The sequence below is a fragment of the Conger conger genome, chromosome 10 (genome assembly GCF_963514075.1).
Source record: "Conger conger chromosome 10, fConCon1.1, whole genome shotgun sequence".
NCBI classification, from domain to species: Eukaryota; Metazoa; Chordata; class Actinopteri; order Anguilliformes; family Congridae; genus Conger; species Conger conger.
In genome coordinates this window covers 22595005-22739183 of record NC_083769.1, presented here as the reverse complement: position 1 = coordinate 22739183, position 144179 = coordinate 22595005, and the positions used below count along the sequence as shown (strand labels likewise).

The window sequence follows — 144179 nt, the reverse complement described above, 5'->3', positions numbered from 1 at the left end:
ACATTTGCAAATGATTAATCTATTAGGCTACATGTGCAAGCCTTATGCTTTTTATGCAAAAGAAATCACCTTCATAATTATGATCATAACACATCACATGCACACACATAAACATACAGTGTGTCAGTGTGTGTGTGTGTGTAGATGCTGTGTGTATGCATGTGTGTGTGCGTGTGTGTGCAGATGCTGTGTGTATGCATGTGTGTTTGCGTGTGTGTGCAGATGCTGTGTGTATGCGTGTGTGTGTGTGTGTGTGTGTGTGTGTAGATGCTAATCCTCCTCCACGTGCCCCCTCTGGCTGCTATAACACCCCACTGAGCATGTGCAGGAGGCAGGGTGGTGGGATTAGCCTGGTGGGAGAAGCCCACCAGGTGGTGGGGGGGGGGTCTGCACAAAGGGGTGATAAGGAACAAAAATGTTCTATAAAGGGCGTAGCTGGGCACAGCTACAGCCTACGGAAAAATAACGGTCTAAGATCAGCCTACACAGAAGTAGGCTACTGAGAGAGAGTGAGAGAGAGAGATGGCAATTGCTTGTGAAAAGAAAGATTGTGTGAATGTCTGAGGGAGAGACAGATTCACACTGAACCCAATAATGAGTACTTTTACACTAATCATTTTATGTAAACTAGATTCAAGGTGCAAAGATTTCCCCTTAAGCAAATGTCCATTCGGAAACCAATTTCTGCAAGTGTGCAACATTTTTTTCCACACTGCACTGGAGACAGGGCTTTAAATAAACGCGCGATACGAACATGTGACACCCAGATGTACCACGGCAAAGAAAACATTTCACAGGCCGCTTGGCACAGCCTATCACAAGACTCTGAGGATTACTGGCCACAAACTCAGCCCTGTACATGCCAGGGACAACTGGTGTGCACAATGGGCTCCTGCTATCACCAGCAAACAGATGCAGAAACCAGTGACAGCCCATGAATCATGCCATCATTAAGCCAATACACCTCACTGTCCATTCCACCGGTCACCTTTCCTGCTATAGGTGAAAAACAGAAGCATTTCAAACAAAAATATATTCTATTTTATCCACAGTAAAATCTAATATTTATATTAGGCAACATGTGTAGCTGGTTATATCATGTTTATATATTAATTTCTTCCTAAGGTACTATGGCTGCAAGCAGTTGATTCCAGAAATAAATGTGAAGCAGAAATATTTATACCAGACAAATGACATGCACCATCTCATCAGACAGTTAGATATTAAAGACTGTGACATCACTGGAAAAGAATAGTATGAAATATCCTCTGTGGGTACAAAAGACAATAGAGACGATATACTTTTTAGTAAACATCATTCCATAACTGTGAATTGACACAATCACTTTTACTGTCTGTTAACACGTGTGTTAGGATAGAGAGGGAAAGAAAGAGATGTTCTTTCCACAATTTAATAAATCATTGAATTGAAAGGGATGCCAGATTTGGGTCTTTGGGCTGCCAATATCTCTGGCAGTTTCCAAAACCTACACGTTTGTTACTTTTGTCCCATCCTAATTCTGGAGGCTGTAATCCCCGATTACAGTCCCGGCCAAAAGTTTTGTCGCATGAGTGGACAAAAGTGACAATTGCTAATTACCCAACTCTTAATTAGCTAATACAGTTAGGAAACAACACAAATTAATCATAAGTGCCTAAAGTTTATTTAGATACTAGCCAAACAAAAATCCTCTCCACCTGCCGTTTAGACACATTGAAGATGTCTGCAACTTCAGCAGGAGACTTGGACTTGAGATTCTTGATGATCAGCACTTTGGTTTCTGGTTTGATCTTGGGCATGTTGACAGAAGCGATGTTGAGCATGAACTTGATGGCTTAAAGTGTCAAATTTCTGCTTTTATAGCTCAAAGTTACCTACAGCTGACTAATCAAGCCCCTTGTTTGTTTCTTCCTTATTCACTGTGGCCTAGAAATTGGAGTTGGCCATTGCAACGACTTTTGTCCGGCCAAAACTGGCCTGTTGATCATTATCAAGCTGTAACATTTAGTAACAATTTTGAAATGTCATTTTGCTAGCTTCTAATAAACTTTAGACACTTATGATTAATTTGTGTTGTTTCCTAACTTTATAAGCTAATTAAGAGTTGGGGAATTAGCAATTGTCACTTCTGTCGACTCATGCGACAAAACTTTTGGCCGGGACTGTAGACACAACTACTTGGACAGAAGAATCTCTTTTCGAGAGAATCTGTACCTGGTCTCTACCAATCAGATGTGCCTGGAATCTTGCGAGCACCATATCATCCATTGAGAATCAACGTCATGTCATCCAGTGAGCACCACAGTCATGTCATCCAGTGAGCACCACAGTCATGTCATCCAGTGAGCACCACAGTCATGTCATCCACTGAGCACCACAGTCATGTCATCCAGTGAGCACCACAGTCATGTCATCCAGTGAGAACCACAGTCATGTCATCCACTGAGCACCACAGTCATGTCATCCAGTGAGAACCACAGTCATGTCATCCACTGAGCACCACAGTCATGTCAACATCCTAGCAGGCACCACAGTGAATGGCAATGTGGCATGGAGACAAAGGAACTGGGAATGAGAGAAAAATACAAGTTCAAACTAAGGTTGGGGTGCCATGATATCACAAGAGGTTCGAACTAAGGTCGGGGCGCCGCAATATCTCATGTGATACCCAACCAAGCACTTCTCGGAGTGTAGCCCCTGCGTGAGCGAGCAGCATGAACACCCACACCCTGCCAGCAGCGTCAGGCTCTCACGGGCCTTTACAGACACCGTGCTGCTCATCATCTCCACTCCCGGTGCGAGAAGGGTGCAGCGCTCTGCAGAACTCCAAAAAACAAGAGACGTGCACAGACACTGGGAACTTCAGCGGAGGAAATGACATCACCCCGCCCCAGGCTTATTTTTAGCGTTTGCAAGCAGTTTGTTCCACTGCGGAAGAGAAAGTGTGGAGAGTCCATTCACAGGATACCATCTACCCAGAGAATACAGGACCTCCCCCATGCAGCAGAGGACTAGAGCTGCGGTCCCATCTCCCTTATTAAAAAAACATGCCCACTAGATCCAATCTCCTGGATCTCTCTGCTTGGATCATTAAGCAAATGGCTGATTGATTACGTTTCAAAACAAATGTGGAACAGCCTAATCAAAATGTCTATCACATCAATATTCATAAAGGACAGCCAAAGAGCATTTATCAAAAAATTATAGATAATTACCGGCATTACTTTTCATGCCTGAAAGTGGATGTATGAAGTTTCAAAACAGTACTGGGGGGATATTTCGGGTGGGGTTGGCTTTTGTATTATTTGATCGTGGGAGCCAGGGAATCAAAATTCACTTCCTTATAAAGTACAACTACTTTTTCATGGAAGCAATTTAATATATTGTCTGTAGCATGCCTGCGGGAGTGTGTGTGTGTGTGTAGTAGGGGATCAGTGGCTGACAAAACTCACGGTTCAGTTTGCAGTTTGGGTGTCATGGTGTTGCTTTGGTTCAGTGTGTATGTGGTAAAGTTGGGAAAAAGTGCCATTGCCAATGGCAATCTAATTTCCATTTATTTGACAAAAAATATTGCTAAACTGGTTCTCCAAACGTATTTGATTTTAGGTTTTCTTTTAAGAAAAAGTGCCACTTTGTTATTTTCAAAAAGAAAGTAATACCCCACACCATATAACAGGCTAAGGCCATCACCATACCATGTTTCAGTGTATCTTCATGGAAAGGGAGTTTAAATGTTGCTCCCAAATCAATAAATCAATAATGCTCCCAAACAGCAGGCTTAAATGTCAGAGGATGCTTTGTGAAAGACAGAATGGTGAGCAGTGAGAGTGTATGGACGGGAATGTAAAGTTGGTGAGCGGTGAGTGTATGGATGGGAATGTAATGTAGCTCCAATATTAAACACCCCCCCCCCCTTCTGTGAGGGGGAATCATATCCCAGGTGGTCTCTTCCGGAACATGCTCAGACCCTCAGGGCCTGGGGGAACGGCTCCTCTTCACTACAGACAACCAGCTCATTAAACCTCTCAGTTACAACAATAAAAAGCTCAATTCCACATCAGGAATCCACCAACTACAACCTGTTAAATGGGCAAAATCAACCCTTTAATCCAAACAATCTAACAATTTACTCAACATGCACAACAAATACACACTCTTCTCTAAATATGCAAGACATCACAAAGCACCCACCCCCCCTACCCATTTCAAGCCCTCAGGAAACCAGGGGATCAAAGCAGACCCCCTGCTTCCCACTGGTGCTGGAGTAAACTACCCCCCCAAGCAAACAGTCTCAAAAGCCACTCTGGAGCACAGAACATTTCCACAAATCCAGTGGCTTCTCTCGTTCACACAACCAAGGAGGATCCATTATCTTCCCGTGTAGACAGCATTCACACACAATGGTGGCAGTAAGTGCTGCCAGAGCAAGCACCCATCAAATACTATGGAACTAGACATCAGTGTAACGTACCCATCTCGACGAGTTATGATTTCGTTCGATTTGACTTCTTAGCTAAAGAAGCCACCTAACATTTGGGAAGAAGTTTACGAATTAAGAAAAGGTGAATCATAAAGAAAGGAGACTGCGTTGCTCTCCATTAGACTGAGCGGCTCAAGCCAACACACTATTTCATGAGCAGCAGGATGACATATTTCCAGCCACACAAGATGAATGTGTGCATGATAGAATGGATGACGCCCCCGCTCCCCCAGCTCCTACAGGGAGACAGGCTGCTCCGGCTGTGGGAGAGGCCATGTTGGCCATGTTTGGCCGCTATTTAAAGCAGTGCTGGAGGGGGCATGGGCGCGGGTGGGGCGGGGCGGGGGGGGGGGGAGAGCCATGCCCGCCCGTTGGCACATAACCTCCATACCTGCCTAACAGGGCCCGACCGCAACAACAGCCGTATTTTAACGCTGAGTCCAGACGAGGAAAAGTCTTAATGTTTTAAGTCTTAATGTTTTAAGTCTTAAAGTTTTTGTCTCGTAATGGGACTTACAATCTGGTCATTTTCTCTCAAGTAGAACATGAGCTTGTTTTAAGTTAATTTTGGATTGACAAGAGAACTTATCTTACCCCACTGGCAAATCCTGAAATTGGTAAAATGGCCCCACCTCATTATAAATGTTTTTGTCTTATTTATAAAAAAAAGTAATAACAATATAAATACTATCTTAAGTTTAAATCTGAGACTAAAACACTTCTTAATATTGACTTATTTTGGTATTTGCAGTGCATTTTGGGTGGTGTGGGATGGAGGGCCCAGGCTCTGATGGATGCTAAGCTGGGAATTCTCCTGGCAGAACATTGGCCTGGGGACTGCAATGCTGAGCACGGCCCTGTCTGTAATTAGCCTATGCGCAACAAATTATTTATTTACTTGGTCATTTACTCTCTGCCTTGCTTATCTATTTCTCCCGATTGTCTTCCACGATCTGGAAACCATAAATAGCGGCTCAAGTCACCGTCACATCCCCCGCAGAGGGGCCCGGCCGCTGACAGGCGCACACTCCTCCCTGACGCAGAGAAGGGCCCGGCGACGGGAGATGAGGGCACTGATGCCAAGAAAACCTCCAAACCAAATGTTTCCAGAGATTTCCTAAGCAATACAAAGATTCTCTATGGAACTGAAAGATTTTACCCACAGTAAGTTTTTGCTACCTGGGCCTTCACTCTTATTGTACTGCAAATGCAAAGGTATATGTGTATATATACAGTCACTGAGCATTTTATTAAAAACACTATACTAATACTGAGTAGGGCTTCCCTTTGCTCTCAAAAAAGCCTTTATGGCTTTTTTTCTTTGTGGCATGGATTCCAACACCACATCCCAAAGGTGTTCTATTGGATTCAGATCCGATGACGGGGAAAGCCACTGAAGAACACTGAACACATTGCCATATTGATGAAACCAATTTGAGATTACTTTTGCTTTGTGACATGGTGCATTATCATGCTGGAAGTAGCCATTATAAGATGGGTACATTGTGGTCATGAAGGGATGCACATGGTCAGCAATAGTACTCAAATAGGCCGTGGCAGTCAAGCGATGATTGACTGGTATTAACGGGGCCAAAGTGTTCCAAGAAAACATTCCCCACACCATTACACCACCGCCACCAGCCTGGACTGTTGATACAAGACAGATTGGGTCCATGGATTCATGCTGTTGGCGCCAAATTCCGACCCTACCATCTGTATGCCTCAGCAGAAATCGAGCTTCATCAGACCAGGCTACGTTTTCCCAGTCTTCAACTCTCCAGTTTTGGTGAGCCTGTGCCCACTGCAGTCTCAGCTTTCTGTTCTTGGCTGACAGAAGTGGAACCCGGAATGGTCTTCTGCTGTTGTAGCCCATCCGCCTCAAGGTTCAACATGTTGTGCATTCAGAGATGCTTTTCTGCTCACCGCAATTGCACAGAGTTATCTGAGTTACTGAAGCCTTTCTGTCAGCTAGTCTGGCTGTTCTTCGTTGACCTCTCTCATCAACAAGGCGGTTTAGTCCACAGAACTGCCGCTTTTTGGTTTTTCCACCATTCTGAGTAAACTCTAGAGACTGTTGTGCATGACAATCCCAGGAGATCAGCAGTTACAGAAATAGTCAAACCAGCCCATCTCGCACCAACAATCATGCCATGGTCAAAATCACTGAGGGCTCTTGACCTTAACCCCAGATTCCTCCAGGGTGGATTGTCCCTTCTTAATCTAATCTGTAATTTCCTTTGTATAAAGGTGTCTACTAAATAATAATGTAAAGTAAGAAAATGTTCATTTTCAGCCCACAACTGTAGCTGCCATGCTCAGATATTTGGTTTTGTGCTGTGTAAATTGTGGAAGGAGGGCTGAAATCAAACATTTCGATTCTGGGTGAAGTTTGAAACCCTGCATGGGTGTTTTAAAGACAAGTCCCGGTTTACTGGGAGTTCCCACACATATCTGGGGACACTAAAGGGAAGTGCCACTCAGATAAGGATTATGGGAATTCTCTCCCTGTTCTGGAGCACAGTACACTCACCCATCATGAGTCACACCCTACAGGAGCGTGCATGTATATCTGTCTGTCAACACAGCACTGACGAACGGAACACTTTTCATTACTGTACACTTTCAGCAATGCGGGTCCTCTTGTGTAACACTGCTGCAAAGAAAAACTGGAACGATAAGCAAGCACATACTCTTCACATTCACTCAGGACTGGGTGTGTGCATGCCAATGTGTGTGTACGAGCAACAGAACCTACAAACGCGGTACACAATTCCTACCACACACAAACATACACGGCAGCATGACAGAGTGCCAAAATGCCACTTTATAATATTTTGTCCACACAACGCATCAAAAAACGTTGCTCGGGTCCACGCCCAGTTGTCACTGGGATCTGGAGGCATTTCAGGTTGCTAGAAGACCTGGGTTGTTATATGCCAAGTCAACAAGGACCATTGCGCAACCCTCTCAGATTTTGCTGGGAAAATTCACCTGGAGGGACGGGTAAGCCACGTGGAGTTAAAACAATGCTGCTCATTATTTATTCTAAGGCATACTATGCAGGGTTTTATCTTGAAAAACGGATAAAATAACCGTGCTAAGGCACATTTATAACGCACATGCAATCTCTGTTTTTGGACACTTTCGCTATATTCGTGCTCCTTTACCTGTATTTGTTATTCGGAAATGTGTTTGAGACGTTTCGGGGCGTGGCACAATTTTCAGTGTGGGGAGGGGTGTGTGTGGCTGTAGAGCCTGTGTTTGGGATCAGACTACAGCAGAGTGTTTGTTGCTCACTAGCTGCCAGAATGACGGAAGCGAAGAAGCCCAGAGAAGTGAAAAGACTACAGGGTTCAGTAGAGTTAACCTTGGAAATGCTCTTTCCCAGTGGTGACAGCTGAAGTTCACCAAGGGGATGAGTGGTGTTGGTGCATTGGTGTGTTTTCTGTTGGGAGTGTTTTCTGTTGGACTTGTAAGTAACGTTACTTCAAACAACCCAACTAGCTACATCACCCAAACTTCAGTACCAAATTCTGCTCTCCCATCAACATGTGTCCCCCATGTGGGTACTACTCTTACAGTAACTCACCTGAATATCCTCATCACAAAAAGAAATGACACTCATTTTTAAATGTGATCTAGGAGAGGGAAATGTGTGGTGGACTGCAAGGACAATGATACTTCAAAAGTGAAAGCAAAAACATAAAGAGAAATGCACTCCAACTCAAGAAAAATTGCCAAATATATGTAATGACAGAAACATACTACAAGAGAAGAAACACACTGAATAATGCCAAAGCAAACACAAAAAGGAAGTTCAGAGTGCAGGCAATATTTAAAAACACAAAAACAAAAACCAGCAGAGGAGAAATGCTGCAAAACCCGTTTATATAACGGAAGTGCTCCACTACAGATGTACTAGAGCCAAAATGCGACACTGTCCAAATACTTTTGTATTAAACTGTATATTGTTTGGAATTGAGATAATTATATTGAGTATTTCTGCATTTTATTTCTTTATTGCTTTAAAATCCCTTGGTATATTTGACCCAGGCTGACAGTTTCACATGAGCTATATTATGTAAGCGGAACACAATGGTTAAATATCCCTTCTGTAGCACCTCATTTGACACACACCAGCAAAAACTACCAGAATTCTTGTTGAAATATCTGAGGGGTCAGGCAACCAAATCTCCTATTCATTTCCTGTTGAGCTGGCATAGCACAGCCCACCTGTTTGTGCAGCAGTGACTGTCTGTTGGTCAGAGCCGTCCCCCGCCTGCGGGGTTTGGACTCGGGCACGAACAGCTGAGAGATGGGCCCACAGTCCCCCCTTCTGTCCCGATGACTCCACAGCCAGTCACGGCAGCCCGAGCCAGAGAGTTCAGCATGCCGTGTTTAAAACAGCGGCGGTCAAAGCTTACCTTCAAGCTGCTAACAGTCCTGAAAAGGGTTGCGACAAGCACACAGATTTCGCTGAGGGGTACCTACCTGCAGCGGACTCTCTGCTAGAGTGTCATGCCTGACGCAGCCATGCGGAGAAGAGGTCCTGACTGAGGCGACAAGCCACCCTTATATACGTTCTTCTGCGATTCTCTGAATGTTTTCTCGAAACGGGTGGAAATGCCAACCTCAACAAGCTGTCGACGTCATGATAACAGTTTGCCATTCGGCTGCTTCCTGTAGTCTCTGTGCTACAAAAACCGCAAGCTGACGCACTAGGCTAGGTTAGCCACTGTAAGAGCAGGCCGGGGGTTTGGTGAGAGATGAGTATCACAGACTGTGTGGAGCAGAGACTCTGTGGACTCCCGGAATCCACTTGCTTTTCTAACAGTGACTAAAACAGGTTCCAACAGACATGTTTAATTCCTTCAAGTTCAGGCATTTGGACAGCCAAATGTGGGATGCAGAAAACCAACACAAAATCCTCTGGAGGAGCAAATGACTTGGCCAGATCAAATACTTGGCCAGGAGAATACTTTCATTCATAAAAAGGTCACTAACATCACAGATTAAGATGGCTTTTATACATAATATTGTGACAAACGAAATTGATGCTCATTGACTAATAAGGCATAACTAATCCACAGCAGTAATGTACTGCTAATCTGAAATGCCTTTTAGAAAACAAATCTTTTATCTCCTGAATCATTGTGAACTTCCATAATGCTGTGATGACAAGCATGAACAATTTCATGTCTCAGTGATAATACAGCATTTTTTTAAAGGGACAAAAGATAAATCCTGAGTCTTGTATAGTGCAACAGCAGAAGTGGGGATATGCTCCATCTTAAGACCATATAGTTGCTTTCTGCGAACCACAGGATAAACGTTGTTTATACGCTGATGGAAAACGTCACCGCAGAGCACCCTGGGCCAGCTGGGGGGTGACAGATGTACAGGCAGAATGAGGGCAATGACTCAATGGCCTCCTGATAAAGCAGGATCACAGTTTACGTATTTTACAGAGAACGTGACATACATCTGGCGGCTTACAGCAGTGTTTCTGAACTCCGGTCCTCGGGACCCACTTGCCAGAAGGTTTTTGTTGTAACCAGGAACTCACACACCTGATTTCATGACTGAACCAATCACAAACCATCTACAATGCCACTGAATAGTTAAATCAGGTGTGAGCTCCTGGTTGCAACATAAACCTCCTGGCAAGGTTGAGAAACACTGGCTTACAGCAACAAAGGAAACCTGAAAGATTGTGGGGGGAGAAGAGACTTGTCCGCCATCGGTCCCGTCCACATAGTCACTGCTCTGGGACTAAACGAGTCCGACCACTAAAGCCCAACACTAATCTCCCAAAGCCAAGAAGATTCCAGTGTTTCTCTCATCAAGGAATGGGAATCCCTTCTTATTGAGAGCGACACAAACATGGCCATCCCATTCCACCCAAAAGTCCATTCCCCTACCCCTGCTCGTCCGTTTCATCCTCGCTGTTCTCCATGCTCGGATCTGATTACCTCGGCGACAGCCAAACGCGCAAGACAGGCCCAACTGTTCTGCTGGTACCAGCCCCACTGAAATCCAGTCACTTCCCAGCCATCTGCGTGCATGACTCAAAAGCCCACATGTTTAATTAAGAATGCAAAGCTGGTAGCCATCCACAGGAAATAAGCGCGCTGGTAGCCGATGGCTTTCCCGATGTAGGTTATATCATCCCACTGCTGCCACCAATTAGGGTAGAAAAAACCTCTGGATGGTAATGAAACGGGAAAAAGTGAACAGGCTGGCGAGTAGTCTTTCAGCTTAGTTCCCCACCATGTCCGCATATGGACACCGGCAGCCAAGCTCTCCTTCCCCATTAAGAGCACCATCAGGCGAGGGAATTAACAGTCACGCCATGAATCGTGTTTTCACACACACACAGATGTGTTCTGGTGCAGGGGTGACAGATCACGAGAAGCCTCCGCTTTATTTACGGCTAAGAGAGTTTAGCTTTATCTGCTAACTAAACAACAAGGAGTCAAATAAGAGCAAAATAGAATTGTCTTTTTCCTGAGCGTATTTTCAGCGTAACTGCTTTAAACAGGAAGTTTGGGTTTCAGGGTAACTGCTTTAAACAGGAGGTCAGTTTTTCAGGGTAACTGCTTTAAACAGGAAGTTTGGGTTTCAGGGTAACTGCTTTAAACAGGAAGTCAGTTTTTCAGGGTAACTGCTTTAAACAGGAAGTTTGGGTTTCAGGGTAACTGCTTTAAACAGGAGGTTAGGCTTTCAGGGTAGGTTAGGAGTTGAATGTTGTTATTTTACACCACACCCAGAAACTCTGGCTTTCTCTCATTCCCTCTCCCTCTGTCTCGAGGGGGTTCTATCAAGAGCTCACAAACGGAGCAGTTTCCTGTGTGAATCTCCAGCTCCTGTGCGCTCTCTCTCTCTTTCTCTCTCTCTCTCACACTTTCTCATACACACCCTACTCTAAATGATGTATTTAAACAATGTTAAATGTCTAAAACATCATTATTCATCATGCTTGTGCATATCTACCAGATACCTGCACAGTGATATAGTGCAACAACAACATTATAGTTTAAAGTCTAAGTTCACAGCAGGAAAGCCCTGAATGGGGTGTTCTGGGAGAGATTGTTGTGAGGGGGCTGTTCCGTATCTTTTTTTTTTTTCTCCATACAAAATTGGGCTACATACCAAGCACACAAAAGGCCTCTTCTAGCCCCAGCCCCACCCCCTCTCAGTGCTTTAAAATTAGAAAGTGACCGAGAGAGAAGGGGAAAAAGCAGAGCCCCGTCCACACCCTGTCCCAACAATTAGCTCTGCAGCTATGGAGCACAACGGCAGTCTACAAGACACAAAACAGCCAAAGACAGAGGGAGAAAACCAGAGAGAGAAAGAAAGAAGAGGAACAAGAATGAAAGAAAAAAAGAGCGAGAGAAAGTGTTTATCATGTCATTATGTATAATGTCATTTTCATTTAGCTGTTCAGTTATTTTATTGCCAAGCTCTGATGTCGTCACATCAGCTGGCCACACGATCTCTAGGCGATTCTTCTGCAGAAAATCAGTCAGGTAGCAGCTGCAGAAAAAATTCTGTGCCAATAATGAGACCAAAACCACAAGCAAGTTGCATCTTGCACTTTTTGCTTTTTACTTTTACTGTTCAGGTGTTCCAGCACCTTCCAAACACACCAGACAGTATCAGCGGAACCACTATTTTTAGACACGGCTACCTTAACCAAACCTCCCTGTGCAGGACAGCAGAAATCACACCACAGGTTTGACTCTGGGATGGGGGTGGGCGAGAATTTCATCAGCAAATGAGTCCAGGCCATGTAACTGGGCAAAGCATAAGAATGGGTAATAATGTAAACCACACAAGTCTCACCTGAGGAAAAGCAAGCATTTCTGAAAGAACAGACAAAGCATAACACCACAACAGATTTATTGGGACGGCAGCAAAATCGAGCACAATAATAGCCCTTCGCCTGCGCTCTTATAGGCCACAGAGCACAGATAGGACAGTTCCCCAAAAACCAACAGGTTCCTATTTCACTAGGAACAGGAAAAAAAGAAAAAAGAAACTGACTAGGCCAAAACAAAGGGCTCCGTTGAAGGATTATTTAAAGTCGGATAAGACACTCTCAAAATGTCTGACTCAGGATTTCCTCTGAGCCAGTAGCACAAAGCGAGCCTTAACCAAGTCATTAAACGCTTCACTCACATTTACAGCTTTTAGGGCAAATGCAGTTAGGCTAATCGCTTCGGTCACATACACACACACACACACACACACACACACACACACACACACACACACACACACACACTCACACATTAACCCACTCCTTACACACTACTCACACACTCACACACAACTCACAAACACACACACACTGTTAACACTGGGGACTGACCCATCACACTCAGTAATATAGCACATTCACACCAGCTCCTGAACAGGGTCTGGGGACACAGCGATTGTGGGATATTACGGTTTTATTACGGTTCACAGGCTCGCCTGTGAAAAGCTGTATCTGACCGCCATTTAAAAACCAGTGTGACCAAAGCCTGAGAATGAATGACCCCCCTTTCTCTGCAGCGTCACAGTGGACATAAATCCTCACAAACCTGACCTCAAACACCCTGAGCCCACAGAAAAGCCCATCTGTCCCTACTGAAGGCCCGGCTCCTCAGGACACAGAGCAGGTGGAGCCACCTTGGGCTTCGAAGTGCTTGCCCAAATGAACCATTAAAAAAACAAATCGTTCTTCACAGACTGAGCAAAATGTGGGCAAATAACTTGAAGTTTCTCCACTCATTCCTGAATATGTGAAACTTCATCCTCACAGATATCCGCAGAGATCACACTGCCAGGTGACTTCCCTGATAAAGTTGGCTCTACTGACGGTTTCGTTAGGGTTTTTTCCGAACACCTAATTACGCAACGCGACAGCAGAGCTGTAATTAGTCGCCGCCGGCAGACACCCAGGTGCGGAGCCAGCGGCCTCCAGGAACCGGGTCGTCCGCTCCCGCTCCTGGCGGGAGAATCCTGGGGACGCACCAATAAGAGCGCGCCGCTCCCAGGGCCACGGAGCTCCGGGACGCGGTTCTCACAGGCGGGGAAAAGAGCAGCGGGGAGGGGCGTGACTGGAGGCAGCGGGAGAAGGGCGCGCGAGCGCACCTCGGGGCCGTACGGCGTAGCGCGGCGCCGCTGCAGCTCAGACGCCCTCCTGCACCAGCGGGCCGCAGCCCTTCTGCTGTGATTCAGGAGCGGCCGCATCACACAGCCCGCAGCGGCGGCTATTTATAAACACGCCCTCTGCGTCTTTTCATAGCGTCGCCTCGGTTACCAGGAGCAGAGACGCTTCCCTCTGTAAAATGAAGAAAATAACTGCCCGGCCACAGCCAATCAGATTAAAGAGAAACTCACAGCTGACTGAAGCCGCTACTGTGCAGACAGGAATGTGAAACGGTTTTACTTCAGTCTTGCCAGGTCCTATGGGACGAGAAGCTGGCAGGAGTGGGTTTACACCTCTGGCTGGTCTGGTAATGCTAGCGCAGTGAAAAGAAATTGGATCCGAGGAAAAACAGCAGCGGAGTGGCAACCTCTTCTACGTATGTAAACAAGTCTTCCCAGTTTTCAGAGCTGTTTGGCGGTATGAATCGGGCGCATTGTTTCAGAGCTGCACGTCGACGTCACCCACTGACAGACGCTAGACACAACGGCAGGTACCCTGAGAAAGGTGCCCGTCAGGCTGATCGTCAACATATCAATTTCCGAGAGATTCACCATTTCTCACAATTTTTCCATTGAGGAGGCCATCACTGAATAGACCTCACCCGCTGAGGTGGGATATCAGGACAGGGCTCAAACCAGGAAATCTGCGGCACAGAACAGGGGAACCAGCAGTGTGCTGCGGAAGACACCATCTATACATAGAAATGAAAGTACACCTTATTTTATCCCATTGCTGTTTGAGGCACATTAAGGCAGAACTAACGTGGGAGGCGATGGTTATTCACAGGGAATCGGTTTTCAGAGCAGGCTCTACATGCATCCACCGATTTCTATGTTATCTGGACTGAAGGTAGCCTAATTCTTAAAATTCTGCTTCCATACAGGGCTGCCAATATGGCGTCAGTACAGTGCTTACACCAGCCTCCACATTAACGGGATTGGGTGCAAGGCTCCAAAGAATAAACAAATACATACATATAATTATGTAATGCTCACTAAATATTCAGGACAAGGAACCACAGTGTGTTCTGTGTGTGACACAACATGGAGAACGTCCCGGAACAACTGAAAACTGGGGCAGGAGAGTGCAGTTGGGCTAGGAAAGCCCACTTTGTTAATCTGCTATGTATGATGAAGAAAGAGCACGGTGGCACTAATACCGGTGTAATTAGACCGGTCATAGCTGCAGCTGCGGTCGCCTCCGGGGGATGAGGTGCGATTACCGCTGCCGGTGTAATCCCGCCATAAACCCGCCGTTACGCAAGCGGAACGCAAGGCCCGCTTCAGGGCCACACACCAATGCACTGCACGCGCCCGCAAATCCGCAACTGCCTGTACGGTATTCAGAGCTAAGCGCTCGTGAGATTTGCCCAAAACTAATCGGGGTCATAAATATGCGGTTCAGATGACACAATCAAATAGTAGCCCTTACCACGTTAGCATTTCTACGGAACGGCTCCTATTCGTGGAGCCCGGTGGATGCGCTCCTCATAAGAAATTGGTTTTAATTATATCAAACATTTTAATGCCTAATTTATGTCATTAATCATGGTAAAGAAACACATGCCGCTAAATTCAATTCCAATTCACATTTTATAGGAATTCACAAAATTGTGAATTGACCCCAACCCTGGACTTCAGTCTGTGCTCAAGAGGAGTCATAGAGAAAGTTAATTCACCTGTAAACCCTGTAAATGTCCCTGAGCAAGACACCTAACCCCCGAGTGCTCCTGACGAGCATGGCAGCCAATCGCCGTCGGTGTATGAGTGTGTGTATGAATGGGTGAATGAGAAGCATCAATTGTACAGCGCTTTGGATAAAGGCGCTATATAAATGCCAACCATTTACCATTACCATTTAAACCCACATAAATGAAAAATACTTTTCCAGGGAGAAAAAAACACTTCCATTGCACAGCAGTTTGAGCCAATCCAGATTGTCCTTGAAGCAAGCGATTGGAGCTGAGGGGAGACTGCTGGTTGGCAATGCATAACCAAGCTATGGTGGGACCTGACCTGGCTCTACACACAGTGGGTTTGGAGTGCTGCGTCTACCTCTCAACTCCACAATATTCAGGCAGCGGCATCAACAAGAAACCTCACAACCACAATTATACATAAGCACTCTTCTGCTCGACATACAGGCTCCACTGTAAAAGCTTGTGTCTGCCATCCGTCGACGTTCTGACAGTCCAAACCCCGAGTGTATTTGCTGGTAATGTTGTTAATGTTCATTTTTTCCCCCCATCGTCGCTAGTTTGTTTTCACACAAGATATGAATTCTCCCAAACCGGGCTGCAGTTGCGCAATGCTCTGACGTCATCAGCACCGTGCGTCTGTGAACACATCCGGACAGCGTGTCACTAACGGCCGTCATCACCTCGTGCTTCTGCTTTCACGTGTGTGCCTGCGCTCTTTCCTGCTGGAAATGAAGGCAGAAAGCAGAGCAGGGGCCACCTCAAACAAACCTGCACCATTTTCTGGTTTTTCAGGTTCCACAAAAGCTTTCAAATCCATCAGAGGAGCCCAATTTGCAGGGGAAATGTACTCCGCTTCTGGGAAGTCCGTCAATTGTGAAAATGACAGAAAAGTGCCCTGCAACTATGTCACCATAAAATGACTCTAGGAATAATTCAGTTCTATTAAACACTGTTTTGTAAAAATTTATTTAGGAGAAGGCCACACTGTAATGTCGTGTTTGTAAAATGCACGATTGTAAAATGCACAGCGCGATTGGGGCACTTTATAAAGATTTGGGAACCCCTGGTCAAAAAGCCTTTTACAATTAATATCTAAGTGAAGAGAAGTGAACCTGACCTCTAAATGGTATAATTTTAAACATAACACATTTCTTCCAATTTTTATTAAAAACTTTTTACAGTTCCAAAATAAGAAAGGAAAAGAGCCCTGTGCAAAAGTTTGGGAGCCCTGTCAGTTAGTACTCCTCCTCAGGCAACTAGGACAACTTGTAAAAGCTTCCTGTAGCCAGCTAAGAGTCTTTCAATTCTCGCTTTTGAAATTTTTCCCCATTCTTCCTGGCAGAACACCTCTAGCTCAGAAATATTCTTCGGCCTACTTGCGGAATGCTTCAGATCTCTCCACAGATTTTCAGTAATATTCAAGTCAGGGAACTGTCATGGCCACTCTTTCTGTTCTTCCAGACCTTGCCTTGACTTCAATTGTTCCATTCATCTTCCATTTTCTAATAATGTTTCTGACAGTGGAAATAGGTAGTTTGAAACATTTAGTTTTTGTAGCCTTCTCCAAATTGGTGGAAATGAACCTTCGTTCTGAAAACCTTGGACAACCATGGGTTCCTCTAAACAGAACAGCCAACGCAGTTGGATACTTTAGAAGTCATGGAGTTACTTCAGAATAAAAAGTTGAGCCCTGGAATTATATTCACCTTAGTAATCATCTTTTTGATTACTAAGCTTTATTCATAAGCAAAAATTTTGCACAGGGTCCTTTTCCTATTTTTATCATTTTTAAACAGTAAAAAATGAAAATAAAAGCAGCTTTGCTTTAAAATTTGCAGAAAGGTCTCATGTTTAGCATTTAGAGTTCAGGTTTGCTTTCAATTACATACAGATTCATTGTAACAGATATTTAAACCAGGTGTGGCCAATTTTTGCACCCCACTGTATGTGATGGGCAATTTCAGTTATGACATGGGTCAAGGGTCATCACTTCAGACTGACACAGGGGGGGGACAGGGTCCCTGAACAGAGAGTGAGTTCACAACATCCTCCCTTAAGGGGCTAGTGCAGGAAGGCCACGCCACAGAGCCACTTCCCATTGCTGTCAGGGCCTGAAAGATGGCTTCCCGCCACCCCCCTGGGGGGGTGCCCCTGTTCTCTCTCTCCCCTCCGACCGCAGGGCAGGATCACACCTCATCACCGCTCACACTGGCGATGCCATGGACTCCTAACGAGAGCCCGTTAATAATTCAGGTTCGTCCTCTCATTCTCCCGGCAACAGACCGCCGCTCCCAACCAGGAAGCCAACGATGAGAGCCAATATTAACTATTCATAACCAGGAGACCGCCCAGAACAGCGTGTTATGTAACAGGGAGAGAACGATAGAGAAAGTGTCACAGAGAAACCAACCGCTTTGCTCTTTGTTCAAAGGAAAGAGAATCTGCGTGTCGGGTGCAGTGCATCCTGGGTAGCGCCTCATTTCCCATCTGCTGGAAGGCCCCCACAGTAAGGCTATTCCTTCATCTTCTCTCTCTTGGTTGCCACCTGCACAACTCCCACATATTCCTCCAGAAAGACGCACCATTTGGGGAGGGGCAGACTGAAACACTCTTCTTCCACTGCCCATTCAAATTAATTCATCAGTTTTTGTGAAGAATTCTACCATGCGCAACATACACTGGGAAGTGTAGTTTACGAGCACATTCCTTCTCAAAATCCTTGCAAATACTGAGATTCCACAGAGGGGAAAATCTGGTTATGAAGACAGGATCACTGCAATGCAACAGCAATGCACTAAAGTATTATTCATTCACAATCCATAATTTTACCAAGTACGGTAGAACACTATCAGCTGGTTGGAACATAGCATTTACCATATACTATATAGCTGAAAACAAAACTACAGCAGGAAAGAGATATAATGTACTAGCCTGCTTCCTGTTCCACAGCGTGAAAGATCTATGATGAGCCAGCCTGGTTCCAGCACTACAGTGGGAAAGGTAGTTTTTCAGTTCAGTGCTCTAAACGGCAGAAGCTCATAGTCTCCATTGACTTCATGATCTCAAAGGCCTCCGTTGTGTCCATTTTGTCAATAGGGATTAGCTGGCCACACACGCACACACACGCATACACACACACATACATACACACACGTACACACAGACACACACACACACACACACACACACACACACACGTACACGTACACACACAGAGACACACACACACACACACACACACACACACACAGCCCCTGCAGTCCCACATGAACCCCACCACTGGCACACAGCGACTCTCAGCGCCGTGAGTGTTCGGCCCCACACAGGTAGACAGACCCTGCAGCCTCACAATTACACCCGACACACAAAAACATGTCACCTATACTTAACTAAAGCCTGCCAACCACAACAAATAACGGACCCTACAGACAGCCCTGCCATGGAAAAGGTGGTGGTGCTTTCACGCCAGTGGAGGACTCATCGACAGCAGTACGGTCGCTGCCCACACCTGAGTGCTGAGTCACGGGTCCTCACGAGCGCTGCTAATGTGTTTACCCAGGTAACAGGAGCTCAGATACGCCAAGGGGTGGTGAATAAGGCCTCTTTTTTACCTTTCAACTCCTAATTATCCTTTATCCTACCATTCAATTCTGCGCAAACCCCTCCCTACCTTGCAGGGACACCCAATACTCATCACTAACCACTCATCTTTTATGTTGCGTTGAGGCAGGTCCCAAATGTTCTGCAGGAGGAAGTGATGTACGCAGATACTTCCTGTTACAATGTTGAACAAGCAAGCAAGTTAAAAAGTAGTTTTTCAGCAGAGACTCATAAAAGGGTGGATAGCTTCTCTAATTGGTGTGCTTGGAATCAGGTATTTCAAAATGCAATTTAAAGGGAGCATAATCAATTTCACAACCACTAGAGTTGCGTTGTTCTACCACCATAAGGAATGAAAACAAGGCAGTGGGTGTGCCAGTGGGTGTGCCATTTACACCGCCGCTCCAGAAGGTGAAAAACAGTGGGACAGTGGCTGCACATAAACCTCCTTGGCACAGATACGATAACCATACAGTCTGAAAATACAAATCTGCAGAAATGTGAGTGGTCTATGCGTCCAAACAGCTGGTGGCTGAGCAAACAGGTGAGATAGTGGCTACACAGCACCATGGCACAGACCAGCTAACAGCAGTTAGCATCCAACAGCATTTACAAACCCTACGTCACCCAGCGCAACGCTGCCTCTGTCTCTCAGCTCACAGCTTCGCCAGTGGGGCTGAAGGCACGGAGCAGAGCAACCGAAACCAGGCTGGTTGCATCTGCCTGCTCATGGATCAGATCCAGGCCAGTATGTGAAAGGTTTCTGGTGTACACAGTGCATGACTCACCACACACACACACACACTCTGACACAGACACACTCACACCAAACCTACACCAGGGTGACTCAATGAGCCTGAGATAAAAGACCCTCCCAGCCCATCCTGCTCCCTCCTTTAATTTCACAATGGCTGAAACAGTCATGTATTGCTCACCATCTCACTCACAGCCAAATTGGTTTTAAAAGCTTTGCTTGAGCACATACTGCTGCAATCAGGTTTCTGCTCCGACACGTTCGTTTTTTCAGAAAAGGTGAAGAGGGGGGCAGAACACCACAGGGAAGTAAAATTGGGGAACTGTTTGAATGAAATGATACCTTCTGTGGCTGTGGGTCCAAGGTCTCAAAAACAAGTTCAGAATCTTCTTGAGCGTAGGCAGGTTGCTCATGCATCATAGCCTTCGTGAGCTCATTGTTTTTTTTCTGCCCGTTCTTATTACGGTCACTCCAAAGTTTCAGCCAACATCGGCGCTCTCGAGTCAGTCTCCCACGCGGAGAGCCACTGACGTCAGGCAGGCCGTTGCTCACCCGACACCCCGCCGGGTCGGAAGCCCAAAAAAGGGGTCAGGCCCCGGGGCCTGGAATCCTTCCCCCAGAGCAAAAACATGAGCAGTGCACAGGGACTCGCATCTACAACATGTTTATCACCACGTATCACCGAGACGCAGTACAACCACAGCACACTTTTCTGTTCTCTATAGTACTGTATGCAATTGTGGCTGCAACAACAATACAAAGGTCACAATATACATAAAGTTATGTAAAGGGACCTGGAAGGTTGGTGTTTTAAGCCCCAGTGTAGCCACAATGAGATCTGCACATCCGTTGGGCCCCTGAGCAAGGCCCTTAACCCCAGGGGGGACTGTCCACTTTAATGTTTGATTATCTAATGTCACTCAAGCTTAAAACACTGTACCCAGTGCAACTGCATTCACCTTTTCAGCATACTCAGCTTCTGAATGCAAACAAATGCAAACTTGTGCCTTTAGCAATGCGAAAAGCATTCCAGCCCTTGGCAAATACACTGTAAAGTGTAGGCATTTATCTCTACAAAACCATTCTGTACCCTGCTGGCGTCTTTGTTTTATTATCTCTGTAAACTACTTTGTGATACTTTACGATATGAAAGGTGCCATGTAAATATTTTATGATTCCATTATTCCATAACACAGCTTATTTGGCTTATAATTCTGGTAGATCACAAAGAGCGTGATATCTGATGGATTGCTAATTAAGCCGGTGGATTTAGAACACATATCTGCGGCCTTTCTTGACAGCTGAGAAATGGCCATTAGACTTTACAAGAAACAAATCATTTTTCCAAAGAAAGTCTCTTGGCCATAATGACTCTTTTGCTTAAGATCTGTCTAAAATTAGTTTGGAGTTAATTTACTTGAACATTGTTCTTGCACTTATTTTCAGCTGTCTTTGTCAGTGTTGAACTAAGTGGTTTGCAAGGCTCAACATGATTCGCTGAAGTGAGTCTTTCCATAGAGAATATATAAATGGTAAATGGTTGGCATTTATATAGCGCCTTTATCCAAAGCACTGTACAATTGATGCTTCTCATTCACACACACACACACCGACAGCGATTGGCAGCCATGCAAGGCACCGACCAGCTCATCAGGAGCATTGGGGGGTTCGGTGTCTTGCTCAGGGACACTTCGACACGGCCCGGGCGAGGATCGCACCGGCAACCCTCCGACTGCCAGACGACTGCTCTTACTGCCTGAGCCATGTCGCCCCCTATATATCATCATGAGTGAAATGTTTCATAACATATGGGGATATACACCAATTACTGTCAACTTCTGATATTGCAATACATAACCTGTAGTGAAATATATGAATGTGCATAACGTAGGTTGTATTATGCACATATCAACATTAAATAGTAGTATGTTCCATTAGTGAAGTGGGCAGGCCTGTGTGAAACATCTGTTAAGAGGAATGGCATCACTGATAGAGCATAGGTGCGATCCATGCACTGTGTGTCATAGACACTTAGACACATAGAGTCTGCATACTTGAGCTATTATTACCATGGAGATATCTGAGCACTGTCTTTCACCTGGACGCTAATTCACAATGCTACTGGGAACAATAACTTTCACCAGCCGCTGGGTATCAGTGCTCTCGCAGTGGTCGATGCTCACGTGAAACACGTGTTAAGGCATCTCAGGATGGCCCTGTAATTAATTTTAACAAAGTAATAACAGACAGATTAACAATGCTGGGGAGGTGGATTAACAAAGGTTTTTTTACCAAATCTCTGACACCTGCTTCCCAAGGGCTGGACAATTTACATTACATTACATTATTGGCATTTGGCAGACGCTCTTATCCAGAGCGACGTACAACAAAGTGCATACCCATAACCAGGGATAAGTTCGCTGAAAGACCCTAGAGGTAAGTACAATTTCAACTGCTACCTGTACAACAAAGATAAGGACAAGGGCCATTTTTTTTTTTTTTTTTTTTTTTTTTTTTTTGAACAAACAAACAAACAGAGCAAAAGTCACCAAAGTTAATGCCGATCTTGGCTAGTTAGTTGGTTATTTCAAAGGCTAGAGTCCATAGCTACCAGCTCGAATTCCGACCCAAGACTGTTTATTAAGTCAACATTACAGTTAGCATGGGTAGCTAAATCATATCCTCGGGTCATGCAAGTATATATAGCTAAATATCTTCCATTTTGTAAAATATCCTCTGTACTGAGTGGCATATAAACACTGAGCTGTGTAGACAAAACAAACATACGTGGTCAACGTACACCCCTTGCATAGTCACAGTAAGGCCTATAGTGCTGCTTCTTTCGGCAGAGATAGATAGATAGATAGATAGATAGATAGATAGATAGATAGATAGATAGATAGATAGATAGATAGATAGATAGATAGATAGATAGATAGATAGATAGATAGATAGATAGATAGATAGATAGATAGATAGATAGATAGATAACTTTATTCATCCAGGTGGAAATTTTAGAAAGGTATAAAGGTATTTTGGAACCGGAAATGATCCATTCCAAGGAAGCGCAATTTCTTGCTTGTTTTAATGTCTTTCACACTATCATTTAAAAAAAACCCTTCCAAGCAATTTGTCGCTGATTAGACGTTTAACCGACGTTTGCTGGGAATTGACATAATTTTATACTTTTACATTTGGTTATCATATTAACTCGTGAATCTATCGACTTTACTTATAGTGTTGGCTCAGAGTTGCAGTTCAGCTTGTTTCACACACGATACCCAAGCCTTTTAAATCCGCCACTGCCATGACAAACATGCTTCGCTATCCAATGCGCGGTAGGCGAGACGTCATACAAAACAACAGTGAGGTAATTAGTTCAAAGGAAATCGCACAATACTGCATCTGCCTTGACCGTTTGACGAATAGTTTTTAGGAATGTTTTTTTTTTTTCCTTCAAAATTCTAGGTTAAGTCAGTGTTCTACAACTATTACTTTCAATTGCCAGCAGTGATCGTTACCATTAGCATTAGAATGTTCAGTTAAGAGTATTCTAACCACAAATTGTGGTCTTATACTGTCAAGGGTAAAACAGTAAATATGACTTATTCACGAAAATGTCCCGAAGACGACAGTAATAGGCAAAATTAACAACACACGACTGACAATACATTTCCCCCCCCCAAAAAATTAAAACATGAATCGATTCGTAAATAAAAAAATAAAAACAGATAATGATCCGATACGAGACATAGATGCAGACAACTGTTGTATTTCCATACATAATGCATAAAATACACTGTTTATAATGTTTAATTTAACACACTCAATCTGGTTAAGGAATCTGAACATTCATTCACTCAAGCAGAAAGGCTTAGTCTATTGAAGTTAGTTTTTCAGACAGTCTCAAGTTTTATTCATCGTTAAAGTGACAGAAGCAATGATTGTGCAGTTTCAATGGAGGCTGTCGGTGCCAAAAGTACATCATCCACGTACACATTTCGTTTCACAATATGCACGTAAGATCAGAATCAAATTACAACACACCGCCTTTATTGTTTTCGTGTTTTTGGCCACAGACAAGAAACGTGATTGCGGTGGTTTACAGTAACACACCGAGTCTATCGAACTAGGCTACTATATACCAAATGAACAATCCTAATAAAGCGTTTTAGTTTTTAACTCGCACCATGGTAGCTACGTGCAACATTAATCGTGAAAAGTTTTAATTCTCCAACTGTAGTTAATATGCATTTCTGTGTAACAACACTTGCCCGGCCTCTCGGCACGAAGCCTTATTTCACAGTAGCTAACCAAGCGTTTGGGTGTCCCGCAGTGAAACGTTACAAATTACGTTCCCAATCACAAACGCATTATTACTTGCCATCATTTTACAAATAAAATAAATTACCAATTGAAAACCGGTACCGTGTCAGTTAGTGGCTTTAGGCTACCGAAACATAAGCTACACCCAGCTAGCTAGCTACCGAGGGAGCGACCACATCAAGTCACATCGCCGCTAAACCATTGTTTCCCCCTAATCTCACACCTAAGAGACGAGCACATTTGAGCTAATGGCACAGAGCACAAATAAAGTGTGCGTCTAGAGTGTCTTACTTCGTGTCAAATTAGATTTTCTCCAGACAGAGGCACACTCGATGATGGGCAGTTATGAAAAATTTAAGACACACAAGCAAATTCCCGTCATCACACATCAACACCCCATCTTCGCAACCCGTTGTATGTGTTAGCGAAAATGAATCTTCTATAATAAATATTTTTAATACTGAAATTCGCTCGACTCGTCTCATGTCAGGAGCTATTGGAAAAGAGGGTGTGAACACACAGGTAGAGCTTGTCTGACAACCTAATTTTTCTCCCCTTTCCCTTTATATTCTAGTCCAATCTTACCTTCCGATAGCTCCAAATCCAACTCCGCCAGCTGGTCCCTAACGTCTTTGGGCAGACCGGACAAATCTAGACCTCGATCCGCCATCGCGAAAAAATGCTATAACAAGTGCTCAGGGCAAAATAAAATCTGAAAAGAATTAAAATCCTCCTTCACGACACAAAACATTAATTATAATATGGGTTACAATCCTTTCGTGCGCTCCTGTAATTCCGCCATAGCGAAGGGAAAAAAAACTCCCCAACGCAAAATGTCACGTGACCTTGTTGGGAAACGCTCTTCCATGAAAATTTTGTGCCTCCTAGCGGCCCTAAGAGGACCTGCACCGCATTCCCACTACTGTAGTTACAGTACAACATGGCTACTGCATCCCCTGCTGACACGTTTGTGTAATTGCAAGCTCACACGTTTAGCTCTATTCCTTTTCCTGCAGTGTAATCTACCGATTCACTCACTTTCGTCTCGAGCACGAATTATTCAATACTCCCAAAAAGGCCACTTTCACCTTGGATATAACTATGCAATTTCCAAAATAAAAGAGAATCAGATCCTGCTTTGTCCTTTCTCTGCTTTCAACGGCTGAACTGGATTTGGAAAGACAACATTAGTATTGGGAGCCAAACTTTGAGAATCAGCTTTTCGGAAATAATGAACTGGACATGAATCAACAATTTTAGTGCACAGATTTACAATAGTTCACAAATTGCTGAATTTTACCAAACTGAATTTTGTTTTAATTATTAAAATGGAACCATGATACGTGTTCATAGCATATCACTGTAGCATGCATGGAAAAGTATATATATTTATATAGTACACATATGTACAATACAATGAACATTTTTTTCAAACGACCAGACTAACATATGGGAGTGTGACTTCACACAAAAATAGATTTATGAGCAGCAACTTTTTCAAATGTTGCTTACTTTGTATTGTATTACTCTTTGTTTAACAAGGCTTTAACTCGGGTTCGTGCAGTGATGCAAGTTGATTGTAATTTCTCACATATCGAGGGGACAAAATTAAAAAGATGACTTGTTCTCCCTAGAGAAATATTCCTTAATAAATAAAGTGGTGTTCTTTGTGCTGGACATGGGAGGTCTGTCTGAAGCAGCAAAACAACAATGAAAATAAAAAAGCTAACAGACCACCTGCACAAGCAGACCAACCACAAACACAAAAAAGTTACACAAAGGCAGTTAGTATTTCTATTTAAAAAAGGGAAAAAAAACAAACAGGAGAAAAAAAACAAAACTAACAGTCATATCTGAATATATTAGGCAGGAAGTGAAGGGATAGAAAGTGTCCATGAAGGGATGCATTTCTAAATTTGATTATTACATCCAAAAGAAAAAAGGATGACAAGTATTAACTGTAGCAGGCATCTGTATAGCCCTGACAACAGCACACAATACAAAAAAAAAATACAAAAAAATAAAAATAAAAAAATAGGGGGGAAAAAAAGTGCTAAAGGACAATAACTATAATGAAAGCCGAGTACAGTCTGGGAATTTGTCTGGAGGCGCTGAGATCCGGGGTGTGGGGCAAGGAGGTCAGGCGGACCAGACGCGTTTTCACAGTCTCTGAGCTGTCTTATACACTCGCACACATACACACACAGTACACCAGCCAAAACCGGCAAACCTCAGAACCTGCCTACTTTATCCTGACTTGTTAAAGCTCGTCAAAATAACAAAAGATTTAAAAGAGAAAAAAATCTGCATATTGTTCTTAGTGCACTTACATGCCAATATAGTTTAGAACTTCTCAATCGCTTCTGCATCACGCTACACCCTGCAAACCAAGTACTTGAGGTGCGAAGACTCGGGTCTGTTGCTTGGAGGAACCGTAAAATGCAGGCCCCGTTTTTCAGTCAGTGTGTTTTTTATGGTACTTGAGATCAGTTCTTCTGCTGCGATCCCAGAGGAACGTGGTGGAAGGTACGAAGCCACCCTGAGGTCTGCATCGGGGCAGTCTGCGTCCCGTCTGCGCGGGGGGGCCACCCTCACCCCGCCAGGCCGGCGGTCCTGCAGCACCTCCCGCGTGCAGAAAGGAAGACGGGCGCCTTGAACGCGGCTGGCGAGGGAGGGAGAGGAGGAGAGGGGGAGCGAGAGATCCAAACCTGCTGTATCTTTCGGAGGTATATGTGCTCAAGCACAACCTGAGCGTTCCGATGCGTTTTTCCCTCCGTGAGATTCCTCCTCTCCGGACTCTGGGATGCAGCCCCACTGCTGGCCACCAGCTCCCACAGGGAGGGAGCGGGGCAGGCACTAGTGTGATTTCTCTTTCGTTTAAGGCGGAACGTGATTATTTATTTTTCTTCTTTTCCCCCCAAATACAGGATATGTGAGTGTGTGTGTGTGTGTGTGTGTGTGTGTGTGTGTGTGTGTGTGTGCGCGAGTGTGCCTGTGTGTGTGTGTATGTGTGTATGTGTGTGTGTGTGAGCCTGTGTGTGTGAAAGAAAGGAAGAGAGAGAGAAACAGGTGGGGCTAGTGTTACAGAGGGGATCTGAACCAACACGTTGATTACAGGCAGGGAGGGGGCAGGGCAGAATGCATGCAGACTGAACCTCACTGTGAGCCTGGAGGCCATGAGCCAGCCCAGCACAGGACCACATCCAGCCCTCTCCCAGATCCCCAGCACGGCCCGGCTCCAGTCCCAACACCTGTGCTGGAGCCAACCGCACTGGCGCAAGTGAGAAATGTCCAGTTTTGGCCGCCTGCTCTCAGATACCCAGTAAGGCTGGGCTCCAGTCCCACAACCCAACAAGCCAATAAACCTCCAGCTAGGTCCACACAGGAGAGCCACAGCACACACGCACACGCACACGCACACGCACAGTAACTTAAATGGCAAGATAGTAACCCAGGGCAGAGCGAGGAACAGCACAACCCAGCCAATCTCAAATTCAGTCACAGCCAATAACAGGAGGTGATCTGGCACTTTGGGGGCCGAGGATATGTGCTCAATGAAACGAGACCCACTGGTACAGGGCAGGCTGAGAGAATATGATGCTCCATGGCAAAACCCCAGACGTTAGTGTAGATCAGACAGTGACTCATAAACCAGCGCTACACCGCATGCACTGCATGTTCACACCCACATTCAGTTCACACACTCACACACAGAACAGGATGTAGAGCTACATAAGTAATATGTATTATGTAATGGCATGAATGAGGTCAGCCATTTTGTGAAACTCTTAATGGAGTTAATTTTACAATGGCACCTCTCACTCAGGGTACAAGGGGACCTTAAAAGTTATTTAAAAAAACAATTAAACAATAAAAGTAAAGAAAGGAACAGAGTCCTGAAAAAGTGATTCATGCGACAGTGAGGGTGTGTGTGTGTGTGTGTGTGTGTGTGTATGTGTACGTTTGTGGTGCTGACAATACGAGTGCACTCAGAACAAAGTTTTGCAGTCCTATAGTCCAGTGAGGTTGGGGGGTAGATTAAAGGGCGGGGTTAGGGGAGGGTGGGGCAGGAAGGTGGGCGGAGTCCAGCCCCTGTAGTCCATGGCCTTGTGGGTAAGAAGCTCTCTGAGTCCCAGCACAAGTCCCACTGAGCTCCAGAGAGAGAGGAAGAAAGAGAGAAACAGAGAAAGAGAGAGAGGGTGGGATATGGAGAAAGGAGGGGTCCTTCCTCTCCCTCCCTCCCTCTCTCCGAGTCCAGGGCCACGCCCGCTCATCATCTGGCGGCGGACTGGGAGTGCGTGGCCATGATGACGTGGGAGGAGGCCCCGCCCCCAGCCCCGCCCGCCTGCGGGGCGCCCATCCCCGCCAGCACGGACATGGCCACAGCCTCGGCCGCCGCACGCGAGCTCAGCCCATTGGGCCCCGCCGAGGGGGAGGGGCTTCCGCTCAGGGAGCTGTGCTGGATGACGGGGGCCGGGGAGCCCAAGGGCTCCGAAAGCTGCTTCAGGGTCTCCTCCCCTGCAGAGAGACGCACAGCATCACCCACTGACCTCAAACACAGCATTACCCACTCACCTCAAACACAGCATTACCCACTGACCTCAAACACAGCATTACCCACTCACCTCAAACACAGCATTACCCACTCACCTCAAACACACAGCATTACCCACTGACCTCAAACACACAATATTACCCACTGACCTCAAACACACAGCATTATCCACTCACCTCAAACACACAATATTACCTACTGACCTCAAACACGTTACCCACTCACCTCAAACACACAGCATTATCCACTCACCTCAAACACACAATATTACCCACTGACCTGAAACACACAGCATTACCCACTCACCTCAAACACACAGCATTACCCACTCACCTCAAACACACAATATTACCCACTCACCTGAAACACACAGCATTACCCACTCACCTCAAACACACAGCATTACCCACTTACCTCAAACACACAGCATTACCCACTCACCTCAAACACAACATTACCCACTCACCTCAAACACAACATTACCCACTCACCTCAAACACAACATTACCCACTCACGCCAAACACAACATTACCCACTCACCTCAAACACAACATTATCCACTCACCTCAAACACAACATTACCCACTCACCTCAAACACAACATTACCCACTCACCTCAAACACAACATTATCCACTCACCTCAAACACACAGCATTACCCACTCACGCCAAACACACAGCATTACCCACTCACCTCAAAGGCACAACATTACCCACTCACAACATTACCCGCTCATGTCAAACACACAACATTAACCACTCACAACATTACCCGCTCACAACATTACCTGCTCATGTCAAACACACAACATTAACCACTCACAACATTAACCGTTCATGTCAAACACACAACATTACCCATTCACAACATTAACCACTCATGTCAAACACAAAACATTACCCGCTCATGTCAAACACACAACATTACCCACTCACAACATTAACCACTCATGTCAAACACAAAACATTACCCGCTCATGTCAAACACACAACATTACCCACTCACATCAAACACAAACAATGACTCAGCCACAGACTGCAGAAACAATATGCACCAAGTGTCTGCCACCCATTCACTTTCCATGGGCTTGTGAAACTTGCTTTGAAACTATGGACATATAAAATGCCCAATTCACATCAAACCCAAATTAGCCAACTCAGCCACAGACTGTAGAAACCACAGACCATAGCCTACTTTCCATGGGCTTGTGAAAAGTATTTTGTAACCACTGAACCTACTGCTAATATACAAATTGGGGAAAAAATAACTGACTTTTTATTTTGACCGTGTTGCTACCATTGATGTACATTGAAAGGGGTGGCTGAATCACCTTTACTGGAGCCAACTGCACTGTCACGAGTCAGAAACGTCTCACAACAACACCAGGAAGTGAGCCCGATTTTGGCTGCTTGTGCTCAACCTGTGTATCCCCCTTCCATTGCGGTTTCTGCGCCATGATCTTGTCTCAGTCTAAAACTCTCTCTACTCTCTCCCTGTCTGAATGAAGTGAAAAAATACATAATACCCGCTCTCCTCCCTCCACCCCTGCCGCTCCCTTACCCAGGTAGACACTGTTCTTCTGCAGAGTGGTGACGGGACAGTCCTTATGGGCCAGCAGCAGCTGCTTCAGATGGGCCACCTCATTCCTCAACAGGGACACTTCATTCTGGGGAAAGAGCAGTTGATACACGCCTGTTACCCGCTATGACACAGCTATTAAATGCCATTCCACTTCTATTACCCTGCTACATTCGCATACGGCTGCTACACGCTAGCACACCACGCCATACACAATCATAATGCCCTGTTTCTGACAGACAAATGAGCCATGGATAGAAAGAGACAGACAGAGAGGTGGCTGACTCACAGACAGAAACAGAGACAGAGAGACAGAGAGACAGAGACAGAGACAGACAGAGAGACAGAGAGACACAGAGACAGAGACAGAGACAGAGACAGAGACAGAGACAGAGACACAGAGACAGAGAGACAGAGAGACAGAGAGACAGAGAGACAGATAGAGAGAGAGAGAGAGAGAGAGAGAGAGAGAGAGAGAGAGAGAGAGGCGGCTGACACACAGACAGAGACAGACAGGCAGACAGACTCACAGAGAGGGAGACGTTCATGGAGGTGAGCTCCTCGGCCTTCTTCTCCAGGGAGTTGACCCAGACCTTGCGCTTCTGCCTGCAGCGGGAGGCGGCCGCCCGGTTCCTCTCCAGGAAGCGCTGTCTCCGCTCGTCCGGATCGTCCTCCGCCGTCCTCCGCCTCCGCCCGCCAGTGGGCTGGGCCGGGGACACCTGGGCCAATCAGAGGGGGGAGGAAGGGGGTCATCCACAATGCCACAGGAGCAGTATAAACAGGCGTTGGTGCGTGGGGTGAGTCTGTGAGTGAGTGTGTGTGTGTGCGTACCTGAGGCTGGGCAGTCAGGTGTGTGTGTGTGTGTGTGTGTGTGTGTGTGTACATGTGTGTGTGTGTGTATACGTGTGTACCTGAGGCTGGGCGGTCAGGTGTGTGCGTGCGTGCGTGCATGTGTACGTGTGTGTGTGTGTGTGTGTGTACGTGTGTGTGTATACGTGTGTACCTGAGGCTGGGCGGTCAGGTGTATGCGTGCGTGCGTGCGTGCATGTGTACGTGTGTGTGTGTGTACGTGTGTACCTGAGGCTGGGCGGTCAGGAGCGTGCGTGCGTACGTGTGTGTGTGTATACGTGTGTACCTGAGGCTGGGCGGGGGACGGGGCGTCAGGGTGCTGTACCAGCAGCTGGCTCTGCTCCTGTCTCTGAGGCACCATGGGACTGGAGCCCATGGCCACGCCCCCATAGCTGTGTCCTGCAGGAGCCTGGTGAGACAGCGCCGCCTTCAGTCTCTGTGGGGAACAGCAGCCAGAGCCATCAGCACACTGCTACAGGAGGAGCAAGTGCATTTACATATCCTTACCTGTGTTTACCTGCGTTTACCTGCCTTTACCTGCCCTTATCCACCTTTACCAGTGTTTACCTGTCCTCACTTCCATTTGCCAGCAGTGACACTTTATACATCACAGCAGTCTGTCCTGCTATCGTATTCTTTACTGTATTCCGATGGGAAGAAAGCAGAAAGGGCCACAGACAGGGAAGCGATTCACAGTACAGAAAGTGCCGTGGTAGGAGATAGAACCCTCAACCATTGGAGGGGGGGCTCATATATAGCTGGAGTCCTGGCCCGCCTACAGACTGCACCACACTTATTTTTACATTGTCATCTTGCCTAGCTCTAATCTCCAGCTCTAGTGTTCCGTTGCTATGTGGCTAAAAGCATCTGCCAAATGACTGAATTGTGCATTTGCTATATCTCCAGCTCTCTCACTCGCACCCTTGTCATATGGCATGCTCCGTTTGTCTCATCAGATTCATCTACAAGGTTCAAGTTTTTATCTTTGTGGTCATTCCTAGCACTGAACTGTACTCTCTAGGATCTTTCAGCGCACTTGTCCCTGGTAATGGTAATGCACTTTGTTGAACGTCACTTTGGATAAGAGCGTCTGCCAAATGCTTGTAATGTAGTGTAATGTGGGTTTCCATGGGTGTTTGTTATTTTTTCTTTGATTGTAAAATTGCAGGTCCCCGTGGGAAAGCCTTCGTAGGGAGAACCGTGAGGGCCAGGAGGAGCTAGCTCTGTAGCAACCACCTGGGCTCCTTGTTGCCCTCACTGCCTTTTCTACCTTTTTGTTAATATAACCATTTATTTCGTTAATAAACATATCCTTTTGTGTTTACAGTCCACAGTCTGCTTTATGTAATGGAATTATATATTAAATAGATTAATTCTCAGTGGACACAGGCCTGGATTCCACAATCATGCGAGCCATGAGGATGTTTAAGCAGGAAACATGGTTTCAGCCAAAAACAGATTAGAGTAAGATGCAAGATGACTCGCAGGAAATTAAAGAAATTATGTAAACAACTTAAATAATTCAAGATACACGCACATGTGTGTATTCAGGTAACACGCTGTATTATTCATGGGCACTGTTAAATATCCATGAGTTGTTTTTCTTAACATATAAGAGTAGACACCACAGAAGACATGTTAAACAGTACTCTCTTATTCAACGTAATGGCCTACTGGCATTCTTGTTAATGCAAATACCCCAGACTTCCTACGCACGAAAGCCAAAAGGGAATTTACAGCAATGCAAAGTAAATAAAGACAGTCGACTGATCACTCCCATGGTTCCCCCAACACTCGTTTCGGCCCCTGAACCAGAGGAATGCACCGAACGGCGCGGTCCCCTGAAACTATGCTGGTTTGTATGGTGGCCATCCTACGTCAAGCTCCAACTGAAGAAGTCACTTGATTCTTACAGCAAGACAGTCCTGTCCTGGAGTTACAAGGAAAGCAGACTGAGGGGCACTGACGCTAAACACAAAACTGCTTTAAACGCATCCAATGAGCCTCTTATCTTTACATAGCTGAACAAACGATTGGAGAGTAAATAATGTGCGTGCTCCTTCGTGTATCTTGCAAGGGGTGGGGGGGGGATTCTTTGACCTCAAAAACTTGTTTTTGTTGCTCAAATGTTGAAAGGTGACAGGAATGTGTGGAATTTAGCATTCCCATTGTGGGAGGGAGGGGGGTAAGAAGGGGCGTTTCCCAGCAGTGACACGTGGAGAGACTGAGCAACTTCAGGTAAATGTCCTGTGTGCGGCATGAATAGCACACCAAGCACTGAGATTCCCTCAGCAAGAGGACGTCCGCAAAGACAATGAAGGTCTTCTGCTCTTAGACAGTCTACTTACAAAAGCATCTTTCTCTTTCACCGTCTCTCACTCACTCACACACACACACACACACACACACACACACACACACACACACACACACACACACACACACACACACACACAGCACCATCTGCACTACTTTATACAGATGTGAGAGTCCACAGAGTTTGACACACAACAGACAGCACAAACACAGCTGTCCTACACGATGAGTGCTCAGCAGAGAATGGGACCTGATGGGCGAGCGAGAGCCATGACAGAGAGAGGGGAAGGAGGAGGGAGGGGGGATGAGAGAGCCATGACACCTCCACACCAGAGAGAGGGGGAGGAGGAGGGAGGGGGTATGAGAGAGCCATGACAGAGAGAGGGGGAGGAGGGAGGGGGGATGAGAGAGCCATGACACCTCCACACCAGAGAGAGGGGGAGGAGGAGGGGGGATGAGAGAGGGGGTAGTGCATAGCAGGGGTGCATGGGATTTTGCAACGTGTGTGTGTGTGCGTGCCCATAAGATTCTAACATGGACCTCAGCATGGGGTTTAGCGAGGGAGGGTGAGATTGACATCTTTTCTTTGGACTTGAGGACAAAGAAACAGAGGAGGGGAGCGCAGGAGAAAGAGAGTGATAGAGGAGGGGAGCGCTGGAGAAAGAGAGTGATAGAGGAGGGGAGACGTTCTCACCATTTTGGCCTCGTTGTGGAGGATGGACCCGGAAGGAGAGGAGGAGCCGCTGCCGCCCCCTCCCAGAGGGGGGCCGGGAATTCCAGGAACGTTGGGTACCGTGGGCATGGGCCGGGCCAGCTGCACACACACAGGAACACGGGTGAGCCACAGCGACCACGGAACACTCCACACAATTATCACACCCTTCCCCTGTGTTACTGCAAACATACATTCACAGGAAACCCACTAACGCTTGATTAGCAGTACAGTTTCACACCTCTGGAAGGGAAACCAGACACTGTCAGCTCGAAAATATTTACATTTAACCGCCATGGGCATATGTCCAATCCCCTGTAGGCATGTCTAAACCTCATATGGGCGTGTCCAACCCCCCTGTAGGCATGTCTAAACCGCATGTGGGCATGTCCAACCCCCCTGTAGGCATGTCTAAACCGCATGTGGGCATGTCCAACCCCCCTGTAGGCATGTCTAAACCTAATATGGGTGTGTCTAAACCCCCATGTTGGTGTATCCAACCCCCATGTGGGTGTGTCTAAACCCCCATGTTGGCGTGTCTATGCCCTGATGGGCGTGTGTATCTGCTGTCACTCACTGATATGACGGAGGGCATCTGAACCGGGCCTGGAAGAACTGGGACCGCCTGCCCATTGGGCAAATGCATCATCATGGGGTACGGGCCTGTGGGAGAGCTGCAGGGCGAGGAAGAGTGGAAAAGAGGGAGGGAGGAGAGGAGGAAAAGAGGGTAGAAGAAGCAGGGGCAAGAGAGAGAGCGTTAGAATGGGGGGAGAGAGTAACTGGTATTTGAATATGCTTTGGTGGGGGGGGTCCCCATCTCTTACCCCAGATGGCGGTTGGAGGGCGGGGCCTGGGTGATGACGGACGTTGGAGAGGGCATGGTGGGGTGCAGGGGATCGTAGCCCAGGTGGATGGGCAGGGAGCCCGGCCGTACGATGGTGGGGGTGGGGGCCGAGCTCACCACCGGTCTGGGAGGGCTCTGAAACCATGAAATACAGACCCTGAGACCCGCCGTCAGCACCCAGAAACACCACAACATCGCCTCATTGGCCAGCAGAGACACAACATCGCCTCATTGGCCAGCAGAGACACAACATCGCTTCATTGGCCAGCAGAAACACAACATCCCCTCATTGGCCAGCAGAAACACAACATCCCCTCATTGGCCAGCAGAAACACCACATCACCTCATTGGCTAGGAGAAACACAATATCGCCTCATTGGCCAGCAGAAACACAACCTTGCATAATCGCCTCAAAGAAAGTCAAGCACCCAGATTAAACACCACCTGAGGAGAAACAAGATTGGCTCTAGCGTCACCCAGGGATGTGAGAGATTCAGTTGGCCAATTGGGGAAAAAAGTGAGGAAGTCCTCCAAAGCCCCGTTCATACATGCATTTTTTGGCTCGACAACCAGTTATTAATTTTCTCATGTTCTGTGTTCATATACACACGCATATTTAGAAGACCGAGAACACATGTATGAACTTATATTGACCATATGACCATATTAAGAACTGAAATGAGGGGCAATGACAGCATGGTCAGCTGCAGCGAGAAGGGCGCCTCAAAGCCTGCGCTCCAACAATTATGTGTAAAAACCCAAAGCTCCCCCAGGGCTCAGTTTAGCAGCCTCCCCATTGGCCCTCTACATCCCAGCTCCGCCCTTCCTCTCACCATAGCTTCTGAGCAGCTTTCCGATTGGCTGGAGATGGATTCTGGGCTTCCTGGGGGGGAGGAGTCAACCTCCACTGGCTCCTCCTCCTTCACTTTCACATCTGAGGGGGTCTGTAGAGTCATGTCCAAGGCTCCACCATGGGGGGAGGCAGGGAGCTGGGAGGGAGGGGGGCAATAAGGAAGAGGGGGACAGACAATTAGTGAATCAGCTCTCCTTCAATACAGAAAGGAAACGCCTTTCCTGTGCAAAAACCATTCCTTGAACACTATGACCAGGGGAATCTAGCCTACTGCTCTGACAGTCCCCAAACTCTCTTAGTCCTGCCCTCCCCTTCCCCCTCACCCAACTGACGCAGTCACTCCATAAACACACTCGCACCACACCACCCCCCCCCTATAGACCCACCCCCTCCTTCCCTCCCATTCCCGCTCCCCGCTCCCCCCGACAGCCCCGCCCCCTCCCACTCACTGGGTTCTTGGCCCTCTTGTCGTCGTCCTCCTGGGCCTTGCGGAACTCCTGCTCGAAGGAGCTGGCCAGCTCGCTGAAGAGCCCCACCTCCTCGCAGTTCTTCAGGAAGCGGGTGGGCGTGGGCGTCTGGTCTGTCACGGTCAGGAGGGACACGTCACTTCAGATAAGAGGAATGTCACCGCAAAAGTGACAACCACTGAGGTGCCACTGCCAGCTCAAAGGGCCTACAAGCGCAACTGCTATTCCTTTCATTTGAAAAAATCTGAGGTAAACGGCTGTCGGATTTTTTTATTTGAATGGAAAGAAACATGGAAACGCCATGGATGGCAGATTGAGAGCCAGCAGGTTGGGAACTTGGCTGGCATTCCTCAGCTGCTTGTCTTAATCCCGCTGAAGAGGATGAGCTAATGACCATGAACAGCCCAGACCTCAAATTCACACCCAGTCCAAAACACACCAACTGTTACAGAATAACTCCCCGACCAGTCTGCTGGGGTATTTTATGCAATTTCATCAAGGCCAGAGGGAGGTGCACCCTCTACTGGCCAGCCAAAGCAACTTCCAGAAAGAAACTCAGTTGTTATGAGATATCCTACTTACTGACAGGCCCTGGCATAGGATATTATATTAACATGACACAAAAAACTCATCGGTGTGTGTGTGTCAGAGAGAGAGAGTGTGTGCGTGCGTGCGTGTGAGCATGTGACGGGGTGGGTGTGTGTGTGTGTGTGCGTGCGTGTGTCTAAGAGAGAGTGCGTGTGTGTGCGTGTTCATGCGTGTGTGCGTGTGTGCGTGGGTGCATGGGTGCATGGGTGCATGTGTTCATGTGTGAGAGAGTGAGTGTGTGCGTGTATGTGGGTATGTGTGTGTGCGTGTATGAGTGTATGTGTGTAACTGAACCAGGTCCATAGAGTGAAACACACCTGCGATGATGACAGAGTCCGTTCTGGCTGGTCCGAATTTCAGTGTCATTTCATGCTTGTGCTTATGTACAGCCAGGTGATCCTCATTAGTGAATCTCTGGAGAGATAGAGAGTGAGAGATAGAGAGAGAGAGAGAGAGAGAGAGAGAACGAGAGGGAGAGGGAGAGAGAGATGGAGAGAATGAGCGAGAGAGAGCGCAAACAAACAGTCAACTCACTGAGGAGAGGAGGGGCTAAGAATAGACAGAGGTGGGACAACCGAGGGAGGGAGTGAGAAAGAGAGAGGGAGGCAGAGAGGGAAAGTGAGAGCGGTGCTCCAGAAAGGATAGCAGGAAAGGAGGAGTTTCCACACCTAAAATATCACATTTCAGAAAAGCAGCTGACAGGACACCTGCAGTCTTACAGCCATCCCACAATGCATCTGAAACGCTCGCTCTGCAGGGCGTCCTGCTCCACGACACGAAGGCATATCAGCTGTCATGAGCACACAGGCCGCCAGAGTGCCACCATTTTACCCGCTTAGGCCAGCAGAAATATGCCTCGCGCCACTAAACCTTTCCTTTGGTCACACCAGAATCGCCCTGGCCTGAACTGTAGATTTAAATCTGTGCTGTCTGTGTGAGTGAGTGAGTTGTCCCTCCCGTTCCATCTTTATAGTGATGCACAGAGACAGCATTCTGTGCACAAAAATCTGGACAACAGTAGGGGTGGGTCGCCGAGAAGGCGTAGGCTGTTTGAATGCTGGGAGCTGACTGGCATGTCTTTTTTTCTGTGCTAAATTATAAACAGCCCTATTAAGACCGACTTCAGTAATAATAGGAGCCTAATAAACTATACTGTTAAAATAACATAAGGTTTCAGACTACAGCCAAATATAGAAAGAATGGCGAGACGTGTGTTTGACTCCCTCCCGTGTGAGTAGGCCGCTTGAGCACGTGGGTCTGGTTGCATTGCTGTTTGTTCTGATGCTGTACGAGGTCTTGAGGAGATGGAATAAACTACATGAATATGTTGTATTCTCATCTGCCAACTGAATGATACAAAAAAGATTTCCCAATGCATTTGTAAATGAATGACTCAGCCCATCAATCAGAAAGAACATTTTCATCCTAATAGATGATTCACACTATGAACAAGAGACGTTTTTGACTCAACAACAACAATCCTCGTTGCATAGCCAATTACCATACATCACCATACACCGTACCGTACATCAAATGAATTCAGTCGCAATATTTATCTGTGTGAAAATATTTAATAGCCACATAGATTTCACGAGTTCCAATTGTAATCAATAGAATCCACACACTCAACAATAATGAAGAAAATAAAAAAGAATCAAAAACATTTTTAAAAAACATAGTAGGGCAAGTATTAATAACTGGAGAGAAAAAATTGGCCTGTTTCATTGGCCCGAGTTAAATACAGCAGCTATTTTTCTCTGTTATGATTATGATTGAACCGTTCAAAACAAATCACAAAAATCTAAGCACCATGTCTACTGTGCAGTTTTTAAATCCATAAAAACGTCCTATTTTCAATGAGTAATAGTGACATTAATTTTAATAGTTTGTAAACATAATGCAAAATAATGTTACTGCCAATTGGAAGCTAGAGTAAGGTTCCATGGAAAATGTAAAATAATATATGTGCAGAAATAGCAATCGTACGTCAGACTACTGCAAACTTAGTGTCATTGTGAAAAGTGAGAAGCGTTACTGAACAGAGAGTCTTTTGGGAGCTGAAAGGAGCCAGATGCCCATCACCAGACAGGACAGAGCACACTGCACGCTGTAGGTTCACTGTGATGGACGATACAGTCACTGGCAGCAGCTACATAACATGACTCTTCTTTCACGATGAAATCTACTGATGTTAGACCCATGTTGTCTGCTCCACCTGCATCTCCCAGTCAGATGATGTGCTCCAACAGTTATTCCTGCTTTGACAGTCATTTGTATTAACAGCGGTGACAAAATAGCAAATGTGATGTCAAGAAAAAAAGGGGGAAGTAACATACCCGTTTGTGGGGAGCCATGGAACATTTTTGGGTGTGACCAAATTTTATGAACTGAAAAAGTTACTGGAACCAGTGTAAAAAGTTAATGGGGGACCTGTTTTAGGATCTTAGACCATGGGGCCAAACCGTGCACAAGAATTGTGCATTAAAAGGATGCATCAGCCAGTAGCAAAAGCTTTTCATTTCTAACTATTTTTAGCTGTTCATTTAAACCCTGGCAAGGACACAATTTATTGTGAAACAGTGCTTATGCTAAGATGTGAAGAGTCCCAGCTAACAAGACTGGGACCAGTGCCTCCTGACAAATACCTTCGAACACTACGATTCAGAGTCCTGCGCTTACTCGGGTGGGACGCTACCTACTCACCAGTCCAGAAACAGAACGAGTTGAGGCAGACAGAGGTTTGTTTTGTTAGGGGACATACCAAGAGCCTCGCTTTGTTTCCTCGGCATTTTACTGTGTGTTCGAGCAGACGGAGAGCGAAGAGCTGCAATATTTACATAAACGTAGGCAAAGACGAAAATGCTGCCAAAGGATTTTGGCTTCGATTCAATCACATTCGTCCGTTGACTAACAGTTAAAAGCAAGAATCTTTTAATACGCAGAAACACACTGGTGAATTCAACAATCACTAAATTTAACTAAAAAAACAGAACACTATGATGCTTGTGTTCACACACGCAAGTCAAAGTTAAGGACAAACATTGAATAAAGGCCTATTATTCATGAACCAATGAAATCTGGGAATAGAGCTTGAAGCTCTGCTCATACAAATACTCAAACACAACAATCCAATTGGCACACGCATTTAAAACATCCAACAAATGTATTCAAAAACGTAAACCTGAAAAATCAGAAAAAAGAAAAATAAAGGCCAAAGGTTGTGCTTCACCCAGTCAAATTCAGATATACCCAACTCAGCTCCCCACATGGGGCACTCAGCAAGGTACCTGAATAAATATCCAGTGTCAATGGGCTGAACGCAAAAAGAAAATGCAAGTTGTGCAAGTCGCTCCAATAAAAAAAAGTCTGCTAACAATAATCATTCTTTTTAAAATAATCTTTCTTTTACACTTCAGCGAAAAGCCTGACATGTAAAGATTACTGCCTGTGCGTGGGAAACCATTACCGCCAAATGAAAGACCTGCATCCACTCACACATTCAAGGCCAACGAAACAGAAATACCAAAAACGTATCTGTAACTACGCAAAAAAATCAACATCTCCCTCTGGCTCTTTTGTTAGGTCAGTCATTTGGATGCCTCTCTCGGTAAACGTAACGTGATCCTGGGATAACTTTTCCCGAAAGAAAACCGTGCGCATTCCCAGCACCTCCGCCCGCCCGCCGGCCCACCTGTTGGAGTCTCTCTCGCGGCCCTTTTCAATGTCTTCAGACTATTTCTGTCGCGGTGGCAGGGAAACACAGTGAAGTGTCAGGTCTGAGTTGTATTTTTAGACGCGCCAGCACCACCGATACAACAACTGGCGGGCGCGCAGCCCCCTGCCCCCGGTAAGGTTAACGCGTGGCTCCCGGATGAATTTCACAGCGCGGGGACGACGGCAACACTAGCCCAACGCTGAGCGAGGAGGGGGGCCAGGGAGGTGAATTTAGACCTCTCACATTCCACAACAGGTCTTGTCTGTTTATGCGGAGCAGGAGGGCAAAAATCATTGCGGGAGCGCAGAGCCGGCACGACGAAAACACAGAAATATCGGGTCCCGCTGGCCCGTTTTGAAAACCGTGTGCCTTAAAGCCGAGTGACTCCTGTCCTGTGGCGCTCAGTTTATTCAGCATCCGCATCTTTGTCCAAAGCCTGGGGGAGATCCTCCACAGGTCAGAGACACCCCACATCCATCATGCCAGCCTGACTGCCCGCTGTCCCCAAACCTCACCCAGCCAACAGGAGGGCAGGCTCTAAAGCTGTGACAGGGCCCAGGTGTGGCAGCAATGCAGGTCTTCACCAAAGGGACACCACACTGCCCTGCCTGACATGACACAGGGTGCCACAGGCGGGTTCTCGAAGACCAGAGGCAGAGACAGGGGGAGGTGGTCCAGGCCCAACTAGAGGGAGGGGGGCAGCGAGCCCCCCAGGGGTGCTGAAAACCCAATAAGGGTTTATGCCAGGGGCTGCCGGGTGGGCCCTTCCATTAAGACGCAGACATGTCACACTGCCCATGGTCTGGTATGGCATTCTGACCGTGTCGGTGTATTGACTCTGACCTGCAGAACTGCCAGGATGACATGATGACAGAGGCCTACAAAGACAATTAGGGCATATTTAAAAAAGGAATATTTGGTTAAGAGTGGCCAAGTCGTACCTCTGATTGGGGGGGGGGGGGGGGGGGGTTAGGAGACACAGCTGCAAAAACTATAATAAGGAAGAAAAATAATTCTGAAGACATTGATGCAGAACACTCCCGCTGTGTGTCCCACTGGAAATAACCTTGAATGACACAGCATTTGAAGATGGGACTATCATCACCTCTAATCTTCATGCTTAGACAAGTTACTTGGCCATTGTAAGCTGGGAAACACGCACAGCCATAGAGCCATGGTCTGAGTCTCAAAAGAATGGAGATGAGGGCAAGATCCACTTAATCCACTGAACAGAAAGATCCACTTAATCACCCGGCTCTGGGCTTTCATCACAGACGGTGACACAGACCAACAGACCAACAGCAAACCGCGTCCGCACACACGGCGCTGCGAGTCCGAACAGGAGCGCGCCTCCCTCACCACCCAACAGGCCTCCGCACCCTCCGAGGAGAGGGGGAACGCTCCAAAATAACGCGCTGGCTCATGCGTTATGCAGCCCCCGCACCATGCGCTCGGTTGAGCGCTCGCGCCCGCCTCGAACCGCCTCCTCGGGTCATTCTGAGCAACGGTGAACAACAGCATCTCCCACAGCAAGAGCTGGAGGTCTGATCCAGTCTACATCGCCACCGCCCTCCAACGCTCCCCTAAAAACACACCAGCCTGTAAAGCTCTAACCCAGAGATGTCCATACTGCAGTCTGTAACCTCCAGCACCCACCCTGCCCCCCACCCAAAAAGCACACTTATATACTCATACCTCCTGCCTTCGGCAGTCTGTAACCTCCAGCACACACCCAAAAAGCACACTTATATACTCATACCTCCTGCCTTCTACAGTCTGTAACCTCCAGCACACACCCAAAAAGCACACGTATATACTCGTACCTCCAGCATGTAGTAATGAAATGGCCAATCACATGATAAGGGTACCGTCCTTCAAGGCTCAGGCTGTCTCACACTGCGAGCACTTCCTGTTTTTAGGGTGGCCCTGCTCCGGCGCACTACTCCGTTCACTACAGCCAGGCGTGTCGGCTGATGTGTTTTTAAAATGCGTCATCCCCTGTTTATGCAGGGGGGGACGGGTTTGGGGATGGGGGAGACCCCCTCTGGGCAGCTCAGAAGTGCCGGGCGGGGCACACTGCACCCATAACACAACCTGGATTAGTCACCGTGAGTCGTTTCTGAGTCGGGGCTGAACGCCGTTAGCGGTTAGCGTGGATGCACTTGCGCTCATCAACCTCATCAGCTGTGCCAGGCCTGCCGTGTGGTTACCACGGCAGCAGTGGGTCTGGGGCAGAGGTGACAACATAACACCATAACCCAGCAACACACTTCTGCTCTTTCGCCCTGCATCCTGAACACATGACTCACTCACTCACATACACACACTCACATACAAACACTCACGCGCGCGCACACACACACGCGCACGCACACACGCGCACACACATATACACACACACGCACGCACGCACGCACGCACGCACGCACGCACGCACGCACGCACGCACGCACACACACACACACAAACACACACAAATGCACGCATACACACACACGCACACACGAAACCCAGGACAGGAGCACTCACCTGCCCACACCCCGGGGCGTTGCAGACAAAAGGTCGGTCATCCCCCATTTTAGCGCTGGCTTTGCAGGGTAACTGTGGGAGAGGAGAGGAAAACATTGCTGACATTAATCGACTAAACCTTCGTCTCCTAGTGATGAACCAAGCAGGGATGCTTCAGTCTGTATCCTCCGCCAGCCAAGGAAACCAGAGTGTGTTTAAAAATAAAACCTGGCAGTGAAGAAAAACACACACACACACACACACACACGTCTCGGGTTTGGGTCTCCCTGGTGATACTTCCCGCATGCTCGGGGTTTCCACGCTGGCCAATCAGAAGCGGAGATGAGGCAAGGAGGAAGCCAGTCTGCATGAGGAAGTCTCTTCAACCGTCTTTCTCCTTCTCTCTCTCCCTTCATCTCCCTTCCCATCTCTCTCTCACACCCTCCCTCCTTCCTCTCCCTCCTCCGTGCTCGACTCCCCACCTGATCCTCCTCACACACTCCTGCAAAGCTCGCGTTACAGAATTTCCATTATTCCCCAGCATACCAAACCCCCTCACAAAGCTCTACTCCACACACACAATCCCCTCCACCAGACCCCGTTTAGCAGAGGCCTTCAGGTTCAGATCCTGTTCACGGGAAACAGAAGCCGTCACTCGAACCTGCAACTGATCCCCGGTTTTGCCTGAAGCGTTGATCTGGCTTGATGGAGAGCTTTCAAATGTTTTCAATAGTTTTCTATTCCTAACTGAAAGGGACTGCAGTCAAGACTACAGCTGATGTAGAGCTGATAGCGAGTTCAGGCAGAAAAAAGGAAGTGACTGGCCCGAGAGATGTCGGAGCTGTGAGGAGAAGACGCTACTGCACCCATTCCATCACACACTGAGGCCCAAATCTACAGAACCTACCGTACGTCCAGCTCACAGACTTTCATTTAAACGGCCATCATCGCCTCGTCATGCTAGCCTGCATGTTAGCCACGCACACACTCCTTATGCCTGCTCCATAGAGCATTCGCAGTCCAACTGTGTTCAGGGCCAGGTTTACAAGTAAACATTTTCAGCACTTGTAAAGCTAATAAGAGAAACCTCTATGGTCGGTATATTGAAAATATTGACAGAAGTCACGGAGCAGTCATGGCGAAGTCGTTGAAAATCATGGGAAACCGGGAAAATAATGGAAGAAATCAGAGTTAAAAAAAGAAAAGAAAAAAAAAGAAAAAGGTAATTAATAGCAGCAGGGTGCAGTAAACAATTAAAACATGCACGCGAAGGTAACAACTGCTTGAAGTTTCAAAACATCAACAGGAAGTATCCAGCTGCTTGGAACAAATGGCCTACAAGTAAAATTTTATTATTTAATTTAACAGAATGTTGTTTTAAAATAGAGCACGCTCAACTTGATGTAATAAACACTACTACATGTTGTACATTGCTAGGTTTGGTCTTTGATGGAGTGCTTAACGCCACAGACTATTACCAGCATTGTTGACAGGAGCTGACATACAGTCCCCTCCAAAAAGTATTGGAACAGCAAGGTCAATTCCTTTGGTTTTGCAAACAAGACAATCGAGTTTGAGGTCAAAAGATGTACATGAGATGACAGATTCAAATTTCAGCTTTTATTTCCTGGTATTTTTATCTAGATTTCTTGAACAACTTGGAACATATCACCTTTTGTATCAGACCACCCAATTTCTCGGTGAGCAAAAGTATTGGAACATGTGACTGGCAGGAGTTTTTTTTTTTCTTGCCCAGATGTGTCCCGTTAGATTTATTGGTTAAACAATAAATACTTTTGAATGCCTAGTCTTGGTTTTAGCCTTGGGTTTTGCTTGTGAAAACTGTATTTGTGTTAGAAAAGATAAACCAACAGGATGACCGGAGAGCTGTCTCTGGGAGAAAAGCAAGTAATTTTGAAACTCAGAAAAGAGGGGAAATCCATTGCACAAGCATCGAGGATACCTTATACAACAAGTTGGATTGTCCTGAAAAAGAAAAAAACCATACTGAGAAACAGACATCGAACAGGTCGACCAAGAAACATTATGAGAGCTGTGAAGAAAAATCAGTCAGTGACATCACAAATAATCTCCACATGGCAGGAGTGAAGATTTCTCAAACAACCGTTCGAAGAAGACTTAAAGAGCAGCAATATAGAGGCTATACCACAAGATGCAAGCCACTCATCAGTAGTAAGAATCAGAAGGCGAGATTAGTTTACAAAGAAGTACAGAGATGAGCCACAAAAGTTCTGGAACAAAGTTTTTTGGACTGATGAGACAAGATTAACCTCTACCAAAGTGATGGAAAGGCCAAAGTGTGGAGAAAGAAGGGATCTGCTCATGATCCAAACTATACAAGCTCATCTGGTGGAGCAGATGGTGGAGGAAGTGTCATGGTTTTGGCTTGCATGGCTGCTGTGGGTTCACTAGTCTTTATTGATGATGTAACGTATGATGGTAGCAGCAGGATGAATTCAAAAACATTCTGTCTGCCAACTTACGGAGAAATGCGTCCAAACTAATTGGGAGAAACTTCATCATGAAGCAAGACAATGACCGAAACACACTACTGCCAAAGTAACAAAGGACTTCATTAGGGAGAAAAAGTGGAAGATTTTAGACTGGCCAAGCCAACCACCAGACCTTAACCCAATTGAGAATGAAGGGAACCCCCCCCCCCCCACCAAACAAACAACAACTGAAAGAGGCTGCAGTAAAAGCCTGGAAAAGCATCACAAAAAAAGAGTGCAAGCAACAGTTTGGTGATGTCAATGGGTCACAGGCTTGATGCAGTTATTGCAAGCAAGGGATATGCTACCAAATATTAAGTGTTATTTACTTTCATTTACTTAAATACTCTCAGTTCCAATACTTTTGCTCACCTAAAAATTGGGTGGTGCTATGTTCGAAGTAGTTTAACATTTCTAGGTGTTAATACCAGGAAACAAAAGCTGCAATTTTAAACTCTTGTCTCATGTTCATCTTTTTATCTCAACCCCAAATGTATTCAGTGTATTGCAAAAACAGAGGAATTAGCCTTGCTATTCCAATACATTTGGAGGGGAATGTACATCTGATTGCAACTACTGACAAGGACGGAAATCTTGATTCCCACGCATTCCAAACAGCCGTACCTATTTGTTTCACCTGCCAATGTTGTTAAAATGTGCAGGTCTTTACAAATAACCCGTAGGCTACGTTACAGTTGAGCTATCTTACAGAAGTGCCAAAAAAAACTTCAAATGGAGGAAATTGCATAAAATGCGTCATGGAAATGGCAATAAAATGGTAAAATCAGGGAGTCCGAGCCACCTGTGAAATCCGCAAAACAAACACCCAGCCATAACCATGACCAATCATTGATGCGTAGCGTAGTGGTTAAGGTAAATGACTTGGACAAGGTCGATGGTTCTAATCCCGGGGTAGCGACAATAAGATCCACATACCCGTTGGGCCCTTGAGCAAGGCCCTTAATCCTGCATTGCTCCAGGGGAGGATTGTCTCCTGCTTAGTCTAATCAATTGTACATCGGTCTGGATAAGAGCGTCTGCCAAATGCCAATAATGTAATGCAAAGTAATGTGATGATGTTAATGTTTACATGTGCCAAAAGGTTCCCCAATGCTAAAGGTCTTAATAAATCAGGCCCGTCGTGGTTTAAAGACTCGTTTCCATCTTGCCATACCCACCCCGCATTAATTAATTCGTTAGACTCTCCGAATAAGTCAGGTTTGTAGTATTTTCTGGCATTGAAGAAAAATAAGATAACATTAAACTTAAATGAAGAACACAGGGTGGCGATGGCCATGAATGTTTAATTACGCCCCACCCAGCCCGTGACGAGCTTTGTTTGGTTACACAACCTCTGCCGCCCCGGGACGCACGCCACCGTCTTCCCCGCAGCCACACCCTTGTGAAGGTCCCCGTCCGGCTACTCCTGCGTTCATGCTTAAATCATCACCGCTACACACTCAAACATAGTAAACCGCTAATGACCACCACCGATACGCTCAGTCACAGTCTGCCCAATGAGACTCCCCTGAGGACAGTCAACAGTGAAAATGCAGGTGAATGCTGTTTAATAGCCTCTCCAGCTTCCCATTCAGAGAGCAAATAGGCTCTTTATGCCTACAGAGCACCCCTCCCCCCCTGAAGCTCATTACTGAGGGAACATCGGGGTGCCAGCTTCCTCCAGCACGGGCATCGCCCAATCAATCCGGACAGGGAGGGGCTGAAAGTAGCCACAGAGTGAGTGAGTGTGTGTGTGTGTTTGTGTGTGTGTCTGTGTGTGTGTGTGTGTGTTTGTGTGTGTGTCTGTGCGTGCGTGCAATTATTTTCCCTTCAAATGTTAGAGCTCCGGTTTTTAGGTCATGACCTAGACCTACAAACAAAAAAATCTGGTGGCCCAATTCCATGCACATCCAAGAGACCTGGCAGCGATGCCCCAGCCCTGGCCTGTTCACTACGATTTCTCCCACTCAGCAGGTGTGGGGGAGGGCAGCAGGGGAAGACCGCAGGCCTGTACTGTTTGATACAGCCTGCTAGGAAACTGACTAAACAAACTGTATTAATAGATCCTCCTGCAGCCAGCAACTACACATCTATTGCTGGGGATCCAGCATGCGGAGAGAACGAGAGAGAGGGGACAGGAGAGAGATGGTGACAGATGGGCAAGAACAAGACCAATGAAAGACTGAGAGTTGAAGAGTGTTAGTCGCAAAAAAAAAAAAAAACGTGTAAAAATGAGATTGGTTCCAAGACAATAATTACCCACTGTGTGAAATATGCCTGTTCCCACGAGAGGGGAAAGAGGAGTGTCTGCCCTGGTGGTGTCCATCCCAGCCAGAGACAGGAGCTCATGCCCCGCACACTGACCCTTTCTACTCATTATACCTTTTTTACCTAAATCCGTTTCCCCTGTCTCTCAGTTTGGGACGCCTTATCATCCACACACCGCAGCCCTCAACGCAAGCTCCGTTATCCATTGGGGAACGCGCGGGTGAGCACGAGCTCTCCTCCAAAACACGGAGCGGTGCCGCCTCTTCTTGCCACACCGCAGTTCGTGAGTCATGCTGGCAGACCTGAGTTGAGGAGGGAGATGCTTCACGTGCAGTTCAACAGACAGACCTGAGTTGAGGAGGGAGACGCTTCATGTTCAACAGACAGACTTGGGGGCGCCTGAGTGGCTAGCAGGGGTGGTGAGTGGCGAGGCTGTAATCGCAGCGAGCAACACACCCATCCCACAGTGATGCTAGAGCCTATTGCGCATCAATGCCAGATTCAACACCAGACACTGAGGCCCATGCACACACTGGAGCAGTGCATTACCAACATGAGCCACCCAGCTGCTCCATAAGACAGGGGTGGTGGCAAACACAAGAATACTTTAGTCAAGATACACAACTGCTGGAAAAAGACACATAGGCGGAGGGAGAGGGAAAGAGAAAGAGGTGGGAGAGAGAGGAGGAGGAGGAGGAGGAAGACAGAGAGAAAATACACTAAAAACCATTGGTGACATGCCTGCAGCATGTTCAACAGCCCAGCATTAGGAAACAGAAATTCGCCGCCATAACTGCAGCATGCTAGAGAATGTTCTAGAAGGCTAGTCTGTAGGGCGTATCCAACACAGGTAAGAATATTCCAAACTGGACCTGGACCAGAGTTGCTACGGTTTACCAAGACCAAGGAAGCCCTTCATCCAGGTCTGCAAAATTGCACAGCAACCTTGGAAACACGGACAAGACGGAAAATGCCAAACAACGCTGCCGAAACCACCATGTTCTGGGACACAGGCCCCAGATGCTGAGACTTTGGCCCCATTTACAAGGCTCTGGAATCCTGGATGTTTGTTATTGGAACCATACAGGCCCTGACCCTGTACCCCCCCCCCCACTCACACCCATGGCAAGCTGCCTTTTTAACAATGTAGCGTGAAGATAAAGTCGCGATTCACAAGCAGCCAGCACAACGTGATTATCAGGATGCTCGTTCCGCTTGTTTAGGTGTTTCGGCAAAATCTTGGATAAGATAAACTGCCTTCCTGCTTTCTTCCTCGCCTCAGTTACCCTGATCAATGGCCCACATCAAGGACTGCAGCCCAATATGCTTTTATAGATCAAGTTCTCACACAGGCTTACTGTGGGCCTACATACTTACCACGCACTCAACAATACAAAAGGAGGTCAATTACATAATGTCAATTTGATTCCACAAATCTGCTTCAGATAAGAAGCAGGATGGATGCAAGAGGCAGCAACAGGGGAGCGCGATCACACCCTGAGTGCTGCTACTGAAACGGTTTGTCAATGGGAAAACGTGAGCAAAAGACAGGGAAACCATTGTGGAGGGTAGAGTCCTGCAGCCAGAGGCTGACCCTCGAAAGTCTTGTCTCCGATTCCAGGCCAGGGGATTCTCTGGACCGATTCTGAGGACAATCTAAGAACTGGTGTGTCAACCCTCGCTCTTTGAGCAGGGGTGTAGATTCAATTAAAATCAAAATCAAATTAAATTTACTGCCAGACCCAATGCCACTGCCAAATAAATCAATTTTTATAAATCTGGATAAACTCTTGTGATGTGATAGACAGAGCCTGACCACACCAAAGCAAGGAGCTCAGAACTTTTGCTCTCTGCTTTTTTTTCCTGGGAGGGGGGGTAATATTACTCCAAAAATCTAATAATGAGTCCAAACATTCTGACACCATCTATCACCACTGCAGCGCTTGAGCTCGCTCCATCATTGACAATCGTCGACAATGACAGAAAAAAAAAAACGATTTGTTATCTTGTGTTTTTCTTTTTTCGTACGTTTTAAATACCAGAATCATACCGAGGTCACAACGTGTATGCCAATACATAAAGCATATGCACAGCACAATTTCCCGCTGTTCAGTTGAGAAAATAGGAAACAACGCGACCCACATTTGTGGGGTGTCGGATGCGTTTCCCATATCGCCGCATGTCTACGGTGGTGACAGTGCAGGGGACGGCTGGGGGGACGTCCCAAATATATCACAAGATTAAATGACAATACATCGCATTAGTTAGTCGACGAATGTGTGCGGATAAACGTATGACGTTTACATCTTATATATTCTGCAACCCACTTATTTACGAAGCATGACAGTCGATGGACGTAAATAAAGCTGTTAGCTAGCAGCCATGCTATCCAACACTACGACGACTGTGGTCCCACCCGCGTTACAGCTAGCTAACGTTAGCCACAACTGCATAAACTGGACATAACATCTTGTCTAGCAGCGCTGTTTTTTCGTAAGTACAATGCTTTAGCTACAAAACAAATTGATAATGGGTGCAGCAACATACCGAGCCATCCAGCAAAATGATTATATTGACATCACGCGAATTATATAAAAAAAGAACAATGTAAAAAGTTTTCCTCCCCAAACTTTATTTCACTGTGATTTGTGCATATGTAATGTGATATATAGATGCACCATTTAACAAACAGGATAGCTAATCTAACTTAGCTAACGTTACCCATCATAACTGTGACAGTTGGGTCAACGTCCTGTCGTTTGTTTTGAGCAGCAAAAACAAACACAGTTTTAGTATACGTTAGCGAGCTACATTTATGTGTTCCTCGATAAGGATATCAATAGCTGACTAGCTCCATCGCTATAATTAATATTTATCCAAGCTGGCTGGCTCAATGAACAAAATCCTTCTTACCTGACTTCTTAGATCCTGCAAGTTTGCTTATGGATAGCCGTGGCTGCACCAGGCTTGCAAAGTAACGCTTAGTAAGTTAACGTTACATTAATATTTCCTCAAATAAATGGCTAGAGAGGATAAAGCACATACAGTAGCTGGCTACCGAAATAAAGAACTGAAACAATTGACGTAGCCTGCTAAGTAGTTAATAGCAAAATGATTTGCTTTGCGCCCAGCCAGTAGGCAATTTTTGGAATCGAACACTATTGACAATACAACATGAAATGTTGCCTTTTTAAAAATATATTGCTTGACTGGAATCAAATACAGAGCAACTAGCTACCAGGCCAACTACTGACTAGTCCCACACGTCACTATCAAAAGATATTAGCTAGCTAGCCAGCTAGCTACCAAAAACCCTTGTATAACTTAGCCATATCGGTAGACTTGCTTGACCCTGCCTTTTCCCGCATGTGCCCGCCCTCCGTTGATCTTTATTGGCTAAACATATTCCAAGCAGTCCTTCGTCTCTTACTCATTGGCTCAAAGACTGTCAATAGCGTCAATGGTATAGCATAATTGGCTGTTAGAGATGCCTCTCACTTGTTGGAATTTCCCCCTTTTCCTCCATACAGACCGAACGCCAGTCGAGAAGGCCGTTGGCATACTTGGCTAGCTAGTCCGAAAGTGTGTAGTTAAGTTAGCTCGCTAAATTAGCCAACCCCAGCGCCGAAAATACCAAGATAACTTCAGCAGGCACTTCATGCAACTGACAACATGACAAAAATACACTAAGACTTGCTAGTACAATTGCTAAAACGGTCAGTTAAACGCTTGCTCAACAGTATCAGAATAAAAACGAGTGCAGAGCACAGCGCAAAAAAAACATACGATAGCAAAGTTAGCTAACATTACATTAGCTAGATCTCTAGTGGTCAGCTATCAAGTTAGTCATCTAGCTAGCTAATCGTATTTTAACAACATAAACCAAAGCTCACTCACAGTTCTGTCCGGTCGCGCGTAGGGCGCCTCTCCCCGGTTTTGGTCTGGGTTACACCTGGATTGTGGTCCGGACAGTAGTAGAATGTTTACAAACTCACACAGCGCCCCACTCTCTCCCCCTCTCCTCTCCTCTCTCCCACAGCTCTCTCCTCTTTTGGAATCTGACACTCCCCTTCTGCTAAATCTCGCGTGATGTCCTAACGTCAGCATTGACAGCCTCCTTCGTCTCGCGAGGATGCATTTAAAATGGGGCGTAGATAATTGAAATGACAATACGGACTGTACACTGGAATTTGACCCGTTTACCGAAATAAATACAATTGCAAATAAAAACTGTATTTTTCAATCTATCCACTTGCCATTTGAAAATTACAATACGTTAATCTCTTCCAAGTAAATGTTGTGATATGCTCGTGAAACTTAAATACGCAACTACAATGTCATGTAGGACAACTACATCTCATGCCAGGGCATGTATAGAGATAGACTATATGGAATTATTTGAATAAGCCTGAGTGGATGAATGGGAGCACAAAAAAGCTTGAAAGAAAGAACATATGAGGTCACTCTCATTGTATTTAGAGAAAGCTGCAAACTCCAAATAAGTATTCAAATAATGCTTGTCCATCATTTGGAGGAAATTATTCATGAAGTGTCTCTGGAAACACAGTTTTACTGTGCAAGCTGGAGCCCATTTCCTTGCTTTACACCACAAATCCCTGAATTCCCCATTACCAACCATCATATAGCCGTGTCGTCAAGCATGTAAAATATATTTCACATTGCACATAAAAACATACATTACAAACTGAAATATAAAAATAACACAAAAAAAACTGAAAGTGAACTATCCCTTCAGGATGAAAGTATTATTCAAATAGGAAATAATGGAAAAATAAAAAAGAAGCAACAGCATTTCACAATAGCCAACATTATTTTGGCCCAAACCAAAAATGACAATAATTATGTTTTGGATACCAGAGTTATTGTATCTAAATATAACATTTACAAGAGTGGAAAAAGTGATTCAGTTCAGGACAAAGTCTGAGTGCAACAAAGTGCGATAGTAGTGTGGCAAGTCCTGTACACAAGTGGGTCTTCAGGATGTCAGTGTACAGTATATTTTGCAGTTTTGCTTTTGAAAGCAGAAGAAATTGACAGTGGAGTAGATCCGTGGTCCAAAGCACTGGTACTGGAGTACAACTGTCAATATCAAGAGCTGCTGATATTTTCTGTTTTTAAGCAGTGTCTTTTAACATATAAGGCTTGGTTAACCCTCTTTCAGAAACATATATTCATTTTACAAAAAAATAATATATCCATATTCATATAAGCACATCCAATCAGTTCTGGAAAAAAACAAAACATTTTTTGACTGCTGTGGAAAATGATTCCATTTGAAAGCTATTGCACTTGTACAGATATATGGTCAACAGTTCTACAGTTGAAATTAGTGAAATTCCAAATGCTGAAAACTGGTTACTGAAATTTAAGTCATTTGTGGATGAGTTGTGGACGAAGGCCTCTATTCAATAAGCATTTGTCCTTAACATTGTGCATGATGTGCTCTCATTCAAATAAAATTTATTCACTGATTTCTCAATAACAACGTGCTGTAAAATTAACCCAGAGGCAGATTCTACATATCCCAAATATAACTGCTAGTGTTCCTGAAAAACTGAATTAAGGAAATCCAACATACGCCAGTGCACTGGTGTCATGCCATTTCCAGTCTGTTTTACTATACCGTTTTAGAACCCCGATCTATATCGCTAAAAGCATCAACAAATACTAACCGAGTGGGACCAGTTTTTTGACCATCAATAAAGCTTTTTCACATTGAAAGGGACGTCCATACCAATAACTATAATGACAAAACCGTTGTAACACAAGCGAATGGTGGACTCCACACCACAACTAACGAGTGATTTTTTTTCCAGCTGCATGAACGATAAATCACTGACAGCCAATCAAAATCCATCCGACTTTACAGGGCGTCAGATTCAAAATGACAAGATGACTGATGATAGCCTATTTACATAACAATATAGTTCATTAGTGTGGATGCTCACATCCTTATCGATATAGTTATCATTATAGATATTGGTGTGGATGGGTCTTATACCTTCATTCTTTATATAAATAAATAAAAACTATATTTGATATTATATAATATTTTTCTCAATGGCTTTTTTGTAGCAATATTGTTTCAATGCGTTTGTATTCTGTAATTGCTTCTCTAAGCTATTTTCCATTGTGAAGTACAAATGTGATGAAGCACGCACACAGGAACTTCCATGGAGAATTCGAACGAACAAGAGTCTAAAGCGTATTTAAAATTTGGTTTGATATATTGTTAAATATTACACTCCTTTCTCCTTTTTTCTTAAAATTGCTAACGACTATCTTTCAAAATAAATGAGCACTCAATGTGATCCTGGTAATTGCTTTGTTTCGAATGGAACTCTGGTTTTTGGAGTTAGAAAACTAACCTTTGTGACTACCAGTCACCACAGATGTCGCCAAATCCACCATTTACACCATTTGATGTGATGAACACATGAACAATCAACCAATTAAACTAACCAATGAACCATGCATGTGAATTTGCAAACACTTTGTCATGTTTCACTGGGCAGTTCAAAACACTTCATGCTCCAAGTAATTACTGGTGTGGCTCTTATAGCACTCTATAACATCCGCTTACACAAGGCACCAGTGGCGAAGAGCTTTCAGGCTGACAAAACCCATAAATATTGAATTATGAGCAGATAAGCATTGCCTACTAAAAGCCTTGATCTTATTTTTTGGACAGAGAAAATGACAGAGGAAAAATGAAACCACATTCGCCATGCCCATCCAATAATAATCTCACTTCGTTTTTTTTAAAACAGATTTCTCCAAGTACTGAATAATTGCAATCAGATAGTGCTTAGCCCGTTTCACAGAGCCTGGTCAGCAGAAACATTACTTGTACCGTACACCTACCAGTTATGAAAATTAATAACATACTCCATCCACTGCGTCATTATTATTAGGTGCATGTAAAATAATTGTGGCTCTACTCACTTTACCTATTATTAGTTAGGCAGGTAACCTGACAGAGAAGAAGTCAGTTGCTCATTTCATCCCTTGCAGCACTGTAAATCGGCAGATTCCAATGCACTTCCCTACTTTGCCATACTGACCATTTAAAATTAACAGCTAAAATAGCTTATTATTGTTGACTGCTCTGTCGGCTCGCTTGCTTTGTTTCCCGTTTAGTCGTTCCTGTTTCAGCATCCTGAGCTCGGGAGGAAGCCGTGTCTTTAATTATGTATCCAGAGCACTGGATGAGGCCTTGCATAACTGCTGGCCGCACTCCAAACACAGGCATGTGGGGAGAGAGAGGGAAGGACAGAGAGCAGCTCTAACATTTCTTTTTTACAGGAGTTGGCGCAATGCAATAAACAAGCTCCAAGACTACCACCCCCAAAGACAAACACACATTAAAAGGAGGCTCCTCCAGAGCAGCTTGGTCAACCCAAGATGAGGACGTCTTCATCGGGCAGAATTACCCAGAGGTACAAGGCAAAGGGAGCCGGGACGGCGTGGAGGGAGGGGGGTTGTTCAGCATTGCCCGAATTTCCTTCCTGGTGGCCACCAAGCTTTATTCTTTTCTTCCTTGCCTCGGAATGGGAAGTCATGTGCTAAAATAACCCACAAAGAATATCTGAAAACAATTTCCGCATTTCAACAAAGAGGGAAAAACTGAACTGACACCTCTCTCACCTCGGGTAAAGCGGTACAGTGCGCACTCGCGTCGCAAAACAACGGCCTCTTCGCAGCCCTCTCCATTCCTCATTTTCGCAAGGAACCGAGTTACGGTCAAGGCAGCCTGATGTACGACACCAGAAAATCAATTATGCAGTAATGCACATTATAATTTGTCAGGCATGCCTGTATCACGTTCCTCACTCACTGAGGGACGCTTAAGCGATCCATGGAAGAAACACTTTTGAGAATGGCTGTATCATATTTCATATCCTGTGCATCCTCCTGTCGAACAGCCAACACTCTGACAGTTTATACAGAGGAGGAATCCCCTCCCCGAGTCCTTCAGAAACGGCTGTGGAAAGGTTATCAGTCGCCATCAGGTAATTTGTCCAAAGGTTTAAGTTTCCTTTTCTAGTTCAGGTGAAACCTATAAGATAACCTTTTAAATGTTCATTTACGTTATTCTAGCTACAAGCAATAAAAAAAATAAAAGATAAACTGGTTAATAGATCTTCAAAACCACGACTGTACAAAAAGGAGGTAAAAATCTCAAATGAGGGGCATATATTAAAAAATCACTATGTTGAAGTACGTTTTCACTCATTTTTGCATTCACCAGTGACTGATACACGTCAGATTCTTCAGGATTAGACTGAACACCAGAGGCAGACCAGTCATTCTGAAGCGACAGGCGGACAGATCTTGATGTCCTTCCAGGATACAGGGAACAGGTAGGAACCCGAGTGTGTGGGCTTTCTTCCGGAGAGCTTGTGGGCACGTCTTTTAACAGGCTTGGGGAAAACACATGGCTCAGAATATGTAAGCAAAGCATGCATTTCGACCTTTACAGGGCAGTCATTTCTTTAGTTCCCTCAAATTTGGAAAATTTCAATTACGGCAAACTGGTGTAGGAGTGTAGGGCCAGCCGACGTGTCCTAGGATGCACATGCAGCCAGTCAGCCTATGCTGCAGCTGTAAAGCACTCACAATGCACTGGAGGACTACACTTCCCGCACAGCCAGCTTGGGCAGACCAGGAAAGGCTGATCAAACAGCCAAGTTGCCAGGTGGTGAGGTTGCCCTGCTGACTAAAACACCTCATCCCTGGGTGGCCCTATTGCCAATTACATGCTGCCCAACAGGACCACTGGTGAATCAGAATTTGACAGAATTTAATTCTGGACTGTGAGATACACTTTCTTGGTGAAGTGCTGTATTACATTTTCACAGGGCAAACCATCCTTAGCCTGGAAACTTACCATACTCCTAAGCCAGTGGTTCATGGTATGTCCTCACCTGAACTTAGAAGGATAGCTTTACCCCTGTACCCATTTTTGACAGTACTACAACACAGGGCACACTTTACAAGCAAAATACAGAGGTTCAGCGTGCTTCCCTGCACACAGCACTGAAGTGTCATAAGCTGAGGACCCCTGCTGGAGTAAAGCTAGTACTGCAGGGGGTGAAACAACCAACCAGGGGCTGCTGGAGAAGGAACAGCCAATCGCACGGAGGGTTAGTTACTCAGCATTGCCAATCTGATTTATTCAGCTAATTTCATCCAAACATAACAGAAACCTTCCAATTCACACAAATAAAACCCGGCCAAGACACAAGACTCTTAAGAGCACAGCAGGAAAAATTCACTTTACTGATTTTAAGTAGTCAAGGAGTTACGGGGGGGGGGGGGGGGGGGGCACTTCTGACAAGATGCACAGTAGGCATAGAGATTTTTCTAGATGTAGATCCATTATTGTTACAATCACAAACCCCCCCAATAAACAAGATTACGGTTAAGGACAAACAATGACAGCATATTAAAGAAAGACATTCACAAAAAGCGCTAAATAAGGATGTTAAAAGCAAATTCTTTTTTTATAACACATTACCAAGTTGAGTTAAGCCATACCATCCACTCTGCCTGTCACTAGTCATGTTTTCTGCTTAATATGCGAAATATTTCAGAAATGCCACAGCCCAAATGAGGCTTTTGAATAGAGCGATTTGCAGGGGGCTGCAGAGATTAATCCTTTCTCCATGTGTCTTTCATTCTTTTTCAGCCGGGAGGATTCAACCAGATTTTTCCAGTCCCACAGTCGACAAACTGTGCTCAAAAATGCTCAAGACGGAACTCGGATAGACACACACACGTGCCTCAAAACGTAAAACACCACTTTTTCCTTTCAAACAATGAAATCCTTTTAAAATGATAAGCTCGTTTAAACTTGGCGTGCGTCGCAACCGTCCTCCCATTCCTTGTCAAACTCGCCGTCGGGAAACGTTTTCCAGCCAAAAACACATGTGACGTAAGCACGAGTTATCATTTTTTTGTACAATGTTTAAGTCAATACTTCACAAATGAAAGAGAGCTTTTCTTCCTCCTGCTGCAAAAGAAAAGGCCGTCGTTCCAGCTTCGAGCTGGCGGATAAATGCCACCTCCTGAGGCATTCAACCGGCTGTGTTGTGTGGACAGTTTACCCAGAGTTCCTGCTTTACACTTATGCCACAATAAAATCAATCAACTTTCCACAGAAACCTCAACCTGGAGTCAGCCAGGATGAAGAGAGGGGGACAAGGCCAGAATATGAAGTGTGTGCACACACTGATTTTCCTTACCGGACCTGGGTCAAATATGTACTTACATATAACAATTACAGTCAAATATCTTTCCATAACGTATTTTAGATTAATTTAGTATAAATTCAACAAATAGCATCTTTGAATACTAACGCATCCGTTTAAAAATGATCAGAATGTCAGTGAACATAATTGAAATGGAATGCATTTAAAAATTTTGAAACGTGGCACTTACAAGTGAAAATATTTGATTTGAAGTAGTAATTGATCGTAAGATCTTGGGTTAATTAAGTCTTGGCTTAATTACAGCATTGGTGGACAGTGCTTAATCTTTGGCCAAATTTGTATAATTCAACAGGAATACAAGTCATATTCACATTTTTCTAATTATCACAGAAATAGACATCCAATCATCCAAACTAAATCAGTAAACAGACCTTTAAAGGAAAACGGGTCATATTTCAAGGCTCTTGTGTTGATGAACATTTTCTTCATTTCTGTATGGATTTTCATTTAAGCCTTTCATCAGTGACAAGGGCCGATATTTTTGACATAGCATTGCAAGGTATATTTCAAAAGCATGCTGGTACTTAAAAGTATTTTAAGGACATATTTTAAAATAAAGTTTGAAATATTTCAAATACAAAGTACTCCTATGGGATTAGTATGCCGAAACATAAAAACTGCATTTTAAATAAAAAATATTTAAGTACTAACCCAGGCCTGTCCCATACGTCACTTTCAACTGTTTTCCACCCCCCCCCCCCCCCTCCCCCCTCTCTCAATCCCCTAAATGCTCGTGCTCGTGCTCCCCCCGGCCCCGGGCCCCTCAGTGCCTCAGCAGGACGTACTCCTGCACGGATTCGGGCAGCGGCAGCTCCTTGACGGCGGTGGGGAGGAAGCGGGTGCCCAGGCCGGTGCGGACGGAGCAGCGGGCCAGCGAGCGCAGTGAGGGCGGGCGGCGGCCCAGCAGCGGGGGGTCCCGGGCCAGCTCGGGGGGGGCGGGGGTCCCGGCGGCGCGGCACAGCAGCCGCAGGCACTCCTCCTCCCGCTCGCCGCCCAGGCCCCGGGCCAGCAGGGCGGCCAGCCGCGACACGGGCGTCTGGCCCTTCAGGTTGGAGACGCGCGCCTGAGCGCCGAAGTCCAGCAGCACGCGCACGCTCTCCAGGTTGCCCTTCATGGCGGCCCAGCTCAGCGGCGTGTCGCGGTTGTAGTCGCGCGCGTCGGGCTGGGCCCCGCCCTCCAGCAGGGCGCGGGCGCACTCGGGGTTGTCCTTGAAGGCGGCCCAGTGCAGCGGCGTGTCCTTGTTTCCGTCCAGAGCGTCGGGCAGCGCTCCGTACTCCAGCAGCAGCTCCACACAGCCCTCGTCCTTCTCCGCCGCGTAGTGCAGCGCCGTGCGGTTATAGCCGTCCACCGCGTTCACCTGCGCGGCACAGGGGGGAGATCAGGGGAGAGAGCACTGCTTTCAGAGAGACCGCTGAGCTGAGGGACTCCAGAACTGGTCACATGACACTGTCAAAGTTAAACTGCATCAACATCACACTGCCAGAGTAAAACGTACACAAATCATACTGTTAGATTAAAACTGTGGTGACATCATAATCAGAAAGTATGGTGAAATTTTACCATTACAACTCCTCAGGTGAGGGATTATGTTGGTGTGCAATATTCAGAGTTGCCTTCCACATAAAAATAGAGAATGTGCATGTGGTCCGGAACACTGGAGAACAGTAGGAATGGGTTGACATATTCCGCTCAGCGCAACAAAACATAACTGTCTCGGCTAAAATAACCAGGTGGCTGCCACTGACAGGAGACCAATTACGCTCCATGTTTGGACTGTTGGAACAATGCCTGGGGGCGGGTCATGACTGTTAGACAGCGTCTGGGGGCAGAGCTGTGAATGCTGAAACAGTGCAGTAAAACAGCCTTCAAATGAAGTAGATTCAAGATTTCAGTTATTACTTTTTCTCCACAAAAAGTTTGTGGGGGCAGTAAGGCGTGCGCTGGGGCAATAAGGCGTGCGCTGGGGTAGTAAGGCGTGCGCTGGGGCAGTAAGGTCTGTGATGGGGCAGTAAGGTGTGTGAAGGGGCAGTAAGGTCTGTGATGGGGCAGTAAGGCGTGCGCTGGGGCAGTAAGGTCTGTGATGGGGCAGTAAGGAGTGTTCTGGGACAGTAAGGTGTGTGCTTGGGCAGTAAGGTGTGTGATGGGGCAGTAAGGTGTGTGATGGTGGGGGTGTGATGGGGCAGTAAGGTGTGTGATGGTGGGGGTGTGCTGGGGCAGTAAGGTGTGTGATGGGGCAGTAAGGCGTGTGATGGTGGGGGTGTGATGGGGCAGTAAGGTGTGTGATGGTGGGGGTGTGCTGGGGCAGTAAGGTGTGTGATGGGGATGTGCTGGGGCAGTAAGGTGTGTGATAGGGCAGTAAGGTGTGTGCTGGGGCAGTAAGGTCTGTGATGGTGGGGATGTGCTCGCTGGCTGTGCCATACCTCCGCTCCCTTCTCCAGCAGCAGTTCCACACAGTCGGCATCAGCCACCATGCAGGCACAGTGCAGAGGCTTCAGCGTGCCGTGCATTCGGTTAACGTCTGCTCCCTGGAACAAGGAGAGAGGGGGTCATGACCTAGAAATGGTATTCGGACAGTAGTTCTGCATTTGTTTCTACCCTGACAGCAAAGCTGTTGTTTTTTAAATGGTGATAAAGATGAATAACCCCAGACCACTCCTGTATTTATAAAGCCCTCACAGAAGCAGAGCCTCCATCAGAGGGATCCTCACATGCAAAAAGAGACATGCTTCAAAAAACTGAACTAAACAAAACAAAACAAAACTAATCAAACAGGGTTCATATTCTGGAGCCCACATTAAAGAGTGAAAAGGAGACCTAAAACAGCCCACCCTTCAGGGAGGAACAGGAACAACACAACCTTTGTTGCTCTTGTAGTTGTCACGAGAGGCCGTGCCTCAGCATTGTGACCAAAAGTAAAGGTCAGGAGGAACAAGCTGCCGTCAACTAACATAAGACTGCAAATAAAAAAATTAACTATGCCTTTAGCATGATGCTAATGTGAGCCCAGAGCTAATTCAAAACCCTCCTGCTGTTTGGCCTACATCCTTAACAGATGTGGGTTGTAGGAAGTGTGTACTCACGGTGTCTAAATAAGAAATGCGGAGTTGTCCAGCTTTTTAAAAGAGAGCCTAAAGGTAAAAGAACAGTCTGACTGTTCTCTGCCACACTGAACAAATGACTAAGCTATGCTATGACACATTATTACTATTACCGAAATTCCAGACAAAATTATGTGATTACGCCATTATAAGCACAAATTCAACTACACATCAACAAATATCTATTTCACTCCATAATATATTCAATGTAGGTTAAAAAATAGACTACAATTACGTGCAGTTCAATGCCAATTAAAGAAGATCTAAGCAATAAAGAGGACCAGGGATCGGAAACCAGTGATATTATTGCAGATCCCAGTGATCTTAACACAGACTGATTGGCTGATGAAATTCAAAGTGCTCATTATAAAACTCAATCGAGGCTCTGTAATGATTCGGATCACCATGACAAACCATTACAACCACGTTAACTGTTTGGATTCAGCCTACCCTGCGGATGAGATCCTCCACATTGTCGTGCGGGAAGGAGCGGATGAAGGCGATGGTGCGAATCAGCCGCTCGGAGAGCGAATATTTACTCTGAATGCTCTGCATTATGTACCACATAGTAGAACTCATGTGGGCCGGAGTACCATACCACCCGAGCCTGGGTGTCAGCGGGTCGAACAGACACCACGAGCAGAGACCGGAACCTCAATCCCAAACAGCTGCCGAGACAGAAATTCACACAACGTGTTAAACAATGGTTTTGTCGCTTAACCGTATTGACAGCAACATACAACGCCACAAATAACTTTACTAGGGTGTAGGAACATCCATTAATGCATATATATATGGGGGAAATGCAACAACCAAAATTTGTACCGCAGTGACCGCTACATCAAAATAATACAGTAAAAACAATAACACACCAGTAGGGGGCAGTTCAAAACCACTGTCGTACATAGAGCCATCTCGTGCACCAACAAATTGTTCACACATCTACGAGTAGCGTTACTGATACATAAAAAAAGAAAGAAAAGACGGCTAAAAATCTCTCTCTAAACATCACTGAAACCGATATGGCGGATACAAGTTAACGTTAGCCTATAGCTGATACTAGCCAGCTATCCTACTAGCAGCTAGCTAGCAATCTGGCTAACTTCACAGCATGTTTAGCCAATTTAGCATTTAGTCAACCGACTAAAAAATAAAAATACAAGCGAACAGATGTGCAACTTATACACGTGTCAACATAGGCTAATTTGTTTTAGGTAACTTAGGTAAGTTCTAACGTTAATTTAGCTGTATTTTCCTGATGTAAACAGAGTTAATGGTAGCCACCTAACGCTAGACTAGGACAAAATAATTAACGTTAGCAATTTAGTCAGTCTGGCAAATCTAACATTTACCTTCTATATCGGCTTACAACGCGATCAGTCAATTATCAGCAAAGTTATACACTACAAAAAATGACAAAGTCGACCCTGGATACAGATAACCGGTTAGCAAGGTAATCTAGCTAGTCTAGGCTAGCTACGAATTAGCAGTCGAACTGACCAATACATTTCCGGAACTCGCATCGAATTACAGTAAGATAACCGGTTTCAGATAACGAATTGTTCGTTTTTGGTAGAAGATCGAAAGGATGAGAACATACCGACGGACGCCCCAGGGTTTAAGGCGGTAGCTCCTCTTTCGAGGTATGTCAACAACAAACACTCAAGGGACAAAACCAAAATTACATTTCCAATATGGCGTCCTAGTTTCTTCTTCTGTGGTGTAAAGAAACTTCCAGGTCGCTGGGCCAATCCTGACACTGTTACATTTATTGATTTCAATAGTTTTAAGTCGCTCGGAACCTCACCTATATACACGAAGAGACATACACTCCCAAAAAAGGCAAAATATTTATTCATAAGTAGTCTATTTTACACCACTTTCCGGTCATGTTTAGACGGCGTTTATTGTGAATGGTCCTCCTGAACTTTGAGCACCTTCCTATATTGGATATTGGAACATAAGTCCATCAACAGACTGGTCCGTCAGTGCACGTTTTTATTTCCGATGTGGAACTTAAAGCAACTATTTCGGCACGTTCCCTTCATCGGTCGACATCTGTGACATGTCTGATTGCTTTAACTGTTAATCATAATCATAATCACTGGAAGCACTCGCCGATTCATGACGTACATTATGATTTCACAATAACAGGCGGCAGTACTTCACGAACACTGGAAGTACTGCAGCCACCAGTGTTCCTTGTTGGGCATACCTGCCGTGATGTATACACGCATTAAAAACGGACAACCAAAGGCACTCAAACGCAGGCACACAAACAATTTTAACTCTAAAACATGTTATACAATATCTGCCATTCAAACTTATATCATCGCAGAGCATTTAAAAAATATATAATATATAGAGTACTGTGCAGAAGTCTTAGGCACCCTAGACTTTATTATATATATGTTTATTATTTTGTGTGTTAGTATAAAAGAACACATTTGAGGTTTCCAAATATTCATTTTCCGAAAGATTCAATTTTACAGAGACATTTTTGTATTTAATTTAACATATTACAGTAAGCAATTGACTACTTTTTACATAACTTGATCAAGGCTGTCTGAGATCAGAAGCAAGGCGCCAACCAAAGTCTGCAGAAGAACTGTGGCAAGTTCTCCAACATGCTTGGAACAACCTTCCTGCTGATTGTCTTATAGAACTGCAGGACCGCGTTGGCTATCTCAGACAAGTGATGCAGTTTCAACGCCAAAGGGTGGTCACAAAAAATATTGATTTGATTCAGTTAACTATTCTGCCAAATTACAAAATGTAATGTAAAATTTATAGTACGTTGATTTAGGACCTTTCACTGAATTATTTTTGAAAGAATCGTATCTGTACAGAATGTTATACAGGTGCCTAAGACTTTTGCACAGTACTGTATATAATTGAACAAGAGGTCAGGTCTATATAAAGGTACAAGAATGCTTCTTTACGCTATGATGGTCCCACTACTTGTTATTCACCAACCAGTGGTTGCACCCCCCCCCCCCCCCCCTGGTGGAGAGAAAATAGAACAGGGGGAGGGACAATGGCAAAGAGGCATCTCCAAACCATGTCAAAAAATACCAAAGACTCTTGCCAAAGTTACGAGTATGTATGATAATTAACAAAGAACGTACAGTTCACACTGTACAAGTTACACTGTAACCGAGAAGTCTGCAGGCTCGTTTACTTGATTGGGCTAAGGTTACATTTGGCAACAGCTGGTGCTCTGTTCAGGTTGTTATCCTTTTAGGTCCAAGCAGTTTTGCACGTTCATTCTTCACATGCCAGAAATCCCTTGCCAAATATAGTAACCACTCTGTGCTTCCCGGCCATATTCTGATACACAGCAGATACCCCCTGGAAATATCAGGGTTCAAAAGCATAGTACAGGTTTACCAATTAGTAAAAAGAGCATTACATTTGAATTCACATTCCACAGGCCTTTGAATAATCATGTACACTATATAATATTGTAAATGTTACAAATTTAGTGTGAAAGCCAACAAATACGAACTTTGTAACAAAGCTCTGAACTGGCGCCCGTGAATAAATATAAATGGCCTGTTTCTGGTATGCAATGCCAACATTAATTAATCTTCCACGTGGGCAAAATCACTTTCAAAATTTAGGAGAATATTCTTTACCTTGTGAAAACCATTGCCCCATCACTGACAGACTGCCGTCTGGCCCTGGTACAGGCCAGTGTGACCAATCGGCAACGTTGTGTTCCCATTCTAAATGGCTTAGACAGGACATGGCCTCATGAGATTCAGAAATGAGACCCTGTTATGACTTCATTCATTTCACTGTTTGAGTCTTTGCCCCAAACAGCCTGAATACCCAGGACATGCACTAGGAAAACTGGTTTTCCTATAACCCAAGCAAAGCCACCAAGTGAGCAGGACTCCACCAGTGCCCTGTCCAGGGTTCCTACAGGTCCAACTGGTTGAAGAACTGGTCTAGAAATATCAAACAAGGAGGACGGCATTTGACAGATTATGTCATTTTGACCTAGGTACTATGCCCCAATCTCTACTAGACATGACAAGCAAGACATAGTGGACATAATTTTTAGTGACTAATATGGAATATGGTTTGTAACATTTGGTGCAATCACACAACACAGTAAAATGGGACACAGGAACACTTTAAGGCTAAAACAAGATCATTGTACTTTATTTTTTCCCCCCCAAACAGATTTTATTCAGACATCTAGAATTCAGTGTCTCAAACACTTCAGCTGTCCACTGTTCCTCACACCCCTCCCACTTAACCCCCCGAAGGCCCCCCTCCCACCCCCCAAAAAAAAGCCCAAAATAAATCACTGTACAGATAACCCAAAACAGAGGGGGAAAAAAAAAAAAAAAAAAAAAAAAAAAAGAAAAAAACTAAATTTTAAGCAAGCCTGTCAACATCGATTTCTTCAACTTACACTTCTAAAATGATTTTTCACATTACGTAAGATTAAAAAAAGAACACAAGTTAGTGCATTTCATTTCATTACACAAGACCACTAGCTGCTCTTAGTAATTAATTAATGAAAAGAATGACAAAATTGAAAGAAAAAAACAAAGAAAAAAAAAAACATCCCCAGTGATTCATTACTTATTTAACTGCATGGCTGTAACCCAGGCAACACATCAAGTATATGCTTAACTGAAGTCTCAAACCATATATAAATATGCTATTTCACACAATGCTTTCCCACTGTCATTCCACTCACTAAGAGGGGCATTGCCAGCCTGACGGCCTTGGGAAAATAAAATAAAAAAGAAGCGTCGCACATTGGATTAAAATAAATAGATTTAAAAAGCAAGAGCAAATAAATCAAATTGTAGTCCAGACCCTTTTCCTCATAGCTAGTTGCTAGTCAGTCTAGTATTCTAAATACAGCACCAACGACACACCAAGCTTGTCGTCTCGCCCCCTACAGGAGTGGAGGGAAAAAAACAAAACAAAAAAAAAACAGTAATAACCCAAGATGTTAGAAATGTCCTCAGTGTCCGTGGGGATTACATGATAACATCAGAAGACAGACAGTTTTGGAAGGGCAGGTAGGCCAATGTGAACTGAAAAAATGTTCACTGGTTCTCACTTTCAAATTTCCTAATCAACATCGTTTTCTCAACAGTTAAGGTCCCTAGTGCAATCAGCTACTTTTGCCCATGGAGTCTACCGTTAGTCAGCACTGGACAATTTTATCAGACGGTACACTGCAAATCAGCGATAGAGGCCCTTAGGAACTCCGATGCAAAATAAAACTAAAGCTTTGCATTCAATGCAAATTCACCTAAAATCTTCTTCACTGAACAAACCTTACACACAATATCCTTTCCAAAAAGCCCATCAGCTTCAAACACACAAAGTATTGGTTTTCTTTTGCATCAGAGGATAAAAATGAAAGTGCCTTCTTCACAAGAGCTAGTTTAGTAAACGGAAAGCATGATGACACTGCCTCCCTCCCCATCCACTCTCAAACCAAACCAAACGCTGATGTCACTGCCCCAGAAGAACATCTGCATGCGGCTGCCAATGACAGCTGGAGATGCATATAAAACCACAGCTGTGGTTCTGGATTAACCTTGTTTGGTTCCTCCTACCCCCCCACCCCCCACCCCACCCCCCAACCACCTTAAAGATGGCGGTCACTTTCCATTCAAAACAACTTTGTTCGACAGACCTCGTACTACAGTCACAAACAAAAACTAAACAAAAACATGATCTCTTTTGCCTGGGCCAGAAGTGAAACTTCAGCAGAAGTGAATCTTAAGATTACGAAAAACACAACCAAACAAAAAACAAAACAATGAACCCAAATCAAACCATTTCACAGGAGCTTAACCACGCAGGAGGCTACCCATTGATGGCTATGGGCAAGTTAACGGACAGGCTAGCAAACAAAACTGGTGAAGAGCCTAAAAACAGATTCTGGAAGATTGCTTTATGTGATCCAGTCCAATAGTAGGCAGGTGTGCGCATGTGTTTTTAGGGGGGGGAATAGTTGGTCAGTTGGAATAGGTAACGCTTCAAAAACAGATTAAAAAAAAAAAAAAAAAAATTTAAAAAGGAAAAAAAGGGGGGGGGGGGCTTCATCCCCCATCAAGGGGGTTGAGTCTAAAACGATGTTACCAATATAACCAAAAACTTTCCTTCCTGTGGCCTGAAGCCAGAACACAGATGGCATATCTTCTCAGACCAGGTTTTAAAGGAGGACCAGGCAAAGGTTAAATAACTCCCCCTTTCCTACAGTAAGTTACCATGAGAAGTTATTAATAGCAAAGCAGTTTTGCCTTCAATGAAGGGTGCAAGCAGTGGAAATGACTTGGGCACCTGCTGTGGGGGGAGGGAGAAGCCAGGAGAGCACGGCCTGGTTTTGGGTATGGTGGTGTCCCGAGGTTACTGCATCTATGCGCTACACATCCAGCTCCAGCTCTGTCTATGGGCCTGAACGCACCTGGACATCAGCGACCTTCACAACCAATCTCACAACCAATCTCAAAACCCCCCATTATTGAGGGAAAAAAGGCATTCCATCAAAACACCCCAAACCAAACCCAACACTCAAAACCTGGGCATACCAGACCCAGACCAGCTGGCCTTCACACACACAGACACACACCCCACTGACAAACCAGTAGACGCAACACAACCCCCCTCCCGGGAGTCACAGCCACCCAACTGCAGTCCACTCCTGTACAGTACAGTCAGAGTGGTGTGCAGCCTCTGATACACAGTACAAACTGCCCAATGATTGAATTTGAAATACTGCTAAATTAACCAACACTACGGTCCTCTGCTGACATAGGGCAAGAGTGTAACCACCCCAGTAGGGGTGCAGGAATCAAATTCACTGCTTTAGCAACACACCTAGCCCCCTCAGCCCTAGCAAACATCCAGAATGTGATCTTTCCACGCTACTCAAAAGCACACACACGCGCACACACACACAAGGTGGAGTCCAAATAAGCCATGCAAACAAATGAATGAGTTTGGACTAGATGAATGTTTGGGTGCAGCAGTTCACTCAAAGTTGAGCAATGACAACTGCATCAGCTTCCTCTTGGTGCCCCCCACCCGCTCAATCTCAGATCACCTGACGGTAGATATTGTGGCGTCTGCCAATCTGAGTTTTCAGGAAGGCCGTTCAGGATTCCCTCCCTCTGACTAATGTCAACAACGCCAATTCTCGAGCCCAACCCAATCAGGCCAGTGCACATCAGCCGGCAGCCCAAATTTTGGTACCAGCAGGCCTTCAGCTCGCTCATGAGAACCCATCGCCATAACCGGAACCATCAGTACGGCACAAACCTCAGGCCTAACAGACGGTCCAATCAGCCGGCATCCTCATTCGGCATCAGCCTGCTGCAAACGCTTGATTACTTGCGACTGAAGCAAAAAAAAAAAAAAATTTTTTAAATAAATTAAAAAGTAAAGAAAAGTAAAATTCATAGTGGATGATGCGTCATCGCATTGTCAAGGTGATATTTCTCTAGGATTTTGAAACATACGCTTCTTTAGCGCACACCATTTCCTGTAGCCCGGCAGACTTTTCTGCCTTTGATGGGAGGTTCTCCCAGGGCAATGATACACCCCCTCCCACTCACTCACTCCCACAAACAGACAAAACAAAAGCAAAATAAATGAAAAATCTGGACTAAAATCACAGCGATCAGCTGAAGGACAGGATCCGTTGAAACGAGCGAAATCAAGACGATTTCCATCCTCCGGCCGCCCTCCCCTTCAGTGCAGGGATTTTGTTTTTTTGTTTTTTTTTCTTTAAACATTATTTTGTTTTTGTCTGTTTTCCTGGAATGTCCCAGTCCACTTCAAATCCTTCCAACCCCCAGGGAGGGAGAGCAGTCACTGCTCTTAGTTTTTTTTTCTTTTTTAACCCATTAATATATATTCATTTTTATATATATATTTATATATTTATTTACTTATTTACTTATAGGTTGTTTTCCCCATTGGTTTGTTCTTTAGTTCTTTTGCTTTGGCGATTGTGGCGGGATGTTCTGCTCTTTGCCCAAGTGCGGGGGCGCCCCCTGTGGAGAGCCACGGCGGGCGAAGGGGGGCCGTCTCTGGTCCCGGACCTTCAGCCCTCCGGCCCCCGGCCTGGGGGCCCCGTGGGTGCGGTGGGGCCCCAGGGAGTCGCGGGAGGGCCGGTTCTCGCTGGCCTTGCCCTCCCCGCCGCCGCCCCGCTCGGAGGGCTTCTCCGGCCGGTCGCCAGGGCTGTTGCCGCAGGAGGCGGGGTCTTCCGCCTTGTTGACGCGCAGCTCGCGCAGGGGCTGGGAGGGGGCGGGGGCGGGAGGGGGCGGGTCCTTGGGCGGCCGCTGGCACACCTCCGCGTAGCTCAGTTTGCGGGGCTCCTGCTGCAGGGAGGGACAAAGAATGACAAATAAAGGGAGAGAGGGGGAAAGCAGGAAGAGAGCGGAGAGCAAGAAGTTGGAAGAGCGAGAGGGGGATAGAGGAGATAAATGGGGGAGAGAGGGAGGGAAATGGGGGAGAGAGGGAGGGCAGTGTTAAGATGAGGAACAACAAAATAATTTCCCGATAAAAGAAACAAAACAATGAATTCAACATTACAACCTCTAGAAAACCTTTATTTTTATTTAAAAAATGTATTTAACTAATTTTCCCTCCTTTTAGAACACCCAATCATATTAATCATTACTGATGACAGGTATTCCTTCTGGCCGACCTGTAACATTCCCTGATCAACACTAGTGCAGCACGCCATGAGACAGTCAGCACGAGCACATTCCCAGAATTCCACACTAGACCCCCATCCACACATAAATGTATAACTTAACATTTCATAATAAAACTGAAAACGGTTAATGATAGCCACTTTTAAATTCATGCACTTTCAGGGTGGAGTTACCGGATGTGAGGGTGCAGGAGTCAGGGCGGCGGGCGGAGGCTGGGTGGGCGTGGCAGGTGCAGGGCCGGCCGGGGCGCGTGGAGGTTTGGTGCTGGGTGGGTGCTGCGCGTGGGCCGGGGGGGCAGGCCCTGAGGAAGGGGCTGTGGAGGGGGGCGTCTCTTTTGACACAGAGGGCTCGGCCTTTTCCAGCTTCTTATCCTGCCGGTTTGCACTGCAGAGCACCACAGAACACACAACAAAAACCTTGAGATGAACATTGTGCAATCCTTTACCTTCCTTTTTACATTTCATATTATTCCAGAATTGATTATCAGTTTTTGAGCATTCATGACTTATTTCTATCATTATTACTTACCAACACATTCATATTTTATTATACATTTTTCAGAGCTGAATTAATGAGTCTGATTCATTGTCAGAGAATTTAAACAATTGGAAGCAACTCAAATATTCACCCAAATATAAATCTAGTTCAAAATGTATAGTTAGCTGGTTATCTGTTGAAAAATGACCACTGGTCATTTGTCATTTAACCCGCTATCTGCCCTGCTGGAGCCCTCCTTTGGGTGGCGCTACAGTTAATTACGCGCCGTGCTGTGGGCAAGTCTGTCACTCCCACGTTCAGAATTCAGTATCACTCTGGGATAGGGGAAGTGTCAGTGTCACTCAGACCCTCAGATCTCATAATCTTACCGCTCATTGGGTCAGGTGTCAGGGGTGACAGCTTTGGGGGGGGGGGGGGGTAAAGTGGGAGAGAGGGAAAGGGAGGAAGGTGAGAGGGAGGTGAAAGAGGAGAAAGCCCAAAGCCATCAGACCCGGGACAGCCTGCGATCCCTCTATGCGCCATGGTTTGTCATCACCGGGTCGAGCAGACACCAACATTTTACATGACACAGGATATAACAGGGGGGCTAGGCCACATCCGGGAAGCCCCAGGGAATCAAACATGGAACCTCTCAGGTCCTAAAGTACGACAGCGGGCACCTGTCCTTATAACCCAGCGACGCGTGGGGGGGGAAATGTCACCTGGAGGCGGGGTGGTCTGATGCGGGCGGGGCAGGCTTGCAGCCCGGCTGGGCGGGGGTAGAGATGCGGATGGCCTCTTCCGGGACGGCGGACGAACCGACGGCAGACTCTTTGGTTGTGTCAGGCTGGGGGCGGAGAAGGGCAAACTGAGAACGCGGCTCTACGTCTGCGAGGGAGTGGAACCGCACCGAAAGCCCACCCCATCCTGACGCCCCGGCTCACCTTCTCCTTGTTCAGGCCGCGCACCACGTCCGACAGGCGGTTCTCCAGAACGGGCTCCCCGCCCGGCGTGCTGACCACACAGCCGGGCAGTGGGGGGAAGCTGGACGCTGCCAGGTCAAATTTGGGCTGCTGAACTTTGACCTCAGCTGGCGGGAGCGGCCTCTGTGAAAGGGGAGAAGTTTGTGGTCAGTCCATTACGTGCCTCAAAGCCTCCTGGCCTTGTTATGCTCTGTAATGCAGTGGACAAGCTGTCTGTACACAGCCCGTTCAAATTAAAATCACAACATTTCAGAGCACCAAAAGCAAAACGTGCATATTTTAGTGAAGCAAACTACTGGTCATTCTTCATTAAAAGCACCACCTTCCCTCCTGGAGCGGAAGCCCTCTACAGGTAATCATGGGCCACCCTGTCAGTAAGTCTGGCACTGGCACGGTGAGAATTCAGTATCACTCTGGGATAAGGGAAGTGTCAGTGTCACGCAGACCCTCAGATCTCATAATCTTACCGCTCATTGGGTCAGGTGTCAGGGGTGACAGCTTTGGGGGGGGGGGGGGGGTAAAGTGGGAGAGAGGGAAAGGGAGGAAGGTGAGAGGGAGGAAGGTGAGAGGGAGGTGAAAGAGGAGAAAGCCCAAAGCCATCAGACCCGGGACAGCCTGCGATCCCTCTATGCGCGATGGTTTGTCATCACCGGGTCGAGCAGACACCAAGCAGACTTCCCAAAAGACCAAACAACCACGACCAATATCTACATTAGATCATCTTCTTTGACAGACAATATAACTTGATCTGGAATTACTGAGTTATAGTCCATGCAGTGTAGCTTACTCCATTTAGACCACAGGATGTGCTCTCTCTATTCCCTCCACAAACAAATGAAAAATCATTGGAGGAAAAGTTCAAAGCCACACTGCTGGGCTCATCTCTACAAACCTGGGGAGTCACCCCTCTCATTTGAGTTTTATTACTTTACTTTCTGGAGGAAACACAGGACACCCATAATCTACATAGATAATGGTTAAGGCCTGGCAGTTGGAATTTACATTCTTAGAAGCAGCCCTAGTTTCAAGCAAAAGCCAATGCGGTTGTGATTCGGATGCGTTGGATTTAATCATCATTCCTCCCCAACCATCATCTATAGGTGGAAGCAGAAGTAAACTACCATTTCTGAAGAGGTACACAATAATAGCTAATAAATCAATAGCATTACCTCCTAGCATATTCATGTTTGGTTTCATAATAAAGAGGCCAAAACTATTAATCTTGATATCATCATAGTGCTTAACCCAGCTGCCAACAACATAAAGAATAAGGTCAGCATTTAGATAAGCCAGTCCTTGTCTAACCACCTTTCCACAACTCCGCAAGCCACACCACCATGCGCTCCTGCCGGGCTTGTTGAAATACTCAACTGTCTTTTGGCATTTGAACCTTGACCTTGGTTTACCTGGGACTATTTGAGAGAACATGGTTTTTGTGACTAACCTGCCCATGTCTGCAACATTCATTGTTTAAGGCAGTTGAACCTACATCTTTTGATTAGACACAGAATATGGCGCGACTTTTCATTGATTTCATAATAATGGCCAAATTAAATAAAACATACTTTATGTGGGATAAAGTGAGATTAACAGTCGATACACCCGTGTTCGGTATACAGAATGCTGAACGTTAAATGAGGATGTTAACCGTAAAAATGTTTTACTCAATCCTCACCGGCCCAACAGAACCTATACAATTTAGTGGAGCGATCAGTAAATATTACAAAAAGGAATGTTCAACTACACCTATGTATGGTGTTAACCTGAATACTTCTTTAGATTAGAACTTCTGCTAAACTACTAAAAATGTAAAATAGGACAAAGGGGGGGAATTCAGGCAGTAATGCAGAAGGTAAAACCACCGAGGCCATTCCGACATCAGAACCAAACCCTTACCGTGGTGCGGTCATCGTCCCTCTTCCTCCTCATCCCCCGGAACGGGCCCCTCCTATAGAATCAGCATCACAGCGTGGTCAGCGCGGTTTAGAAACGGGGACACACATCCTGACAAATAGTTTAAAACCTAGTTTCTCTTGCAATGAGACGACCAAAAGCCTCCTTTGCTTCCTGGGCCAATGAAGCATTATACATATTTGGCCCTGGTGCAACCAAGGTTAGCAGCCAGACTGCAGGGCACATCTACACACTGGAACAGTGTGGATGAACCTAAGAAAGGCTGTGGGGACCCATCAGCCGAACGCCAATTCTGCAGCTCTCAGACCCTCAGATCTCATAATCTTACCGCTCATGGGGTCAGGTGACGGGGGGGGGATGACTTTGGGGGGTGGGGTTGCAGGGGGAGAGGAAGAGAGAATGAGGGAGGGAGAGGAAGTTCAGAGAGGGTAGAAAGAGTAGGAAACCAAAGCCATCCAACTCCCCGGTGCCTTGAATCCCTCTATGCGCATTGATCTCTCATCACTGGGTCTGAGGTAACACCAAAATGACCAGCTCCCATACAGCTCTCTGACCAACACTGACTGCGTGGGTTATCCACACAAAACTGCCAACTGTTCTGCCAGTCAATAAACTAAAACAAAATGCAGATAATAAAGAACATTTTCATATTTTAAGCAGGCATAAAGTTTTACATAAGTTCTGAACGTTTCTCTGTTCTTTACAGAGTTTGAATGCACCCTTACCATGGACCCATGTTGACTACAAAAGTCTGAATAAAGGTTCCTACCCCTTGCTATCAGACAGAAGTAAAATAAGGAATAAAGGGTTGTTTATGAAGATCTGACCTGCCCCTGCCAGCCACTCCGCCGTCCTCACTGATCTCAGGAGGCGAGAGGTGGGCGTCCCGGGAGGTGAAGGAGGGGCTGAGCTCAGGGCCCCCGGTGCGTGGGGGCTGGGTGCTGCGGGGCCCCGTGCTGACATCCACCAGTGGAACAGGGGCTCCGGTGGGCGAGGCCAAATCGCTGGTTCTTGGCTGAGGCTTCACGTGGTTCCTGTTGATGCAAGGGGGAGGGTGGAAACACAACATTCAGCCGAGAGTCACAAGCTGGCCCCAGACACCCGTGGTCCCCATCATCTCGGCTGTCAGTGGAACTGCGACGGCCAAGTGGCAGACCACCGAACCGCTGCGCTCCACCACAACAGCAGCCCCACCACAACAGCAGAAATGAGGAAGCGAGCCACCGGGCGGGATAATAATGTCATCGGGAATGGATGAACATGTACGGGGGCTGAATGCTGCCGTGCGCAGTCTGGACCAGTACTGGTATGGGTCGGCCATTTCACACCGCGATACCCGTCTAATCTGCGCACAGTGACGGTTTGTTAATTCATGCATCGAGGGGAGGGTGCAAGGTGTTAGATGAGTGGGTAAAATAAACATGAACCAAAGTTACTGCCAGCAGAACCATTTCACAGGCTGAATCGCTCTAGGGAAGGCTGCAGATGGCAGTTTTTTCAGCAGCGACTCCCTGACTTGAACCACTCAAAGTTTTGCTGAGAAGAGCAAGGTCGTTTGATTGGCACACGTTAGTGCATGATAAGCTCCACCAATTAAGAGGAAAGCTTCTCACAGTGAGCAACTTGGTTGACGGGTCTCGAGGCTTAGGGAGGGGCAAGGGCTTACAGTTGTTCCCACTTAATGGTCTGCAAGCTAATTTTTAAAGAGATAAATGACGGGCGATATCTCTCCATTTCTCTCAGCTAACTAAGTTAGTGATATTAATATCTCAAATATCTCTGTCAGCTAGCAAACCATCTGTCACTAGTTAGCAACAACTAGCAAGCAATCTCCCAATCTCTCGCAATTGCGAACATCGAACAGTCATGTACTGTAAAAGATAGTCATGCTAATAAAGAATTCTGAAAACTGAATAAAAACTGAATAGATTGTTAGCAATAGCCAGCTCTGTCGTGTTTTTGGTGTTAATGACCGATTTTGGTAGAGCAAGCTACATATTCGCCATAGTCTACAGCCTGTCCTTAAGTTTTTAGCTACTTCTCTATTGCAATGAGTTAAGCCGGTCAGAACAATTATTCACAAAATAGGAACAAATCTGTTGGGAAACTAGGAAGCACAGAACTCCCGATTGGATGTTGACGAGCAACGCAGACCAAAAGTTAAGTCACAGGCAACTATTTTCAGCCAACTATCATTACTCGGTTGCCCATGTTGCTGGCCCTCACCCAGCTTCACAGAAAATGAAGCTTTTGGCAACTGGTCGATCAAACTGCTCACTGTGAGAACACAGGGTTACTCTCCCAATTCCAAAGTCCACCTTTCAGGCAGTTTCCCACAATGATACATTCATATGACGCCGGCTCCAGGGCACAGAACAGATCCTTTAGTTGTAGCTTTAGAGATAAATGGCTGAATGACAGAATAATGTTGTGAAGCTTCTGTAGCGCTAATGTAATATTTTGGGTATATTTTGTTTAGGTGGGGAGGGTGCATCAATTGCCGCAGAAACAAAATGGCTGTTCTAGCAACTGAGCAATTTCAAAAGTAAATATAGAAGTTTTTGGCACAAACAATTGATGCGGCTATAAGGGACATTTTCAGGACTGTAAAGTACGGTCCGTTTAAGGGGAGAATTACACTGCGGCTCCAAAAATATTCCTGTTATACTTGTAAACCCAAAAAGATAAACGTTAAACCGGGATTATGGAAACAAATTAAGAGGGTTTCCAATATAAAGAAGCATTTGCACTAAAAATAGTAGTATGTACATATCTATATACATAACTTTGACAGCCAGGTTAAAGTGCAGTTTTAAGAGGATATCACATGCTTATTGTGCATGTCCCAAGCAGAAGAACAGACTTCCCAAAGAAGAGCTCCCGTCAGAAGAGCGTTTCTAATCAAAGGGTCAGAGTCCTCTCTTTCCCAGTTGTGTGTACATTATGGTTCTATCACATGGACAGAATGGACTGTGAACTAGGCGCCACGCATTTGGCTAAACCTCTTGGACTCATTATCTACAAATCAAATCAACACATTTGTCATCTTGGTCAGACCAATGTCAGGTCACCCACACTGTGAAGCTCTCTGCCACAGAAAAGTCAAAGCCAAAGCAAAATGAGGGTGGCAAATGAACAAAATGGAGGTCAGGATGAAAATGACACAATGGCGGAGGAACATCTGGAGGGAATACCTGAAGGCATTTAGTACATTCTTTCTTGAATAGAGTGGAGCACTGTGGGGACATTGAGAGAGAGAGAGAGAGAGAGAGAGAACGAGAGAGGAAGAAAAAACGGGAGAGGGGTGGGGCAAAGGAAAACGGAGGGAACCGGTTATTCGTTATTAAGACGACATTTGCTTCAAGCCTGCTGAAACCTTCCCCGTTCAGTTCATTAAGTATAGTTGGCAATTTGTGAAAATAACACCGGGGCACTTAACCATACACCCAATATGCCCGGCTCAGTCATACGGACGCAGCCAGTTCTGCCGATTTGAATCGTCATTAATTTCTATTAATTTCAGGCCCATGCAATCCCTGCAATCATGTGAAAAGTGCAAGCATGCAAACGAATCAGGTTTAAGAGGGGAAGTGGCCCTACCGGTTCCGGCTGAAGAGCCTGCCGGTGCTCAGGGAGTTGGAGCCGGTTTTGTAGTGGCCGGGAGAGCTGAATCCGTTGACGAAGCCGCTGTTTGGAAAGGGCGCCTGTTGGAGGAAAGGGAGGATTCGTTATAGGAACAGGCGAGCGCGCATACACAGACGCACACCTTTCAGGTCAAACCATCAAGGCAGAGACCAAGTTTCTCATTCTCTTTAGGCATACTAGTGCAATAAAACCTAGGACTAGCACACCTGTCTGTTCCATTAGAGTAATACAGAGGACAACCCGTTTTAACTCATGACGAACAAGCTACTCCATTGTTCATATTCCCAACAAGAACCGAAACGAATGATCGATTTCATTTCAGTCCTATTAAACAGGCCACTTGTATCAGGAAACAAAATAATAATTCCATTAAAATTTCAATTTCGTTTAACTTGACCTTGCACCCTTGACCCGTTTCTCCAAACCGTTGTTAATGAATGCAGGCGAGCATCTCTACTGCGCGTGACTGAAGACTGAACAGACTCCCCAGCTCTTAAGCTACCATCCCCATTAGACTAGTAAAGCACAGCAATTCAATAACCCAGGTTTATAATTCAATATTGTGGGAGAACAAGGGGTGTTCCCCAGAGGAACATTGAAGGCGAATCACCCCAACACACAGACATGGGCACAGGTGCGACTAGATTCCTGTGAGAAGGGGGGGGGTCTCACCAGGGGGGTCTCGAAGTACGGCGTGGGGGAGGGTGTCCATGTGGGGGGGACAATGCCGTAGAGGGGGTACTGCTGCTGGGGGCTGTACACCTGCTGCATGTACAGAGGTGAGCTGTACTGGGACTGGGACTGCTGGGAGTACAGGCTCGAGTCCAGGCTGCGGTAACCGTTCTTCGCAAAGAAGGTGTTGATGGCCTTTATCCTCGCCTGGTGAGAGGGGCAGAAAGAGCGAGAAATGGGGAGAAGAGAAATGTAAAATGGATTATCTCGCTCCCAACGCACAGCTACATTGTCCACTTCATAATACAAATGCTTTGGCAACACTCCATCAACCTGCCAAATAAAACTAAGGAAATTGAGAGAAAAACAAAAGGAGAAGGAAGGGGACACCATTGCTACAGTAACAAATCCTATCTGCTAAAGACAGAGCTCAAGCACTCCATCAACCTCTCTGCTTTGCCCATAGCAGGCAGCAGAAACCCATTGTGCTTAAACGCTCGTGGAACAGAATGTGTGTAACAGATACAGAAAACAGAGGAAGCAAACAGACAGGACTGCAGCGTCTCTGCCGATGACACAGTCTAAGGGGGGGGGGGGGGGGGTTTGGAGTGAGCATGCCAAAAGATGTGACACTCATTGTACTGGGAAACAGACAGGCTCAGGTGCATCACATGGGCCAATTGGATCTACTCTTAGAGGGGGGGGGGGGAAATCCTCAACCAGTAAGAGGATAAAGACGGATAAAGACCCTCAAGAAGTACACAGTGTTGTGTGAAGCTCACAGTCACATGGGCTGAGAGGCTGTTCCTTCTTCTGTTAAATACTGCTATCCATTCAGTAGGTATATGGGGCTGGATTCATTGCATGCAATTTCATTTGTTTTACAGAATTCAACCACCTTCAAATATATCCTTCAAATCTATAATGCAAGGATATGCATTTCTTGCAGATTTCGAATGGGTATAAAGACGAAATCCAACACTTTTAGCGATAAAAAACCCCCCCATTTTAACAGGGATATGAGATGAGCATTAGTGATTGAACTGCAGATTTTTTAAACAACAAAGTGTCAGACTTCATACTAGGGATCTGTACCCATCTGTTCAACCAACAAAATAATCAGGCATTGGGGTTTTTTTTATACACTTAATTTCTGGGTATCATAATGTTTGGGAAAAATGGCTTCACAAAGTTTACATTACATTACATTAATGACATTTGGCAGACGCTCTTATCCAGAGCGACATACAGTTGATTCGACTAAGCAGGAGACAATCCTCCCCTGGAGCAATGCAGGGTTAAGGGCCTTGCTCAAGGGCCCAACGGCTGTGTGGATCTTATAGTGGCTACACCGGGGGTCGAACCACCGACCTTGCGCGTCCCAGTCACGCATCTCAACCACTACGCTACAGGCCTCCCGTTTCTGGCCTCCCAGTTTCTGATTAGTCAGATGTCTTCTTTCTCGGCCCAAGTCTTTGGAGTTGGTTACTGGTATGTCAACATGAGGACCAGAGAGAAAGTCAAGGAAGCCATTATGAGAGAGAAATAAAGACAAAAACAGAGCCAAACCAAAATCAACAGGAACATCCCTACAAAAAGAGGCCACTGGAGAGCCTAGCAAACAAAGGGCCTGGTATGCCAAGGAAGACAGCTACAGTTTATGACCAAAGTATTCTCACCATAATGAAGAACAGAACTACAGAGGCTTCACTGCAAGATGCAGACCACTTCTTATCCGCAAACACCAAGACAGATTACTGCTCTATAAAAGTGCCAGCAGAGTTCTGGAAAAAGGTCCTGAACAGATGAGACCAATATTCACTTGTATCAGAGAGGTGGCAAGATGGCAAGTGAGGAGGCCAAAAGGAACTGCCAGGATTCAAAGCACCTCTCCTTATCTGTGAAACATGGTGGTGGGAGTGTTATAGTTTGGGCATGTATGGCTGCCACAGATACTGGCTCACTTGCCTTCATTGGTGATGCAGCGGCTGATAGCAACCTCAAAATGAATTCAGAAGTACCATGTCTGCTCAAGTCCAACCAAATGCCTCCAAAATCATTGATGCCATACTGCTAAAGCAACAAAGTTGTTCAAAGCCAAAAAAAGAAAATTCTTGACGGGCCAAGTCAGTCAACCAATCTGAATCGAACGGAACTGAACATGAGTTCCATATGCTGGAGAGACCTGAAGGCATCTGGCCCCCGAAACAAGCAGCGAATTAAGATGGCTGCAGTACATGCATGGCAGAGCAACTCCATACCTGGTGATGTCACTGCACGCAAAGGATATGCAACAATCCTAAACATGACTAACTTAGATAAGATTAATGTCCCATACAATAAGCTGAGCTGAAATGGGAGAGCTAAAATAACTTAAATAAAACCTGAGAATGTGCACTTTAAATCACATTCTGCCTGATTGCAAATCTAAAATTGTGGAGCACAGAGTACACATATGCAAGAAAATATGCTATAACTTATGGAGGTCATGGTTTTAAATATGAACACAAGATAATTACTTTATAAAAGTGTATTTTAACAACCAACCATAACCTCGACATCTAAATGATTAAATTAGATTAGAAATATGGAACTACATTTAAGAGCTATACGATGCGACAAGTTTACCTGCATGGCTGCCATCATGTTAAACAGAAAGTGACAATATACCATTTTACTGGAAAATCACTACTCACCATGATTGGCTTTCCCTGAAATGTTTTGACTTCTTCCCTTAAGTATCTGTATGCCTGCGCGGGGGTTAAAAAAGGAAAAATAGGTTTTTCAAGAAATTGGTTTTTCGTCTACATCACTGTGCGAATTTGACAGCATCACCATTAAGTTTCAGTCATTTAAAAAGCACAATAAGAGCTCGAAATGCCAGCAAGCGGCTTACCTGTTGTGCATCCGTGTCCGACTGGAATGTGATGTACCAGTTGTTATTGTGTGCAAACTCAACGCTTATCACCTTCGGACAATTGTCGTTTTTGAAGAGAGACTCTACTTCCTGCAAAAGTTGGAAAGATTTGAATTTGATTAAGGGCAACGAATGAGTGGAATCAAACTCCCCCGATTACCCTCCTTTCTAGGCAGTTCTGCACAATCTAAACTAAACCTGCAGGAAAAAAATCTGCTCAATACAGTGAGAACAATTCCACAGAGACATGATGGCAAAAGCTGGACGGCACGGCCACTCCTCCTACCTCCACGGGTGTGGCCTCAGGCACCTCCCTCAGGATGATGATGCAGCGCTTGTGATTGGGACGGACCTTCTCACCCTTCTCATCCACCTGGACCATGGGCGAGGCTGGAGGGACAGAGGAGAACCAAAGTCAGGTGTGCAGGCGAACCCTCCAAAGAAACACCCAATATCCCCACTAACAGCATCAGCTGCACAGAGCTGTTCATACTCAGTGTGATGCTACCTTTGCACCTTTTAGTACTACAAATGCCCCTGGCTGGCACAACTTTGGTACGTTCGGTGTCTTCAGAATGGCATACAGAAAGCGGATGGTACAGAAAGTGGATGGCACAGAAAGCGGATGGTACAGAAAGTGGATGGCACAGAAAGCGGACTGTACAGACACCAGCTTTTGCTGGCACTTTTCAGGCTGTGCGTGTCTGAATGCCTCACTCACATCTGAGCACATCCAAGATGAGGCTCATGTCTGTGGTCAGGCTCTTGATGCCCTCCATGCTGGCAATGGTCCAGATGGGGATGAACTGGTCACTGTCCATCTGAGAGATCAGGTAAAGGTCCTTGGACAGGTTCTCCCTGTGGAGGGGGTACATGGGGTAAAAATTAAGGGGGGAGGGGCTCACATCATACTGTATTCGACTCCCACAAACATGCAAGAGCCTGAAGGGCTATATTTCTGCACACAGCAACAGGGACAGGCGTTTGGCACTCACCTAGAGAAGCACGACTCCAGTTGTTTCTTTAGGGATTCACGCAGGGCCTCCACTGAGATGGGCTGCTCCTCTGCTAACTGGCCTTCTACAGAGAGGCAGAGAGAGAGACGGAAATTAAATTAGTTAACACATAAAATTAGACTAAGCTCAGTAACACACAACACACAAGAGAACTGTTACGGACCTGCTGTCCCAGGCGTGAGGTGAGATGGGATGTACCCAAGGTCCGGTACAGGGTCCATGCCGTTAACGGCGTTCTCCGCAGGCACCTGGGGGCTGCCATCCGCAAGGCAGGAGAACTCCAAGGGGAGGGGCTTACAACCAGGGGCGGAGCAGTCGGGGTATCCTGGGAGGGGTGAGATGAGTCATGGAGGGGTTGAGGCTCAGACTTCACTGAGGCCAACAGCCTTTTAGTCTTTCAGGCTTAACTTTTAGCCAATTCCAAATTGGGCTCTTATGCATATGATGCTCTACCCAAATTTTCCAAATTTGAAAATGTGTTACTTGACCTCATCTGCCTTGTGGCTAGCTGGCTAGCTACAGTACATTAACTGCAATGTGAGAGACTGACTAACTGCTTATCTGTTACCATGGTCATGTACAGACTAGCATTTATTTTAATTTTAACATTTTTGTTCCCAGCTATGGATAGACTCAGCACCAATGTTCTACAGTATACATTATCACATCCAGACACTGCCGATGTTGGACTGCGTGTTGTGAGGCAGTAGGATCAGTGGTCGACTGGTGGACTCAGACAAAGATGGAATGGGTCCTCACCTTCGGTGATGTCATCCGGGGAGGGCACTGTCTGGGGCCAATGAGAGCCCTCACTGCCATCGACAGGTGCCTCGCTGGGGGCTGCAGGGACCTCCTGCCACACCTTAGCATTGGGGTTCAAGCCTGCTCCCTTTGAGGTGACCTGTGACATGGAAAACACAAGGGCTAATTAGACCCTGCAGCTACGACCCTGAGCCAGTCAAAACATCACATCATGAATCTATGCATGCATTCCTTTTAAATATCGGCTCGTATATTGCTTACTTTCCCTAGCAACATTATGAGAAATTCATAAGCACTTCCTATGGGTGTGAGAACAAATCAGTGCCCAAGGCACTGAATGAATCCCAGTTTGCAAAAATCACTCAAAATGAATTAAGACAGCTGAAATTTGCCTAGCAGATTGTGTTCTGTCATTGTTACTCCCTGAAAGTACAAAGCCAAAATCCTTGCAGAGGTTGATGCGTTTAGAATTCTTTCATTGATTTTCAGGTGCTCTGCAGGTAGCAGACAGTACTACATGAAACCAGTCTGTGAAACAGTGTGCTCATGACACTGAAAACCATGAGTATACTACAGATGTGTTTTTCTTAACTCGCATAATAAACAAACAACTACCTTAAACTCTTTCATAAATGAATTGAATCTTCAGCTTCAGTAAGTAAGGTCTGAAAATAATATTTACAGTCAAGACTTGGCAAACAGTACTTTAATTTTAAAGAGAAGTGAAAATAAATTACAGGAGAGACCAAATATAACGTGCAAATGCCCTTACATCGACCCAATTATGGGTTTTCACTTCCCTTCAAATAGCAGTGTTAATTTGCATTATAATAATGCAATTAGATATGACTCATTTAGCACCTGATGAGCTAAAAAACGAGCCTGAAATTTTCGTTTTTGAGCCTGATAAGAAATAAGAATAAGAAAATAGTCACACTTACACAGTAAACATTGAAAACGAAATGAAATTTCTATTGACGAAATATCAGTTTTAAAGATTCAAAAAGATCAACAAACAAGTCAAGTATCCGATTTTGTCTCGAGCATACACACATCCGCAGGGAACTTTAACAAACACCGACGAGTAAATATCCATTTTAGAATCTAGATTAAGTAACAGGTTTTTAAATATATATACATTTCAATCAAATAATTTTGAGACACACGTCAGTAAGAAGGTACTAGAGTCCATCGCCTGTACTTGCATAAGAGCAGAACCGGCTCGCGAAAAACTAATTGGGCTAAAAATGCGGGATAACTGATTGCCGTGGATGCAACCCAACACTTCCATTCATAGGAGATTTGCAACTATTAATAAACAACCTTGCTGCTTGCCTACAGGCACCATGGCGTTTTAAATAGTCCCGCTAATAGTTCTGCTATAATGGCTAATCTGATTATACAAAACAGACTCGAAGACAAACAGGACATCCATGAGATACACAAGCAAAAAAACTACTGTCCCCATACCGTTCATACTCGCCTGACAAAGGGCCACTTGACAAATCTAGGCAGCCAATACTAGCAATGACCAAGTATTTCTAGCGACCCGAATTTATAAACTGCTTGTACTTGCAACGACCAGTGAAAGGTTTAATGCGTTCTGTTGCCCCAGTGCGGAAATTAACACACGCAATAGCACAACTTGGAGTTGATCATTAATTTTAAGACCGCAACTCGCCATCAAAAACCGGAGCCAGTATCAGCAGCGCAAGGAGCACATGGGCTCTCGCCAAGCGACCCGATGACGTAATCCCTCAGTCTACAACGAATTTAAATCCAACATCTCTTGTTCAACTGTTCAAAACAAGATGGGGTGCTGACAGCAACAGTTGAAAATGATATTGGTGAAATTGGTTTCCGTAACCTGTATTTTTTTACAGGTTAAGTTAAATATTTTTTTAATCCAACAACGTTGGGTAAAACGTCCCGGGAGTTGGTAACGTTAAGCCAAATGGCCACTCTACCAGAAGTCATATAGTCGATACATCGGATTTTAACGAGTGTTCCAAGTTATCCGTGCTAAAATATCGGTGTATTTTTGCACAGGCATTTAAGAGAGAACTTTTGTGCGCCAGCGTACCATCCACTACGATATCCAGCCAACTAGCTATGTCACATGGCTTCCCCCATTCAAGTCGTCGTAGTGTGAATGGCCGTCACAAACGTACTCGCTAAGCCTGTATGCATTAATAAAGAGCTTACCTCGACGAATAGAAGCATTCTCGTCACACCACTGACTTGTGCAGAGTATGTTAGTGGTACGTCCAATGTTATAGACTGTTCAGAAGCCTTTTAAAAGTTGATTTTTGTGTGATCCGAGGAAAGACGAATATTTCCAAAAGGCGTGCGAGTTAAAAATGCGCTCTCGGTAGCCCTCAACTCTGCCGCTCTCATTCGCTCATTCATTGCCTCCGCCTCCCTCCCCCGTCGTGCTCACAAACATACTTATCTGCCGCTAACTAGCTCGCTGCTCCACTTTTAACATACTTGTTAGCTACCAACTAAGTGATCCGTGTTGCTATTGGCAGAGAGCAAAGTCAATCTTGGAGTTTAGAACGCTTGCTGGATTAGGCCTCCCTTCATTACACACTGATCCTGGATCAGCACGTACCTTTCGGACCACAGGGCCGCTCATGATTAAGGGCTGGGTGAACTGTTCCTAAAGAGGCCGCTGGGAACAGAAATCTGAGCGCGCGCGCTGGCGCAGCAGTTGCTTCCGGACTTTAATCCCCACCCACTTGTCATGGCTGCCGTCTGAAGCCAGCAGCAGAGCACATGGTGAAAAGCAGACATCGACCAACAACCGGAAAACGGCGACCAGTTTTAAAGCGAATGTGAAACTGACCAGCTGCATGCAGCGCACTGCCTGGGAAATCACTTCTGTTCTTTGCCCTGTAAAATAACCCATACATAAACGTGGAGCCAAGGCGAGTTTCAAGGTTAAAATCACTACCGTTATCAAACCTCCTATCTCAGGAACACCAGCTCGAGTTTACACCAAATCTAACAATAGCCCTCTACCAATGCAGTAGAGACCGATAACATTTGTTAGAATTAATCACTTTATTCAACTTCCAGGTTAATAACAAACTTAATATAGCACCGTTTGCCAACTTGCAGATACTCATGACAATGTCCTGAACATGACACCGTCGTACAGGTAAATTGTTAAGCTTCGTCTTCACCCAAATTAAGAACAGCTCTATCAATCATTTGTGTTGAGAGGGTGCCTGCTCAAGCCATGGCATGTGGTTTGTCCAATAGAATTGACATTGGATTATTGATTTTGTGGACATGTATTACATTGAATTGCAGTTGTCGCAAGTGAGTGTTCAGTGGGGCACACACTTAAGTTAACATTTGCATATTCACTGCTGGGGTCACAAATTACTAACTTGGGTCAGTGTGTGGATGCTTAAGAAACTTAACAGCACTGTATTACTTCTCATGAAAGGAGATTTTAAATTTTCCTTCTGGAATTGGAACCGCAGGTCTCTAATCCATTACACTAAGTAAAGCAAGTAGGGCTCAATGCTTATCTAGACTAAAGCGCCATGAAATATTTGAATATCAGATGAATGTAAATGCACATGCAAAGTATATGTAGAGGGTATAACACATTTTAAATTATTTAACAATTTAATTGCATTCATTTTTTTACATATGTACTAAATTTTCCTTACAGAAAACTTGGGAACTAGAATGCCCTGTTGCAAGTGATTTCCTATAACTTTGTGTGAGTAAGTCATCTGTTGTTCCGGACACAAGAGCATGTCGAGGTGAGTGTGCAGAGTTCTCTGGGTAAACATTTACGTTGCAGTTTTCATAACCCAAGTTGTTTGTATATTATGTTGTATATATGTTATATTTAGACATTTTGCAGATCCTCTTATCGAGCGTGATTTACAGATTACATTTTCACATACAATCCATTCATACAGCCGGCCGTTTCACTGAAGCAGTTCAGCAGCTTGCTCAAGGCTGCAGAAGTAGCACCCCAGCTGGGAGCTGAGAGGCAGCATGCCATTTGGGAGTCAAACCCACAACCTTCCGGATACAAACCATCAAACTATCGTACTACACTAATGCATGTTGTTCAATTGTCGCATTTCATTAGGGGGGGACACTGCATTTGTTGTGTGCAAGTTGTATTTGGAGTGTGAAATCACATGAGGACAGGTCTGCTTTTTTTCTCTGCTGCTCATCTCAAAGATGCTGTAGATTCAGCATTCTCATCAAGCTCAGAGGCTTCTAAAATGAGGCCAGATGACCACAAAGGCTACTGAAAATGGGTAAAATATAAACTGAACAATGGCTTGACAAGTTTCACACCTCAATAACTTTGTGGTCACTGTAAATAGTAAATAATCCATATTGTACAAAAGATGCATTGTACAGACCAGTGACACAATGACATCACCGCTATATGCGTTCATGTGTTAGTGCAGTGCCACTCAACTCCGGGCTGGGCACTACACCTGATTTAACAAACTAGCTTATCTGAACCAAGCAGTTGGAATAAGTAGTGAAATCAGGTGGTGTAGAGCACAGTGCGAGCAAATACCTGCAGACACCGCGGCCTGCGGGACGAGGAGTTGAGTGTTATTGTGTTACACAGTGAATACACTGCAGCTCAAAGGACAATGGGGGTTCCTGAAGCACAGGGGTGGTCCAGGGATGGTTCTGTGAGTGCAATATGGCAGAACTGACCAGTCAGAAAACTCAAGGCTTGCCACCAGTGTTGTGGGATTGAATCCCACTGCTGCCATAACCGTACCCTAAGGCAAACCAGGACAGCATTAACAATGCGAGCTGTGCAAGTCACCCTTGTTAAGGGCATCTGGCCAAGTTAATTAATAATAAATAACAAACAAGATGCATTGCTGGCAGCAGGGAGGCAGATACTTAAAATCTGATCTCGGACAACAGATCTTGAACATCATTCAATCATGCTTCTGATATGCTGTGTGCAAAATGAATGCACTGATGGGGGTGGCGTTCTTGTGCAACCTGATACAATGGGGGGGGGGGGGGGGGGGGGGAGGGGGGTGAAATGAACTAAATCAATGAAGAGCACAAACTGTCACCAAAACTGGCACCCAGCACCCTGACACACTGCATTCAGCGAGCAGGTTGTTAACTTCAGATAATAATTAAACTAACTTGAAGATGAACAGGAGAGAATTTACCAAATCCCTTACCACGTTTGATTTAAGGTGGCCAAAACAAGGAGACCAAGACGATAACTAATACCCAGGCTAAAATCGCTTCACGAACATGTGACTTGAGCTTATTATACTAGGACAAAGGCTGAACTATGGAGATGACTTGCAAAATAAAATGACATTAGATTAACATATAATTTAGGATATCCAACTAGTCGGGTAGTAACCAGTATCACGAATCTTCTTGGTGATAACGGTGCAGCAACAGACCTGGCAGTACAATGTACTTAATCGGCACTTTAAAACACTTGTCTTGCCAAAATAAACCATTCGGCCTGGACAAATGTTTGCATTCAGACGTCCCAAGTATATTTGACAGGCGACATGACAACCCTTCAAGGACGGCAGGGCGGGAGGTAGAGGCCACCTGGTTTTCCTACAGCACGGCAACGAAAAGGGAAATTAAAATTGCAGATACTGAAAAGCTTGTTCCATGATTTAGCGAAGATTAAACGTTCAAATGCGCTGGGTACTGCCAAAGTCCGCTCCTGCGTGGGGCTTTGGTACGCACAGGGAATGAGCAAGCAAATATAATCATTCACATTCACTCAATCAATCGAGTCCTTAGCTAGCCATCTCTCCAGACTAGACAGATAACGGGCTAAACCAGGCCGACAGACAACGCAGCCGCTAAATTGGAGAAATCACGAGGAAACAGACATTATGCTAGCGAAGTATCCCTACTCTGACCATCTATTGACACAGCATTGATTAAGTCAAGTCAGCCAACACTGACATGCACGATACATAAACAACATTACTCCAAATGCACGCAATATGGACACGCTAGGTTAAAAAACGTGTCCGCAAGGAAGAACCGATCATTTTACAAAACGACAAAATATGATTAAAGCTCGTCAGCTAACCAGCACAGTGCAAAACACAATGTCACGAACAAGCTAGCTATACCGTTGCGCATTTGTAGCAATGCGGGTAAAATGCCGTAGCCAGATAGCGCACACAGCTAGTCTCGCTTGGCTCGCTATTCCTGCTAGCTAGCAAACTGTCAAGGTACAGCCCGACATCCTGTCGCCATTGCAACGTTTATGTTAGCTACAGCTAATGTTACAGGCCATGGATTCCCAAGCCTCGTTTATGGCTAGCTAGTTAGCTAGGCCTTAGCATGCTTGCGGGAACATATGGAAGGACGATTTAACGTAGTTTGAAATCAAACTTGGGTTTTGTAATAATGTCGGACCGGCAAACACGCCGGTTCAACAATGTACTAAACCAAAATCGATTTGTTGCTTACTAACTACTAAAGGCAAAGTCAATTTTCATAAATGTAGACTGCCATTTTGGTAGCCTGCCTATCCGTCTAGGCAGAGATAATTAGATATTGTAGGTAGCCTGCAGCTAGCTAGCTGACCACGTAGCTAGCATCTAACGAGCTAGCTAACAAATTTAACCTAATCGTACTCGAATAATCCTCCTTGCTAATCAGCATACCATAGAATGACACATGAGTCAGATGTATTGCCATTTTTACTTTGCTAACCCGGGAGCTTGGCGTGTTAGCTAACCTTAGGCGAATAAACACCTGTAACGTTACGTTAGCTAACTTGGCTATGGCACGTTCCAAAAACGTAGCTAGCAAAGTGACTAGCAAGCAGGTAACTTAAAGCCAGTGTTAGCCAACGGAAGCCAAAACATAGCTAGCTAGATAGCTATAAATAAAATATAAAACAAACGAGGGATCAGTGTTCCGACCTAACGTTATCTACGTTAGGCAAGCTAGCTAGTAAGTTAGCCAATAAAATAAAACACGAGTTTGTCGTCTGTAACGTTAGCCTTTGCTGGCTAACCTGTTACAGGCGATTCTATTTAATAGAAGCCGGTAGCTTAGCTACCCAACGTTACCATACAAAAAACAATTTTCAATGAGGGTGGGGGCTGTGTGGTGCTATTCAGCACAAGGCCTCAACTCACCATGCCGCCTTGGTCTCCGCCGGTCTCGGGTTTTCTGTCCCCCTCTCCTTTGGTGTCCGGTCCCGGCTCAGCCTCCTCCTGCTTCTGCGGATCTCTGTCCTGCTCCGAACTCATCGACCGCTCGAGACTCACTATCCCTCCTTCGTTCACTCCCGTCTCCCCGCTTGCCGCCCCTCTCCTCCCCTTACCGGGTGAATTCAACAATCACTTGTCTTCTACGATCTGTTTTAGTTAGCTACACCGACAAATAATGAAGCAAACTCGACAGTGACGATACAAAGATTCCAAATCTAGCAAATATTTGGTTTGTCTTCGATACACCTTCCTATTTATGAGCCAACGTTACTGAATCGCGGAGTGCATTCCTGGTCGGGCGATCGAAGCGGACACAGGGGACATGCACCTTCCCCGAAAGTAAGCGCTATGACAGACACCACGCTCACAATCCGCCACCTTCCCGACTGGCTGCGCGACCCCTCAACGCCCTCTGTAGGATAAACGTTCAGCGTGTGCTCTTATTTCCGGTTCCGGATCCTCAACTGTTCAAACCACATCGACTGGTCGGTCGCTATCTCATACCTATTAGAAGTATTGCCATATGGATATTCCAAAACTGTTGATGATGACAATAAGGACATAGCTATTTGATATTGGAAACTGGAAGTTAGAACAACAACAAAACTTATAGTATAACAATCACATAAAGCTGTGTGGAAGAACAATATGACTATTGTAAAAATGTGCTTATTGATAAATAGGCTACATGTCCTAGAAATGGCTGCATTATTCATTCATTAATTATCCTAAATGTGTAGGAGGAAGGAACAAGGAAAATGTATTGTGGGAATATATTTAGGCTAAATATACTTTGTCTCAATGATAAATCATAGTATAATGTTTCATATGGGGTTTGATGTTTAATGTTTATTACCCTGATACAAATATAATTATGGCAAATCCTGATAAAGCATGGTAATCATGGTAAATATCCTGCATTGGAAAATAAAAATTCTAAGTATTGGGATTGGGGTAGAGAATCATACACATTCAGTGTGGGATTATGAAAATCAGAAATATGATTTCTGCACAAATAATTGTAACCATGGTAAATTGAATTTTTAGGGACAGAATCTAAATAAATATGCAATATCAGGGTAATTATGGTTTGTAAATAGAATCATGGTACATTATCCATCCATCCATCCATTATCTTAACCCACTTATCCTGAACACGGTCGCAGGGGGGCTGGAGCCTATCCCAGCATACATTGGGCGAAAGGCAGGAATACAACCTGGACAGGTCACCAGTCCATCGCAGGGCACACACACACACCATTCACTCACATACTCATACCTATGGGCAATTTAGACTCTCCAATCAGCCTAACCTGCATGTCTTTGGACTGTGGGAGGAAACCAGAGTGCCCGGAGTAAACCCACGCAAACACGGGGAGAACATGCAAACTCCACACAGAGAGGCCCCGGCCGACGGGGATACGAACCCAGGACCTTCTTGCTGTGAGGCGGCAGTGCTGCACCATCCGTGCCGCCTGGTTGCATTATGTGTTAATGAAAATAACATCACTGTTATTCATAATCACTTCATGGTTCATTATAACATCAAACCTACTCTTGTTGTTGCCATGTTCCTTATGGCATGTTGTGTTGGCTACATTTGGGCATTTAGCTGATGTTCTTAGGTGAGGCGGTGAGATACTCAGTTTGCCCAAACTTTACCCTATTGTTATGTTACTTTGGGGCTCAGCACGCCACTCAGGGAAACTGAGAGAGAACATGAAAGCATTTATTTACTTTTGTTACAAACAACTTTTCTTTGTACAAAAAACACACTCAGCCACACAGTGCATCTGTATGTCACCTTCCTCATTAATGACAATCACCTGCCTCAATGATACCGATCTGTAAAACATGAGACGGACGTGTTGTCAGAAGTGTCCAAGCCGCATAGAAACTCGGCTTCATTAACGGGTCTTTGCTCAACACGATATCCAGATCAGCTCGATGTCACATACAATGGATTATGTAATCTGAAGATTACAGATTAATGGTAGACTATCCTCAAACCAGTAAAGACCTTCATGCCATCCAAGGAGCATAGGGTGATTTATTGAGCACACTTTTGGATTATGGCAAAGGTTAAGGCTCAAGATCTGCAAATCCTCACTACTGAGTATACTGTGCCTGAATGCAAAAAATCTCTCCCAGAATGCCAATACCTCCCCGTGTCACAAAAACCTTAATTTTAAAGGAATACATCAACATTTGGGGAAATATACATTTTTTCTGATTTACACAGACTTAGACGAGATGTTTGATTTCATTTTCATTTTCGTGCATTCACTGGCTCGGTTTCCATGTTAGGATAACATGTTAGTTTAGCATAAAGACTTGAAGCCTATAGGAGTCAGTAGCCTACCTCCTTCAAAGTGAAGAAATACACCTTACAGCAACTCCAAAGCTGTCTTATTTACACAAGCAATCATGGGTGTTTCAAATACACAATGTGCGGGGAAATAAATTGTAAGAACGAGAGACATTGTTTTTGGAGAAGTTGGACGGTTGGAACTATAACCGCTGAACATACACGTATCCTCTTCTGTCTTCCACGGGTTGAGCGCAGTGATCCGTGCACCTTCTGAAAGTAGAGCTAGATACATGTGTGTTCAGGAAGGATACTGGTGATGCTCTGCCAGGTCTGTACTTCAACCATCTTCAGTTCCTATTTTTTGAAGGAGCTTATCTTAAACAAGTGAAATGCATGTTCAATGGATTTTAGGTCAGTTTATTGACTTGGTCAGTCTCAAGAACATTCCACTTTTTCTTCCTGAAAAACTCTTCTTCTTGGTTGTTTTGGCACTATGTTTGTGTTCATTGTCCAAGTAGAAGGTAAACGGCCATCCAATTAATTGGTATCACTTTACAGTAAGGTTACATGAATTTGCATTAACTAATGTGGTTGTTAACATTAATTACATTAACAAAGTTATACAGATTAACTTCTCAGTAGTTGGTTAGTTATCAAATACATTAGTATTTCCACCTTCCACCATGTTTCACAGATGAGGTGGAATGTTTTGGACCATGAACAGTTCTTTTCTTTCTCCATGCTTTCCACTTTTCCACTATCACTTTGTTACAGGTTCATGCTTATCTCATCTGTTCATAAGACGTTTTTTTAGCAAATCTGCCTATTCTGTTCTTGAGGCTTATCAATGGTTTGTATCTTGAAGAGAACCCTCTGAGGTCGTACTGGTGTAGTCTTCTCTTTATGGTTGTCTTGAAAACATCTATGCGTACATTATGAATAGTGTTCTTAATCTGTTTTACAGTTGAAAATGGGTTTTTTTTACAATAGAAGATTTTATTCTGTCATTCACTACAGTGGTCCTCCATGGTCTACCAGCTTGTTTGCTATTGCTGAGGTCAGAGATGTCCCAATGTACAGCACTGTTGTAAAGAGTTGTTATTTGATACACCCAGAAAAGGGACCCCTTTCAGCTAACAAAAAGCGCACTAACTGAATGACAATTCTTATGGGTAACTGCAGAATAGATAAGAATATCAGTTTCATGCAGGTGAGATATCCCAAGAGGTGACCTGACAACAACTGGCCTGAGCAGTCACATGATTCTTGGGTCTTCAGCCTTATTATTCTTCATAAACAATGGGATATTACTTGAAATATAAAAATATAAAAAAGTGAAAAAAAAAGAAAATTAATAGCATTTGGTGTGATGCAGTTTTTGTGTAGAATTAAGCATCTCTGTATTAATATTTCCCAACCAGTTGCCCGAACTGTCTCTGTTAGAGTACGCCGCTCGCATGGGTGAAATATTACATTTTAGCCACACAGTGGCGCCAAAGAGCTACACAGGAAATTTGTTTTGGAAGCACTAATTCAGGGGTTGTCAATGATTGAAAAGGGCCAATGTGGGTGCAGGTTTTAGTTTTATCCCACACCCACTTATTTTAAGGTCTTGATTGGAGACCATTATCGATGGCTCAGGTGTCCTAGTGTTGGCTTAAAACTGCAGCTACATCGTGCCTTCTTTTGGATAAGATTGGGCACCCCTGCACTCATCGGACACCCAACTCCAATTCAGAATTCAGAAATCACATCGGACGTGCAAAGAAAAACCTTGTCATAGCAACAGGTAACAGTATTTTACAGTATTTTAAGGCAATATAAAACACTCTGCACTTGGGACAATGCTTGTATGTACTTTCCTGTATGTACTTTTCTAAGTATAGAAGTTCAAACTCAAACTTTATTTATTTGTACAGCATACACAGGGCAACTCAAAGTGCTTCACAGTGGACAAAACAGTAAAAGCATAATGCAACATACAAAAAACAGCAATACTGTATGAATATACATATGTATATATTATATATAGCTACACACAGGGAGCACTTCATTAGGTATTTATTAGACTTATTTTTTAGACTTATTAAGTCTTCTGCTGCTGTAGCCTATCCACTTAAAAGTTTGACTCATGTGTTCAGAGATGCTCTTCTGCATACCATTGAGGTAATGTGTGGTTATTTGTGTTACTGTCACCTTCCTGTCAGCTTTGACCAGTCTGGCCCTTCTCCTCTGACCTCTGTCACTAACAACACATTTCTGCTGCCCACTGGATGTTTTTTTTTTTTTTTTTTGCGCCATTCTGTGCACACTCTAGAGACTGTTGTGTATGAAAATTCCAAGAGATCAGCAGTTTCTGAGATACTCAAACTACACTGTTTACCTAATAAAGTGATCACTGAGTGTATCCTCCTTTTCTTCTGCTACTATATTTCCAAGATGATTCCTCCAGCTGTGAACCCAATCATCAGGATGGTTAGGGAATCCAGGTCTTGGACTGGCATGTAGCATCTCCATTAAGAGCAGTTGATGGTGAAATGAAAACAATATTGGTGGACACTGAGTGTGGAGCAGCTGTAGTACACTGAGAAAAGGGTTGTGTCACTGCTACTATTGACTATATAAATTCCATATAAGTTGTGTATAACTGGTATACTCAATTGTAGGCAAGTGTGCAGATTTGCACAGGGCTGAGGATTGGCTCCTGGAGCGGTCTCTGTACGAAGGGGCTGGTTCCTGAGAGCCCTCGATGATGTGTAGGGGTGGCCTGTAGCGTAGTGGTTAAGGTACATGTTAGATCCCCGGTGTAGCCACAATAAGATCCACACAGCTGTTGGGCCTTTGAGCAAGGCCCTTAACCCTGCATTGCTCCAGGGGATGATTGCTGCTTATTCTAATCAACTGTATGTCGCTCTGGATAAGAGCATCAGCTAAATGCCATTAATGTCATGTAATTTAACACTTCCCCTTCTAGAAATGCAGCGCTCCCCCTGACAGGCATCAGCTGGGCATCCAGGACCAGATCTGACAGGACCACAGTCCCCATCACAAGGCTGGAGGTCCTGAGTCTCCCTCACTGGAGAAGACACAGACTGCAGTCCCTGGATAAAGAAATGCAGTGCGGGTTTAGCCGGTGAAAGTCAGGTTCAGTAACTTGCATCATACCCAACAGGTATTTACAATTAAAGTTCTGTCTCCCTTGACATACTATATACAAATTTATTTGACATGTGTAGAATTACAAAATCACTCACAAAGGCTTTATTTGCTTTTTTCTGTAGAAAAATGCTCTTCTACCTTGCCTTTGGATAATTTAACATTTGCACGGATCTTTTAAGTTTGCATTAAATACATTTGATGGTGAATGCAAGTTGCCGCCCTTTGAGTTGCGTATCAATGGTAGTGAGTGGGTATGGCAGAGAGAAGATGAGTTTCCTGAAACCATGCCCCCTACTGGTAGCACTTGGTAGTTACACTGATGGAACAACTCCATCAGGCTTCAACAAAGAGGATACAAATATTGAAATCCTGCAAATGTTTTAATTGTGAATGTAAAAAAGAGCTTGCATGTTCTGATCATCAATACCAAATATTACTAAAAGTGCAAATATTGTAATTTCAGCTAAGTATGATTTAAATAATAATTTGTGCTGCTATTTGAAGTGTTGCGTGTGTCAAATGTATGTATTGAGGTGTTAAATCTACTAAAATAAATCACCTTGAATTACACACTTCCCACAGCAAGGTATTGCCATGTGAGCCGCTTCCAAAAACTATGGAGAACAATAAAGGACAACTGTAATTTACTCCACCAAACCAGATGTCTAATCTTTGTGTATAAAATTGGGAGACTAAGGTCAACACTAGAAATGCCTGACTGCAGGAGTGTCCAATCTTATCTGAAAACAGCCGGTGTGGGTGCAGGTTTTTGTTTTAGCCCAGCAATAAGACAAATGATTCTACTAATCAAGGTCTGACTGAAAACCATGATGAATTCATTTATTGAATTTAGATGTCTTATTAGTGGGCTAAAACCAAAAGGTGAACCACATTAGCCCTTTTCGGATAGGACTGGTCTCTCTTGCCTTTCTGCAACCCACTGTGAGTTAAATATTATGGAATTCCCTGAGAAACCACCAGGTGTTGCCAGAGTTGTATTTCTATTAAAGATTAGCGACAACTCATTTTAAAAAAATGAGGCTGTTTTTGTATGCAATGAAGGGGTACGCTTATCCAGAAGAAAGTACAGTGTCGTGAAAAAGTATTTGCCCCCTTATTCATTGCTATTTTTGCATATTCATTACACTGAATGGTTACACATCTTTTGACAAAATTTAATATTAGACAAGGAAACACAATAAATACAAAACATGTTTTTTTAATTAGCATTTCATTTATTTCATGAGAAAAGTTATCAAACTCCCATATTACCCCTGTGAACATATTATTAAACCCATATTGTCCCCTTAAATTTCATAACTGGTTTCACCGCCTTTTGCAGAAATAATTGCAACCAAACACTTCCTATAATTTCGTATCATTCTTTCACATTGCTGTGGAGGAATTTTAGCCCTCTCAAAACACATTTTTAAAAAGATTTCATTCAAAGTTCAAAAAAGTTATTAAAGTAAAATGATATTTCCCTTGGGAAAGGGTTACAAGGCCATTTCTAAGGCTCTGGGACTCCCACAAACCACAAGCAGACCAATTATTTAACACTTGGAACAGTGGCAAATCTTTCCAGGAGTGGCTGGCCCACCAAAATCTCACCAAGGGCACAGCAACAACTCATCCAGGAAGTCACAAAAGATCCCAGAAGAAGGTCCAAAGAACTTCAGGCCTCTCTCTCTTATCCAGAGATGACCAAACCAACAATTAGTCCTGTAAACAAACAGAATACCACTCCTCTGCATATCACTGTTGTAATGTGCGGTTACCCATAACAGTAACTGTAATGCTCCACATGGGTCCCATGTCTGATGTAAGTCAAAAACTGCATTTCACACTGAGAATATCGTACTAACAGTCAAACATGGTGTGTTAGTGTGATGGTGTGGGGATGACTTGCTGACTCCTCCATACGGAAGCTGCCGGATGAAGCACAAATCAGGCTTTTTTATTCTTTATTCTTACTTGGATCCCCATTAGCTTTTTTCCACTGTTGCGCAGTTGTCACCTTATGTACCCCTAGACTACCAGGGTCATAACATTGAGGTAAATACAGAAAAAGACAGGCAAACTGGTCCAGACAAAGGCAGTCAGCAGTGTGCATTCACCCAACCCACCACCGGAGCACTTGTCAAGTGATGAGGCCTACCCCTTTCTGGTCCCCTACCCCATGCTATAATTTTGGGGTCATGTTGGTTATGACTCCCTAAAAAAGGGGGCTTGGTAGTGGCACAGATGCTGTAGGCTAACCAGATGGTAAGTCCAGCATTCTAACCCCTGAAAGTTTTGTTTCGCGGTTGTTTAAGGTGAAACATTCTAATTTACCACACCTTATGAATATTCATGAACAAGCATGACAAAGAAGCAGTCACAGTGGATGTTCCACATTTAGGCTCGCCCCCCCTATGAATATTCATAAACTATAATACAGCACAGGGTCTCTTGTTTGCTAGTAAGGAATCAGATATCACAGACGCAACACAGGAGCTGACCATCTGGCCACTAGATAATCGATCGGAACCTTGGTACTGGATGACAAACTGTCCCTCTCTGTGGACTTCAAATCAGTATGTTGGGTGAGCAGATTCCTGATCAACATCTGGAGAGTCCACCCCTCCCTCACCACCTATTCCACCTAGCTCTTGGTTGGAGCACTGTCTCCTATCTTCAGCAGAGACTCCCTGCCTCTGCTATCTCTTGATGCCACTCATCCAGAACATTGCTGGTCACCTGCTCATGCATACTACAGCTGATCACCTGCTCATGCATACTACAGCTGATCACCTGCTCATGCATACTACAGCTGATCACCTGCTCATGCATAATACTGCTGATCACCTGCTCATGCATACTACAGCTGATCACCTGCTCATGCATAATACTGCTGATCACCTGTTTATGCACACTACTGCTGATCATCTGCTCATAACAGTAACTGTAATGCTAAATGTATACACTCAGTGATCACTTTATTATGCAGACCTGTACACCAGCGTGTTAATGCAAATATTTAAATATTTAAGCAGCCAATCATGTGGCAGCAACTTGCATAAAAGCATGCAGACGTGATCAAGAGGTGCAACTGTTATTCAGACCAAATGTCAGAATGGGGAATAATGCAACCTAAGTGACTTTTATTGTGAAATGATTGTTGGTGCCAGACAGGGTGATTTGAGTATCTCTGCTGACCTCCTGGGATTTTGACACACGGCACTCTCTAGAGTTTGCAAAGAATGGTGTGAAAAACAATAAACATCCAGTGAGCAGCAGGTCTGCGGGCAGAAATGTGTTATTAATGAGAGAGGTCAGAGGAGAAGGGTAACCACACAAATAACCACACATTACAACAGTGGTATGCAGAAGAGTGGTATTCTGTTTGTTTAACGGTAAATGGTAAATGGCAGGCATTTATATAGTGCCTTTATCCAAAGCGCTGTACAATTGATGCTTCTCCATTCACCCATTCATACACACACTCACACACCGATGGCGATTGGCTGCCATGCAAGGCCCCGACCAGCTCGTCAGGAGCATTTGGGGGTTAGGTGTCTTGCTCAGGGACACTTCGACACAGCCCGGGCGGGGGATCGAACCCGCAACCCTCCGACTGCCAGACGACTGCTCTTACTGCCTGAGCCATGTCGCCCCAATTGCCAAGAAATCACCCACTCATCCACTCATTTAACTATTCAATTAATTATCTGAACTGCCCACGGACTCCATGAATCACTCTGCCATTAGTCACTCTCACACCTTCAATCACTCCCTCAGCCATTCACTCAGCACTGTACCACTTGTCAGCTGGATTCTTCAGCTGGCTGAATAATTTATGTGTGTGTCTAAGGGTTTGTCCCTCACTCTCCTCTCCCTCATGTTTCTCCTTGTAGAGTCTGCTTCTCCAACAGATCGAATCTAAGAATGGGAGGGTTTAATTTAAGTTGTAGCTAATCAAACTGGTTATTTGGGCATTGTTGCATTAAACTGTAAAAGACATGTAGTGTGCATTCATTATCTGTTCTGAAAGTCATTAAATGTGGTTGTGGCATCAGTATGTTATTCAAATTTCTGTGATAATGTGGGGGGCTGAAGACATTAATCAAGAACACTCTTTCTAACCCTGTCATATAAGTTTACATATGCAGGTGCATATATCTTACCTAATGGCTGAACTTCTGGTTTCTAGGTAAATGCATTGCTTAAGTCAGTTTTGGTAAGTACAATGAATATTAACTAATAACTAATAACTAATAACATGACTTCCCTCTGAGGGTTAGGGCTGAGGACAGGATTTTGTTAAAATGTATGGCCTCATAGCGCCCTCTAGGGGAGTAATTACTCATGTTCTTGATTGACCACAGTGTTGTTCCAGTATAATGTACATTTATGAAGGCTTTATGGCAAAAATGCTCAATGGGAGTAAAATGAGGGTAGTGTTAAAATGTGTAGGAGGAAGGAACAAGGATATATTTAGGCTAAATATACTTTGTCTCAATGATAAATCATAGTATAATGTTTCATATATGTTTTTAATGTTTAATGTTTATTACCCTGATACAAATATAATTATGGCAAATCCTGATAAAGCATGGTAATCATGGTAAATATCCTGCATTGGAATAGAAAAATTCTAAGTATTGGGATTGGGGTAGAGAATCATACACATACAGTGTGGGATTATGAAAATCAGAAATATTCTGCACATAATGAAAAATAATTGTAACCATGGTAAATGGAATTTTTAGGGACAGAATCTAAATAAATATGCAATATCGGGGTAATTATGGTTTGTAAATAGAATCATGGTACATTATCCATCCATTATCTTAACCCGCTTATCCTGAACAGGGTCGCAGGGGGGCTGGAGCCTATCCCAGCATACATTGGGTGAAAGGCAGGAATACACACTGGACAGGTTGCCAGTCCATCGCAGGGCACACACACCATTCACTCACACATGCAATTTAGACTCTCCAATCAGTCTAACCTGCATGTCTTTGGACTGTGGGAGGAAACTGGAGTACCCGGAGGAAACTCACGCAAACATGGGGAGAACATGCAAACTCCACACAGAGAGGCCCCGGCCGATGGGGATTCAAACCCAGGACCTCCTTGCTGTGAGGCGGCAGTGCTACCCACTGCACCGTCTGTGCCACCCCATGGTACATTGTGGGAAACCAAGTATTTTTTGGGAGAGAAAATTGGTGAACATCTGGTTTGGGATGAAGTATCATAGTACATGTTTAGTGTGGGCTTATTACGGATGAATTCTGTAAATATAATCAGGGCAATAATCATAGTAACCATGGTAAGTAACCTATGTGGAAATATGAGCATGATAATGCAAATGTAGATTCCTCTTCTGTTGTAGGAGAGGAGTCTACATTTGCAATGTGGGATTCTATTTAAGGCAATCATGGTGTTGAATCATGATTAATCATAACCATTTGTGGTACATTAATTTTAAATCATGGTAATAATAGTGGGTATCCCATTTTAAAATTAATATAATATGTAAATATCTGGTTTGGGATGGATAATCATGGTACATTTCAACATGGGGTTATGAAAATGACGACGATCAGATTATGGAAATAGAAGCATGGTAAATCTTGGTAAGATTGGTGATCATTCTATGTGGGAACATAATTGTGGTAAATATGATTTGTGGGAATCATTCAAGTCAATATTCAGTATGGAATTCTAATCAGAACAAACACTTTGCTAAAATGAAATTAAAGGTACAATAGGTAAGAGTTTTGTGTTAAACGATTGTTACAAGACCATTGTAAATCCCTTCCTATCATTGAAAAAGGCTCACTGACATGTTGACTCACCCTCTGCCTGTGTTTATAGTCCTTAAATTTGGGTTTCAAAATATACACTTGATGGCCCAACACTCTGTACCAAAACATTGTATAACTGTGCGACAATTCAAGCTCATTGGTTGAAAATTGGTTCTAATTGCCACAGCCAATAACGTTTCAACTTCAGCGCTTTTACAGAGAAGGGGGAGGGATAAACAGTGTTGTGGTTTGAAGTTGTTTGTTGCCATTATTCCTCTCTTGACCGTAAGAAGTCCAAAATGACCTATTGTACCTTTAAGTTAAATTGTGGAAAATCATTGCAAGTATGCAGGGTCAGATTACAAACAGAACAAATATGCTCCTGGACAGAGTGAATAAAAAACTATTGAAAGTAGTCACTATTATGACAGTGTTGAGTGACAGTCCCAGTTCTAATTGCTCTGTCTTTTACTGTCACTGGCTTCACTGTCTGCTATTTTATTCATGTTTTGTCCAAATCAGGTGGCCATCGGAGAGAGAATTTGGAAATGACTGTGTCTTCATGCTGAATGTTGTTTTAAAAAGTTCCTGTATCATTTGATTTTGTTATATTTTCTATTTCTTAATCACACACTGTTAATGGGTGAAGACTGGAATGTGACTCAGAGTGCCTGGCTCTGTGGTGGTCCCCCCCCCCCTCCCAACACAAGACTGCTGAATCTATATTCACAACATTATAACAAGTGGCCTGATTATTATTAGTCAGCTTCCTCACCAGCTTTCACAACAGGAATAAAATGGCGGTAATTGCACGTCTCTATAGTCCATTGAGCTGTGAGTATGTGTGTCCCCTGCCCTATTGTAGACCTGCGGGGTAAATGTGAGGGGGGGGGGGGGGGGGTGGCGAGGGGACAGCAGGGGGGTGGGTTTAGGGTGGGCGGCGGGGGGGAGTGAGGCTCTGGCTCTTGTGGTGGTCCCCCTCCTTCCCCCCGGCAGCAGAAGATTGATGAATGGATTGTGACACTGTTGCCGGTGTGTCTGCGCGGTTGCCGTGGGCACCTGGGTTACGGGAGGGAATCCCAGCGATGGCACCCACGGAGGCGCGCAGCATTGTCGCCGCCCTGCAGGGGGCCACGGCGTCTGCCGGCCGCGGGATCAGCCCTGCCTCACATACCCGCTGTCACCACCCTGGAGACAAACTGGGGTTGGCCGGGGGGCGGCAGGGGGCTTTTTTAGGAGGGGGTTGCAAAGGATGGCGCTCGCTCAACAGCGGCGTTCTCCACTAACAGGCCCTCGGCTGCGGGTCAGACTACCTGAGATGACCGCAGCACACTGAAGAGAGGCTGAGGGCACGAGGCCCAACACACAGGAACAGCAGCAGGCCCTGCCACAGGTCTCAGGTTCCAGGGGTTGAGGAAGGTGCGTTTGTCCTGTAGTTTAACTAGAATTACACCTTTAACTATCTTTTTGTTGCCAGTCCCTCTGAAAAAGGAACGAAGGCACAAGCAATTGGGTATTTCCTCTCTCGCACAGCAGGCCAGGCAAACGGCTCACTTGTTTCATAAGGTGGGAGCAGGAGGCACCAAAATATCAGACTAAATATGTAGCAATATGTGAGACTCTGAGAAGGACATTTTCAGGATCTGTGCATGTTCCCCACTTTTCCAGTGATAACATGTCACCAAGAAATGCTGTAATGTTGTCAACAGCTTGGCTGTATGGAAACTATGTTCATTGAGACAACTTAAGTATTCAGGTTGCCTTCCTAGATTACATGTTCTGAGACTCCTTGGCTGAAAGGCAAACTGAATGTTAGATCAGAGTTCCCTTACAGCCGCACAAAACCAATCACAGCTCCCTATCCAATCAGTTCCCTCACAGCCCCCACACAGCCCAATCACAGTGCACCCCCACACAATCAGAACCCAACAATTGAGTCGAGTCTGAGGGAACGGTCAGAGGAAAAACATCTTTATTTTCCAGCACAGCTACTGTGACTCATCCCAAACACCACGTCTCATCTATTCCTTACAGCAGTTCATTTAATTCCGTATTTGTCCAGTAATCTTTCATACACAATCTAGCTCCAAACCTTTGACCTTACACATTAAACCAGACCAACCTGCATTCAGGCTTTGAGGCCTGCGATTCTGCAAGGGCTTGAAATCACCAGTTCTTGTTGGGGATGGAAAAGTACCTTTGTTCAATAGCAATTTGTCACTAAATTGGTTCAATAAAGACAACAAGACAGAGTTGATATCTTGCCTAAAGGAATAATTGGCGGGGTTGTAGGGTGGTGTATCTGAGGAATGATGCGCTCGACACTCCAGCATACTGTGTATAGAACCATTCTGCATGGTCTGCCACAGAATCACCTCTGTGCCGCTGCTGACCGGCTGGCAGCTCCTAATTGGCTGTGGTGTTGCCCAGAGACCATGGGCTTCAGTGAGTAACACTCTCCCAGTCTCAAAGCATAAGTTTGATTCATCTGGTCAGTTGGGCATCTGCAGTCTGCATGCACCTCCTCAACATAAGTTGTAGTCCACCAGGCTAGTCTTCACACCCCTAAATCCATATACTGTCAGACAGCTAGGTAATGATAATTGGGTATTCCAGATTTGGAGGACTAAAAAGCATACATAAAGAGTGTGACTGATTGATATGTTGATTTGAAAAAGTAATAGGTAGAATCAGGTGGGCAAGGCAGCCTACAGACAGAGCAGCCAGCTTCAGGAACCAGCTTCAGTAACCTGCAGTAAACCTCCAACCAAAAGTTTTAATAATCGTAAAAACACAAGACCCAATTCAAATTGCAGTAAAAATTAAAGAAATATAAACCTTCCAGTTTCTTCATTCACAGTTAAAACAACAGCCATCAAAATGTATTATAAAAAACAAACACAAGCTTGTTACATGAGCAAATTATAATTACAAACAAAAATACATTTTTGCAAAACAAGCACATGGCATCATAATATTAGGGATTATGTGATTGCCTTGCAATAACCCGCAAGCCAGGTAAAATAAAATTAAAAAGTAATGTATCAATGGAAGGACACAAAAATGACTTTATACCATTACAGTTTCAATGGAAGAGACAATTGCCAAATTTACACAGATAGACAGGTTGATCAATCAGTGTTATGTACAGACAACTACAACAGTACTTCAAACAGACAGGACCAGAACTGGGATTTACCATTGGTGGGAAAACATCAAAACAGTATGAATATTTTCCCTTCATAAATAATTACACTCATAATAGTTCACAATGAAGATAAACTTTATAAAAAAAACATTTAACATGACATATGATGGATTTAAAACGGACTAGGGAGGATATTTATTAAGTAGTGGGGCGGTAGAAACAGTAAATAAGTCGCCATCATAAACGTCAATTACCGCCATCTCTGTACAAGAGTATCAGTCACTTCCTCCTCAACCCATAAAATATATTTTAATGTTACAGGAATATTATAGAGAAAAACATCATTACTGTATATATACACTCAAGCTGTTATAGGAATTCCATATACTTGAAGGTGGTTTAATGTCAAGGGAGCAGTGTCTTAGTTCAGCTACTAGTGTCTGAACAACATTTTTAAGGTCATGAGACACAATTTTAGCAGTAGCAGTCAATATGCTAAAGCAACCCAATGCAACACACAAATGCACGCAGATTTACTTTAAACATGCATGCACATACTGCCATGACAATGGGTTTTCTGAATGATGATTGTTCAACACTTAATTTTGCTTTCATTTGAGTCAAAACATTTAATGTCCGTTACATATTCCCACAGATTGGAAACTCTATTCCAAACAATCAGTCACCTAAAAAGTCTTCACAATCTTCAGTTTCCCCTGAAAATGACTGTTATACTAGACAAACCTTTAGTTTTCTCATGTTCAATTTCAGTCATAGTGTGCACATCCACGTACCTTGAATAAATTGAATTATTATTTTCAAAATATAAACTCCATTTCATGGGATGCAAAATGAATACAAGAACACATAGTATTTCAATAAAAAGAATAAATAAATCACAGTCATGATTTCCAAACAAACAGATGTAAGTTTTAAACATGATATGGATTAAATCACTGATGCAGTGGGCCACTTGTCCAGCCCCCCTGCCCTGCCTTCAGCCTGCCACACAGGGCAGAGGGAACAGCAGTGTGAAGCAGGGGTGCCCAATCCCATCCAAAAAGGGTGGTGTGGGTGCAAGCTTTTGTTTTAGCCTAGCATAACTAAACCTGATTCAATTAACTAAACCTAATCAAGACCTTGATGAGCAGAATCAGAATCAGCCAGTGCTGGTGGGCTAAAACAAAGGTATTGTACAATCACAAGTATTTTAGATTTTGTCTCGCATAGAGGTGAACAGGGATAGCCAAGAACATTAATACTCATTCCAGCCCTCTATGAGTTACAATGGCAAAGAAATCGATGACTTTTGATTACTTCAGGAAAAACTACTGAAATACTGAAAATGATGCAGGTAACTGCCTTCTTCATTGTAGGGATGCAGTGGCTCACACTTCTTTGTACATCCTGTGAATAGTTTGTGCCAGTAGAGCAGAATCTAAATTTATAAGCATGCATTCCTGTCACATTTGCTGGGAAAAACATCACTAAACATAATTAATGTCACTGGTAAAGACAGAGCCCGAAATTCTCTGCACCGATTCGAAACGAACAGCCCTAGGGCAGAAGCTGACTGACAGAGCGTAAACCGGAGAGGGACTAGCGCTGATATGAACACACGGAAGTATTCACAGGCCAGTGTGGGAGTTCCTGCACAATGGTATGATGGTCACAAACACATTCAGACAATAACACGCTCAAATCCCACTCTGACATTTTCTGGGTTATTAAAAACACTGTATCCCGTGCCCCTCAGTCCACCCACCCTCCTAATACACTGTTGTGAAAAGATCCTCCCCAAAAAAACAAAAAAACTCTTTTTTTTTTCACATACACTGTTATGAGTGTCTGCTCTAGCCCCGCCCCCCTGGACCACCGGCCCCGCCTCACTTCTTGTTCTTCAGCTGATTGGCCAGCCAGTCCAGGCCCTCGTACAGACCGTCCCCGCTGGTGGCGCAGGTGGCCTGGATGTACCAGTTGCGGTGGCGCAGGGAGTGCAGGCCCAGCTTGTCTGTGATCTCCGCCGCGTTCATGGCGTTGGGCAGGTCCTGCAGAGCAAGGGGCCGGAGAGAGGGTTTACACAAGGAGAGAGGAGGTGGCAGCCATTTAGCAGGGGGAGACCAGGGGGAATAGAGGAGGTGAAAGGGTGAGAGACTACAGAAAGGAGATGAAAGCGGTGGGGGTGCTGGTGTTGAGGTGAGGTAGAGGAGGTGTTGTGTTAAGCTGATGTAGAGGTCGATAGTGTTCAGGTGAGGTAGAGGAGGTGTTGTGTTAAGCTGATGTAGAGGTGACAGTGTTCAGGTACGGTAGAGGAGGTGCTGGAGTTCTGGTGAGAGGGATATGAGCTGACAGTAGTGTCAGGGAGAGATTGCGTGTGTGGGTGAAAAGGAGGTAGAGGAGGTGACATCTTTCGGGAGGGAGAGAGGAGGAACACGGGAGGAGAAAGGAGGAATGTGGCGTGCCTGCTTGTTGGCGAAGACGAGGAGCACGGCGTCCCGCAGCTCGTCCTCCGCGAGCATCCTCATCAGCTCCTCCCGCGCCTCGTTCACCCGCTCCCGATCGTTACTGTCCACCACGAAGATCAGGCCTGTCAGGGGAGCAAGCCCACCTGAGTCAAGCCAATGCATACTAGCACACAACGCATAGCAACCGTGAACGCCCAAGCAGAAATACGAGTGTTAAAGAACCGTGTTTATGAAAAACCCTGTTAAAGAACAGTGTCTGTGAAAGCCAGTGTGCCCGTGCCCGGCTCACCCTGCGTGTTTTGGAAGTAGTGTCTCCACAGAGGCCGGATCTTGTCCTGGCCGCCCACATCCCACACCGTGAAGCTGATGTTCTTGTACTCCACCGTCTCCACGTTGAAGCCTGAGCGGGAAAGGCAAAGGGAGAGAAACAGTTATGTTTTATTTTAGTCCATGGAAAGGTTCAGGTTCTCCATGGGTAGGCAATGTAGTTAAATGGTTATGGAGCATGGCTTGCAACTTATAGGACATGGCTTTGATTCCCAAGCGGGGCTCTGCTGTTGTCCAACTGAGCAAAGTTCCCCAACTGAATTGCTTCAGTAAAATATTTAGCCATCTACAGGACCATATGTATCTGCTAAATGCCATACACCTGTACAGGGTGACACAAAAAACATTTAAAGCCACATTTCGTGTTTCCTCTTCAAACTCCCATCTCATGACAGACAGGGCAGGGGTCAGGGACGGTACAGGGGTCAGGGGGACGGTACCAATGGTGGGGATGGTGGTGACGATCTCCCCCAGCTTCAGCTTGTAGAGGATGGTGGTTTTCCCTGCCGCATCCAGCCCCACCATCAGGATCCTCATCTCCTTCTTCCCTATTAGAGTCTTCAGCAAGTTTCCAAAGAGGTTTCCCATAGTTACTACAGCCTCTCCTGGCAACAATCCCCGACAGCACTCTGAAATTATGGGTTTGGCGGCAGCTCCCAGCGAAGACTTCTTGACTCCTGAGCGGGGGCTTGCTTGTCCAATGAACCTGCAGACAGGGAAATAAACTCATTTAAAAGTAACATTGGGGTGAAAGGGCAAAACAGTAGCATGATTAGTTTGTATTCCCATTTTCTTTTCTTCTTTAACCTGAACGCACATTTGTAGTAATGTTCCATACCACTGCTGCAAGATCCTTAATTGACTCAAGAGGGTGCAGACACATACAAACCAATACAAAACCACTGAAACAGTACCAACAACTGTAACTTTTTTAAGACTGTAGTCCAACAGCTAAGATGGGCAACCTTTGCGGGTAACACTACTGCACTGAGAACTGCTTTAGCTGGATATGTTACCCAAGAGCCCACCGTAACCAATCTGGCTGTGGTTTAGCTATGGAAACTATGGATAAGTCCCTTGTTTAAACAAACGTAGGACATGGCTGAGTGGATGACTGAATGAACCAAACAATGCATTTGGTTTGGCACCAAACGAGGCTGCTTCTGAAGGATGCACAGAGCAAGAAATCCAATGATGCACTTCAGACTATTAAGAACAGCTGCCATCTCCAGGGATTCTCCTCGACAGGTTCTTATCACCTGCTTGCTTATGTAGCACTCCACAGAAAGAGGACAAATGTATATCTGGAAGTTTCAAACTGCTCAAGTGGCTTATACATATAAGAACATACAGCCACATACACACTCCTATGCATGCATAGACACACCCAGACAAACAACCGCACATACATACACTCAGAAACCCACATATATATGTGCAGACACATACACCCACCCATCACCAGTATGTTTCATTGTAGAAATGGTATTAGAAAGAAGCTTGTGTGAAATAGCTCAAGAACAAATCTGTTAAAAATGACAGCATGCAACTACAATTAGTGTCCAGTAACATCTCAGCCAAAGAATATAAATATAGTAGATGCATATACATGTATTTTAGAGTGTGATAGATTGAGGGGCATTTTAGATAACTGTGTAAGCCTACTGTAATATGTCTGCATATGCAAATGAACGCTAATATCAACTTATTTTCTTTTTATATGTTACATTCAATAAACTAGGCAGTGGTATATAGCCTACTGCACTTGTGTGAGTTTGTACAAAATATACACATTTAATAACCTAAGCAGTAAGTCATAAAATATTATAACTAAATAACATACACAGTATCCGCTCTATTAGGATTTGGTTAAACTTGATCAAATGCATGTTTATTTGTAGGAAGCCTACAGCAAAAATAACGTGCGCCTGTGTATATGGTGCGTGTACAGTAAGCTCTATCTTCAGCTAGCCATGCAGCTAGCTATAGTTAATTAAATACGTTTAGTGGAAGCAAGCTAGGCATACGGACATTTTCCCTCACCCATTTCTATTCGCAAATAATTACATGGGTACCCAGTTTAGTAATATGTTTCTTTATAAACAGAAAACGTCCAGAAATATTAAGTTACACATCTTGACAACCGACAAATCGGTAATTTTATTCGCTCAAGTCACGACTCCGCAAGCAAGCAGTTTGTTAGCCAGCTACCCATTCTTAAATCTATTTCCATTGCATAATCATAACAGCTATGACATGGTACGACAACGAAGGGACAACGGTCTACCAAATTATCTGTTTGATGGTAATATCATTTATATATTCTGCTGATTATTGTGTCATTATTTTCTCACTGGTCCACACCCGCATCCTCACTCACCTCCAACGGTGACACCAGCCAAATTCTGATAAGCGACAGAGCAGATATCGCGATATTTGCAACGACTTTCTAGGTTAGAAATATAAGGTTTTTAAGTCTCGCGAGAATAAGACCTCAAAACGCCTTTTCCGACATAAATGCTGGCATGATAAATTTGCCTTTGAATTGGAGATAACTAGTTAACGTTACGTTATCTCTCCCAACCTATCTCCCCCCATGGTAAAGCATCATCATTTACCGTTTCATCCCGGAAATTCGCCTTATTAACTGGCCATACAATTGCATGCACTCGGTGATAATGCCGAGATGCACAGTCAGTCAATCACTCTACAGCTGGCGTCAACCTTTAAAATGATCGGAGGCCTTAGCTAAAGTTGTTAAATGAATCTGTTCACCTGCATTTAAATTTAACCCAGAACATATCAGAGTAAAATCGAACATGGAATCGGGGCAAATTAAACCTTAAAAAGAAAAGGTGGGTAAACATGGTAATTAATTATTCAATTAATTAATCAACTATGAATGAGAAACCTGTAAGCAGTTGCCAAATTAGATAATTAGATAATTTGGCAGCGACAGCAATGAATGTTATTTGAGATCTTGAGTTTGGGGAAAGCATACAAAGGAGCAAATCCGACGAGCCAGCTAATTAGCAAATGGGGCTTTCACCGGGCTGGGGCCGACAACAATCCAACCCACACAGAATAAAAAATATTGCCATATATTTGAAATAGATGCCAATATATGTTGATCCTTCCTGAAATATATTTTTTATTAAAAAAAAAATATATTTGTTTATTAAATAATAATAAAAATTAAATCAATCATTTTATTTCTAAAATATTAAGGCAGCACCTTACTCTTCTGTAAATTAAATATTGGCAAACATACATTTTAGAATGATACCAAGAATAGCCCATGCAACTGGGAACAACCAACATCCAAAAGTTGAAGTCTGTTTCTTAATTTTGGCTGTTGTAAGTAATATTTTAATTGGAATACTCTGCTTAATAATTAACTTAATTTTGGCTCAACAAATTTAAAATAACTTTGGCAGGTGTTAAATCAGGTGTAAAATTTGTCTTGTTATATTACAGATTCCTGATTATGTTACAGGTTTCACCTGCCATGCAGTATAGCACTCTCCTTATCTCTCTACTTTCTGGTCTCTCTGCAGTAGATGTGGCGGGTCATTAATATCATGATTTACACTCACACATGCTGCTCTGGAATGGGAACTCTGTTTGCTGCACTTTTCTGCAGGAGGAAGGAGACTGCAGGCGAAGCATCCGCACAAAGCTGTCCCGCCAGTGGCTGGTTCTTTCAACTTGTGCACTAACCCACACGTGTTGTCAAGTGGATCTGTGAACGTGTTATCAAACCAGTGAGAGAGAGAGAGAGAGAGAGGGAGAGAGAGAGAGATGAAGAGAGAGAAAGGGAGATGGAGAACAAAGCTCAGAGCAGAACAGATGTTTGCAGATGTGGACCAGATTATGGATTGGAGATGTGATGAGGACTGGGAGTGTGCTGTGTGCAAGCGTGTTGTATGGGGAGTTAGACAGCTAGGGTTATAGGGGGGTTACCATGGGCTTGGGGTAGTGGTATAAATGTGGGGTGGGGGGGCTTGTATTTGAAAGAACCATTTTCTCAGAAGTTTGTGCCAAAGCACACCCCAGCAATACACAAGCACAAGTCTCGTCAGTTATGCTTACAGGACTAATGAGGTCTTGCACATTGAGGGAAGGTCTTTGATGTGTCGGGTAGCTGGCTCCTGCCATTTGGTCCCATCCCCCACTCCCCTCCTCTCCGTCCCACATCAGGAACAGAGGGAGTTGGGGGAGGAGGCATAAGGGTCTATGAGCAGATGTTTCCAGATGTTTATTTATACAGATTCTGTTTCATTTTTTCTGTTTGTTTCTCTCTGCTTCTCTCACTCACTCCCTCCCTCAAAGTCGTACGGCTGGAATATTCGTCAGTCAATTAAAAAAAAAACAGCGACGTTGTTCTTATGAGAACATGTGAACAAGTTGGCAAATTTAACAATTTCTTGAAAAGCTATTTTGTTAGAGTCTTGGATGAAACCCGACAAATCCCCACACATGGGTGACTGTGCATATGTACGGGTGTGTTGCACCTCACAGATCTGTAGCTCCACACACAGCTTGCACAGAGAGCTGTGCGCTACGGGCAGCCAAAGCCACATGGCACATCAACACGACTTCTATCTTTACCCCCTTCCCTCCCTCTCCCCAGTGAGGGTGGTGTCTGGGTCTGATGGCTCTGAAAGAGGCCCGTGGGTGCACTGCGTGAGCTCCAGCAGCACCCAGTGACAGAGAGAGCCAGGGAGTGAGTGAGAGAGGGAACCAGAGAAACAAGAGAGGGCATGGGACAGAGAGGTAGAGACCAGGGCAAAGGGGGGTGTGGAGGGGGCGGAGGCAGGGGTAGATGCTATTTGGGTCTCCTCTGTCTCTGTGTCACACATGGGAGGACTGATGGCAGGAAGTTCCCTGTCTCAGCAGCTCCAGGGAACAGAGTGAAGTAATAAAGGAATAAATAAACGCAAACCAGAGATTCAGTCTCGCCGTCGTTCTTACCACTTCATTTTCTCCTTCCCTTGTTCTCTCTCTCTTTCATTCCTTCCCTGGTTTAAACACAGGGGTGGGTGGGGGGTGCAGTGGGGCATTGGTCTAATATGGAATTTGATCCATCCCCTGCCATAGCAGAAGACTGCATCTGGAAGCCCCCCCCCAGCACCCCACACTGGAATTCCAGACTGTCCACGACATGAATGCCTGATTCTGGTGCTTGTTGCCTCATCGTGTTTCTGAGGGGGTTCTCAGGCAAGGGGCACCGTATGTCTCCTTGTGGGTCTTTGTTTGGCAGTTTCTACACCAGGGCAGCCCATCCCTGTTCCTAGACCATCCTGTCGGTTTTCAATCCAACCCTAACAAAGCACACCATTCATTAGCTACTGGTCTCATTGAGCCGCTAATTGGTAGAATCAGGTGTGGTGAAATAGGGTGGAAATGAAAACCGACGGGACAGTAGATCTCCAAGAACATGGTTGAGCAGGCCTGCTCTAGACAAGGAGTTTGGTATGACAGGTTTGCTCCTGCATCAGATCGGCTCCATTCTCCTCTTGCCGTTGCGTCTTTAGCTTAGCGAATTGCCGCTGACGCGCAACTAGTTCCTCCTTACCTGAGTCACATTGCTACATGCGGTGCAGGTATGAGAGCCTTGTGGTCTCACCCCTAGGGTTGCCAACTCCTGGAATATTTTTGTTGCCCATTTTGGCAGAAAATAATAATAATAATGAGACTCTTGTTTGGTGTTCCCCACATTTGTTGCATGGGTAGGCTAATTCCTTTCATCATGTGTGATAAAAGATTATTTTCAGTTATGACTGGTTTTACCAATACAGTTTTCTCTACATTTCAGTCGAGACAGAAAGCAATTTTGGAAATTTTCTCATCATTTGATTAATTGCTGCTGACCAGTTGGTAACATAACAGATATCAATTGACCATACAGTAACTTAGGTTTGTAACTCGCATGCACAACACAACTAAGCAATAAGCACAAGATAACTTCTTCTTCACCGGTTAAAATAAGGCAAGCATTTAAAAAAAGGGTTTATTATATCAATCCATTGTATCACATATTATTAAATTGCACAAAAGAAAATGTTGAAGCACACAAAAAAATACAACTTTGTATAACTTGATGATCATCAGTGCTATACCGCAGATGTGGAAATACAATGTCCCTCTAAAGGATCAAATATTGCCTTTTTATAGCTGCAGTTGAGCCTGCGGAGCCCAGAGGCTCACACGGGTCCCCTCAGTGCCTCTTACAGGCGCACCAGGGTCTGTATTCACAGGGAAAGTGAGGCACTGACAACCCGGGGTAAGTCAGACTGGTGTGGAAGCCGATACACGGTTGAAAACTCTTCCCTCAGGGCCGAATCCAAAGGTGGCAAAGGCAGTTCTCCAAAGGGGCCATGCAGATTGTAATCCAAATGCACACGTTTTTAATCCAAGTTTACACAAGTGCCACGGGTGAACCTTTCACTTTTGTCCACTGGAGTGCTTCTAGAATCCAGACTGATGTTGGACAGTGGCCAATGATCTGCATGCGTGTAAAGGTGGTGTTCTCCCGAATGATGACACGCTTTTATTTTGGAAATATCACCAGTCGCTTTCCTAATCTTGGCAAACGTTCTTCTGTCATTCACATAAAATATATTCAGATCACAAGGAAAGAGATTGGACTACATTCAATAATTTCGGTTCTGGAATATAGACTGGTGAACAGTTTTTTATTCAAATTAACATGCAGGGAACTCACAGATCAGCCCACCTATCGCATGTGCCTCCTCATCACGGTAAGGGAACCGTACCATTTCACAGAGTAGCAAAAGCAGTGGCACTGTTTATTTTCTCCTTAAAAACAATATAACGTCCACACAAAATTGTAAGAGGAGAGGAGCAACAAATTGGTGTAAAAATGTGCACAACCTCAGCAGGTTGTGGATATGACTTAGGTCCCTGCCGTTCTTTCATTTCATTGTTTGTGGGAGAAAACATTTAAAAAAGGAGGAGGAAAGGGAGGCAGTGGGCAGCATCCTGATGGCTGAAGAGACCAGATCCAGACAAAGAAAAGGGGGGGACGCAAAACCAAAAAACGAGAGAGGAATGACATGAGTCACCTCATTCTCCGTCTCTCTCCTCGCTGGGCATTTATGGAAATAACATGGAAAATGGGTCCCAGATGAGCAGGACGAGATGAAAAGGAAGCAGGGATAAACAGATAATATAGGGGGAGGGGGGCAGGGGGGGTATAGGGGTGGAGTGTGCGCTCTTGATTGTACCCGCTCCGTGAGTAAGAGAGGGGTGGGGGCGCGCAGCACCAGGAACATTCCGTGGGTGACATTCCGTACGCCGTCCGAGACGGGCTGAGGCCGGGGCGGTGGGGAAAGCAGACGGGCGGGGCGAGACGGGCTGAGGCCGGGGCGGTGGGGAAAGCAGACGGGCGGGCCGTGGCGGGCGGGGCGGGCGTGGGAGCGGGGCGGGGCCTCCCTCACTTGCAGACGTTGACCCACTGGGTGACGCGGCACTCGTCGCAGAGCACGTAGCAGCACCAGTGGAAGCGGCAGTGGCAGCGCTGGCTGCGCGTCTGCTTCAGCACGTTGTGTCCGCGACCGCAGCACAGCGAGCCGCAGCCGTCCATGCGCGGGCTGGTCTTGTTGCAGACGCGCCCCCTCGTGCCCGGGGAGTCCACCGCCGGCTCCCGCTCGCAGAAGTCGGGCGACTTCTCGAAGTACACCAGCTCCCGTGACACGCCGCGCCGCCGGCCCCTGGCCCCCGCCGCCGGGGACGACCGCGGCTCCGCCCCCCCGGCCTCGCCCCGGGCGCGAGAGTTGAAGACGCCGCTGTTCTTGTTCTGCGAGTTGATGAAGATGGCCGACAGGAACTTCTGCCGCAGCAGGGACCCCACCAGCCGGAACTCGGGGGACACGTACCAGCAGGTCTTGAACTGGCAGCTCCCCGACGTGCCGTGACACTTACACTTCCTCTTCATGTTGTCTGTCACAACCTGCACAACGAAAAGCACACCGCTGACGGGTCAGACCTGCCTGCACAGAGAGAAACACCAGCTCTGATTGGTCACATTTTCATGGACAGAGAGAAAGACCGCCTCTGATTGGTCACATCAGCATGCACCTAGGGAAACACATCTAACACAGGTCATCTGCCTGTGCAGAAAGGGGATCAGCTCTGGTTGGCTTGTACTGAATATACAATCAGAATGCTCTGGAATTATTGGCACCCTTGATAACAATTGAGAAAAAAATGCTGCATATGATAAACAACATGGATAATGTTATGTTGATTATGTTTAAATATATGGGAAAACGAAATACTTATATTTCAATACATTTACGTTTCAATGTTTTTATTTAGTAATCAAATCTTTTCTGAAAGACACGGGTGCAAAATTATTGGCAACCCAACAATTATTATCGATAAAGTCAAAGAAAGTGAAATTGGCAATACAATTTTCTTCAATTTAGTTAATCTCAGTCTAAAGGAACTATATTATGTCATTCCATCACTGTTTCATGAAACTGTTTCATGCAGGATTTAATAAGAAAGAAAAGACGTCAGAGTCACACTCTCAGGCGATTGAGTAGGATCATCTGTTCACTCTGTAACTGCATAAGGACATCAAGTCCTTTTTTCTTGGCCTAAGTATCTCTGCTGGTCTAAGTAAATAGTTAATAGTGCCTTTATCCAAAGCGCTGTACAATTGGCCCATATTCACCAATCACACGCACACGCACACGCACACGCACACACCAACAGCGATTGGCTGCCATGCACGACACCAACTCATCAAAAGCAATTGGGGGTTAGGTGTCTTGTTCAGGGACACTTCGGCACACCCAGGGTAGGATCGAACCGGCAACCCTCCGACTGCCAGACGACTGCTCTGACCACCTGAGCCAATGTCGCCCTGTGTACAAAATAATGATTGAATGCAATTTGCTGACATTATTGTTCATGAAAATACTAAAATAGCGATTATCTGCGATGGCTCCCTATTCAGAACAATGAATAGGGGGCTCCGCCTACATCCCTATGACCATTGCGGACTGCTCAGAGAAGTCAGACATCACGCAGAAGGAGAGCATGCTGGGGGCTCCCACCTGCCGGCCCACGCGGTTGTTGTGGACCCTCATGCGGGCGTGGATGTCGCGCAGCGGGGACTCGCGGGAGTCCAGCCAGTCGCGGGAGAAGCGCTCCCCGAAGCGGGCGTCGTGGCTGCACCCGCCCCACTCCCAGGTGTCCTGCAGCGTGGGGGGCGGCTGGTCCTCCGGGTGTGAGTCGGGGGAGAGCTCCAGCTTGTCGGCGGCCCCGGGGGCGGGGGGCGGGACGGAGGCGGCGTGGGCCCCACGCTGCAGGGTCTGCAGCTGCAGCTGGGACAGTTTGAGGCGGATCTTGTCCTCGTCCAGGCGGCGCTTGGCCTCGCAGCCGCAGCCGCGCAGCTTCCCCAGGCTGCAGGCCGCCGCCACCGCGTGGGCCACGCCCGCCGCCAGCAGGGACAGCGAGAAGGCGCTCTCGCGAAACCCTGCGGGGACACGCCACGTCAGGGCACTGCGTTCTCACAACCATCCCGATCACGGCGCACAATACCAGGACATGGCTGACAGACTTACCCAAACAGAAGAGATTGAAGCACCACCGCTACAGACTGCGGTTTGGCTCTGCTCCCATCCCCACACCCAGGCACCCATGTCTTTGTTTAATATTTTTCATACCTGACTACAGTATATATGATTATCTATCTGTATTCATGTGTTGTATTATGACTCTAGGTTACCTAAACACAATGCTTGAGTAATGTTGCTTATAGACTCACTGGTCTGGGAATGACATGGCATGAGTGTATCCAACTATTCTCTTGTATTGTAAGTGATAAAAGTATCTGGTAAAAGAATGTAATGTTACAGTGTCTTGAACTATTTGCTCCCTTACTGATTTCCTATATTATTGCATATTTGTAAAATGGATGGCTTCATTTAATTAAAAAAATGTGAAAATATGAAATATCCATATTACCCCTGTGAAAAAGTAATTGCCCCCTTTAACTTTATAACTAGTTGTACCAGCAGCAATAATTGCAACTAAATGCTTCCTATGGTTTCATATCAGTCTTTCTCATTACTGTGGAGGAATTTTAGCCCACTCTACTTTGCAGAACTGATTTCTTTCAGACAAATTGGTTGGTTTTTGAGCATGATTCAGGTCCTGAAACAAGCAGTTTTTCAGTCCAAGTCAGGACTTGGCCACTCTAAAACTTTAACTTCTTTCCAGCCATTCACAAGTGGACCTGTGTTTGTGTTTTGGATCATTGTCTTACTGCATAATTGTGCTTCAGCACACGGACAGATGATCAGATTTTCTCATACAGAGCAGAATTCATGATTCCTTCAATAATGGAAAGTCGTCCAGGTCCCGAGACAGGAAAGCATCCCCACACCATCACACTAAAACCACCATATTTGACTGTTGTTATGATATTCTTGCTGTGAAATACTGTATTTGCTTTATGCCAGACATAATGGGACCCATGTCATCCAAAAGGTTGTACTACTTATGACTCATCTGTCCATAGAACATTATCCCAAAAGGCTTGGGGATCATCAAGATGTTTTTTTAATGCAAGAAAAACATTGATGTTTCTCTTGGTTAGCAGTGGTTTCCGCCTTGCTACTCTTCCATGAATCCAGTTTCTCCCCGTCTCTTTCTTATTGTGCAGAGTCATAAACACTGAGCTGAGCTCAGGCCTGAGAGGCTTGTAGCTCTTTGGATCTTCTTCTGGAATCTTTTGTGACTTCCTGTATGAGTTGCCTCTGTGTTCTTGGAGATATTTTGGCAGGCTTGTCACTCCTGGGAAAATTCACCCCTGTTAAAAGTGTTCTCTGTTTGGGGAAAATACCTCTCACTTTCAGTTTGTTGGAGTCCTTGGGCCTTAGAAATGGCTTTGGAGTGGCCTAGTCAAAGTCTTTACTTGAACCCAATAGAGGTGCTGTGCTGTGGGCAGGACCAGAAACGGGCAGTTCATGTTCAAAAATCTACAAATTTGTCAGTAGCAGTTATACAAAGAGGAGTGGGAAAACATTCCATCACAGTGACATGAAAGACATATGAAATTATAAGGAAGCATTTGGTTGCAATTATTGCTGGTAAAGGTGATCAAACCAGTTAGTTTATCTGGGAAATTACTGTTTCACATGGGTGCTCTGGGTTTTCAAAATCATCTTTCAGTAAATAAATGCTTTTTTTTTTTTTAAATGCATCACATTTAAAATGGAACTTTATTTGAAAATGAGGTTAACCAGAGCCCTGTTAGCCCCGTTAGCCAGTATAATTAAAGGTTTATCTTTAGAAAGTCCAAATCCTGTAATTATTCATTCTGTTATGCGAACGCAGCGATATTCCTAAACTGTCCGTCACCTGAATATGACACATTATACCTTGTTGGAAAGGGTAGGAAACCCCAAGAAGCATGCCATGTTTTACATTAGTTTGGTACTGAAATGACATAGCAATGCATTTATGCAACAATAGTAGTTCAAGACGACATTTGCTTAGGTATAGTCCCGGCAAAGATATAGTTTTCTCAAAAATGGTTAAACGGATTGCGAAATAAACTTCTATTTGTGTAGAGAAATGGTATCAAGGATTGTTCGAATATGCCTTTTATGTGTTTGAGTCTGTGGCGAGGTGGAGGTTGTAAACTGTGAGTGTGGTCAGTCTCACACCACCCCCACCCTCACCCAAACCCGACCCTAACTGCCCCCGGCCCGGTACCCACACACCCTTCACTGGAGCCCTCACTGAGACCCAAACCCAGCCCCGGCCCCACCCCGGCCCACCCCGGCCCCACCCCGGCGCTCACCGCGGTGCAGAATGGCGCTGTGCAGGGGCAGCTTGCCGCTCTGCTCCAGGGTGGAGCAGTTCCAGCGCTGGTCACGCAGCTGGTGCTGGCACTCGTGCAGCGCCACCTGGAGGCCCTGCAGGGCGGAGGCCGTCACGTCGGGGCTGCGCACGCACAGACGCATCTGCCGCTTGCTCAGGCCAGCCAGCCGCAGACACACGGTGTGGGGCGTCAGCACCGGGTCGCCCGCCACCTTCAGGCCCAGCACCTCGTTGCACAGCACTCTGGGGAGGAGGAGGTCAGAGCCAAGCTCATTTCTTAGTTCCAAATATGTTCTACTAGCCAGCTCTGAAACCATAGAAGAAGGCCCCTCACCAGCCGGTGGGGGTTTGGTGCCCTGCCATCGCACTTTCTACTGGAATAAAACTAAATATGAAATATGCTTTTAATTGATTAATTTTTATTCTATTTCTTAAGCCCAATCACATCCCCGCATTCATACTCTTGTTCTGTCGCTGCACCACTCAGCTGATTGAGCCGAGCCTCTCCACAGAGAGTCTGCCAGCCGCCGCGTACGGCTGACCTGCGGCCCGTGGGCTGAGCTGTGCGAGCACTCCGTCAGCGAGGAAGACGTCACGCAGCTGCCACAGGGAGCAGCTCTGATGCGCTGCAGTGAGGGCCGTGCCCCCCTGACTGAGACTGCTCTCCCGGGGGCAACACCGCGGGCAACTGCACCCCCTCCAGCAGGGCGGCTGGCCACAGTCACCGTCAAGATTTATATTTGATCACGGGGTGCATCCACATGACCCAGGTGTCTCTTCCTCCCCCCGGGTCTCGTCGAATGCGGGGAGGAAGAGACACTGACGTCAGAAATGAACTCCCAGCATGCATCCCAAACAAAGACGAATGCACCATCCTTTAAACAGACACAAGGACCTACCACGGTTAAGTGGTGCATCAATGTCTACCGACTCATCTCTGGAAAAGAAAGGGGTTCCACCGCCAGTAACTCAGCCTCATTGATGGGAATTTGAATCCGTCTTACATCTGTTCTGAATCTTCCCTGCAGTGCAGGGGTTCCCAAATAGTTCACCTCAGCCCCCCTTCACCCCCCAAATGATTGTGGCTAAGGATAAGGATCGGAGTGAGTCAGCAAAGCATCCCTGCTGATCTCTGTTGATGATAATTTGCCCTGTTAACTGTGTTGCTTCCTTAAGATATTCCACCCTTCTGCCCGTGATTGACATTCTGCATATGCATGCCTCCAACACGACTGTGCAGGCCATCGACGTAATTCATCACAGCGCCTCGTCCGTGATCATAAATCCAAAGTCTCTCACTCACTGTCGTCATCTGTACGAGAGGACAGGCTTGCCCTCTTTAGGTCACCACAGATAGACCGATGCGAACATTTTAAAACAATTACAAGAAAACTTGTACTTTTCCATAGCGCTTGTTTTTTTCCCCTGGACTTCATGTGAGTACAATCTCTGCTCCAATGACCTGCTGATTTTCACTGTGCCTCACCCTTCCTCTTCCCTCTTTGGGAAGATGGGTTTTGGTTTCTATGCTCTCCTGGGTTGGAATATGCTCCAGGATCAAGCTTGGTTTCTTCTGTTCATTTGTTTATTAGGAGTTTATTATAAACCATAATAGCTAACACAGGTTCTTGCAATGGGTTGTATACCTGTAAGAAGTAGTATCAATAATAGCATGCTGTTTTCTATTTTATGCTGTGTGTGCAAACCACTTTGCCAATACTCCCCTTACTCTTATTTTATCTACCGGGGACCCCCCTGTATAAATGAAGGATAAATATAATTATCTTATTTTAAATGGTAAATTCCGCCCTTATTTCATTAATCATTATTTGATGCATTATAATTATTGTATGTGCAGACAAACTTAAATATTCTCTAACATGATAATTTGATCCAGAAAAATTGACAATTCAGCCTGGTGCAATGAGTCAGTGGTCCATATAACTGCTCACCTGCCTACATTTTGTTTATGGGGAATGCCAAAGAGACATGATAGGACGTATAAGCATGATGAAAAATCTGACGGAATTGGCCTTTCTGAAAATAATAATGGGAATTAGAAAATTACAATGTTACATCTCTCACTTTTTGAGCAGAATATTGGGTCCTGCGATTCAAACACAAACATACTGTAGTTTTCCCACTTGCTGGTCTTTAAGTAGACAACCAGAATAGCAACCCCACACCCAGCGCGCGACCCGACAGACACACGCCCACACATCGGTCCAGCACTGCAGTGCGTTTCTGCGTAACAGACAAGACGCTCGCGGAAATTCTGTGCAAGAGTCCAAGTCTTAATTGCTTGCATGTTTCTCGCGTATTGTTCTTTGCTGCGAAGGATTTTGGTGATCTCCATCACTCCATATCTAAGCTACTGTTTCCCGTCCTGGACGTGAACACTTCCAGAAGGTTTTGCGTGAGATGTTCTTCATTGAGATGATTTTGGCCTCTTAAAATATAATTTCAAATATTTGACTTTGTACTGTGTGGTATTTCGAGGTCAAATATAGGCCTATAGCCCATCCCCAAGAGATAAGACTTTTAAAATGTAATCAATCAGTCAACTTACTTACCAACCTATAGCCGCCAGTCTACATATTTCCCTGCAGTCTATATCGATTTGATTTGTGGATGAAAGTTGTCTCTTTGAATTTGGTGATTTATATTAATTGAGTACATAAAACTGGACTTTACCAATTTTGATATACTGACTAAGTCCAGTTTCTAAACAGTTTTACTGTTTAATAGGGGAAAATACACTGCAGCTTAAAGAACAATAATCAAACATTCTTCATTCTGTGGGCCGTTCCAATGCAATGGAACCAGTCTGTGTCTTTAGTCATGCTGTCTCGCGACAGATCCAAAGCCGGTGGTTTTCATTAGCGCCTCGTGTGTGTGTGTGTGTGTGTGTGAGTGTGTGTGTGTGTGTGTGTGTGTGTGTGGGTCGTTCTCAGACACTGACTTTGGAATAACCATTGCTGTTAATATTCGCACTAGCATATTCATAATCATAATACAAATAATAATGGTGATCTTGGTTTGATATTTTTAAAAACAGCAGTGAAGCGGCTTTTGTCTGTTTGCGGAATATCCTCGTCCATACGTCAGTGCACACAAAACATCCTATTATGACCTGCCACTGAAATGTAGAACAGACTATTTCTCGGAGACACCACAATACCTCAGTATGCACCTCTACCCCACGTCCTCCACACAACGCACTTATCTCTATGTATGCTTTATCTCGTTCTGTGAAACGCAAAGACCTCCCAACATGGTCTTGTTCTTTCTTCTGTCTCTCTCACTTTACTTACGTGAACGCAGGTGACATCAACGCTGTGGCCAAAATCAAGAAGTGTTCCCAACGGCGTTTGTGTGATATTTCCATTTCGGTAAGCGTATGTCCTGTGGTGACATGAAAACGCTTGAGTAATATTTTTATTCTGACCAGAAATCAGTACCGCAGACGAGTCAAATGCTTTTGTTCTTAAAAGTTGAGATTGTCGAGGTTTCGGGGAAGCGGTAGAGGAGAGAAATAAAAGAAAAACTGCGTGAGATGGGACAGAGTAGCAGAGACTGCCAGGGGAGGGGGGAGCAAGCTAAGGGAGGGGAGAGACCACTGCGGGCGGTTGTTTTTGAAGTTGTAAAGTAAAACCAAACATAGTGTCCATAGCAGGTAACGGATTCTGTTAATTAGTCAGATAGATCTTCACTTCAACATTAGCATATCCTTTGGCAATTCGATAATTTAGCGAGGGGATGACATTTTATAAACAACAGGGATAGTGCAGCATCGCACATTATCATCATCATGATAATCAATACCATACTGCTGTATTTTACGAGGTTTTGGGAGAGCGTAAGTGCAGCTACACTTGAGAATCAGAATCTTTAAAAAAAAAATGTAATAGGATTGATTCAAAAATGAACACACATCATCAATTATTTATATATGCGCAAAATAAATGGTTCGATGAAGAGGATACAAGGCGAAAATGAAATGGAGGAAGAGGGGAACTAAAGAAGATCTATACAGTTTTATAAGAGATGGGTTGAACATCGGAATAAAAGAAGAAAAGAATCATGAAAGTTCCAGTCAGCGACAGGGAGGCAGCAGCAGGCAGGCGCGCGGCAGTCCTCGCGGCGCTGGAACAATACCCAGTCTGGACTCGCGCTCATCTGTTCCTTCTCCCCCCTCCTCCTTGCCCAATCATCACGTTTGCTTATTATTGCTATTATTTTACTTTGTTCCAGATTTATTTAACATTCAACAGCTTAAAACGTATAAAAAAAATAAACCCAGTTGGAATTAATATTTACATAAATAAATGTACCTCAATTAATTAACTGCTTTCTAACGGTTGAGAATAATAGAGTCCTCCTGAGCCATTTGTTTATTTTATTAAATCCCTAAAATGAATGGGTGTGCATGATGTCCATTTTAAAAGTTCTGAAGAACGGAAGGAATTACGAGGATAATGGTACCCAGGTAGTTTTGCCAGATGCTGCGCGCTGCCCAAATAAGTCACTATCCCCCACAGTAGTCCGGAGGTGGCTACCGGTTGTGTCAAGATCGGTCTTAACTCTTAACCCATGGTGACACTTGGCGGGCCAGAATCTTTTCTAATGGGTCTAATAGAGTAGCGAGACAAAATGGCCTACGGATACGTCTATAGGCCACGACTCGCTTCAAAGGTAGCTACCCCGTTTCAAGAATAGACATTAGATTCAAATGTACAACCTTTTATTCCCCCATATGATCACTAGGGCAGTGCAGTTTATCTCGGTGTTTTCACTCTTGAATAGACAAGAGAGACAGACTGTCAGTAGGCCACATATTCTCACCAGAAATCTGAAGATATAGATGAAGAGAAAGAGGGACTCCAACCTCAACAGTAATGAGGCAGTTTAATAAAAATTAAGTTAAAACCCCTCATAACCGCCGCTCACACACTGACAAGTAATTCCTCCTCTAATCTCTAATTCTTTCAGAGCTCTGGAAATGAAATGTGCATTAGCATTCTGCCTTGGCGTGTATATATAAGTGGCTTAAAAAGTGATTTGAAGTTGATTTGTATATAAAAGGCGGCATTTTAACCGGATTGCCATTCTAATCTGCTTCGTGCCGCGTGATTGACCCAGGACGCCCATTTGCGCGCTTTCAGGAGACGAGGAATAAGCAATGGACAGCAGTCATTAAAGATCATGGACAAAGGTGCACTTCCTTCTCTCGGCAACGAGCGATAAGCTTCATAGGGCACATACACTGGGTGCGCATAGGGGACTTGTAACTCCACAGAAAAGTCGTGTAGAGTACGTCTATGCTTTATCTCATTTTTTAATCCGCCAAAAGCTATAATAAACTTGTATACGTTCGCTAAACATGGGGATTCGCGATAGATTTAAGTCGAAAATGAAGACTATTTCCAAATGTTCCGTGAAGGTGGAACGGTTTATGGCCACAGATATGAATAAATGGGTAATGGAGAGAGAGAGAGAGAGAGAGAGAGAGAGAGAGAGAGAGAGAGAGAGAGAGAGAGAGAGAGAGAGAGAGATACTTCAAAGAAGGCCTGTGGTCCAGATGCGATGCTTGCTTTTATTCGTATTAATTAGCCTTTATGGAAGAGTAACACATATCCACCAGTTTATTCGTTATACAAAAAGACGAAATAATTGGTTGCGTGCATGTGTTTGACTGTAGTATGCCTATCTGCATTGTAGTAACGAAATTGGTAACGCCACATTATTAATATTATACTGCTCCCATTTGTGTCCCACGTATTCTGTGTAAATAATATGAAATGAAATATATAAATAACTTGAAGTAATGAAATTAAAATTTATTAAAATGAAATAACTTTTCTGCAGTGCTTTGTGTGCGTTAGTCTGCGGTGTACACATACTGTAGGCTACTAATATCTTGGTGGTTGATTCTGGTTGTGCATATCACATACCAGCATGTAAACACATCTGTGAGAGGCGGAGAATATTTGATGCACAAGTATACGTACGATGGTGCCCATTACTTTACGTTGTTACAAATACCAAAAATGCTTTGCTGTGCACGCTTCGTCGTGCTCCCCGAGTAGCCTGAAGTGATATAAAAGGCGCAGCAACAGAGTGCTTACATTGAGCGTATGATTTGTCCTGACAGGACATGTAACTTTCGCGCACCGTCTGTGTGCGCACGTGTGGGTGCGCGCGCGCGGATTTGTGGTTGTCCGCGTGCGTGCGTGAGGTAGAGAAAAAGAAACAGCCAGAAAGAAGGAAAATCTGACAGAGAGAAAAAAGGACAGAAGGAAATAAGTAGGCAGAGTCGGTTGTGGGAGTTAACTCAACCACTTTGGGGTGAAAAGGGGGCAGATTAGATGGTTCAGATTCCCAGCTCCTGCTACTGTATCTATTCCAGCCGCTCCGGGCTGTACTGAAGGACTGAGTCCAGGAACAGGGTATGAGCGGGCAAGACGGATACAGGGGGGATAGGGTTTTTCATACCGTGAAATAATTCAAAGAGGGGCAAAAGGAATCGACCCGCGTAGCTTCGCCCTATATGCATTGAATGATGCGCTCATCTCACAGGGAAGATTCCCGTGTTCTTTATTTTTCTCCCCTCTTCTTTCTCTCCTGATATTGTCCTTTTCCTTGCGCTCTATGAGGGGAATTAATTTATCCGTCCATCCAATCCCATTCAAAAGGAGAGAGAAGAAAAAACAGAGGGAGATGAGAGCTGCAAATCCCTTTTTTATTCCTCTTGTTGCGCTCAATAAGTGAAGAATGTGTCGCCTATCAGTCATCGAGGGGATCAAGTCTGCGGGACTGTCCCACGCGCTCAATGGGCTCCACAGAGCATCACTTGGACAGACAGGAGTGAGGAGGACAGCAGAAGCAGCTTCCCATTGAGGACACCACAGCATCCGCACAAGACTCCAGAGTGCTTTATCTTTTTCCAGCGGCTTTAAAAAAAAACTAAAAGAACATTTAAACACAAGTCGAAATTTTCGTCCGCATATTTGATTCGCTTCATTCTTATTTTTTAATTGGGAATTCGGTGCTGGAGCAGACCATGGCTACCTGTTCTAGAATTATGTCGTTATAGGACGCGGATTTATTAGCCTATTTCATGAATTCTACCAGATAATAAATGCAGGTACTCTGAAGTGAAAGGGAACTGAAGATAGAAACGAAACAGGAGCTGGACGAAGCACTTGTTTGCCTGTTATACCCAGACTGATATCGCAAAAGGTGTCAGTAATTTCCGTAAATATATGAATACAAACAAGAAATAGTTCGTGTTTACAAGAAATAAACATATTTTCTGAGAATTATAAAATGAACTCTGAACAAAGGGGACACTTCAATAGAGAAGAAAACAATATCAACTAAATTTTAAACGAGCACATTACGGTATTAAGCGACCGCATGCATCAGTTTTGTTTGTTTTATTTCTGTTTATTATCCTGAACGAACAGTAATTTATTTCTCAGTTTTGTTTTTCAAAAGAATATTTAAAAGGCGGAGCTCTATTTTATTTTTCTGATTCAGCCCCGGATACACAATGCGGATCCTTGTGTTGCTTGTGTGGGTGAAAGCCGCGTGCGTCCTGCTGGTATCCTCGCTCTCCGGCACTGGGGCAGTGAACAATAGCGGCCGATGGTGGTGAGTTCAGTTCACGTGATATATACTCGTTCCAAAATAATACCGTAGTACATTCTAGAAATTTGGAGAAGCCTGTTGCATTCTAACTATTGTTACGATGGGCCTATTAATGCACCACGCGGAGAGTTATTAGCCAAGATCACGTCTACATCACTGCCATTTGATTTCCAGGCCACTCTCATATATTTTAACTTGAGGAAAGAAATGTCATTAGTCTGACTGTCGTGAACTATCATCCAAAATGATACAACTATGATTTCATATTACGCACTTGGATGGAAATTTGTTGTGGTTTACCTTGTAACAGAGCAGTGGTCTTCACAGCTATGTTGGCACTTACAATACATCAATCAAGCAATGTATTTAGTGATAATGAAAACTGTCTGTGCATCGATCGCAGGTAGGTGTGGAGTGGTGTCAGGTGAGTGCCACTTCTGTCAGTTCTAAGATGCAGCTCATTGGTCAATAAATTAGCCTACCGCTCGTGTGTGGATAAAATATTTGTATTTAGTAAGCTGAATATAGATAGTGAAGATAGTGTAATAGTTTAATTTCGTCGGTGAGAATAGGAGCATTGAATGAACACCCGCCAGAGCACTTGATGGATATCCACATGGAAACGGTGTGAAATGGTCTTCATTGAAGACACAAATTTAAGCGTGGTCACAATTCCTGCACAGGTGATATTCCGCCCGTGAACCTATTTTTTTTCCTTGTATTGTAGCTACACCTCCAACGAACATCGCGGCTCATATTAACAGACCAGAACAAAAAAATAATTGCAAGGCCTATCTTAGCAATCTAAACTTTATTCTACATGTGCTCGTTTATTTAATGACAGATGTGCAATTCTTCCTTAAATTCCACCCTCTCCCTCTCTCATTTTTGACAGTGTGGCTTGAACACGTGACAAGTTTTTTTCAGCCCAATGTGGGACAAATTAAACGTGGATTTATTTTATGGCTGAAAGCAATTCCATTCTAGGTCGCACTCAGGGTTATTCGCGTAATACACGGAACACCCCAAATAAGATTGTTGTTTTGCATCCAAGAAAACGGATTATATTTACGAGATGTATTTAATAATGTGTCAATCGATACATCGATCCAACCACACTCCAGACAAATAGGCGTACAAATAACTTCGTCGATGAATCCCACAACTGCGAGGTCGAACAGGGTTACAAATTACATTGGCTGGATTCCATGACCGTTGCTGTTCGTGATAGCCTATCAATACTAATTAAAACTGATATATAAAATGTAATGTACACAAAGCCGTATTTTAAGTAAAAGCTGAACACCTGGATGTTCCGCGGTGGGTCAGCAGTTCAGCATCCCTTGAGATGTTTCCAAAGTGACGTGATCCACTGCCGTTTTTGGCAACATCCAGTTTGCTTCACTGCTCCACTTGATTCTCGATCTGGACATACCATACTCATTTACAGCACTGACACATGCCAAGAAAATAAACAGAAAAATACAGAGAAAGAATAAAACGGGATTGGATTAAGTATCCGAAGAGCAGATAATTATTAATGTTCCAGCTGCTTCAACCGCGGTAGCCGATGGGGTCAGTCTGCAAAATAAGCAACTTTTGGAACTCGGATAGCCGAGAGGGCCCAACGAAACATGAGACCAAAAAAAAACAAACATAAGTATTTTTATAAGATTAATAGCATACATCAGATTAATAAATGCGCAGATGCATGCAAATCGTCTATGTGGGAGAATAGAACGACGTTATAGCTATAACTGTACGGGGATATAGAACCATCGACCTGACACAATTTGACTAATTTATTATGATCCAACCTGTTGTTCCTTTATTTTAAGGCTATGCCACTAAAATCTCATTTCCGCCCTGGTGTGTCTAGATTTGTATTTTCTTCAAAGCCACAGATAGTTTCTTTTTGTGGAATGCATCTATTGTGTGACTTGAAACGTGCTTCGTAGGCCTATGTCAAGTAGCCTAAACAGTAGCCTATTATGCGTTGTCATATTTTCAGGATACAATATCCCTCGTCCTAGCCAGCTTATTTTGCTGTTATGTAGTTATGATAGTTTAACAGCTCTGAGGTGGAGGTTAATAGGCAGATGTTTCATTTTATTTGATCAGCCGAGAAACATGACAAACGCAATTTTCATTATTTTGTTGCATCTCGTACAAACATTTTCTTAAAGTAATTATGTGGTTTACAAGAGGCTATTTGCTTGCATCTGTTCAATGCAGAAATATTCCGCAATTCATCCAGTGAACTAAGGGAAACTAATTCTTAACATTTTATGCTTCTAAAGCGTAAAGGCCAACAACGTAGCTAAACAATTTACAAAGCAAATTCGATGTATTCAGGATGGAAGATGTCTCATGCTCTCCCTCATTGATTTATCCTGTCCTTCCAGGGGGATCGTGAACGTAGCGTCCTCTGCCAACCTCCTCACCAACTCAAAGAGCGTGCAGTTGGTTCTGGATCCGAGCCTGGCGTTACTGAGCCGCCGCCAGCGGCGCCTGATCCGCCAGAACCCCGGAATTTTGCACGCTATCGCCGCCGGTTTGCACGCTGCCATCAAGGAGTGCAAGTGGCAGTTCCGCAACCGGCGGTGGAACTGTCCGACCACTCACAGTCCGGCAGTCTTCGGCAAAATCGTCAACCGCGGTGAGTCTTTCTCTTCATTCATAATGAACCAATTGCCATTACGTGTTCTTTACGGCATCGTGTTACCTTGAATATGTCCTATTAGCATTTGAAGAAATTGGTGTAAAAATTCGACATATTATGCGCTGGTCACAATGGGCGCATATCAGGCGATTGATCACTGCAAGCAAAACCACTGTCCTTTGGTCTGAGAACTGTCACTGTTTGATGCGCAGGTTGCAGAGAAACCGCGTTTGTGTTCTCCATCACGAGCGCGGGCGTGACCCACGCTGTGGCACGGTCCTGCTCTGAGGGGGCCATCGAGTCCTGCACCTGTGACTACCGGCGCCGAGGGCCTGGGGGGCCCGACTGGCACTGGGGCGGCTGCAGCGACAACGTGGACTTCGGCAGGGTGTTCGGCCGGGAGTTTGTGGACTCCAGCGAGAGGGGACGAGACCTCCGCTACCTCACCAACCTGCACAACAACGAGGCGGGGAGAATGGTGAGCACGAGCACAGGAAGGCCTCCGTCCAGGGCCCGCTGTAGGCATGGAGGACAAGGATAGCCGCCTAGGATGCCAAACACAAAACAAATACAGATGTTGCAGCCATGATAGTTGGCTGCCCCTCCGGCCCAGAATTCCTAAAACCGCCGCCCCCCCCCCCCCCCCCCCACCCCCCGTCCCCAACTTGGGGGCAATTTCTATTGCCTCACCCCGGGCCACAATCATGAGAACCCCCCCCCCCCCCCCCACTCCAGTCTGCAATCCAAAATCATTTCACTCTTGTGGCAGAAAGGCTAGAGGGGCACCTGCTTCTGTCACACTTTACGATTTAGTGCCCATAAAGTTGTGTATAATTACATAAGTACAGAGCTACTACTGCAGTGGCCACTGGTCTGATCACATCGTTCAAAGAGAATCTCAGAGCAAACATGTGTGTGTGTCAGGCAGTCAGTCAGGCACTGAGAATGTCAATGAGTGTGTGTGAGTGAGTGTGTGTGTGTGAGTCTGTGTGTGTGTGAGTGAGTCTGTGTGTGTGAGTCCGTGTGTGTGAGTGAGTCTGTGTGTGTGAGTCCATGTGTGTGAGTGAGTCTGTGTGTGTGTGAGTGAGTCCGTGTGTGTATGAGTGAGTCTGTGTGTGAGTGAGTGAGTCTGTGTGTGAGTGAGTCTGTGTGTGAGTGAGTCTGTGTGTGTGAGTGAGTCTGTGTGTGTGAGAGCCTGTGTGTGTGTGAGAGTCTGTCCATATGTGTGAGTGAGTCCATGTGTGAGCTAGTCGTGAATCAGTCTGTGAGAGTTAGTTCAGTAGTTGGCCAGTCAATCAAGGTGCGAGTTCAGAAATGTCAGGACTTTCAACTTTCCTGGAATCAGTTGCTCATTTCCCATACAGCATTCCTGTTCTTTAAGCCTGTGTTTCAGGGTTTTCCCCAATAATTTATGACTCCTTCATCTTATCCCACAATGACATTCCATGTCTTCCGCTCCCCTGATCCACAGCGCTAATATGTCAACATTTTAACAATGTTGGGCAGCATTGTAGGTAAACTGCCATTTGGTTTTGAAATAATGCTATAATGGGAACACTCCCCAGACAGTATTATAGCATACTGTTTTGTTCAAACAAGTTATGGCGAGGTAGCATTGCATGTCATATACAATTTAAATTTAGTATTTTTATATTTTAAGAATGTTCCAAATGTTAGAATCATATTGAAAGAGAACATTCAATTAACACATCCACCATTCAGATTGCTTTTTTAAAAAACTGGAATAACAAAACCGACGATCCTCCAATGTTTCTTGTGACTTTAATAATAGAGCACCACGGACCTCCAAAAAACCAGACAAATTTACTTGGAACTTACTAGGTTTCTTGGGAATGTTCTGGCACAGAATCTGTAGACCATTAGATACTCAGCTCTGTAACACTGAAAGCTCCTTCTCCCTGCTGCTGAAGCCAAAACATTCCAGCTTAATGCATTACGGGGCCTGACCAAGAGCAATACTGTGGCAATATGTGTTCTTTACTGTAATATTGCCACGGAAACTGTTACCAACCAGAAGCTCCTGTAGCTAAGAGAGGACAGATGGAATGCAGGAGCTGAATATCTGGTGAGTCTAAAGAATCTGTGCCTCCGGGCAGCAAAAGCACTAGCCAGATTGACAGCTCCCTCCCTGTCTCCCCCCCTTGCAGACGGTGTCATCTGAAATGCGTCAGGAGTGTAAGTGCCATGGCATGTCGGGCTCCTGCACGGTGCGCACCTGCTGGATGCGGCTGCCCAGCTTCCGGGCGGTGGGGGACGTCCTGAAGGACCGCTTCGACGGCGCCTCCAGGGTGGTGTACGCCAACAAGGGCAGCAACCGGGCCTCGCACCGGGCCGACCCGCGCCACCTGGAGCCCGAGAACCCGGCCCACAAGCCCCCCTCGGCCCGGGACCTGGTGTATTTCGAGAAGTCCCCAAACTTCTGCTCCTACAACGGCAAGACGGGCACGCAGGGCACTTCCGGGCGGAGCTGCAACAGCTCGTCGCCGGGGCTGGACGGGTGTGAGCTGCTGTGCTGCGGCCGCGGCTATCGCACCCGGACCGAGAGGGTGACGGAGAGGTGCCACTGCACCTTCCACTGGTGCTGCCATGTCAGCTGCCTCAACTGCACCAGCACCCAAATACTGCACCAGTGCCACTGACCAACAGGGCCCAAACACTGCACCAGTGTCACTGAGCAACGGGGCCCAAATACTGAACCAGTGCCACTGACCAACTGGGCCCAAATACTGCACCAGTGCCACTGACCGACAGGGCCCAAATACTGAACCAGTGCCATTGACCAACGGGGCCCAAATACTGAACCAGTGCCACTGACCAACAGGGCCCAAACACTGCACCAGTGCCACTAACCAACGGGGCCCAAACACTGCACCAGTGCCACTAACCAACGGGGCTCAAACACTGCACCAGTGCCACTAACCAACAGGGCCCAAATACTGCACTGGACTCTGTCCACTGCACTGTATTCTAAGGGGAAGATGGATTCTGTTGGTGGATTCTCATAGAAATGAGGGAGATCGGGAGAGAAACCACCGCAGGGAAGGAGAGAAGAGAAGAATAATCTCTGGAGAAGGAGCAAAAAAAGAAGCTTTCATTTTTACTTTCAAAACCCCTTTTTATTATTCAATCTGTTCAGAGCTGAATTTCTCTACATCATTTTGAAGCTGTCAAATACAGCTGGCTTACAGAGAGAGAAAAAGAGATTGAGGGGCCGAGAGGAATAGTGGGGGAATGAGAGAGGGAGGTATTACAGGAATGTGAGAAGGGGAAAGAGGGCATTGTGGGAATGAGGGAGAGAGAAAGGGAGAAAGGAGAGTTTACGTGTGAAGAAAGGGTGACCGGTGGGTTTGGGCGCTGGGACTGAGTGCTTTGGCGTGACATCAGTGGTCAGAGGATTTGGAAATGGAAAGCGACCGCGCTTACAGTTGCACCCGCGATTGTGGCGGGAAACAAGACGGAGAAAGAGGGAGAGGGAGTTTAAATAAAGGAAAACTAGGCCAAGAAATGGTGTCTGAGCCGCAAAGCAGCAGTAAAGAGACGGAACACAAGACTGTGACCGGGAGTGTGAGACAAAGAGAGCTTTCCAGCAGAGATGAGGACCAAGAGCCTGTTCCCACTCAGTTAGGAAACACTGAAAGATTAGGTTACTACTTATTAATTACCCATGACTTTGTGTAATAGACATCTAGTAATCAGGTAGTAAAATGGATAATAAGATTTCCACTTATTATCCACTTATTATTTCCACTTATTATTACTTGCAGTAACAAATCTCAACACGTAAGAAGTTAAGTTTTCAACTGAAAGATTTCTGGATGATTGTTGATTCTATACATTTATTACAACTTTTTTTATTTATTTCCTCCCTCTTCTCTACTAATCAGCAGCTATTTAGGGAAACAATACTTAAGAAATAGGCACTAATGTATCAGCAACTGTTTAAAAAAAGGCAACAGAAACATTGTGAGTACACACCAAAGCTTTTACTTTCGTTCCTTCTCCCTTTCTCTCTGTCTCTCTCACTTTTGTCTTTTTCTGTACCTCACTTTGACCTTCCATCCATCCATTTTTCTATGTTTCCACCCTCTTCTCTCCAAAAGCCTGACAGTTTGAGAAGGAAAGAAACAGAACACGTTGTCTGACAGATGGTTGCGTGGCCACGGAACCACAAGCATGCTCTCTCATAAAAAAAGAAAAAAAGGTCCAAAACCCCCTTACAACAGAGTGGTTTTTCTTATGTCTGTGTTTTGTTTTCATTTTTTGCTGCACGTTGTATTTTTTCTCACACAAGACAGTGCAAAAGTGGGGCATCTCCGGGGATTTACGACACCCCCCCCCCCACCCAACTGCTCCGTTAAACCTCTGGATCTCACCCAGCCTCTTCTGACTTCCTCTTATAATTCCCCACATTTCCTGCCTATATTTGGGTTCTGCTGTAATCTCCTACACCTCAACCATGATTTACCACCGCACGCCTTACCACATTATGGTATCGCTATGAAATGGCTGGTCTTGACTGCAAATCATTCTTCGTAAAAAAAGCCTATAAACCCTTGGTGTGTATAAAATTGGTACAAGAAAGTACCAATGTGCGTAGTGCGTAAACACTGAATGTTTTAAAAAGAAATATTGGGTTTGTTATTGCTCTATTTATGTAGGGGCTGCAACATGATTGAATGTGGAGGTAACTTCTGATGAATATGGACACCATCCAAATCAAAAGCTTAAAAAGTGGTAATATTTGGGCCACCATAACCACTAAATAAGCCTGCTGTTCATTAGTGACTCTGGGGACCGGGTAAGGGGGCCTCCATCTTGGCTGAACTTCCAGCAGTCGTCAGGAGCAGCACATTTGCGCTGCATTAGGACACAGACAGTAGCACATTCTGGTGAAACTCAGCTCCAGCACATTGAGGTCAAACATAAGCTAATCCCAGGTTTTCTATGGGTGAAAGGTTTTGAAAGGAGGACATATGCCTGCAATACAGGCAGATCTCTACCCTTTTATTGCAACAGAGAAGCAAATTACACTGTATCAGCGCAGAGAACCAAAATGTTGTAAATATATAATTTATGCTGATGTTGCATACAGTGAAAATGAGTAACACCCTTGCCCCCCCAAAAGAAAAGTGCCCAATGGCAGCCTGAGGGCGTGGCAGCCCCTGTAGAGCTTGTCAATCACTGAACTTTTCTTTCGGCTAAGCATTTATGCATTGGTTTGGGTGGGTCGTGTGGAGAGAAATTGGTGATGTAATTGTTTTCTGAGGGACTTTCAGAATAAGAACTGCAATTGCATCACGCAGGGCCTTGTCAGTGTCTTACCTGCACTGAAAATGACCCATTTTCTGTACAAAAACAATATTTATTAAGGTTTATACTGTACTAGCAGAGAACAGTGAAACTAAAGTATTTTAGGAGATTTATTCATTTTCCTGTTTAAAGATTTAGTGCAAAGTGTTTTTTATATTTCGTGTAGACTTATAGGTCAATAAAAAATATATTTTCAATTAAGATGTCTTTCCTTGTCCTCATTTGGTTAATTTCCATCCATCCATCCATCCATTATCAGGAATACACCCTGGACAGTTCGCCAGTCCATCGCGGGGCACAAACACCATTCACTCACACACTTATACCTATGGGCAATTTAGACTCTCCAATCAGCCTAACCTGCATATCTTTGGACTGTGGGAAGGAAACCGGAGTACCCAGAGGAAACCCACGCAGACACGGGGAGAACATGCAAACTCCGCACATAGAGGCCCAGAGGCCCCGGCCGACGGGGATTCGAACCCAAGACCTCCTTGCTGTGAGGCGGCAGTGCTACCCACTGCACCATCCGTGCCGCCCATTTGGTTAATTTATTGTAAATTATTTTTCTGTCTAAATTTCTTCCTCATGATGGCTCATCCTTCTTTTTATTTACTTTATTCCTTTCCCCTATGTTTCCATTTTTCCACTTTAAAGGTTAACCTCTAAACCAATCCCTGGTGGATGATTAATCACTTACTCTGCTGGTTTATTGTTTCCAGTGTCCTCTAGCACTTCATTTTGTCTTCAGTCTTTTGTCTTCTCATTCAGCAAATCACCAAAGCTGTGAAATATTCACTGAAGCTGTGACTGCTATAGATATGCCCTGCTCACTGTAAGTGCTGTCGATATGCTCTGCTCACTGTAACTGCTGTAGATATTACTGTTTGAGTTATTGTTGTAATTCCCATAAGACACTGTGAGTGTAGCAGCAGTCGCAGTATTTAAAGAAAAATCTGAATCAAATAATCAAATTATAATAACTTGCTATTTCCCGGGTGTCTCGGTGGCGCAGCCTGTAGAGCACTGACCACATGCTCATTGCGAGCCGCGATGTCGGCGGTTCAAATCCGACCATCAGACATTTGTCGCATGTCTTCCCCTCTCTCGCTCCCATTCTTCCTGTCTCTCTATACTATATACTGTCCAATAAAAAGCTGAAAAAGGCCTAAAAAATATCTTTAAAAAAAAAAACTTGCTATTTCCTGAGTTTAATATGATAATGGCATATGGGTATGGAGATTCGACTGAATATCCTCGCTCCAACCATCTGCACCCACCAAACTTAGCCCCCCCCAGGGCTTTCTCCTTTCCTGGTCCACGATCTATACTTCCACTCCAACCGGTCAGCAACCGCTAACTCAACTATCCCCCTTCAGCAATCGCTACCTTCATGCCCCTTTCACCCCCAAACCAAAATCCTGGGTCCCTGCCACCCTGCATTCAAAACCACCAAAGGGAAAAACCGCAGAGTGGAGCTCTGAACACCAATAAGCACAGCTTCTGTTAAGGAGATGTTTTACAGCACTGAGCACTTTGCTTCATTTGCTTAATGTCGGAAAAAATTAAAGAAATAATAAATTAAACAGTAACAGCCCCCCCCAGGCCCACCCCTCCCTGGCAGGCGGCTCAGACCACAGCAGTTTGGACACAGTGGAGCTGGGCTGCAGCACACAGGCATGGGGGTCAGCCAATCACAGCACAGCACAGAGAGAGAGAGAGAGAGAGAGAGAGAGAGAGAGAGAGAGGATGAGAGGAAGGGGGAGAGAGAGGGAAAGAAGAGGGGGAGAGAGAGGGAAAGAAGATGGGGAGAGGAGAGATGGCTATAGAGAGACAGAGGGAGAAATAGTGAGAAGGAAAAAAAATGGATGAGAGGACTGGGTGTATGGGAAGAGAGAGAAGGAGGGAGGGAGAGGTTGAGAAGAGAAACGTTCATAGAACCACAAGAAAAGAAAACAATCTAAACAAAATGAAGGCTTGGCGAGTACGGAGGGAGTGGAAAAACCATGAGAGAAGGGCAGATTAAAAAGAAAGAGTCACAAGAGTAACAACAGATCTCTCACCCTCTAAAATTAAATCTGTGTGCTAAGCTAACAATATATTTGCTGGTTATGGAAGATGTGTTATTACGTGTCTCCCGCTAATTGCTCTGTTGATAGAAAGAAAGACAAGGCAGAGAGAGCCACCAGAACTGGCCGGGTGATTTAGAGAGAGAGCTCTCAAACTGGACAAGGCCATCACAGGACACTGCCAGAAATGCACAGCGTCACATATAGAGATGGATAGAAGGAGATATGGAGGGAGAGAAAGGAGGAGAGGCATGCCACACAGAGGAGGGGAAGAAAGAGGAGAAAGAATGCAGACAGGGGAGGGAGAGAGAGAGTGGGAGGGAGGAAAGGTAGAGAGAGGAACAAGTCAGAATAAGAAAAGGGGGAGAGGGAAGGAGGGAGAATGAGAGAGAGGGAGAGAGAGGGAGAGGGAGAGAGAGACAGTGCCAAGGTTCAGTTCCCAGGCGTGACTCGGGCCAAGGAGAAGGTGGAGGGGGTGGTGGTGCAGTGGGAGGAGGAGGGGTGGGTGTAGATCTGTCAGTATGGGAGTGCTGAGGAGTCAGTGATAATTAGCTCAATTAGTGACAAAGGCTGTGTAATAAATACCGACTTAGTGTCTGGGTCCCTGCTGGCCAAGCCCTGGACGAGCGGCCAAGCACCCCGGGCCTGACGGACAATTCATTAAACCGACAAAATACCCCACCGCCCAGGCGTGACGCCGCGAGTTAGCCCCCCGCCGGCCCGCCCCATTGTTCTAATTGTCTGAGCTGGAGTCAGTTTCAGCCCTCCTCTGCTTTACTCCCCCTCCCTCTCTCCCTCCCTCCCTCCCTTTCCCTCTCTCATTCTCTCCTTTCAAAAAAAAATTAAGGCTAATGCCACTACCTAACTCTGTAAGTAGGTGATCGGCAGGTTGAAAAAGAATGCATAGGGGCCTTTTTTTCTCTTTTTGTTTGGGGGCGGGTGGGGGGGGGGGGGGGGGGGGTGTATGGGCGGTTGGATGGGTGCGGAGGGAGGTGGGGTGGGTGGGGTTGGGGGAGTCGAGGGGGGGTAGTGGGATTAAGGAACAGGGGTTGCCTGGGAGTGCTCGCACCAACCTGGATTGGAATGTAGTGGGAGATGGATCTCGGAGCCGGGATGCGAGACAAAGCAGGAGTTAATTAGGAATGAGTGAAGGGGACGGCCACAATAGGCCGCCACCCCGGTCGAGATGAAATTGCTTCCGCGGATTATTGAGGAGAGGGTGTGTGAGTTTTCGGCGAGGGGGGGTGGGGGTGGCAGACCCTCTGGTGGTGGCTTTGGGGAGCTGGAGGGAGGCTGACCGGCTGTTCCCACAGTCTGTCCTCCTGCGGCCACCTTTGACACGCGGGTCTGCCAGGCGGCCAGCCCACAGCCAGGGTGGGAAAGGGGACAACAACAACACAACCGCTAAATATATATTCATCATCTCTCCCAAAACCACAGCCCAGGAGGGCGGGGGGTGGGGGAGAATGAGGGAGAGACAGAGAGAGAGGGATAGAGTGTGAGGGACAGAGAGAGAGGGAGGGAGAGGGGAAAGTGAGAGGGGGAGAGAGAGGGGAAAGAGGGAGAAAGAGAAAGAAAAGAATGAGGGAGGGAGGGGGGGAATCAGATCAAGAAAAGAAACTGAAGCAAGTAAAGCATCAACTTTTCTTCCCAGTTCCCAATATGGGAGGGTGAAATTAGAGAGGTGTGACACCTCTGTGCTGAGGAGCAGACCTGAGGCAGGCAGAGCGCTCCCCAGCCTCCCCTGTACCTGTCCTGCACAGCCAGGAGCCCCAATACGCATCATCCCCTCTCTTCTGCGTGAGTCAGTCAGTGGCCATATAGGCTACGTGAGCTTTGCTTAAAAATATATTCCAGGTATGCCAAAAAAATGTAAGTGAATACAAAAAACCATTCTCTGATTTCTTCATCAGAGCGAAAATTGGTTGTCTGTTGTGATGATTCAATGTGATACACGAAGGTAGCGTAATGCTCCAAAAATGGACTGCAATCACAGAAAACACATCAGCTTCCGATTGGTTATCCTCGCTAAAATCAGTAATTGTTCATTAAAAAGGGGTTTAAGCCAATGGAAAAAGTTTCAGTAACATAAGGTCTGGAGGAACAGCCAGTGGAAAAGCCATGGAAAGAGCGACCGTAAGTGGGTCAGGGGCTGGAATGACTACCTGCAAGGTACAGAGTGTCAACCCAGTCTGCCAACAGCTTATTTTCAAAAAAGATGGTCAAAACCTGACTTATGGAAAATCTAGAAATATAGAAGCATTTACTTTTAGAAACAGTTTTTTTTATGATTGTTGGATGCTGCCTAGTCATATGCTCTGTTTGTTTGTTTCTTTGTTCAAAAAAAAAAAAAAAAAAAAAGATTGGCCCTCGTCCTTATCTTTGTTGTACAGGTAGCAGTTGAAATTGTACTTCCCTCTAGGGTCTTTCAGCGAACTTATCCCTGGTTATGGGTATGCACTTTGTTGTACGTCACTCTGGATAAGAGCGTCTGCAAAATGCCAATAATGTAATGTAATGTAATATGCACCTGCACTATATTTGCAGCCAATATTTCGAGGACAACAATGGAAATACGTCTGTGGCTTCATTGTGCTATCCTTGACATTTAAGATAAGATGTAAACATGAGATTGCCTTACTTTCATTGCCAATAAACCAGACTAAATTACAGACATGCCTCAGCACCATGGCTGATTCCATTCATGCTTTATTTACAATTTCTACAAGGAAACAAAATCTGTCACACTTTACAATAAGGTTACATGAATTGGCATTGACTAGTTCTGAACATTAACTAATGATATACAAATGTATTAACAAAGCATTAACTTCTCAGTAGTTAGTTAGTTAACAACTACAGTAGTTCATGCAAATTTAAGTAACCTTATTGTAAAGTTTTACCCAAAAAACGAACTGTGGTGTAGTCCACACTAGTGTACTGGCTGAAGGGGATTACCCAGCTTGGCCTGTTATCGTACACCAGTATGACTCCACCCGTATGTCTCCACCTGTATCACACACCAGTATGTCTCCACCCATATCACACACCAGTATGTCTCCACCAGTATTACACACCAGTATGTCTCCACCCATATCACACACCCGTATGTCTCCACCAGTATTACACACCAGTATGTCTCCACCAGTATCACACATCAGTATGTCTCCACCTGTATCACACACCAGTATGTCTCCACCAGTATTACACACCAGTATGTCTCCACCAGTATCGCACACCAGTATGTCTCCACCTGTATCACACACCAGTATGCCTCCACCCATATCACACACCAGTATGTCTCCACCTGTATCACACACCAGTATCACACACCAGTATGTCTCCACCTGTATCACACACCAGTATGTCTCCACCTGTATCACACACCAGTATCACACACCAGCATGTCTCCACCTGTATCACACACCAGTATCACACACCAGTATGTCTCCACCTTTATCACACACCCATATCACACACCAGTATGTCTCCACCCATATCACACACCAGTATCACACACCAGTATGTCTCCACCCATATCACACACCAGTATCACACACCAGTATGTCTCCACCCATATCACACACCAGTATCACACACCAGTATGTCTCCACCCATATCACACACCAGTATCACACACCAGTATGTCTCCACCCATATCACACACCAGTATCACACACCAGTATGTCTCCACCCATATCGCCTGTCGTGGAGCTTTAGTGGAGCCATGCGTGAGCACCTGGAGAGGTGTTAAATGTGATTCAATAATAAATGTAATTTTAGATTTTTTGCCAGCAGCAGGAATTGGGTCATTTTCCTGAGCCTTATTCATGGACATTGTTGAATGGTTGAGTGACAATATTATCACACAGGATAGAAGATGATAATGCCACACAGCTCAAACCCTGCAGAACTGCACTCATTTTACCTGCGTAATTAACCCAATCACAGACTCCATTACCTCAATGTTAAAATACTCATTTTAATGTGCTTTTTATCATACAGCACAACTATACTGTATGTACCCAGTCATAGGGTTATGGTAGGTGAGCAGCTAATTAACATATTATCAACTGAGGCAGCATGCAACTTAGTGGCTAAGGTACATGACAGGGACCCGGAAGGTTGGTGGGTCAAGCCCCAGTGTAGCCAAGACAAAATTCATGCAGCTGTTGGGTCCTTGAGCAAGGCCCTTAACCCTACTTTGCTCCAGGGGGGGACTGTCCCCTGCTTAGTCTAATCAACTGTACGTCGCTTTGGATAAATGCATCAGCTAAAAAACTGTAATTCACTGCCTTGTGACTGGCAGGAAGGAAGCCATCCCGGTTTAGCCATCCATGAACTGAGTGACACTTCCCACTCAACAGAAAAAAGTTCCCTAACAGGGCAGACTCACGAGATGCAAGCGCAGGCCCTCCCCAACTGCCCGAGGTGCAGGGTAAACAACTGTGGTCACCGCTGCCACCACCATTACCGCTGCTATCGCCACTCTTTCCTCCAGGAAGATCATATACTGCACCAGAAAAGCACAACAGCGAAGGGTCAGGGCTTAAAAATTCCAGCAAAATTACAGAAGATTGTTTTCCGTAGAAAGGGTGTGGGGCCTGTGGAGGGCCAGATCTTTTTTGGGGGGTTGGGGGGTGGGGTGGGGTTGCAGAGGGGGAGAATGCAGATATATTTTGGGTCACCACTCTGAGGAAAATGCTGCCCGATCCTAGCAGCAGAGTGGGAGAGAGGGAGCATGCTCGGATACTCAGATATATCAGTAAAAGAGGGAAGCCCATTCCTGGAGCAAAAAGATGAGCGTGTGAGCGAAGCCAATGTGGCATCCACACATAACCAGGAATAGTTTGTGAGTGTTTATAACTGTATGGACAAGAGTCTGCGCATGCATTTATGTGTGTATGGGTATATTTGTGTTTGTGTGAGTGTGCTCATGTGTAGGTGTGTATAATTGTGTGTTTGTGTGCAGAACAGAGCATAGAGACATCAGCTGTGGAGCTGACAGTCAGAGGAGAGCTAACCTCCAGCAGCAGAGCACTTTCAGCAGATGCCTTCTGCCCAAGAAGTTTCCCACCACTGACCACAGTGACATCTTCATCTCCATCTTCATCTCCGTTCCATCAACAGAGCTGCGACACCACAAAATCTCATCACGCTCTGCTATCTGCCCGTAAGAAATAAAAACAAAAATCCAAAAGTCATATAGGCATATCCTATTTTCCAGCCCAAACCTATTTTCACACCGCAATGTTACAGTTCTGCTTCGACATGAAAAATTACAGCATTCTAGAATAAGGCAGATCATCAACATTCCACCTCTCTCTCTTGCTCTCCCTTCAGCTCCTGCCATCTGAATGATGAGAAAACATGTGGCCGTGTCTTGCCGGGGGGGGAATGGGGGCTCATCTCACTGTGATTTGGCGTCATCCCTTACTTTGAGTCATGAATTTCGGCTGCCATAACATCCCCCCCCCCCCCCCGATACTTCACAAATGTCATCGCAAATTCGGCAATCGCTGAAGTTAAGGGAAAATGATTGCACATGAGTCCGAGAAATTCTTGGTTCCTGCTTACATTTGTCACACACGTGTATGCTTGGTGTGCCAATAACGCACACTGTGAAATTACAAATATCAGCCCAATTGATAGAGGGAGAAAAAGAGATGGAGGCACAGGAAAGGTGAGAGATGACAAAGAGTGAAGGGCAGAGAAAAATCTATGGTCCAGTGACAGAAAATTTAAAACCGAAACACTGAGGATCTAATGAGGCTGAGAAAGAGAGAGATGGAAGGAATGGTGATGGCAAAGACCTACAGAGGGAGTGAGAGTGAGAGCAAAAAAGGGAGAAAGAGCAGTGAGTGAGAGGGGATCCTTGCTCACAGAACTCCAGACCCCAAACGGTGTTCCTGAAGTTTTGAATTTGAAGATGGTGAGTCAAGATCCGGAATGCCGACAGACCACTGGGCTTCAGTGAGCAATGAATGTGATGTCTGCAGGGTGTGTGTGTCTGTGTGGGGTGTTTGTCTCTGTGTGGGGTGACACCATGGGGTTAGGTGGGGGTGGAGAATGATTTATGCCCCATTATGGCCCCCCATGAGTTGCGAGCATCTTCATGATTACTTTTGATTGCTATGTCTCCACCGGGGGGGGGAGGGAGGGTGCTGCAGTGCAAACGAAGCCCTCGAAGGCGAACGGTCAGCGAGTGGTCAGAGCCATACACTTTCGTCTGTCGAGAGGAGCTGGTGGAGATTTAGGGGTCAGTTCAGATCAAGGTCAGCAACACGTTCATTTTCGTTTAAGGACAACAAAAACAGTTAAATTGGTCACACGTTTAAAACTGGCTGGGATAACTTGCAGTGAACGCCTCTGCTTCCAGATTGGAATCCACTCACAGCGATCGCGATTTCTTTCCTGCGTTCTTTAACCAAAATAAGAATGACCGCGTGAGAACTCTAACTTTGGCTCCGGGTTCTGCAGCTCTGACAGCCCAGTGATTTAGGCCTCCTTTTCCACCTCATCCCATATCTCAAACGGCCTGGCTTTAATTGTAACTAAGTGCTCGCGTATGGTCGAAATAAATGATTCATGCATATCACATTTTGTCTGTCATTGTACAATATGTGCCTGTTTCTGATTGCGTCCGCCTCGGTCTCGACCTGCCCGTGCGTCTGTCTCTGCAGACTAGTGCCGCCTACTCATCTGTGCGTCCTTCCACAGGCGAGTGGATCTGCCAGCCTGCACCTACATATGCAGGACTCTCTCCGTGTGTCCATCTGCCCATCTGTGAGATTCATTAAAATTTTTGTTGTGAGGAGTGGAGGGTGGAACTTACCTTTGTCCAATACCACAAATGTCCCCAATGTCAATGGTGCACCATCTCAACGGTCTTTGGGTGAAATATGTTGTTTAGGGCAGTGGGAGGGGGGAAGAGGCAGTGGGGTTTTTGGTTTTAATTACTGCCTGTTTTTACAGCAAGAGCGGGCTGGGACTCAGCTCTGACACACGGGGAGAGGAATGTTTATGTGCTGCAGTTTGGGAGAACAGCGGCTAGCAGGAAGACCAACACATTCCTCTGTGCCGTATACATGCATATACGCAGGCTCTGGTACGCGCGCTCTCGCGTACGCTTGCATAATCACTCTTGCACACACGTTTTCATATGTTCATTCACATATACAGGCATTCATTCACACACAATCATACATGTGCACACATAACCGTGTTCTCATACCCGCACTCACACACAAATGCCCTCATGTTTAGTCATGTGTGCTTATATATTCTTTGACATATTGTACTTGCACTCATGTATGTGCGCTCACATAATCACATGCTCACACAATCAGACTGCTTACTTACTGCATAAGGTAGTCCATTGTGTCCGATGATGACCTCTACTACTGCTTGTTATGAGTTCGCTGCAGGATGCACAATGCCTGCCACAGTGCGCATGAAAGCCTGATGTGTTCTGTCGGTTGCAGCCATGGTTAAAAGCCTCCTCTGCTTCTTTACCAAGTACTTTTTTAGCCTGCTTTTCCTCGACCAGCTGCACCCCTTCATGACATGACCAATGCCAACTAGTCTGGTTTCTCCAGTGAACCAGGATCTAGTGCACACTTCTTGAGGGAGATATTCAGTTGGTCTTTTATATGAAAGGAGTCAAGTTGTTTTAGGTGGCAGGTATAGAGTGTCCATGTCTTGCACCCATACAGAAGTATGGACAAACACACTGCTTGATAAACTGTGACCTATGTGGTCAGGTGCAGGTTGCTGTTAAACAACACCCGATCCCTGAGGTGTCCAAAGGAGGATGATGTTCGATCCGGTTCTGGATATCCTGGTTGATATTGCA

The 144179-nt window shown here is 45.2% G+C and overlaps 7 protein-coding genes across 12 annotated transcripts in view; 1 reads left to right on the top strand and 6 right to left on the bottom strand.

Annotated features, from left to right (window-relative positions):
• The window catches only part of dip2ba (disco-interacting protein 2 homolog Ba), a 69388-nt gene extending 44087 nt beyond the window's left edge, over positions 1 to 25301 (bottom strand). Inside the window, exon 1 of the mRNA XM_061257612.1 lies at positions 24644 to 25301. Coding sequence (XP_061113596.1) covers positions 24644 to 24728 — 85 coding nt within the window. The 5' untranslated portion in view covers positions 24729 to 25301. The remainder of the gene's footprint in view (positions 1 to 24643) is intronic.
• On the bottom strand, positions 23621 to 51855 carry atf7a (activating transcription factor 7a). 2 transcript variants are annotated; one of them, XM_061257614.1, is made up of 12 exons: positions 51724 to 51855; positions 43067 to 43138; positions 37140 to 37236; positions 36217 to 36347; positions 35748 to 35903; positions 34895 to 35049; positions 34648 to 34744; positions 34053 to 34172; positions 31329 to 31478; positions 30724 to 30912; positions 30176 to 30281; positions 23621 to 28576 (listed from the first exon to the last, which is right to left on the bottom strand). In XM_061257614.1, exons 2-12 carry the CDS (start codon positions 43112 to 43114, stop codon positions 28332 to 28334), a joined length of 1494 nt encoding a protein of 497 aa, XP_061113598.1. In that variant the 5' UTR covers positions 43115 to 43138; positions 51724 to 51855; the 3' UTR covers positions 23621 to 28331. The 2 variants fall into 2 exon arrangements, with proteins under 2 accessions (XP_061113598.1, XP_061113597.1); XM_061257613.1 differs by lacking the exon at positions 51724 to 51855 and having other exon boundaries at positions 43067 to 43445.
• Positions 51856 to 58833: 6978 nt separating this feature from the next.
• Positions 58834 to 62947, bottom strand: asb8 (ankyrin repeat and SOCS box containing 8). 2 transcript variants are annotated; one of them, XM_061257989.1, is made up of 4 exons: positions 62572 to 62782; positions 61670 to 61887; positions 60542 to 60646; positions 58834 to 59478 (listed from the first exon to the last, which is right to left on the bottom strand). In XM_061257989.1, exons 2-4 carry the CDS (start codon positions 61796 to 61798, stop codon positions 58885 to 58887), a joined length of 828 nt encoding a protein of 275 aa, XP_061113973.1. In that variant the 5' UTR covers positions 61799 to 61887; positions 62572 to 62782; the 3' UTR covers positions 58834 to 58884. The 2 variants fall into 2 exon arrangements, with proteins under 2 accessions (XP_061113973.1, XP_061113972.1); XM_061257988.1 differs by lacking the exon at positions 62572 to 62782 and adding an exon at positions 62820 to 62947 and having other exon boundaries at positions 58835 to 59478.
• A 3911-nt stretch (positions 62948 to 66858) lies between these two features.
• On the bottom strand, positions 66859 to 89912 carry larp4aa (La ribonucleoprotein 4Aa). Of its 4 annotated transcripts, XM_061258490.1 has the most exons (18): positions 89468 to 89912; positions 82308 to 82449; positions 81712 to 81873; positions 81528 to 81612; positions 81254 to 81390; positions 80819 to 80922; positions 80512 to 80622; positions 80312 to 80365; positions 77616 to 77822; positions 76899 to 77002; positions 76493 to 76534; positions 74126 to 74332; positions 73281 to 73332; positions 71346 to 71507; positions 71124 to 71248; positions 70098 to 70308; positions 69154 to 69585; positions 66859 to 68599 (listed from the first exon to the last, which is right to left on the bottom strand). In XM_061258490.1, exons 1-17 carry the CDS (start codon positions 89579 to 89581, stop codon positions 69193 to 69195), a joined length of 2412 nt encoding a protein of 803 aa, XP_061114474.1. In that variant the 5' UTR covers positions 89582 to 89912; the 3' UTR covers positions 66859 to 68599; positions 69154 to 69192. The 4 variants fall into 4 exon arrangements, with proteins under 4 accessions (XP_061114474.1, XP_061114473.1, XP_061114476.1 ...); XM_061258489.1 differs by having other exon boundaries at positions 66859 to 69585; XM_061258492.1 differs by lacking the exon at positions 89468 to 89912 and adding an exon at positions 84516 to 84723 and having other exon boundaries at positions 66859 to 69585.
• Positions 89913 to 102754: 12842 nt separating this feature from the next.
• Positions 102755 to 107449, bottom strand: LOC133138719 (ADP-ribosylation factor 3). Its single transcript, XM_061257710.1, has 4 exons — positions 107185 to 107449; positions 106707 to 106817; positions 106415 to 106539; positions 102755 to 106000 (listed from the first exon to the last, which is right to left on the bottom strand). Exons 1-4 carry the CDS (start codon positions 107330 to 107332, stop codon positions 105839 to 105841), a joined length of 546 nt encoding a protein of 181 aa, XP_061113694.1. The 5' UTR covers positions 107333 to 107449; the 3' UTR covers positions 102755 to 105838.
• A 6754-nt stretch (positions 107450 to 114203) lies between these two features.
• Positions 114204 to 121997, bottom strand: wnt10b (wingless-type MMTV integration site family, member 10b). Its single transcript, XM_061258755.1, has 4 exons — positions 121924 to 121997; positions 118590 to 118852; positions 115834 to 116255; positions 114204 to 114719 (listed from the first exon to the last, which is right to left on the bottom strand). The coding sequence occupies exons 1-4, from the start codon at positions 121995 to 121997 to the stop codon at positions 114204 to 114206; spliced, it is 1275 nt and encodes a 424-aa protein (XP_061114739.1).
• A 4167-nt stretch (positions 121998 to 126164) lies between these two features.
• Positions 126165 to 131584, top strand: wnt1 (wingless-type MMTV integration site family, member 1). Its single transcript, XM_061259075.1, has 4 exons — positions 126165 to 126265; positions 128668 to 128921; positions 129137 to 129402; positions 131093 to 131584. The coding sequence occupies exons 1-4, from the start codon at positions 126165 to 126167 to the stop codon at positions 131582 to 131584; spliced, it is 1113 nt and encodes a 370-aa protein (XP_061115059.1).
• Positions 131585 to 144179: the final 12595 nt, after the last annotated feature.

Coding starts and splice junctions, on each gene's coding strand:
- wnt10b (XM_061258755.1), bottom strand. CDS start 121,997: ATGGAAATATCACACAAACGCCGTTGGGAACACTTCTTGATTTTGGCC. Junction 118,853..121,923: donor TTGATGTCACCTGCGTTCAC/GTAAGTAAAGTG, acceptor CCTCCTCCCCAG/AGTGCTGTGCAACGAGGTGC. Junction 114,720..115,833: donor ACAACCGCGTGGGCCGGCAG/GTGGGAGCCCCC, acceptor TTCGTTGTGCAG/GTTGTGACAGACAACATGAA.
- atf7a (XM_061257613.1), bottom strand. CDS start 43,171: ATGTCAGCAATGTTTTCCTCTCCTCTCCCACAGTTACCCTGCAAAGCC. Junction 35,050..35,747: donor AAAGCTGCTCAGAAGCTATG/GTGAGAGGAAGG, acceptor TCATGGTTTCAG/AGCCCTCCCAGACCGGTGGT. Junction 28,577..30,175: donor GAAGAACAGTGTCTACCTGG/GTAAGGGAGCGG, acceptor GTCTCTCTGCAG/GGGAGGAGACCCTGAAGCAG.
- wnt1 (XM_061259075.1), top strand. CDS start 126,165: ATGCGGATCCTTGTGTTGCTTGTGTGGGTGAAAGCCGCGTGCGTCCTG. Junction 126,266..128,667: donor AACAATAGCGGCCGATGGTG/GTGAGTTCAGTT, acceptor CTGTCCTTCCAG/GGGGATCGTGAACGTAGCGT. Junction 129,403..131,092: donor ACAACGAGGCGGGGAGAATG/GTGAGCACGAGC, acceptor CCCCCCTTGCAG/ACGGTGTCATCTGAAATGCG.
- asb8 (XM_061257988.1), bottom strand. CDS start 61,798: ATGAGTTCTACTATGTGGTACATAATGCAGAGCATTCAGAGTAAATAT. Junction 60,647..61,669: donor TGGAGGATCTCATCCGCAGG/GTAGGCTGAATC, acceptor TCCTTGTTCCAG/GGAGCAGACGTTAACCGAAT. Junction 59,479..60,541: donor TGCTGGAGAAGGGAGCGGAG/GTATGGCACAGC, acceptor TGTGCCGCGCAG/GTGAACGCGGTGGACGGCTA.
- larp4aa (XM_061258489.1), bottom strand. CDS start 89,581: ATGAGTTCGGAGCAGGACAGAGATCCGCAGAAGCAGGAGGAGGCTGAG. Junction 81,874..82,307: donor CCCGGATGACATCACCGAAG/GTGAGGACCCAT, acceptor CACCCCTCCCAG/GATACCCCGACTGCTCCGCC. Junction 76,535..76,898: donor AGGCTCTTCAGCCGGAACCG/GTAGGGCCACTT, acceptor ATGTCCCCACAG/TGCTCCACTCTATTCAAGAA.
- LOC133138719 (XM_061257710.1), bottom strand. CDS start 107,332: ATGGGAAACCTCTTTGGAAACTTGCTGAAGACTCTAATAGGGAAGAAG. Junction 106,818..107,184: donor CACCACCATCCCCACCATTG/GTACCGTCCCCC, acceptor TTTCCCGCTCAG/GCTTCAACGTGGAGACGGTG. Junction 106,540..106,706: donor CTACTTCCAAAACACGCAGG/GTGAGCCGGGCA, acceptor CTCCCCTGACAG/GCCTGATCTTCGTGGTGGAC.